Raw genomic sequence first — 144,179 nt, forward strand, 5'->3', positions numbered from 1 at the left:
CGCTTTTCCCCGCCCCCCAACGCCGGCAGGGCCCGCCCCCCCTCCCGGCCCTACGGCGCAGGCGTGGCCGACTGACGCCTATTGTCGGAGTGGAGGGAGACGCGGTCCCGGAGCGTTTACCGCGGTTTGCCAAACCCCTTGGGGGACTGGGCCGTGAGCAGGGAGAAGGCGGAATCCGGGAGGGAGTGGGCGGGGCCCAAGCATCCCAGTAAAGGCGGGTTCTGGTGGCGCCCGCTGCTGGCTGCTTTGTGGCAAATGGGCGTCTCCAGGTTTGAGCTGCGGGCTCATTAACTCTAATCTCAGCAGCTCAGTCCTAACTTGGCCCAAAGCGTAATATTTGCATGACACTTGTTATTACTTTATAAATATCTGTGTTTCCTACCTCACTGTAAACCTTATTTGGCAGACATCACATCTCTTGCTTACTATTAACAGCATTTAGCAGAATGTCTGGCACATAGTAAGTGCTCAACACACAGGAAGGGAGGGGAGAAGACAAACTCAGTGTTAGGGGCTGAATTGTATCCTCCCAAAATTCGTATGTTGAATTCATAACCCCCAATACCTCAGGATGTGACTTTGGAGATAGGGTCTTTAAAGAGGTAATTAAATTGAAATGAGATCATTAAGGTGGGCCCTGATCCAATATGACTGGTGTCTTTATAAGTAAGCAGAGATTAGCACACAGCACAGAGGGGAGCACCGCATGAGTAAGAAGGCGGCCATCCTAGAAGCCCAGGAGAGAGACCTCAAAAGAAACTGACACTGCGGACACCTTGATCTTAGATTGGTAGCCTTCAGAACTGTGAGAAAATAAATTTTTGTTGTTTAAGCCACCCAGTCTGTGGTACTTTGTTTATGGTAACTTCAGCAAACTAATACAGCTGACTATGCAGGATGAATAGCTTTATTTTTAAGTAAGCTTATTTTAAATAAATCACCTTTCTGAAAACATTAGCATTTCAACATTTTCTCTCTAAGGAGGTGGACATACCTAAGTGACAGAGAAGTAAAGTACAATTGTCAAACAAAGTGGTTCTCTACCAGGGACATTTGACAGTGTCTGGAGACACTTCTGGTTGTCACATCTGGGGAAGGAAGGCCGTGTTGCTGGCATCTCGTGGGCAGAGGCCAGGGATGCTGCTAAACATCCTACAGTGCACAGCACAGGGCCCTCACCCCTAAACAAAGCATTATCCAGCCCAAAACATTATTAAGAGTTGAGGATGACAAACCAATGACAGATGCACTTCTTAGAGGAAATGGAAAGATCTGGGTTTCTCTTTCCATTTGCAGTATTTTGCAGTTTACACAATTGAGGATGAAAAGATATCTATAAAATTTATTTAAATTTTACTTCCAGGCCAAATAATTGTGAACTTGGGCTTTGGAGTTAGAGAGACCCGGTTCAAATTCAGCTCTGCAGCAACTTATTACTATATGATCTTGGACAAGTTACTTAACCTATTTATAAGGCTCAGTTTTTTTCATCTTTAAATAGGGTGTGGGAATAGAACTTACCATTTGGGGTTGTCGTGGGAATTAAATTGATATAATGCATTCAAGTGTTCAGTAATTGTGCCTAGCACGTGGCAAGTAATCAGATTCCAAATATTTGAAGTTTAAATATTTAAAAATCAGAAGTGTTTGTCAATTACTCAATATAAAACACCAAAGGAGAAAAAAAAACCAGGCTTCATTTCTCTGTTACAGGATGGCTCCCAAACATGACTGATCATCAGAATCATTTGGAAGGAGGTGAGTCATGGGGACATCTGGGGGAAATGTGTTCTAGGCAGAGGGAACAGCAAGGACAAAGACCCTGAGTGGGAGCATGCTTGGCATATTCAAGAAACAGCAAGAAGGCCCATGTGGCTAGAAGGCAGTGAGCTAGGGGAGCTTGGGGAGATGAGATCAGAGAGGTAGGGAGACCAGATCACTTGTTATAATCCTTAGTAGGTTTTGAACAGATCATTTTTGCTTCTGTGTTAAGAAGAGACTGTAGAGGGGCAAGGGGGGAAACAGACACCATGCAGGAGGCTACCCGAAATAGTCCAAGCAAAAGACAGTGGTGGCTCCGACTAGGGTACAAAGTTTCTTTATGGGATGATGAGAATGTTCTAAAATTAGATCATGATAATAGTCACACAACTCTGTAAATATACTAAAAAACTTTAAATGGGGAAACTTTATGGTATGTAAATTATATCTCAATAAAGCTGTTTAAAAAAAAGAAATGGGAAAATGGGTCTGTCCAAGGAAAAAACAAAGTAATTGACAAACAATACTGAGAGCTTAGCTGAGATTGGATAACATAAATCTGCAGTGGTATCCTTTTGCATAATTGTATGGTTTCTTCCAAAATAGTTACTGCTCAGTGGATGCAGTATAAAGGCAAGGATGTAAGGAAATTCAGGGTGTTTCTGAGATAGAAGTTCAGGTGATCAACCAAGAAGAGAGGCCTCAGAAGAACACAAGCCGGCCAGCACCTTGATCTTGGACTTTCAGACTCCAGAACAGTGAGAAAATAAGTTTCTGTTTTTTAAGCCACCCAGGCTGTGGTATTTTGCTGTGGTGGTCCTAACAGACTAATGCACCATCATAATATAAAACTACTAAAAATGTCAACTGTGAAGAAAAGGGCTAACCGCAGGCCTACAACCCATTCCCTCTCTACCAGGAATCAAGACCTCAATCAAATTTTCATTTTATTTCATTTTATTTATTTTGGCTGTGCCACGCAGCTTGCGGGGATCTTAGTTCCCTGACCAGGGATCAAAAACGGGTCCCCTGCAGTGGAAGCTTGGAGTCCTAACCACTGGACCTCCAGGGAATTCCCCTAATTTCCATTTTAAAAGTGCTAATAATATTTACTAGCGGAAAGAAAACGAAAAATTCTTCTCTCTCAAAAGCTTGTAGCAAGACGCACTTGGTCTATAGATGGCTTATTGTAAAACCTGGAATTTATGGATTTATGAGGCATGGTTGCCTGGAGAATGGGGCTCATCATTTAAATTGTGTAATTAATGAGGTATAAAAAGAGGACGTTGCAAAACCAAATGACTCCCTTTGTTTATACAATGTCTCCGAAAACACTGCCCAGAAGGAAACTGTCCTTTAATTTTGAATTCAAAATGCACCGTAATGAGGGAGAAAAAGGGCATTGTGGAGCTAAGTCTGGTAATGTTGGACTTCTCCAAGAAAAGACTGTTTCACCTGTGCCTAGTGATCACCCTGTATCCTTTAAATCATTAATCAAATTTGGTATTGGCTAAGATCTATGACTGATATGAGTCTGATTTGACAAACTCTTTAGGTTAACCAAGACTTTGCATAGAAAAATTATTTTGCACTTCTTATTAACTCAGAAACATTCCTGTTTTAAGTTCTATCAATCCAATTTGATAAATGTATACTTTAGATAGAATAATTTGATAATATGAAGGATTAACAGTCATATAATTGAAATAATCTCATAAAGGGACATACATGAATTTATTTGAAACTTTATTATATAAATTTTCATTTCTTTTAAAGATTACAAAACCTGTTCTGTGACAGGAATACAAGCAATATTGTTCCAGGATTATTCATGGATACATCTGAAAGAGCTTTGATTATACATTAATAGTATGATTTGAAAACTTTCCAGATTAGACTCTTAAGTAAAACAATTTAAAGTATTCAGTGATATTTAATCCTTTACAAGCATTTCATAATTATGGCAGCAGGGCCAAGCATCTGATGCGATTTAACCACCAATAAAAGGTACAATACATATGAACTCATGATATGGTGCCTTGGGCTTCTGGCATGCCTTACTAGAGAGAAACTAGTATAAAGTAAAATCATATATAATAGTAGAAAAATATTTGTGATTTTTTTCTTTTTTAAAAACTGTTTAAGTAGATACCCATCCCTTTCCCACCCATGGCCAAAAATGCAAAATAATTACATCCCTTAGGTGTATACCTTCCCTTTTGCTTAGGGTAAGAGTTAAGATAAACATAATACAGGTATATAATTTTAAGAGTTAAAAACTCATCACCCATAATCATTAAGGATGCTAAGGAATGGCAATACCTTGAAGCTTTCTTTAAAAATTAAAAAACAAAGCCTTAGATGGTAAACTACACTTAGAGAAACGCAAACCAAAACCTTTATCCTTATGCCCTTGTTTTGTATTTAAAAGTTCTATTTTAAGTACTTGTTTGAAAAACTCAGTATACAGTTCACTCAGTACTATAGTGATAATAGGAGTAAAGATTTTCACTTCCATTAGATATTGAACTAATCTACTTAGAGAGGACTATTATAGCGACTCTCTTCTCACATACGTTTACATACATTGTACTCAAATGGTATGTGCTCTAAAGAGGTTTTCTTGAGGTTTGCACCTCTGAACTTAGTCTCTAAATTTTCCTTTCCACTAATCTCTATTCAATGTCATATACTTTGCTAGTTGCTCTGGGAGAAGTCATGGACATTTAAACAGCTTATCATGCACTTCAAGGTTATATGGCAAAATAATGAGGAAAGTGCCTTAAGAGGTAGGAAGTAGGCTCTCATCCCAACCCTTGGTATGCCCTGGTATGAACAGTTAAAAGACTGGAATCAAAGTGGTAAATGTGAGACTGATAGTAATACAAGGCTTAAGAAAATTAAGTCGATTTAGTTACTAGAATTCTTTGAAAACATTCAGTCACATTGGAACCAGTTACAAGTCACTCAATCACACAGAATACAGCAGTGTCAAAAATACATAAAGCACACTGTAGATACAAATTCTTCTTGGCCATCCATATTTAGTTATTATCATTCTGTAGATTCTTCACTAAAAAAAGTGGTTAAGCGTGGCTCTGCAGAATACCACACTCCCCAGAAAGCGAGTTTCATTCCTTCATTAACTGGTCTCCACCAATGGTCACTTGGGGAGACCAGCAAAATGTAAGCAATCTGGAGGTGAAAAGAGGACTATTTTCATTCATTGAAATAAAAATGCTGAGTTAGGTCAACTTATCTGTGAATTAAATAAGGCTCAAAGTATACATCCAGTTTGTTAGTCACATGGAGTTGGATCTTTCGGAGGGACAGAACTCTAGGACTGGATTGAAACCTCCTGGTTTAAGCACCAAGGTCAGCCATGGAACCCATCGTATTTGTTAGTCACAGAAAGCAGACCTTTTCTGACCATTTACATTCCTGAGATATCTGTCCTAATGCCTTCATAAATCTCAAATGCTGGATACCACCATAAGAGAGAATTCTCTCAATAGTAAAGCAGCCTGAAAAATTTTAGCTCATTTATAAAGGCCAGGAAGTAGAGAAAATCAAAGCCATGTTGAAATGTGTATTGCTGACTTTCATGGTGATGCACATCTATACCAAGCCCCCAAATCTTGAACGCTTTTCTGCTCTCACCTGAGGCTGGACGTACCCCAGCCTCTTTCTTACCCAACCCATGCTGCCCATTCATGAAACCTTTCCTGGGCTGAGGGTACAGGGCACAGCTAACAGGCTAGCCCCACCTCCCATGATGTCCCCTGGTCCCAACAGCAACCACTTCTTAAAAATAGATGGGAAATGGTTGGCCTGAACCTGCTCTTTGCAGCCCAGTGTGTGTGAAATGTAGAATCTCTACTGCATACACACCACACCCTCTCCAGATACTCACTAAGTGACTTTTCCCACACGTCAGTCTCCAGCCTCACAGCATCTTGATTCTGTGCCCTGTCAAAATTATTATATTTTTGGACTTTTGGGGTTGCTTGTGAATAAATGAATCCATATCAAATCTGTTAAAGTGAAGGGTCTATTGTACTTAGAAGGAAGACATATCTGTAAATTAGGAGCTGAAATGACTTACTTATACGACAGGTTAAAAGGACAAAAAACTTACCTTAATTTAGCATCATCACTTGAAAGGGAAGATAGAAAACACATGGTAGTGTAATCCATATTTTCCAGTATATGCTTGGTAATGTTAAGTCTACCATTCTGGATATTATTTTGGATTATAAGCTAAGAGGAGGTTTGTAAAAGTGGCCTGATAGTTTAGTTCCTTCTTTCATATTGAAATATCTTTCAGATTGAAATAAAACCTCCTGGGAGAAGCCCTGGTAACCAGCAGCACTAACTGGGAAAGCGCCTCACTACCACAACTATAGGGGCCAGGAGGAACTGGACTTGGAGAAATTAATGAAAAGGTTATCCCAGCACAAGCGTTACATTTAGAGCACATTGTTGGCCCAGTTTGTCTGCTCTGTCAAAGGCAATAGGAACACCAGAATCACAGATGAAATAAATTATACTCATGAACTGCTTTTTAGGCAGAAAGCCTTCAGTTTTGTGAACATATAACTTGCTTTTCTCCAATAAAATTGGCAGCTGTACTAGGCAAAGAAGGCATTCATATACCAGTAGAGGACTGCCCCAAGAAATATATAGTTTTTGAACAGCTCAGTTTGTGGTCGAGTGATAATACGAGGGGAAGGCAGCACGGTGTTATGAGGGAAAAAAACTGAAAGGGAAGTTAAGGATTCTAGTCTTTGCTTTGGGTCTCAGGTTCTTTACCTGCAATATGAGAAAGTTGGACTAGATAATTTAAAAGCATTTACACATTTACTTCTGGTTCTAAAAGACGATGATGGGCAATACACCTAAGCACTTATGGAATAGTGTTAGTGTCAAAAATCTGAAAAATGTTATCTTTTTTCTGCCTAGAGTTACATTAACATTTTAAAAGTGACAAGAATTTGGGATGACCATGGATGGTTGGGAACACTTAATAGAGGAGAAAGAAAAACAAAGCTTTCTTTCCAGGCACTGGAAGCAGCTGTTAATAATTAGCATCCATATACTCAAGAATATTTAAAAACTTTCTCCATCTAGATCTTCTGAAATCCCTCCTCCTATACATTTTTTATTTAGAAGATAAACTTATATTTGCTTTCTATGCAATAATCATTTTGTGTCACTTGGGCAAAAGGCGTGATAGATTTTCTCTTTCCCTTTAATTGCACAGAGGAGAAATTAAGGAATAACAAGTGGCTTCCAAGATATTTAGATAAACCATGCTTTCTTGGCTTTGTACTCTCAGGGGAAGATTTAAAGCTTCTGGCAGGAAAAAAGACTTCTGATGTAAATGGCTTAGTACATGACTAGGAAAGATCTGTTCAGGCACAATCTTGATGAGATAAGTTAAATCACCTTTTCCTTGCTCATATGTTTTTCATATTACATATTGATGTATGCTAGGTAGCTTGGCAAAGATACAGGTAATAATGGATGCAGAAGTTTCTTTAATGATATTGTGGAAACTAACAAATTAGATGTAGATAATGAATAATCTAAGCAGATCCAGTGACCATTATGAAAACTGATCATTTCTGAAGTTAAAGAAAGCATTATATGAAACTAAGACAACACTGTAAATCAACTATATTCCAATAAAAATTTAAAAAAAAAGAAAAGAAAGCATTATATGGCTATAAATCATCAGGAGGAATTCAGAAAACACTCAATGCCGAACATTCACTTAGCCTACCTCAGCTATGATTGTTTGATCAAGAATGTTTTATTCCCTAGAATAAGAAAGTTTAAATCCAATTTCATAGAGAGGCCTGTGGCCTTTATTACATTCAAATTAGTGTTTAATATAGAGCATCTTAATGGGATAGAATTCATTATGATTTATTTTCCCCCAAAAAGCATACTTTTCCTGCAGGTATACAAGAACAGGTATCCTGTTATTCATATGCTAAATTCTGCAATTTGATCTATTTAAACATGAAATATTCAATGGGACTTCAATGGCCTGTTGCTAAATTTTCCTTCGCCAATCTCTTCACCATGCCTCTTAAAGGCCTTTGATGTATATTGGGAAAAATCCCAAATTTATGTCAACTACTAAGAATGGATACTATTTAAGATTAAAAGTGCAAGGACTACTTCCTTAATTAAGGAAAAAAGACCCTAAGGAGTTGCAAAGTATATGGACTAACTTCACAGGTGTACTCTTGATGTCATACCACACACATATGATAACTTTCTTTACCATAACAGCTCTCTAGGTTAGCCTGACAGAGCACCTGACTTTAAGAAACAAACGAACGAACCAGTGAAACAGACATGGGGAGAGATATGTACATTTTGGAAGTATTACATTCAACGGCTGTTCTACAATCTGGCCATTTTTAGGGCTGTCCAACAATACTGTTAATCCAGGTGAACTATTTAACCAGATTTAATAGTCAATTGATTAATAATAGATTCCAAGTTAAACAAGGCATGTATACATTAAAGAAAGCAGTACAGAAATGTACTGTATATGAACTGTTTACAAAAACATACAAAATGTTGGATGGCACAAGGGATACAGTGCTAATATAAACGGATTGTTTAAGCTAAGTGCTTAACATAAACTGTCCATCCCTATAACTAACAAAGAATATTTAAGGGACATGAAATATTTTCTATAAAAATAATGCTATGTGGTGTAGAGTACTTTATTCAGTGTATTTTTAGGTGGTATTCATATGTTCATTATTCTTCTTGTTGATTCAGTGAATATATCCTCATCATGTTTCCATTTGCAATTCATCCGAAGCTCCAGGAAAATCTAACTTGCTAACAATCATCTAAAGCGAGAAGAGACGGAAGCGGGAGCAGCAGCAGGAGCAGCAGCATTGTGGGTACCAGCTGGGACAGTGTGTGCTTGCAGGTGTCTCTCAGGTGTGTGCTACCTGTCGCCAGAACTTGTGCTATCAGCTTACACCATGGTACCAAATATCTCACTGAGGTCACTTCACAGGGCTGTAGAGGTGATTTTTTTAATACCTCTCCGCTGAGCAAGAGTAGAGCGGCCTACTGGTTCCAAAACTGGTGACTGATTACGGTTTAAAGCAGAGTATGTAGCTGCCATGGCACCCTGAAAACAGGAAAGAAAGGTCACAAATAATGACAATGGGTAGTCACCTGTACACAGAATATGAAATGATTTTTTCCCAGATATTTTCTTCATATGCAAATTTATATAGATTTTGTTAGGCTCATAATGAAAATAACCACACAGGTCAAATCCTCTGCTTTAACTAAAACTGAAGAGGCCAATGTGGGAGGTTGAAATTATTGATGAGAGAGGACAGGGGTGGGCTCATAACAAGCAGTCCTTACTTTTCTCAGGACTATTAAATTTGTTTTTCCTTTGCAATCCTTTACCATGAGAGTCAGCAAGGCATGCTGTTTTAGAATTTGTATTTTGCCACTGCTGACAACCTCAAGGAGTCTGCTTTGGGTTGTGCGTAAGAAAGACAAGTACAAAGAAAAGTTAGGAAATCCATAAAGTTTATCTGATTGATAAATTCAGAAGTCATTCCTGAACTGGTTTTATTATGCTATTTTGGCATGCCTTGACCTTTTCTTTTCTAAATCACCCACTATAAGAGAATCCCACGCAAGAACTGGATGCAGGTTGAGAGGCAAAGTGAAAGGGCAAGGTGCTGTGGTACGGAGAGGGCGTCTCATAGTCTCTCCTGGAGGACACGTGGCACACAGTGCCCAAATGGTCCGCTCACCTTGACTAGATGCGGTGCGTCCTGTCTGTTTAGTTGGTATTGCGGCAGTTGGTCCCAGTGGACGATCCAAGGATGTCTGAGCACAAGGGCAGCAGTCAGTCTCTGATGAGGGTCCACATGAAGCATCTTTGACACCAGGTCCTATAATGGGAAAAAGAATAATAAAATAAACTTAAACCTTTGTTTTTCTATAGCACCTGATACTGTTGAGTATTCTGCCTTGGCTTCTATGACACTATTTTTTCCCACTAGCAGACCTTTGGGTGCAAAGCAATTTGGTCAATATGACAATTTGTTTAAAAAAAAAAAGCAGGGGCTTCCCTGGTGGCGCAGTGGTTGAGAATCTGCCTGCCAATGCAGGGGACACGGGTTCGAGCCCTGGTCTGGGAAGATCCCACATGCCACGGAGCAACTGGGCCCGTGAGCCACAATTACTGAGCCTGCGCGTCTGGAGCCTGTGCTCCGCAACAAGAGAGGCCGCGATGGTGAGAGGCCCGCGCACCGCGATGAAGAGTGGTCCCCACTTGCCGCAACTAGAGAAAGCCCTTGCACAGAAACGAAGACTCAACACTGTCATAAATAAATAAATAAATAAATAAATAAAAGAACGTGAATTTCTAAAAAAAAAAAAAAAGAAAAGCAAAAACTTAGGTCTTTGTTTTCTCCTCCCTGAGTAACAGTAATTTTTGGTGTATTACAAAGGGTAAATTTACCACATTTTATGTATCTTTAAGGACTTTGGCTCTTTTTTCCCTCAGATATTCTGAGTTTTCTACATTTTTGTGGGTTTATTTCTAAGTAATTTTCAGCTACCTAAGACTTTTTTGTGCTATTGGTAATGCTGAAAAGCAGTACATAACTGTCCAATAACAGGAATTAACTGGAGGGCTCTAAATGCTCCCCTCAAAGATTACAGAGTTATTTTTATTTTTTTTCTACTTCCCAATTTTGTGGGTATTCACCGTATTACATTATACTTGTAATCACAGGTCTTAACTGGACAAATTAGCAAAAGTTATTAGTAATCACATGGCATTCATAAGATAGGCTACGAGTTGGATGCAATTTTTTGTGCTCTATTTGTATCTCATCCTCACCTGCCTTGCACTCAAAAAAGCATAATAAAATGCAAGTGAATGAGAACCAAATTATAAAAATTATAGAGATAACCTCGACTTGCTTTAACTTACTAAAAAAAGCAGGCAGTGTGTAAACTCTGATACTTTCTACGGTAACATTACTTGATATGCCTGACAACTGATCGTGACAAAGTTTGTGGTGGACTCCAATGGATAAGAACTACTACTTCACAGAGTGACCTTGAAAAAGGAAAATCTGATCACTACAATGCTTAGTATTTTTCAACAGTTCCCCAATACTTAGAGTAAACCCCAAATCTTGAGCATGATCGACAAAGCCTTCCATAATTGGGGTTCATCGGCTACCCTCTCACGTGTACCCTGTACTAGTCATACCAAACTCCTTGAACTGCCCTGGAGGCATTCTGCCATTCCCATGCCATCAGGACCACGCATGGGCTGATCCCTCAGCCTGGGATGGACTACATCCTTCTGCTTCCCAAAGCTGCCTGGCGAATCCCTTCATTGCTTTTGGAAAGCGTTCCCTGAAATCTTTCTGATCAAGCATCATCTGTGAACTTCTTTAGCATAGAAAACAGACCCTTGTAACAGCACATGTGACACTGTACTGTATATTTTTGGCTATCTCCCAACTAGACTGTGAGCTCTCTGAGATCAGGAATTCCATCTGAGTCACATTTTTATCCCTGGAGCCTTCACTTACTAATAAGCGCATTGTAGGTGCTCAATACATGAATTAAAAAGTAAACAAGTACCCAGAAAAATGAATTATCTGGTTTAAAAAATTTTATTGTTAAACAAGGGGAAAGGCTAACATATCATTTTAAATACAGTTACAAAACTAAATATTATCTACACAGACATTAAGCTGGTCAACTGAGGCTTCATCTCTATGCCAAAAGTATCTATAAAAATTTCTGACATACCCTATTTACTAATGCAATCACCTCAACTCAAGCATCCACCTCTAAGAAAAATGAGCAAGCACTTTTTACCAATATGTATCTTCCTCATCTCCTCTATCTTTTACTTATTTTGAAATGAAAAACTTTGCTCTTCTTTTTAAATATTTTCTCTAAATAAAGTGAAACTAGAGCAGAGTTAGAAAGCAAATCAGCGTTATTCAGGGGATGGCAGGTCTTCCAGCGAGAAAGGCTTTCCAAATAGATTTCAAGCAGACATATAAAACTAAATTACTGTCTACTGTGAAAAAGATTGACCCCTTTCTTCATAATATGGACCAAAAATAGAACATGGTGTAGTTATTCTAGGGAACAAGGGCTTTGGAATCAGCTATTTATTTTGGAGCATCCACATGTGCCTGGTGTATAACTGAGGATAAGTTCACACTAAAATTCTGGGCCTTGGTTTCCTACTGTGAAATGGTGATACTACCACCTATGTTACAGGGTTGTTAACAGGACTAAATGGGATAATTTAGGTAAAGTGCAGTGTGAGGCACAGAGGAGACACACAAATCATGAAGACCACCACCATTATTATTCATCATGTTCATCAGTAAAAAGTAGCTTGAGATATATAGATAATAAAGCCAAACCAATATATTCTGGGAAAGAAACAAAATTAGTGGTCAATTTTTGAGTTCGAGTTATTTGGTAACATCATTTCAATACAACTTTATAAACAGGTTTCTAACTGATATTATTTTTTCTCACTAGAGATTATGAAAAATTATTTTCTCAAAAACTTTTAATAGGAAGCCATACTTACCTTTGCTGTGTCTGAAACAGAATTCCAGTAGCCACCACTGAGTGAGAATTTTCCACTTCCTATCCGTGCCAGTATTTCCTCTGGTGTATCATCAGGGCCATTTGCAAATGGAGTGTAACTAATTTATAATAGAATTAAAATGCTAATGAATAAAACTTCTTTTTTGGTCGGTAATTTTTATATTTATTTGCAGTATCCAAAAGTACTCTAAGTAGTTCATTTAATGTAATACTTTATTAAAACCTACTAAAGTAAAAAAATATCAACAACATGAAGCTTCATAAAGCACCAGGTCAAGATATAAGTTATGAAATATTAATTTAGATTTAAGATACAATAATATAAATGAGATATGACACATTATAGAATAAAATATTTAAAACAGTATATGTTTATGACATAACTAGACCACAAAAAAGATATGGAAAAAAATCAACTTATGACCTCAAGACATTAATAATAGTACACTATAGAAAACAGTAATGATACAGCTATAAATGTGAGAGAGAGAGAGAGAGAGAGAGATAGGATTGTATTATTAAACAAGATGAGAAAATATGGAAAGATATTACAACATAGAGATTAGAAAAATAAACCTAGATAATTTAAACAAAATATTGATAAATAAATGCTTACAACATATGGTACATACTCACCCAGTGAGCATTGTATAGAGGAGGACACCAAGACTCCATATATCACAAGCAGCATCATAGCCTTGTCGTTTTAAAACCTAGAAAAAGTAAAAATTAGTATTAACACATTGCTGTTTATTATATAGATTTGGATAGGCTGTGAACTGAATTATATCTCCTAAATCAATGCATACAAGAAAAACAGAACATGATTAACAAACAAGGCAATACAGTAATCCTATTCTAGAACCTTCTACTACTACTAATTCATATATATAAATTTAAATTTTTTTTGGCATTTTAAATCTTTTTTTTAAATTAATTTATTTTATTTATTTTATTTTTGGTTGCATTGGGTCTTCGTTGCTGCAAGCAGGCTTTTCTCTGGTTGCAGCGAGTGGGGGCTACTCTTTGTTGAGGTGTGCAGACTTCTCATTGTGGTGGTTTCTCTTGTTGGGAGCACGGGCTCTAGGCGCACGGGCTTCAGTAGCTGTGACACACGGGCTCAGTAGTTGTGGCTCGTGGGCTCTAGAGCTCAGGCTCAGTAGTTGTGGCGCACAGGCTTAGTTGCTCCACGGCATGTGGGATCTTCCCGGACCAGGGCTCAAACCCGTGTCCCCTGCATTGGCAGGTGAATTCCTAGCCACTGTGCCACCAGGGAAGCCCCCAGCATTTTAAAGCTTATAACTTTATTTCTTTCTTGGTGAACTAACAACTGCTTGGGACTCTGGCCATGGACCTATGTCAGACATGTTCATAGGTGAGAATTGTATAAATTTAAATTTTGATATTCAAATTAATTTACTGAATGCTGCTGTGGCACACAGTGGACCATAAAAATAAATTGAAGGTAAATTTCTTATTTAAATGTATTTATATTTTGTATGGGGCTGCAGAAACGATTAACATAAAACAATTAAGAAAATATATAACTAAGTATAAATGGTATAGTGCAAAACTGTTCTTTTATATATATATAATTTGATTTACTCAAGCATTTAATAATCACCAACTATTATCAGGCATAAACTGTGACAAATACATTGTGACCACCTAGAGGGGTGGGACAGGGAGGGTGGGAGGGAGACGCAAGAGGGAGGAGATATAGGGATATATGTATATGTATAGCTGATTCACTTTGTTATAAAGCAGACACTAACACACCATTGTAAAGCAATTATACTCCAATAAAGAAAAAAAAATGTGACAAGTACAAAACAACTGTTTTCCTTAAGAAAATCAGAATCTGGCAAAGGAAATAAACATATACGTAGTTAACAATTCAACATGATAAGTATTCTAACAAAACTATATGTCTAAAGGATATGAGTACAAAGATGAGGAAGCAATTCATTCTTGATATGGGGAGAGAGGGAAAGCTAGGAGGCAGCCTGCTTGTATTGGGCCTATAAGTAAGAATTCAGGAGGCAAAGTGAAGAGGTGGGGGAGGGCAGAGGACACTCAAAGGGCAGAGGCAAGAGAGCAGAGCCTGCTTAGCGCCAGGCAAGTTCAGTGTGGCCAGATTTCCAGACAGGGGATACTAGAGAGACTGAAGGGCTTTTTTTTTTTTTTTTGCTGCCCCGTGCAGCATGTGGGATCCTAGTTCCCCGACCAGGGATCGAACCCACGCCTCCTGCACTGGAAGCGCGGACTGCTAACCACTGGACCGCCAGGGAAGTCCCTGAAGGGCTTTTTTAAAGGCTTTTAAAATTATTTATTTATTTGGCCGCGCCACACGGCTTGCGGGATCTTAGTTTCCCGACTAGGGATCGAACCTGGGCCCCAGCAGTGAAAGCGCTGAGTCCTAACCACTGGACCACTAGGGAATTCCCTGAAGAGCTTTTTATAAAAAACTTGTTAAGTAATCTAGATTTTTTCCCCTGCAGGCAATCAGATGTTATTGAAGCATTAAAGAGGAAAATAAAATAAGTGGATGTGTATACCAGAAAGATAACTCAAGGCATAGAGGAAATGCTGGCAAGAAGAGAGAATGGAGACAGGCCACCTCATAGGAGGCAATTTGTAGCAAACTAAGTGAAAGGCTGTGAGGATCTGTACTAAGGCAGGACATAAAGGGGAAAAGACATAAAGATAAAATGGGAAGGACTTAGTAAAGATTGGATGTATAGGGTTTCCCTGGTGGCGCAGTGGTTAAGAATCCGCCTGCCAACACAGGGGACACAGGTTCGAGCCCTGGTCCGGGAAGATCCCACATGCCACGGAGCAACTAAGCCCATGTGCCACAACTACTGAGCCTGCGCTCTAGAGCCCGCGAGCCACAACTACTGAGCCCGTGTGCCACAACTACTAAGCCTGCGCTCTAGAGCCCATGCTCCGCAACAAGAAGAGCCACCGCAATGAGAAGCTCGCGCACCGCAACGAAGCGTAGCCCCCGCTCTCCGCAACTAGAGAAAGCCCACGCACAGCAACAAAGGCCCAGTGCAGCCAAAAATAAGTAAATAAAATAAATTTTTTAAAAAAGCAAAGCATTAAAAAAATATATCTTACTGTATGTTATATGGCAAAATAAAATTAAAAAAAAAGATTGGATGTATGGGGTAAGGGAAAAGGGGTCTAAAATATTTAGGAATCAGAGTGGAAAGGATTTGGCAACAGACTGAATGTGGAGAAATAACAGAGAAGGAAGATTTCAGGAGGACTTTAAAGTTTTAACCCAGATGACTAAACGGTAAAGAGGAGACAAAGAGTTAAGAGGTCAGTCTAAGGACAGTTTGATCACTGAAGATTTCCTGAAGGAGAATTTAGAGGCAGGGTCTAAAGCAAAAAACATTCCAAAAAAAAAACATTCCAATGTGCCAAGGCATAAAAGCTACATGGTGATTTCAAGAAGCAGACTGCTTATATGAAGCAGGAAACAATCATGAGGAAAAATTAGATGGCTGGATTAGGGGGCCACGCTTGGACACCAATGTGTGTCAGAGGCTGTGGATATGTGGACAAAGAAGAAAATAATCTGTCCCTCATCAGTTCTAGTATCTCTGGGAGAACAGACTCAAATAATCTTTAAAAAATATTTTTCTATCTAAAAAGTAACAAAATTACAAAAAGTTTGGAAAACAGAGGGGGGAATCCAACTATCTTAACATTATCAACTATTACAATTTTTGTGAAATATCTAGCACATGGTAAAAGCACAGACTTTGCAGCCAGGTTGCTTGGGCTCAGATCTAGATCTGACCGCAGGCAAATGACATCACCCCCTCACTGTGCACCTGGTTTCCTATAAAATGCAAATAAAAGTACTCACCTCACGTAAGTTATAATGAGAATGAATTATTATATATAAATCATATCTCTGAGGATGAAATCCGTTAATATATGTGCCTGGCACATAAGCCCTATATTAGGATTAACTATTGTAGTTACAATTTTTTACACAGTGATAATCAAAAGGCAAGAAATTCTGAGGGCAAAGCAGTGGATTTTACAGTTGCTACAGTGGGGAACTGCAATTTCTTAGGAAAAGAAGCAACCTGATCAAAGCAGTGCTTGAAGAAGACTTCAGCAGCTTTGTAGCTTCTTTGTGGACTGATCACAGAATGACAAAAGGAAGCAACGTGCACCTAGGCTGCAGCAGTCATCTGGGGGTGTGGTGAGGGAAGCAGGGGCTAGGATGGCAGTTCTGTGAACAGAAGAGCCCCGAACCGGTTGCAGGGGATAACAGAGATGGTAACTGGTTATACAGCTAAAGACAAGAAGAGCCCATGATGTTTTAGCCTTAGAAATACAAGGAAGATGGTGACCAAACCAGGAAATTCGAAGGGTGTTAGGAAAGGGGAAGAATAAGCTAGTTTCCATTTAACTCCATGCACTGACAAGCATGAAAGTGTCAGCGATAGTAGTTAGCTACAGATGTGTGATTATGCAGAAAGACAGAAGTCAGAGCAGGAAAAGCATTATAGGTAGTACTGGATTGATGACAGGGTGAACTACCAACAGAAGAAAAAAGGCTGACATTTTATTCTAATTATTTGCTCAGTAACTCTTCAATTAAACAACTATTAACTATTCTATATTAAACACAGTAAATGAGTTTTTAAATATACTGAAATATTGCAAGCAAACTCTTTCACAATTACCTCTGGTGCAACAAAATTTGCAGTATAACAAGGAGTCATGAGAAGACCATTTTCTGCTCTTAGCTGTTTGGCAAAGCCAAAATCACAAATTCGAATAGATTCTGGATTGCCAGATTCATCCACATAAAGAATGTTGCTAGGTTTCAAGTCTCTGTGAACCACCTAATTGAAATACAAATTAAAGAGGTGCATTAACAACAATACATTTCCATTATGGAAAATTATTTATTCACAAACTGTCAAGCAATGCACTTAACAGGATGATGGGTACCAACCTTTACACTATCCCAACGTTATAAAATGCTGACAGTGTAATATAACTGCAACACAGAACTGGGGCAAGGAGAGGAGGAAGAAAGAACAGTACTTACCTTCCCCCTCTTTGTCCAATTAAGTAAGCGGATTAAGGAAAAATGCAAATAGCAGTAATATCTGTCTCCAGGTTATTCATCGTTCAACAAATATTTATGGAATGTGTATCATGTACCAGGGTATTATACAAGGAGCTGCAGATACTTTGGTGAACAAGACCTGTAAGATCCTTGCCTTTATATGCTAGGAACTTAGTAGTAAGGGAGGCAGAGAATAAATAGGTGAGAGATGGGGCATAACTCGGGCGGGTCAGGAAGGGTCTCTAGAGGAGGTAACAACTGATCCAAGATCTGAAGAACAGAATGAACAAGCCAGAAGAGTGGGGGTAGTCATTCTAAGTAGAGGGAATGGCATGTACAATGGATGAACACAACAAACATGTACAGACAGGCTCAATGAAACAGGCATGGGTTTTAGGAGTAAAAAGGAAAAAAAACTCCCAGATTTACGTAAGTACTGCCTACTTGATATCCAAGTAACAATGTCACAAACACAAAAAGATACCATTCCTTTAGAGTTTGTATTACTTTCCCCCTTTAATCACCTACTTGAATACTTCTTTTATCATAAGCCTCTCTGACACTCCTTATTAGACTTATGTGTTTCCTCCATCACCAAATTCTGAGTCTATGTTCTAACCAATAACCTCAGTTTTAGGTCCTAACATCCGGAACACTACTTCTCCAGACCATTTTAATAACTAATTACTGCTGAGGCACTGAGAAAAGAACATAGAAGAGTTAGATGACTGCAAACTCACAAATTCTTCAGTGAAAACTGAGTTCTACCAATTTCCAGTCCCAGTACTAGGCAAATCTTGAGCAGCTACAAGTCAAGAAGCTCTAGAATTAAATTAACACATTTCATTTGTTAGCTTCTAGGGGCAAAGAAAACGAGAATAACGTATTGAAAATAAACTCCTTAAGAAGAAATCTCTTATTCTTTTCTTGCTTCCCATTCCTCTTCATTCCTCTGCTGTTCTCCTTTCCTCCCTCCCCTCATCTCTCCTTTGTTCCCCTTCTCTCCCAGACTTCTCTTCTTTTAAAAATATGATTTTTTTTTTTGCCATTTACTAAAAATCTATATGCAGGAAGAAAGGAGGAGAGCATCCACCATCCAGAAACCAGGTGGCTATTTGGCCTCATCTGTTTGAAGGATTTCCTTTTATAAGTGAATACAACCCATGACTCTCTGGTTCACTTCTAAACTCGAAATGGGCCCAGTTCTCAAAAGTACACAGTGGCCTAGCAAAAACGGTGCTACGTCTTCCAGGTCACAAAATCTCACTCACTTCTTGGGAAGCATAAAAATTTAATGTTTATAAACAAGCTAAAATTTCAAAGTAGAACTTCAAGCTCATGACATGTACACAGTGCTATATTTAAAATGGATAACCAACAAGGACCTACTATATAACACAGGGAACTCTGCTCAATATTATGTAACAACCTAAATGGGAAAAAAATTTGAAAAAGAACAGATACATTTATATGTATAACTGAATCACTTTGCTGTACACCTGAAACTGAAACTCTCACAACATTGTTAATCAACTATACTCCAATATAAAATAAAAAGTTAAAAAATTAAATTAAATTAAATTAAAAAAAGAAAGAAACAAAAAAGAATTTCAAGCTCAAAGGGAGAAGTCTACATAGAGGAAGAACAGTATAGGATAATTAAGCTAATATAATTTTCATTACATGCATAAATTAGCTTCTACCTTTGTAATTTCAGCTCAAACATTAAGAAAGAAAAGGTAAGAAAAAGGGTATTTGGTATTTTATACCAAATTTTATAAGATATTATATATATGTGTGTGTGTGTATATATGTAAAACATTAAAAAGACTTACCCCTTGTGCGTGAAGATATTCAACAGTTTTGGTTATAGTAAACAGGACAGCACTGGCCTCTCGTTCAGAGAAAAATTTCTGTCTAAGAATTTTATCCAGCAATTCACCCCCTTTCATAAGTTCTGTCACTACATACACATATTTTCCATCATCATATACCTGTAACATTTAACAGCAAAATGTAAAAAATTATGTGAATCTTTACATGTGCTCAGGACACAGTTTGGCATAGTAAAGAGAAATTAAAACTCACTTTATATTCAAGGAAAATTTTACTTATCACAACCAATGAAGGATATAAAATTTGCAAACAATTTTATACACATAAAGATATTAAAATAGGAATTGATGAGACTGAATGTCAGAAAAATAACCTTTAATTTCCTTCCGTGAACCTTAACTCATGGCAATCAAAATAAGTATGGGTATGGTATCCGAAGGGGCACTGAACTTCTGCTCTTAGGGTGTGTTCCTCTTGATCTTTCTACCTACTAATGATGAGAGGGACTGGTAGAAAGACATGCTGCTGTGATTTTCCTGGAACTTCTGTATTTATACATACAGTACAAAGAATTATTCTGGTTTTGATTAAATCGAAAGACAAGCTGTGGCAAGAATTAAGTAGGAAGATTAAGTAGCAAAGAGAAATTCCATTCAACCACGCAGAAGCATACCAATTTACTCCTAATGTAGAAAAAGAAAGCTCACTGTAATTTTGGATTTGTACTCTAGGCAATCCCGAACTGAAATAACCCTCTCCTTAAACCTAAGGCCCTTTTTATTCCCCTCTTCTCATAGAGTTACTGCACACCTTTGCTTAGCTCCCTAAGAGGTACCATGTATTAGGGCCCCAAATATGGAGAAAACAAGGTACCTGCCCTCAAAGTTTTTATTCTAGTAGGGAGAAACAGACATAGAAATACGAGTTTAAAAAAATGTTGGAGATGCTGTAACAAAAGTGGGGATAATTTTAGAGACTTTGGAATTTGAAATGAAGGAAGGAGCAAAGATGTAAAAAATAGCAACAGCTTAGGGAGTTCCCTAGGCAAGGCTGAGAGAAAGTGTTTTCTACATTCCCTTTTTAATTTACTTGGTTGGATTCTTGGAGGTTATATTAATTAAAGAGTCACTTAAGTGAAACATTTAATGGGACTAAGTTAACATTCTCCTCTAACAATGAACAGTGATAAATTATTCTGAGGAAATTAGAGTTTCGGTTAGGAAGGAGAAGGGAGGATAAACATTGGAATTCACAGAACCTCAGAGGTGAAAGGTACCTTAGGAGTCCTCTGGCTTACCTGGCCACATGCCACTTCTGGTCTACAATACCCAGACACGGCCTTTGAGCCTATGTGAGCACCACGAGCAAGAGAGGACTTAATGCTGCCTGAGGAGTTCGCACCCTTTGCCAACACCTCTGTTATGATGAAAGCTGTAAGTAGCAGGGAAAGGAAACCTCACTTGTCTGGGGGGTGGTGATGGGCAGGGCAGGATTCCTGAAGGAAGTAATGCCTTAGCTAAGTCTTAGATGTGTGGTAGTTAGCCAGGCAAAAAAGGGCAATGGCATTCTCAACTGAGTGAATCATAAATTCAAAGACAGAGCAGCAGAAGAAAACGAGGCATGTTAAAAAAAATTTGTACATACTTGAGCATGGCTGGAGCATAGGGTGTGTGAGGAAGTGTGAAAACTACTACAGACAGAGGAATGCAGGGACCAGAGGTGATGGGGAAGATGAACTGCAGGCAGGGAAGTAACACGGTTACATATAAGGGACAGCTCTCTCTGGCAGTACTGTGGAAGACAGTTTGGGGAGCCTATGGAGCCTGAGACTAGTCAATCCTGAACATAATTAATACCCAAGTGTTCCAGTAAAAACTGATATTAAAAGCAATAATGTAATACTTTTCTTCTTAAAGGCAGAAAAATTAACTATATAAACATTTTTCTCTATAACTGGAATTATGCTATATATGTTGGCCTCTAATTTATTTATTTTTTTACTCACTATATCGAATTCTTTGTCTACCACATGATATTTGAAAACATTCCAAATATGAGTTAGACAACTGAGTCAAATGATCTAGGTTAAAGAATCTACTTACATCCTTTAGAGTAATAATGTTTGGATGTTGTCCATAACGAAGAAGAATTTCAATTTCTTCTGTAGGGTCTCTCTTGCTTTTATCAATAATCTAAAAGGCAAATATTTATCATAAAATCTCATGAACTATACAGTATAAACGTTAAGTATTTACAGCTACAGACTTAGGTGTTATTTTGTGTAAACACTGTATTTATAAGCCATTTATCAACCATTTTTATTCAAGTATCTGGCCAGACTGTCTAATCAAAATTTGGAAGCCAGTCTTGATATAGATGGCAAGGCTGTAAAGTAAACTCTATGCCATGAGTCACATTCAAACCAGGTCTGTCTAGTTTAAGTTTTTAGCAAGTTTAGGATTTAATAAAAACTCAAAAGCCTCAAGAAAAGGTACCAAGAACACAGTTAACATATCTTTCTTCCAGCCTTCAATGTCTTACACCTTTGGGAACTCAGTTAACTTAAAAAAAAAAAAAGATTTATTTATTTGTTTATTTTTGGCTGTGTTGGGTCTTCGTTTTTGTGCAAGGGCTTTCTCTAGCTGCGGCAAGCGGGGGCCACTCTTCATCGCGGTGCGCGGGCCTCACTATCATGGCCTCTCTTGTTGGGAGCACAGGCTCCAGACGCACAGGCTCAGTAGTTGTGGCTCATGGGCCTAGTTGCTCCGTGGCATGTGCAATCTTCCCAGACCAGGGCTCGAACCCGTGTGCCCTGCATTGGCAGGCAGATTCTCAACCACTGCGCCACTAGGGAAGCCCCCTCAGTTAACTTCTAACCCGTATCAATACAGATAATTAAGAGCAAGATGTATTTATAATACCACCATTAGCATTTGTTTATTGAATTTACTTTCTTTAATAAAATGCTTCAATGGAATATCCCATCAGTTGTAAGCTACTTATAACAATTAATAGTTAAGTAGAACAAATTTTATTTTTGAAGCTAGGCAGAAAGCTAAGCAGAATACCATACCTAGAATTCTACTTGGCTAGAATGAAGTTTAATTATTACAATAAAGCCCTTTAAAATACTAATTTAGCTTTCCAACTCTTTTATGTCAGCTGCTTCTTAAAAATACTTCTCTTAACGTTTTAATCTGTTAAAGTAACATTATATTTTTAAAAAGGCAACAAGGACTTCCCTGGTGGCACAGTGGTTAAGAATCCGCCTGCCAGTGCAGGGAACACGGGTTCGATCCCTGGTCCGGGAAGATCCCACGTGCCGCGGAGCAACTAAGCCCGTGCGCCACAACTACTGAGACTGCACGCCACAACTACTGAAGCCCTCATGCTCTAGGGCCAGTGTGCCGCAACTGCTGAAGCCCGCACGCCTAGAGCCCATGCTCCGCAACAAAAGAAGCCACCGCATTGAGAAGCCCACACACTGCAACGAAGAGTAGCCCCCGCTTGCTGCAACTAGAGAAAGCCTGTGCAGCAATGAAGACCCAATGCAGCCAAAAAAAAAAAAACTGGAAAAAAAAAAAGAAAGAAAAGGCAACAAGTTTTGCTTTCATTTCATCCAAAAGGTAGTCTGAAATAAATTTTGTGACCTTCATACTTTCAGTTTTAAAACAGCTTAGTAATTATGTATGCAATAAATACCCAAACGCTTTAGCATCCTAGGAAAGAGCTTGCAACTCTCAATATGAGCCAAATCTGCTATCTGAAATGGATTTAGTTGTGAAAACAGTTCTTTATTTGGAGAACAGGGAAGTCAAACATACAGGCGTCCACTGTGATCAACTGCAAATGGTAGTGTAGAATCAGGCAAATGGATGATTAAGAGGAAAGGTACATGGAATAGACATGCTGACTCAAGGGAGATGATTTGGGGCTAGTCTTTTGAAAACCAGAACACATTGGGAGGTTTTATTTTATTTTTTAAATTTATTATTTACTTATTTTTTGGCCGCACCACGTGGCTTGTGGGATCTTAGTTCCTGGACCAGGGATTGAACCCGTGCTCCCTGCAGTGGAAGCGCAGAGTCCTAACCACCGGACCACCAGGGAATTGGGGAGGTTTTATTTTTGGCAACATTCTCTCTGATCTGCTAATCTTGAGCCCAGCTTACATTATATCCATAACTCTGCTTGTGAATCTTAGATATGTAGTAATTTCAGTAGAATCAAGTGCTGGGATTGGTTTTAGGGATCTAATTTAAGTCACAAGAATCCACATATAGCTGGAAGATGTTCTCAAGGTTGTGGTATACTGCTCCTGGTTTCTATAATTTGAAGGGGGCCTCAGGACATTTCTGCTTTTTTCTGATGTGTTTATGGAGGCAAGATATGTTCTTAAATTGCCTACCAAGTACATTATTCACATTCTCTCCTTTCATGTGTGGAAGTTGAAAATTTCTATGTACCCCAGATTTCACTGAGTAGAAGAGCAAATTAAAATGTATTTCTATGGTTCATCCTTATAACTGACAGAATGCCTTACAGACACTGACGACTTTTTAAAACAATTACATCCAAGTTTAAAATAGCAGCAACAATTTTTGTGTGTGTCCTCCCAGATATTTGCTATGCATAAAGCACATTTATTTTTATTTTTACACAGTAAAATCATACTAGATCTAGATAAATGGACAGATCGGTGGAAGAACAGAAGTAATAATAATTAATGCCACTCTCCCCACTAACTAAACACGAGCTACCCATAGTTATAGACTAGTTCTAAGGCTCAGGTTAAGTTGAAAGCTTTAGACATTACTTGAATTGTTTGTGATGGGAGAGCAGAGGCATCCATCTCAAGAAGTGAAAAGGCAGAAACTTGAATATAGTATTTGTTCACTTATAACTAAAGGTTTGGACTCGAACTTTATCATAGAGGTATGTGCCTTGGTTTTTGGCTTAGAAAATCCTTACTGTCTTAGGATGCTTGACGAACTTAAAACAGCTAATGATAATATATTTTATGACAGTGGTTCTTATTCTTTTATTGGTTCACAGATCCTTTTAAATGTGAAGGACGGTATGAACATTTTTGCCATAAAAATGTAAACATACAAAATTTGGCATATAATTCCAAGGAACTCCCTGACATCTTGACCATAAACGGGGGACTTCTGAGAGTAAACGGGGTGCTATTAAAACCAGGTCAGGTGTAAAGTGGTATTGCCCTCCACAAACTGGATGTATGCTGCCTTACCTTTTGAGCTCATAGGAGGATCTATGGTTCCAGATTAAGATCCCTGAAGATCACTAGCCAGACATTTAAATTACCTTACCTTTTTATAACAAAAGGCACACTTACCAAAGAAGAGTGTAATTTTTAACTGGTACCAGCATGCATGAATAAGAACTGTTAGAGGTGCATTTTAAATCTAAAAACACTTACCTTCACTGCAAACTCCATGTTTGTGGCTTTATGTATACATCTCTTGCAAACGGAGTAGGAGCCAACCCCAATATCTTCTTTTACTTCATATCCATCAGTAAACTGAATACTATTCCTGTGTAACTGCTACAAACACAATTATAAATTGATGAAGAGCTCTGTAATGACTTTGGTACATTACATAATAGGTAAACATGTTACTCAGCATGCACTGTTGGCCTTAACTATAAATATAAATGAATTTAGTAAAAATAAAAATGAATCTTTCTGCATATATTCTTCTACAACTGTGCGTTTCTGAAGTGTCTATGATACAATGCACAGCAAGAAATATGCCTTTTTAAAAAGCTTATGTTAAAAAGAAAAAACTGAATATGTACAATAAGAAACACAGAGCTACGTGATAAGGGGCCGACAGCCTTGCCAGTGGTTATGCCCCATTCTACTCCCCAAATGGCTATAGGTCTTTGAAATACCTTTGCAAAGGGGGAGACATTTGAAACCTCTGGTATAGAAGAAAAGATTTAGGAGGATTCAGAATTAGAACATCTGGATTCTTCTCTCCAATGCACCACATAGAAATCATAAACATACATTCTATAGAATTCATCACATGCTTGTCATAGTAAAAGGGACAGACTATTTCAACATGAACTTTGTTCAAAAAGCAGTGCTTAAATTGGTTTTCTAGAAAGTGGAAAGATAACTGACTTGTGAAAAAAACTTTAGCGCAAAAGCAACTTAATCATCAAGCAAATTCAAGCACTAAGTATACCCTAAAAACAATTCAATGCTTCAAAAGATATATCTAGTTCCCTCTATGATTAAGAAGATGAATTAAATTTATCTTTCCATGATACTACGATGGGAAGACATAAATCTAATGGTTTGTACTATTTGTGTTCCTCTAATAGCATTTAACTTAGCAGTGCAGTCGCCTGCTACAAACACACACACTCAGAAACCTGCTTCTGTAGCTCCTTTTTCTCCCACTCTGATCAACAGATGGGATAAGGAGGGAGGTACCCTAAGGCAGTACCCATAACCATTTCTTCCTAATGACAATGGGGCTCCAAAAGAACAAGGACACAAAACTTGGAAAACTTAAAATTTAAGCTTATTTTTATTTCTTATATATTTCTATGGCAGAGGTTGGCAAACTATGGCCTGTGGGCCAAATCTGGTTCACTACCAGTTTTTTCTAAATAAAGTTTTATTGGCACACAGCCATGTTCATTCATTTACATACAATCTATGACTGCTTTTGTGCTACAACGGCAGAGTTGAGTAGTCGCAACAGAGATCCATATAGCCTACGAAGCCTCAAATATTTATTATCTGGTCCTTATAGAAGAAGTCTGCTGACCCCTGTTCTAAAGTATCAGTGAACTAGGAGACCTCAGCTCACCATAGCTGATCTAACAGAGACAGAGGATGAAACAAGTTAGGCCCAATAAACATTCTGAGGCACAGGAGACAAGAGAGACAACAAGATGGTGATATTTATCTCAACTCTCTTAGAATTCTACTTTCAAGTCAGATAGGTATCCAGGATTCTGGCGCATGCAACCTTTTCAAAGGTATATGAAAGGAGTTTCTAAGAGTAATGTCAATGATATAAAATGTATTTTAAGCTGCTCACTTAAGGTCAGCAGATCAAATCTAACATAATTATCCACACAATGAACTGTACCTTACAACATTTCAAATTTAAGATTACTTAGACATTCACTCACCTGAACAATTGAATGCACACCAACTGTCTGCATAGCTTGGCTCTCATCATCTGAGGTAATAGCAACAAAACTAAACCCCCGAAAAAGCTGATGTGCATTAGCACTAGGTGGAATGCCAGGTGAATCTGAAAAGAATAATAAATTACTAAGAAAGTAATTGCTTTGAAAGGTAATTAAGGGAAGAACTGTCTACATTATGACCGTTCTCACTTATTCTGGAATTCTACTTCTATGGTATCCAGTGTTTCCAGGATAACTAAGTAAGGCACTGTATCAGATCTGTCCTGATGGCTTATTGCCATCAAAACTCTAACATCCTAGTCCCTCAGAGCCCAGAAAATTGCTAATTCATTCGAAGAATATACTAAATTAATGAATTACTGGGTTAATATTATTCTAAATTAGCACTGTCCCAAAGAATCTCCTGCAGTGATGGAAATTTTCTTTATCTGTGCTGCCCAATACAGTAGCCCCTAGCCACATGTAGCTACTGAGAATTCGAGATGTGGTTAGTGTGACTGAGAAACAAAATTTTTAATTTTAATTAATTTAAATTTAAATAGCCACATATGGCTACTGCCTACCACATTGGACAGTGCAGCCCTAAATAATAACCTAACAATGCTATGGCTCCTGGTTAGGGGGAGATACAAGGTTGATCTGCAGATAATTTAGGAGAAAGGAATTTAGTCCAGTGGTCTCAATACATAATGTCAGAATCTAGAAATCAAAACTGAAGATAAAATTATTATACATATAAAAGATCAAATTTATATATGTAAATTATTATATATATATATATATACTAGGACAATCATGGTAGTGATTGTCCTTAAATCCATGGTAGTCCTTAAAATATGTTTTATGACATGACATGTATTGTTATTAAAATTATTTATGTGGAATCTAGTGGCATTAACAAAAACAGAAAAATACTTTCACAATATAGTTAATGCTCACTATAAAAAGAAATAATAAAAGTATAATAAATGTGTTATTCATAAATATAAACACATAATTAGGCATACTAATATTTATAAACATACTATAAAGGCTAAAGGCGAGCAAAAAACAGGTAAATCTACTTAAACATCAACTCCACATAAAGTTCTCTTTTAATATCAGCTTGATATTCTCAGCAATATATATTGTTTAGTGAATTCTACATCAATGTGACAGTATTATACTGAAGACTTCTGCTAAGAGAACCTATCTGGGCAGAATATAATATAGAACTGCTCTATTCTAGGGCTTCCCTGGTGGCGCAGTGGTTGAGAATCTGCCTGCTAATGCAGGGGACACGGGTTCGAGCCCTGGTCTGGGAAGATCCCACATGCCACGGAGCAGCTGGGCCCGTGAGCCACAATTGCTGAGCCTGCGCGTCTGGAGCCTGTGCCCCGCGACGGGAGGGGCCGCGAAAGAGAAAGGCCCGCGCACCGCGATGAAGAGCGGTCCCCGCACCGCGATGAAGAGTGGCCCCCGCTTGCCGCAACTGGAGAAAGCCCTCGCACGAACCGAAGACCCAACACAGCCAAAAATAAATAATAAAAAATAAATAAATAAATAAATAAGAAAATCCTTTAAAAAAAAAAAAAAAAAAAAGAACTGCTCTATTCTAAGATTTTTCCTCTATCAGGACAAATTGTATTGAGAAAGCAAAGTAAAACATTACCATATATCATCAGTTCTATGCATATCACTGTCTATACCTTTGATAAAATTCTGTTCATGTGTTAATCCAAATTTCTAAGGCTGCCTTATAAAAATAAACACCCATCAATGCTTAATATAGATCGTTAGACTTTTGGCTGTAAAGCTTTATAGCAAGGTTTGAATGATACACTCTATGGGAAATACACGCCAAGTACATTTTCTATTTATTTGCTTGTCAATGATAAACCTGGGATCTGATACACCTAAATGAGAGAATATTAGAGTGCAAAACACACCGTTATGTATAATACACACACTAATGAATGAAATACAACTTACCATTTCAAAGATCACTTCTCTATAATAGTCACTGTTTGTGCAATTTTAGGATAAAGCCTGATACAGGATATGAATCATTTTGAAGTTATCACACCTCATATAAAGTTTAAGTTATGTTTGGGATTTGAACTTTATAAGTACTTCCAGAATACCATATAAAATTAGAATTTTAAAGGGCACTATTTATGCTGTAGTATTTCATGTGAACATAGCTACAGGTAAATAAATGCACAACCAAATAATTTTTTCACACAAATTGTATCAAAGTTTAAGGCACAACATAATTTGCTAAAAGATTTAACAAGGACCTTAACTTCTATAAAATGCCATAAAGGATTTACTAATGATCTAGTTATTGCAGCAGGGGTAGTGTATGAAGGGAAGAAATGAGGACAGTATATAGAGTTATACTAGATAAGATTTTCTGACTGAACAAGAAAAAAATATATATTGTCTTATATTTGGTTTTCACGTTTTCTCCTTACCTTTGGGAGTTTTTGCAGTAAACTCAGGATCAAAATAGAAAGTATCTTCAGGCCTGCCAGTTGCAGGTTTAAAAGGTGGATGAATTTCTCTTCTATACAGTTTCTGGAGGAAAAAAAAGAGACTTAGACATGTGTTAATTATAAAAAAAATTTCAAGCAAGTTTTCATTCTATACTTACATTCCAGTCTATTGTTGAGAAAAATGAATGTCTTTTAATTTCTTCAACTCCATCTGGTCCTGCGCCTATCAAAAATTGGCTAGTTTTGATTAAATGGTAATTTTATTTCAAGGATAAATATATATATTGTTTATTCAGTCTTCACTTCTAACATTTGTCCTACTATTTCATAATCCCACAACAAACACAAATATCCATCTCCCCCCTAGAAAACAAACACCAACAAACACACAAAAGAAACAAATTAATTAAAAATTTTACCTAATCTGTTTGCAGGATTTCGTTTGAAAAGCATTCGTAAAAGACTCTGGGCTTCAGGACTCAAAAACTGTGGCATCCCAAGTTTGGCTCTAAATAATAAATCCATATAATATTTTATGTTTTGGAGGTATCTGTATTTTATTTTTAAAATAAACTTTTCATTTTAAGATAATTATAGATTCAAAATCAGAAATAATACAGAGAGAGCCTACGTACCCTTTACCCAGTTTCCCCCAGTGGTAGCATCTTACAAAACTATAGTGTGATATCACAACCAGGATACTGACATTGATACAATCCACTGATCTCATTCAGATATCTCCAATTTTCATTGCACTTATTTGTGTGTGTGTTTAGTTCTATGCCATCTTTTAAATTGAAGTATAGTTGATTTACAGTATTACATTAGTTTCAGGTGTACAGCATAGTGATTCAGTATTTTTGCAGATTATATTCCATTTTAGGTTATTATAAGACAACGGCCATAATTCCCTGTGTTATATTGTATATCCTTGTTGCTTATTGATTTTATACATAGTGGTTTGTATCTGTTAATCCCATGCCCCTAATTTGTCCCTCCCCCCCTTCCACCTCCCCTTTGGTAACCATTAGTTTGTCCTCTATATCTGTGAATGCTTCTGTTTTGCATATACATTCATTTGTATTATTCTTTGATTCCACATGTAAATGATATCATACAGTATTTGTCTTTCTCTGTCTCACTTATCTCACTTAGCAAAATGCCCTCAAGGTCCATCCACATTGCTGTAAATGGCAGAATTTCATTCTGTTTTATGGCTGAGTAATATTCCATTGTGTGTGTGTGTGTGTGTGTGTGTGTGTGTGTGCCAAATCTCCTTAATCCAATCATCTGTTAATGGGCACTTGGGTTGCTTCCATGTGCTGGCTATTGTAAATTGTGCTGCTATGAACACTGGGGTGCATATATCTTTCTGAATTAGTGTTTTCCCACCAACAGTGTACAAGGGTTCCCCTTTCTCCACATACTCTCCAACATGTGTGCTTTTTTTTTTTTTTTGGCCACACCGCGCAGCTTGCAGGATCTTAGTTCCCTGACCAGGGATTGAACCTGGGCCCTCGCAATGAAAGCACGGAGCCCTAACCACTGGACCGCCAGGGAATTCCCATCCAACATGTGTTATTTGTAGACTTTTTTTTTTTAACATCTTTATTGGAGTATAATTGCTTTACAACGTTGTGTTAGTTTCTGCTGTATAACAAAGTAAAAATATGGAATGCTTCACGAATTTGTGTGTCATCCTTGCGCAGGGGCCATGCTAATCTTCTCTGTATCATTCCAATTTTAGTACATGCGCTGCCAAAGCGACCACTATTTGTAGACTTTTTGATGATAGCCATCCTGACAGCTGTGAGGTGAAGTTCTATGCCATTTTATTACATTTCTAAGTTCCTGTATCCACCACCACAGTAAAGGTACTGAACAGTTCAACACCACCAGAATCCCTCAAGTGGCTCCTTTATAACCACACCCACCTCCCTCCCTCCCCAATTCCTAACCTCTGGTGACCACTAATCTATTCTCCATTTCTATAATTTTGTCATTTTAAGAATGCCATGTAAATGGAACCACACAGTATGTAACTTTTTTCACGCAGCATAATTCCCTTGAGATTCATCCAAGTTGTTGTATTAATAGTTCATTCCATTTATTTATTTATCTATCTATCTATAATATCTATATTATTTATTTGGTTGCACCAGGTCTTAATTGCAGCACGTGGGCTCCTTAGTTGCTGCTCCAGGGCTCCTTAGTTGCAGCAGGTGGGGTCCTTAGTTGTGGCTCACGGGCTCCTTAGTTGTGGCTCGCCGGCTCCTTAGTTGCAGCACATGAACTCTTAGTTGCGGCGTGCATGTGAGATCTAGTTGCCTGACCAGGGACTGAACCCGGGCCCCCTGCATTGGGAGCGTGGAGTCCTATCCACTGCACCACCAGGGAAGTCCCAATAGTTCATTCATGTTTATTGCTAAGTAGTATTCCATGACAAGGATATTCCACAGATTATCTATTTATCTGTTGAGGGACATTTGGATTGTGTCCAGTTTAGGGCTATTACGAATAAAACTGCTACGAACATTTGGGTCTAGGTTTTTGTGTGAACACAGAATGTTAGCCCCAAATCTTCTAATGAACTTTTTCATTTTTCAGAATTTTGTGAAAAGCACTACTGTAAAAGTAAGATCATCTGAGTCTTAGTTCTGGGTCTGTTACTAAGAACTTTGTGACCTTGGGAAAGCCAATCCCCTTGAGCCTGTTACCAGTTCTTCATGAGCAAGGGGATTGGATGTTAGATTAATGGCTGCCAAACTGTAGACTTGGAACCCTTTCTCAACAGGAATTTAAGAAATCCAACATTTAAAACATTTAAAAGAACATGTGCTTCATACACCTATTTTTTTCCTCCCGTTCCCTTTAATAGCCCTGCAGGGAAGAGGAGCTGGTGGGAAAGGGGTCTGTGGAACATCTAAGATGTCTGTGGCACACAGTCTGAAAACCACTGGCCTGGATGAGCTTGAAGGTCTGTTTCAGCTCTAATATATAATTTTACTCTTTTTCTCAACCTACAAATTAAGGAAACCAATGATCCTGTAAGTATGAAAATAATAACAGAGCTGGAGAAAATGGCTAGCAGAGAAATTTCTATTTCAGAAATAGATCCATTTATTATTCAGTGAGTTGTTATTGAAGCTACTATGTGCTAGACACTGCTTAGCGCTGAGGATACAGAGATAAAGACAGCCCCCCCACAATCAGTGGGGAAGACAGATATAGATAACGCTAGTACATTAAGAGACAAATTCAGAAGGACACATGTAAAGAGTGCTAAGGGAACAGTAGGGGATATCTATTTTAACATGGGAGATTGTAAAAGGCCTTAAATGCAATTTAAAGGTTGAGAATCTATTCGTTTGGCCAGTGTCCCCCAATATTTTACTAAATAATATTAATTTCTCTAGACACTTAGCAACAACAAAAAAATGTTTCATGATCCAGTGAGTTTGCCGAATGCTATCTATTATACCCCTTGTTAGAGACATAAAATAAAATACATTGCATATAAAAGGCTGATAAATTTAGAGTAATGAAATCAGTATTTTTCTAAACATTTGTTTTTAGCACCTCTTCTTCAGAGAATACCTATTAACCTCTTATAGAATTAGCGTTCTGTTAAACAACAGAAACGAAGTGAAACACTGCCGTATTTGGTAACAGGAATATAGCAGAGGTCTTTAAACAGTGGACTAACGGACCAGATTTATTTTCAAGAAGGGAACTCCAAGGGAAGTATAGAATGATCTGGAGTGGGAAGCAGTGGTAGGCAATGGGCAATCTGCTTAGAAGCTTGGCCCTATAGTATGGGTAGGAGATCTGAGAACTGTAAGCAGTGCAATGCAGAGGAAAGGCCAGGACAGTGAAATATTTTTGAGAGTGAATCTGGTGAATACCTTTGTATGCAAGAGAGGAAGAAATCAAGAATGATTTCTAGGTTTCTGGCTTAGGAAATAGGGTACATGGAAATGCTGCTAATTGGGAATACAAGAAGAGGAAACAGAACAGCGAACAAAGATAAATTTAGTTTAAAATGTTAAGTCATGCATGTCATATGTTTTGGGAGAAACATGCAGGTGAGTAAATGGAAATAAAGGTCTGGTGCCTGGTAAATTAAGGTAAGAAAGAGTGATTTGGGAGTAATTAAAATGTTCAATAGTTATTGGAAAGACTGATGTCAGTCAGGAAAATGAGTCCAGGTGGGGAGAAAAGCATATCAGAGATGGAACACTGGGTAACAAGAACATTTAAAAGGTGGTCAGAAAAAGAACAATTTGGGCATTAAAAATAATGAATGCAATTGGCTGAATCACACTGATTATTAAATCCCATTACTTCGTTATAGTGAAAAAGGAAAAAGAAAAAGTCAAAACTAACATAAAAACCCGACTCATTGGACATCACCCCCACTGGGGCTCATCTTGTTTGAGCCTTATTTCAAGGTAACTAAATAGCCCTAGTTGATGAGGAAAAGTTCATTGTTTTGGAAAATACCAGCTAATAAGTGAAGGAATAACAGTAATAGAAAATACACAATTTAAAATCCTTAATAAAAGAACTGTTTCAAGTAATGATTATCAGTGGATGAAACTATTAGATGAAAGCCTGACAGGGAACTTTACAATGGAGGGATCAGCTGTAACCATGGGAATTCATCACTTAAAGTGGGGCAACATGGTGCTGTAAGCCTCCTGATGTGAGGCAATAGGGTGCAAAAGCACGAGCTATGAAATAATATTGCCAAAAAAGTTTAACCAAAAACGGGATAAAGTAACAAGTGAAAAAATATCACAAGGAGAATAAAAAAACTTCACACTCCTGGGAAAAGACTAATTATTACATAACCATGGTAACAAGAGAGGCGCCAGAACCATTCAATTGATCAAAGACAACTTGCCTAGGTGAACAGAGTTTGTTTTTTGTTCTTGCAAACCAACGAATCAGTAACTGCTCTTCATCTGTGAAAATTAGCCAAATAAGAATGAACTGACGCCAATAACCACACCTGAGTGCCAAGAGTCCCACCCAAGTAACCACACTTACAGATGATGTCAATTCATTTTAGGCCCTGAAAACCTGCCAATTCTTGAACTCCACCCTTCCCCAAAACCCTATATAAGAACAGTGGTCTACTCTGCTTGGAGAGATTCTACTGGACCAGCACCGCTTTCCCTACTATAGTAAGCAATACAATCACCTTTATGCTTTTTGTTTCAGATATTAAGAAGTGGTCTCATCTTTTAACAAGATAAATTCAGAAAGTGAAATTCTATAAAAGTGACATCGTTTCTACAAGTAAATGGCAGGGGAACAACAGGGATACACTGTTCTAGATGAACAGAAGCTGAAGAAATACAACCAAAGGATATGTGCAGACTTGATTTGGGATACAGTTTTGGAGAAAACCTGAAAAATCTGGTTAAGGATTGGTATTAGATGACTATTACCAGTTTACATAAGAAAATATCCATACTTTTTAGCAAGGCAAACTGCAGTAGGTGAGAAATGACATGTCTGGAATGCTTAAACTATTTCAGTAAAGAAGAAAAAAAGAAAGGAGGAATAGACAAAGCAAATGTGGCAAAATCTTGATGACTGTTGAATGTGGGTGATTGGTATACGTATGTTCACTGTATTATTCTATTTTTGCGAATTTACCCTTGAAATTTTTCATAATTAAAAAGAGAAAAGCAGGCAGAGAAGGAATGGTCAAGCAAAAGAGATCAAAAGAGGAATGGTTAGAGAGGTGGGAGAAGCAGATGAAAGTAGGAAAAACGAAGGGGGGAGGGGGTGGCCAGCAGTGTCAAATACTCCTCAGAGAGACCCTCCTTAACTGTCTCATCTAAAATGATTCCTGCCCCTGCCCCTTCCCTCACACTTCAAGAGTACCCTGGTTTATTATCCCCACCGCTCCTATTACTACGGGAAATTATTATATTTATTTGTTTAAATATTAATTCCTTGTCTCCCCCACTAGAATGCAAGCTCAGTGACACCACAGAAGATCTTGTCAGTCTTGTTCACATTGCATCCTAAGTACATACAGAAAGACCTCAATCATCTGTTGAATGAATTGCGTGAACAAATCATACAAACAGTCACCTTTCTAACAATCTGCCACTAGTTTAAGCAACCAGGAAATTACTGATGACCATAGTGAGAGAGGTTTCAATGGAGCGGTAGAAATGAACGACAAACAGGCTATGGGATAAAAGCAGCCAAAAAAAAGTAACAGAAAGCACAGACCACTCTTTAAAGAGGCTTTGTGTTGAAAGAATGCAGGAAGATGCTGCAGGAACTTGAAAGAAGGGCCAAGTCAAAGAAATGGTTTGTTTTTCTCAACACTAAAGTGTGTGTATTAGCTGAAAGGAAGGGGCCAGAGTAGATGGAATGATGAAGGTTCAGTGAACATTCATTTGTATAGCAAATATTTTTCAATGTTTTTTATTGTGAAGCATAACATAAAGTGCAAAAAACAAAACCAAACCTCCCAAACCCAAAACCAAAGTACACAGCTCCATGATTGACCACAAAGTGAACAGTCATCTGGCCAAGAAATATAACATTGCCAGAACCCCTCATCCAATGTAACTACTTTCCTTATTTTGCCGCAGGCTTCTGCCATCTAAATAGGGACCCTAAAAACTAAGCTTTAGTTTGTCTGCTTTTAAAACTTTATAAATAGGATCATCTATGTAGTATTCATTCTTTTGTGTCTGAATTGCTTTTGCTCAACAATCTTGTGAGATTTACCCCAGTCATTGTATGTAACTGTGGTTTGTTCATTTTCTTTCCTGTATAGCACACTACACCCACGGGCAAAAGGCTTCAGCCTATTTTTGTATGGCTTTTGAGCTACAAACAGTTTTTACATTTTAAAAGTGTTAGAAGCAAATAATAAACAATACAAATATGTGACAGAGACTGTGTGTGGCCTACAAAATCTAAAATATTTATAGTCAACCCCTGCTGTATTCCACTGTATGAATATACCACAATTTATTAGTCCATTCTTCTGTTAACAATCTAGTTTCTACCTTTTGGCTACTATAAGTAATGCTGCTATAAATATCTGGGCACTTGTTTCTTGATGTGCAAGTACCTTGATGCATAAAAACTGGGTGCATGCCTAGGAATAGGATTACTGGATGAGGTTATACATGTATTTGACTTTAGAAGAAATGCCAAAAACTGCTTTCCAAAGTGGTTATACGAGTATTTACATTCCTTCCAGCTATGTATGAAAGTTGCCACTGCTCCACAGCCCGTCAGCACTTTGTATTGTCAGTCTTTGTACCCTTAGCTACTCTGGTGGGTATGTAGTTGTAGCTCGCTGTGGTTTTAATTTGCATTTTCTGATTAATGAGGGCAAGCATCTTTTAATAAGCTTATTGGCCATAGGATATCCTCTTTTGTGAAGTCCCTACGTCTCCTCATGTTTCTACTGGGCTGTCTTTTTCTTATTGATTGACTGGAGTCCTTGACATATTCTGGAAACAAGTCCTTTGCTGGTTATATGTTATAAATTTCTTCTCTTTTTCAATGGAATATTTTGATGAGAAGTTATTAATTTTAATGTAGTAATAATTTATCAATCTTTTCCTTTATGGCTCATGCTTTTTGTGTTGAAAGACTACTTTTTCTACACCAAGTTCATGAAGATTCTTCCTATACTCTCTTCTAGAATCTTTCTTCCCTTTTCCCATATATATGTAAAACAAAAAATATGTATATATATATTTGTAATATACTTGGAAATGATTTGTGTATGGTGTGAGGTAGGAGTTGTTTTATCTTTTTCTGTATGAATACCATTTTTTCCAGCATGATTTATTAAAAAAGGCTGCTATTTCCCTACTGCTCTGCAATTTCCAATGGTTGTAAACCGAGTGTCCATATATGTATAGGTCTGCTACTGTCCTCTCTAGTCCATTGCACAAGTCTATTTTCTATACTTGTTTTAATGCCATATTGTCCTAATTATAGTTATAGCAAGGTTTGATACTTGGTAAAGCAAGTCCTCCTATCTTGATATTCTTTAAGAGTGTTTTAGCTATTCTTGGTCCTTTGTATTATCATATAAGAATCAGTTTATTAAGTTCCACACAAAAAAATTGTTAGGATTTAAATATGATTTGCATTGAAACTAGTTATGCTGTCCGATATGGTAGCCACTAGCCACATACAGCCACTGAGCACTTGAAATGTGGCTAGCCCAAACTGTAAGTGTAAAACCTGCAGTGAGTTTCAAATAAAATGTATCATATCTCGATCATTTTTTAATGCTGATCACATGTTGAAGTGATAATATCTTGGATATACTGGGTTAAATAAAATATATTACAATTAATTTTAGCTGTTTCTTTTTACTTTTTTAATGTTGCTACTAGAAAATTTAAAATTATGTATGGGGTTCACATATTTTTTTATTAGATAACACACATCCTTTATAACACTTGGGTCTGTCATAATGTGAATATGGTACAACCTTCCAAGTTACTTCGGTCTTTTAAAATTTCCTAACATTTTCTAAGTTCTCTGCATAGAGTTCTTGCATAACTTCTGCTAGATTTATCCCTAGGTTTGATTTTTTTTATACTATTGTAAACAGTATCTTTAAAAAAATTCCATTTTCTGTTGCTAGTATACAGACACGAAATAGATTTTATTTACTGACCCTTTATCCAGCAACTTTGCCAAGCTCTCATTAATTCCAATAATTTATATGAAGATCTGGATTTTCTACGGACACAATCATGTTAACTAAATAATGACAATTTTTTTTGGCCGTGCCGTGGGGCTTGCGGGATCTTAGTTCCCTCACCAAGGATCGAACCCAGGCCCCTGGCAGTGGGAGCGTGGAGTCCTAACCACTGGACCACCAGAGAATTCCCAATAATGGCAATTTTATTTCTTCTTTTTAAACCTTAAACTGCACTTCTTTTGGATGCCTTACTGTACTTGCTAGTACCTTCAGGACAATGTAAACAGAAGTAGAATAATGGGCATCTTTTTCATATTCCAAATCTCAAAGGTAAAGCTTTCAATAGTAACATGAAGATAATTACGAGTATTCTAGATCTATGGGGTTTGCTCGTATTTAAACCACATAATATTGATGTCATAATATCAATGAATTTCTTAGTTATTTCTTATACTATAGCTAACACTCTAAAAATCTCATTTTTTAGTTTGAAGCATTTATTTTTAAATCTCATCAAAACACACCCACTAGGGAGTACTTACTTAAGAATCATAGTCATTGTTTCTTTTCGATCTTTTCCCTGGAAAGGTAGTGTACCAGTGAGCATCTCAAACTATAAAAAGGCAAAATAATCAGAGGTATTAGTCAGTAGGTATAAAATCTCAAGGCTAGAAGATAAAAAGCATCATCTTAATTACAACCACATCTTCTAAAATTGCTATATAATAAAACAAGTGATTTATATTTCTACTATATTCACTAGTGAACTTCAAAAAAAAAAAAAAACACCCCAAACCTTACCATTAACACACCGAAAGACCACCAGTCCGCACTCTGAGTATGACCTCGACGATTAACTACTTCTGGAGCCATGTATTCCACAGTTCCACAAAAAGAATACGCTTTCTTTTCATGGTCAATAGACTCTTTACTTAGGCCAAAATCTGCCAAAATAAATATCAAGTTCATAAATATCCTACGATAATTTGCACACGTGAAGTTTAAACTTTCAGTTCCAAAGTTTACATTAATAGTTCCAATATTTACATTAATTATTTAAAAATTCTAATTCAAGTTTTTAACACAATGTATTACTTAATATTTATACCATGATCAACCTTAAAGGAAATTAATTATATAGAGTAGGAGAGACTATTTTAACAAAATGAGGATTTTTACCTGTTAACTTGATGTGACCTTCTTCATCAAGAAGTATGCTGAAAGAAAACAAAGTTAGAAAATCTTTTCAAACCATTAAAGAGAGATTTTTTGAAGCTAAAACTGAAATTACTTTGTTAAGTATCAGATCATCACATTCATTCCAAAATATTGCTTTAGACTCTGAATAAAAAGGCGAAGGTAAAGGAGGAGAAAAATTATTTTTTTGGACACACAAATATAATGAATCCCAAAGGCAAAGCCTTATAACTTGTATTAATGAGCCAGGGACACTTGAACACTATGAGGAAAGGAACCAAAACCTATATTCTAAGTTGCTCTTAGTGCCTTTCTGCAGAGGTGGCCTAACTAAACTCCCTAGTGCTTGCACAATAGACAGAGGTCTGGATAGTTAAGTCAAAAGTGTTAGAGCTGTCATTTTAAAGGCATCTGACTCAATCATTCTTTACTAGCTTTTTTTCTTTTTCTTTTCTTTTTTCTTTTTGGCTGTGCTGCGCAGCTTGCGGGATCTTAGTTCCCCAACCAGGGACTGAACCCAGACCCCGGCAGTGAAAGCGACGAGTCCTAACCACTGGACCGCCAGGGAATTCCCTCCTAGCTTTTTTTCTGACACAACTTACACAATCCTCTTCTCCTCAACACACCTTCCTCATACTCCTTGTTCTTCTTTGACCCATCACTACATTGTATATATTATCCAGTGTTTTCTCTCTTTTTCAGTAAACTGAGAGCTCCTTGAGACTTTGACCTTATACATCTTGTAGCTCACTGTTTGGCAGAGCACAGATAAATAAGAAATGTATATTGCATGAATGGGGCCAGTCTACAAAGGGCCGATAGAGCATTCCAAAGAGTTTGTATTTCTTCTTAAGGGCAATGAAGATCATAAAAGGTTTACATGCATGGAAGGTAAAGATAATCAGATCTGCAATTTTAGAAAACAATTTAGAAGGAAAAATAAAGAATATTTAGTGTGCTCTTAGGTATGAGTTATGATAAAGAACAACAACTGGAGAAGACACTCAAGTTTCTGGCTTTAGCAGATACTTGAGTGGAGAGTAAGGTCGTTAATTAAGGAGCTATAGAAAGGGGTAAGTACTAAGCTGTTAAGCCAGTTACTGCATTTCTGGATGGGTATTTTAGTATACTGACTTGAAAGGTCAAGTAATAAGGTCAACTATTTCACTCATATTCAAAACTATTCCATAGTATAGGCATTTCCTTACTTTTAAAACATTTAATTACTTTTATTTCCTTACTTTTAATTCTTTTAACTAAAAAAATGTGCAAGCCAAATTTTGTTATAATAAAATTTTACTATGTCAAAAATACTACCAACCTTCCTATATCATCAGTTCAACTATGATTACAATAATGTTTACCAGTGAGGGTAATTCAGTAGGGACACAGTGTTCAAGTCTCTTTCAGTACAAGGGACTTGTTATGAAAAAAATACTGATATTGATTATGCTTGACTAGAAAGCAGACCAACACCTTTAGGGACTATAAAGGGAATTGTTAGGTATGGTGGGAATCATCCTCCCTTCTGTCTAATCAATACCTGGAAGACAGTTCTAAAAACAAAACAAAACAAACCTCAAATCATTCTTGGTAATTTTGAAAAAATTAAAAAAGAAAACATGGCTAAAAGGGCATTACTTATACTTCCGATAGCAAGTGCATTCTAAGATAACCATGCCCGTCCTTTATCTTTGAAAGAAAAAGTCAACTGTAGTACTCTCAATAAGCAAAGTTCCCTTTCAATTATTAATAATTATTTTTAGCCATATTTATTATAACAGAGTTCTAGTTTAAAAGAATCTGGAAAACCCCTTATAGTGCATAAAACAATTGGTCTAAAAATTTAAATTTCTCCTAAGCTCTACATGATGATATCACTTGGATCATTTAACAATTAAATGTTGTTTCAGTTTAATAGTGTAGTCTAGACATTTACGTGAAAAATCTCACTATAAGCAATCTTACCCACATTAGATCTTATTTGATCTTTGAGACAGGATCCATGCTTTATATATAATTTTATAACCAACATTAATACAATGGTCTACAATAAATACATTCAATTAAATGATATAAAACACAAACACATTTTTATTATGAATGTTTAATCTTATGTTCACAGTAATATTTTTCTTCTAAAGACTATATGCTTGAATATTCATTCTCACCAGGAATTATATTTTATGTTGTGATAGTTAGAAATTGGGAAAATGATGAGAAAAACTCAGTCATTATCTGGGGAATAAAATCAGAACCATATGAAACTTATCCGAAAACAAAATACCTGAAAAACAAATGTAAAATATGAAAGTATAACAATTTCTAAATGACCACTTAACAGGATTCCAAAGGAGTATTTCCTTTGTTTCCTATTGTAATATATAATTTAAATTTTGCATGTAACATTTTAATGTAAGTAATATCCAAATTCTTGATAAAGATGATAGTTACACAACTCTGTGAATATACTAAAAACCATCGACTTGTATACTTTATTTTTAATAGCTGGATATTTAATATATAATATAGGTCCAAAGATCAGGACACAAAAATTTATGTACAGTATTTATTTAATAAAGTTTAAAACAAATGAAACCTATATTGTTTAAGAATGCATACTTAGGTGGTAGAACTATTTTTTTTAATTAAAAAAAATTTTTTTTAGTATAATTAAAGGTTACTTTGCATTTACAGTTCTTCCCAAATATTGGCTATATTCCCCGTGTTGTACAATACATCCTTGAGCTTATCTTACATCCAATACTTTGTACCTTACCGCTTCCCCACCTCTATATTCCCGCCCCACCCCCCAGCAGCCACTAATTGTTCTTTTTTATGGCTGAGAAATATTCCTTTGTATATCTATAACACATCTTTATCCATTCATCTGTTGGTGGACAGCTGGGTTGCTTTCATATCTTGGCAACTGTAAATAATGCTGCTATGAACATTGGGGTATGTGGACTATATCTCAAAAAAGCTATTTTTAAAAATTCTTGATAGAACAAGGCTCTTGTTTATATCCTTAAAAAAGGAGAAAAGAAAACCTTTCTTTCTCAAAGTGGTAGATAGTAAACACCAACAAATTAAAACACAGAAGTGTGTACAATTTAAATAATATTAGCTTCTTGATAACCACTACTATAAAAGTAAAGGGAAATTTGCTTAACTCTCATTAAAAATTTGAAATCATGTGGAGAAGAACATTGTCAATAAATGGTATTTGGAGGAAACAATTAGCTCCATGCCATCCCTCACACCAAGAAATTTCTAGATGGAGTTAAAAGTAAAAAAAAAGAAACCATAAAATTAGAAGAAAAAAATCTTATGAGAATTGAAAAAAAGTCACAGAAGAAATCACAAAAGAAAAGATTGGTAGATCTGAGAAAAAAATACTTGTGTAGGTTAAAATAACACGAAATTAAAAGACAGGGTGGCGCAGTGGTTAAGAATCCGCCTGCCAACGCAGGGGACATGGGTTCGATCCCTGGTCCAGGAAGATCCCACAGGCCGCGAAGCAACTAAGTCTGTGTGCCACAACTACTGAGCCTGCACTGTAGAGCCTGTGAGCCACAACTACTGAGCCCGAGTGCCACAACTACTGAAGCCCACACGCCTAAAGCCCGTGCTCCACAACAAAGACAAGCCACTGCAATGAGAAGCCCGCACACCGCAACGAAGAGTAGCCCCCACTTGCCACAACTAGGGAAAGCCTGCGTGCAGCAACAAAGACCCAACACAGTGATACATACATACATAAAAAAATAAATAATAAAATTAAAAGATAAACTAGAAAAGTGTATTTGCAGCATATGTCAAACGGTTAAATTTTTAATTTGTATAGAAAGGTCTCTTACAAATCAATGGGAAAAAAACAACACTCCAAAAGAAAAATGAGCAAAGGCCATGAACAGAAAAATCACACAAAAATACAACTGCCAATAAATCTATGACCATAGATTTCCTCTTCATTAAAAATCAAAGAATGCAAATGAAAACAAGGTAACGTTAACAGATATTTTGATTAAAAGATATTTAAAAGTATGAGAACATAAAGGGTTAGCAGAAATGTGAAGCATAGGCATTCTAATCCAATGTTTGTGGTAGTTCTATGAAATAATATTATTTTGTATTACCCCCTAAATAATTATATTATACTGTATTCAACTTAGCAGCATGATTCCTTACTTTTCTGGTTTTAAGTCTCTATAGATTATTCCCAGGCTATGTAGATGGTCTAAAGCAAGCGCAAGTTCAGCCAAGTAGAATTTGACATCTTCTTCTGTGAACATGACCTAAAATAAAATAATAATTTTTCTGTCTTTATTTTCTTTTTGCATTTGTTATTTTTATTTAAAGTTCCATCCTACAGTTTAAATATCAAAAAACTATAAATATGCTAATTACACAATTCACTTATGAAAGAAATTTGCAAAAATGACTGAATCAGTCAACTAATGACTTACTAAATGCTAAATATGCACTGTGGGGAAAATAATTTTACATTTTGTTAAGTAACAACTATATTCAGATTGTGCCATTGTTGCTCCATCACAGTAACGTCTTAGAAATGAAAAATGATCTTTACAATGCAGGCTGAATTTCCACTACTGATTGTTTAAGGATATCTTGTTGTTATATTATTGCTTCTGAATAAACTATAACTAAAAGAAGCAGGACAAAAGACAGTTTATCAATTTAAAATCTACTTTCCGAATAAATTCAGAAGTTAGGAAAAAAAACTCTTTTTGGCTCTGATTCGTCAATATAAGAATCTTGTGCCGCTTGACAAAATACGACAAGCATAATATTGAAATATAACAAAGCTTTAGTTGAAAAAGGATGCGTATAAATAGATTTAAAAGAGATTAATTATATACCTCTTTGGATAAGCGTGTAAACAAATCTCCTCCCCTGAGAAAGTCCAATATAAGATACAACTTCCCTTCAGTTTGAAAAGCTGAATGAAGAAACGAAAATTTCCATTTAATTCATAGCTTAATTTGGGGGGCTTACATTAGGTCAACTCATTCACAAATGAATACTATTTTAGCAAATTAATGACTACATCATAGGTCTAAACTGATTTTTATTTAGAAGTTAACCAATGATTCCTCTTAGTTTCCACGTAGAAATGTTAAATGCAGTGTTTCTTATTATGGAACCACTAAAACATTTGTTAGATTTTATTCAGGCAACAGTCTCTCAGGAATACAATAGTTCTAGAACATGGGGTCAATAAGAAAAATTCCCAACAGAAAGACTTACTTAACCATGAAACAAAATACAAAATACCATGTCACTTAACTACAAAAAAAGGTGGATTGGTTAGCTTTAATTACACAGAATAAGAACATCAGGACGTCGATATTAGGGATCTTTCTTGCTTGTAAGTTAGGCTAACACATATAGACTATAAAATACTGGTACATTATTATTAATTATTATAATTTTAAAATGATTATTATTACCTGTTCCTATGGCTATCACTCAGAAACTATAATGTTTAAAAGAAACACGAAGCTAAATGCAATAAAAGCTTCTAAAATTTATCTAAGAAGTAACGGTTTAATTTCCATGACTTTACTATATGTATCTACTAGACACATACAAATATACACAAATAAATATTTATATACATTAGTATATCTGAATGCACTCAGGGAGTGGGAGAATGAGGTAAAGGGATGAGATGGGAGGTTGTTCATAACTTACCATAATGCAACTTGACAATAAAAGGATGGTTAACTTCTACCAAGATATCACGCTCCATTTTTGTCCGAACACGGTCTCGAACTATAAAATATTACACATATGGCTATACTGTAATAGCTTCCAGAGACAATCTTTAAAACAAAATCTCTTTGGTGACTATTTTAAATAAAATTTTGCTTATATGTATAAAAGTGTGAATTCACATATAAATAAAATTATTTATATGTATAAATAAAACTATTCATTACTCTTGAATTTTCAAAATTAATAACTATTTTTTACTAAATTATGTTACCAGAAGAAATTGTATATATTTATAAAATCTGTGCTTTACATTAAAAAAATACAGGGAACATATCAGATGTTGGCTTTAACATCAGATTTCCAAGTATTTTGGTCAAAGTTATGAAAAATAGCCAAAAAAGGAGCAACTTTTTAAAAACAAGGCATTCCAATGAAATGGTAAAACACACACAAAAAATGAAATAGGTTTTAACACTCCTCCCTACCAACCTTATCAACTCAATTCAACAAACATTCATTAAGCATCTAAAATATGGGGCAGACATGGCGAAGGATAGATATACCCCAAAAGGTGTATTTTGAGGGAGGCAGGAGAGGAGAGATACTGAGAGGAAGTACTGTGGTGCAGGTGAAAGAGCAAAGGCTTTTTGGAGTTAGAAACATCTGGATTTGGATCTGTGTCATCTTGAGCAAGTTACTTATTTAAACTCTCTGTGCCTCTATTACACCTCTCATCTATGAAATGGGGATAACACCACTGTATCTTTGGGGGCTATGTGACCATTTGAGATAAGGTTTGTACATCGAGAGCCTGGTATATAAGAGATATTCAATTAAATAGTAGTTATAGCACCATGAATATGATAAAGGGATAAAATGATGTATTGCCACCAATAAGTAGTACAAGAATTCAGAAAAGGGAAAGATCAGTTTTACTTGTATAGGAAGGCTAGAGCAAAGAGGTGGGGTTAGGGACTTTTAGAGTGGAATTTATATGGGCAAGAAGGACTGGACCGAGAGAAGAAAAGTCCAGGTATCGAGTACCAGTGCAAGCAAGGACATGGAGGCATGCATGATGAGCAAGAAGGAACCTAATCAGTGTGGAAACTGGGGGGGTGGGGGTGGGGTGAGGATGGGAGTGGGGCTGGGAGGGGTGGTGAAGTAGGGAGGATCCAGATTCCTGACAATTTGGAATGCCAGGATGAATTTACATTTGACCCAGTAGGCAAAGATCTCTTTTACCAACCAAATATTTCCTGAGCAAACTCTACATGCCAGGCACTGTGAGATACAAATAAAATAATCTTCAAGAAGCTAATAATCTGGTGGGAATGACAGACAAGTAAACTGATGATTAATCATCTGATAAGTACTCTCTTGGTAGCTCAATGGATTTAAGAGGTGAAAATGATCATTCATTAAACTTTTTTTTTCTGTTGCATAATAAGGATAAATCACACAGAACTTCTATTTTTCAGGCCAGAGAGACTGAATGGTTCTGCCACAGATTAAACAGAAAGAATGGAAAGAGAGTCTTTTTTGGCAGTGGGGGCGGGGACAGAATGATGAGTCTTCTTGTCAATTTAAGGTGACCACTGATACCTAAAACTCAGAACTAAGCCCTCTGGGAAAAATAAACAAATAAACTTAAAAAAATCCTACGTTTCCCATTCTACCAGTTTTCCACTCCAACTGGGAGATTTTGGTGCCAGTGACTGAAAATAGGCAAAACAGGAAAAGGAATCAATTGCTCTTGATATCAACACAGCTCTGTCTTTTTATTGACTTGTTTTGTGGATGTATCAAATTCAGGATCAATCTCTGATTTCGTTATCTTGTCCTATCACTACCACTCTGGTGCCTTATGTCCAACAGGCCCTTTCTATTATTTGTGTGAATGAGGTTCATCACACAATTGTCAGGCCTGCTGACAATTCTAGTCTAGTCTAGCCCAAAACTGCCCTTTTTTCCATCGCTACCCATATAATCTTGGATTATGTTCCCATTACCTTAAAGCTAGATTCCAAATTTCTACCTCTTTCAATAATTATACAAAGCTTATTTAATAAGCAGCAAAAATATCCATCAGTATATTTACTGTATATCCCTCTTCTATTATTGTACCACTATGAAAAGAACAATTACTTGGGAGTCAAGAGCTATAGTTTAGTGGCCATGCTAATAACTAGATGAGTTACCTTGGTCAAATCCTTTCATTGCTCAGGGGCTTCCTGCTTCCTTCTCTATAAAATGAGAGGCTAGAACCAGATGCTTTTCTTTCTATTATGATTATCTTGTGAGATAGTTTCCTTACATGCAACACTGATGAGACCTTGTTTAGTTCAAAACGAACAGTAAGATTCACTCACTAAAGAATTCCTTCCTTCTGTCTGAGATAGGACTGTGTAATAGTTCTAATCTGGTTTCTTTTATGTATATAAAGACCTAGTGACAAATATAAATCATCCTACAATCAGGAATTTTGATTAGGATATTAGTGGTTCAGAAGAAGGCATGTTTTACATTGGTTAAACTCTAAACCCCTGAAATAGAATTTGTTAACACTGACTCATGTTGGCAAAGCAACTACATTCCGCTGAAATAATTTTTATTACATACTAGTTATTACATTTTAAATTCTACTTGACTTGAACATGAGAGTGAATAAGAAGAAATGCTGTTTATGTTTCTAGAATTATGTATTAAGAAAATGCTTTAAGCAATAGTTTACAAAACCTTTTAGGCCCACAGACTACTTTATTAGGACAAAAGTCCCCATAAACTCAACTTAACACTTTTGACTTCTTTTTGACCCCATTTATTATATTAATAGAAACTTTAAACTGGAAAGAGACTTCTGGTTAAACATGGATGTTTTACTTTCTACTTTCTTCTAAAACCCTATTGAAATTACAATAATGGAAAAATTATGCATAAACTCACAAGGACAAAAAAGAGAAGCAGTAGCAGAAGGTGACTAAGTGGTAACTCACACAGCAGATCAGAGAAAGCTAAAATCTAAGCTTAAAGAAAGGAGGCCAATGAGAAATAAGCAAATTCTTGCCATAGAACCCATTCTAATCAGCTTTTTGGTACCACACTTTTTTTTTTCTTTAAAAAAAATTTTATTTTATTGAAGTATAGTTGATTTACAATGTTGTGTTAATTTCTGCTGTACAGCAAAGTGATTCACTTACATATATATACACACACACACACACACACACACACATATATATATATATATATATATATATATATATGAATATAGGTACCTCACTCTTAAATGAGGAAAAGATAGCAAAGAATTCCTAGGAATTTAAGGAAAGACTCTAAACATGAAAAATAGCTATCAAAATAAATAGAAAAATATAGACCTTATGTAGATCCTGATTCAAACAAATTGCAAAAAGAAAAATGACTTATAACAATAGGGACAACTGGAAACTTGAGCACTGATCAGATATCTGTATATTAATTTTTCAGGTATAATCATAGAATTGTATTATTTCTTTTAAGAGTCTATCTTTTAGAGATACATACTAAAATATTTATGGAAGAAATTATACAATATCTGGGATTTGCTTCAAAATATCAAAAGAGGGGAAGGGAGAGAACACAGATAAAAAAAGATTGATTATGAGTTGATAAATGTTGAAGGAAAAAGAAGGGTATACGGGGCTTCTCTATATTTTCTGTTTCTTTCTGTAGATGTTTGACACTTTCCATAATAAAAAGTTTTAAAAAATGGAATAATTAGAGAACAAGGAAAATCTAGGAAATTAAAAATAATGGTAGAAACAAGAAGTTAATAGAAGGGTTGGAAGATAGATGATAAAATTTCCTAGGAAACAGGAAAAAAAGACAAAAATGGAAAATAGGATGGAAAAAAAATTAAAATTAAGCAACGACCCAGGAGGTTCAAAATATCCAAAGAGTAGCAGTTATAAAATGGAGAAGAAATGACAAAATACTTCCCCAGAACTGAAGAAATGAGTTTCTAGATTGAAAGAGACCACCCCATATCTGGTATGATGAATTTTAAAAATCCACACTAAAGAAATACCATTATACAAATTTCGGAACAACAGGGATAAAGAGTAGCTTGATTCTAAAGACTTCTAAGGAGGAAAAGCAGCTTATACACAAAGGACTGGGAACCATAACAGTAATAAATTTCATAACTGCAACACAGGAAACTGGAAGACAATGGAAACAATGCCTTCAAATATCTGAGGGAAAATTATTTCTGATCTAGAATTTTACATCCAGTCAAATTATAAATTAAGTGAGGGGCAGAATAAAGGCATTTTCAGACATGTAAAGTTACAAAAAATTTACCATCCATCCAGCCTTTCTAAAGTAGCTACTAGAAGATGTGTTTCACCAAAACTAGAAAGTAAACTGAGAAAAAGGTAGGTACAGAATTTAGGAAAGGAGATCTAATACAGCAAAGATGTGAAGGATATGTGACTTCAGTACAGGAACAATCTGTATAAAGCATTATGAAAACATTACTAGGAGGACATGAAAAGGGAAACTGTGTGTGAGAGAACTAAATCCTAATCTTCCATGGTAGGAAGTCAAAAGATTATGTCTCCAAATGAAAACAAACAAAGAATTACAATATAAAAATACTGAATGTGGAGGTAAAAGGCAGAAGCAGCAGCTAAAGAGATGGAAGTCACTGTCTCTGGGGGTCAAGAACTGGGATAGGGAGAAGGGTAGGAAAAGCACTGCTATTTTATAAGACTCTATACACATATTACTTTGATAAAAATAAAAATAAAATTTAAGAACACACCAGCAGTCTATAATTCCAATATGTCAAGTAGCTTCACTTTTCTATGGTCTCTTATATCGCTAACATCTATATAATTTTACATACTTGTGGTAGCCAAATTCGTTAAAATGTTCACTTACAAATTTTTATTACATTCATTTTTGTGATTATATTTGAAATATTTCATTTAAATAATACTCTATTAAGTGGTATACCATACTTTTCTAAACATTCAATATTTATAAGATTTCTAAATTCTCGATATTGTAAATAATGTTGCAATGAAAATTTTCAAGTGCACAAAATCCTTCTTCGAGATTATTTCCTTAGGTTACTTTAGCAGCAATAATGGCTCATTGTACTTATTGCAAAACCGCTTTCTAACTTATGTTGCCATTATATGAAATAACTCATTATTTTATATGCATTTATCAGAAAACTGGAACATTTTCCCAAATGTTATTTATTTTATCCCCTTGCATAAAATGTATTCTAAAACCCTTTAGGTGGAGGTTGTAAAGTTATTTCTTAGGAACTCCTAACTCAATCATTCCTTTTACATTTATTAGTTGGAATTCCATTGTAAGGAAGAGCTTTCCCTTGTTCTCCATTAATTTATGGATTAACTCATGGATTCTTTATTCAGTGGGTTGTAATCGATCACTGTCATTATTTATTGCAATGTTTAAACTGTCCTAGATTTGGCCAGTAGGAGCCTTTTAATAAATTCCTTATATATTAATATTTTGTAATATTTGAGGCAAATAATTTCCTGATTTCCTATTTATACTATGTTTCATTGTATAAAAGGCCAAAATTTTTTGTACTGTCAATTTGTTTGTAATTTGTGCTTTGCTCAATATCTCTTCACAAGTTTCCTAGGATGTGTTAAGTTGTAAAATTCAGTTAGATTGTTTATTATGGTATATGGTTTAAGAGAAGACTCTAGTTTTTTTGCAGGTTGTTCATGAGTATTTCAAACAAAATTTATAAAATCAGTATTTAATTTCCCATTGTTCTAGACACCTGCTTTGTCATACAGCACAGTACTTAATATTTTTGTAACAAATACATGAAACTTTAATATATAATACTTTTGTACTGTTTTGTTCCACTGGTTTATATGCCTGTATTATTTTCCCCCAAAACACAATGAATTATTACTGCTTTTAATAAGCCTTAAACCTGATAAAACTTGTTCCTTTCTCATTCTTCTTTTTTAGAATACTCTTTGAGGCATATGTTTTCAAGTGAAATTTTCAATATTTCAAGGAAAATGCAACAGGAATCTTGAGGATATGGAGCTAACTGGATGACTAGAGGAATACTAAGAGTCTTAACAACCTTCTCTAAAAGGAACTGGGCATGTATTTCCTTTCCCAATATCTTTTAGGTTTCTCAGAGTTCATAGTTTCCTTTACATATACTATGCACAACACAAATCCTGTTATATACATGAAAAAAACTACTTTTGTTGCTTTTGTAAATGAACTCTCTTAAATAAGTTCCATCTATGCAGCTTTATAACATGGAATTCATGAGTATAAAATTATAAAAGTAGTGATGTAGAGTAGGGCACTGAGGATATAATTTAATTTCCTGGCCCTAGCAAGAATCAAGTAAGTAGTATGCCAGGGGGTGGAGACTGGATAGGAAAGAAAATACATTCAGGAAGGGAGCAAGAGAACAGAAGCAAAGGATGGTGTTTATAGAGGGAGGTGAAATTTCTTGAAACGATGATAATATCCAGTACGAGTTACTAATTGGGAAAAATAACATCAGAAATAATAAGTGATCATCACAGATATTCCTTCCAGAATATTTTAAAACCTTTAGAAAATACAGGTAAGTTGAAGAGGAAAAAAAGAGATGTCAGGAATCAACACACAAAATAATTAGAGGTTATGTGGTAAAATAACTGATACTACTTTAAAAAAGGAAGATCTAAGTATTTAAAAATCTATGTACAATTTTTTCTAAGTGACTGTTTACCTATAAGAGCCAAATCTGACATTAGATTTTTCAAAATCAGAGGCTTAGAATAAAAACTTATTTGGAGACCAGAAGTCAAAATGATAAAGTCCTTAGAACAAAAGCTATTTTGCATCATAAATCAGTAAGTTTTCAAAATATTAAAATAATAATATGAACTGGAAGATGCATCAAACCTAGTTTTAAAATTCTAAACTTCTACTTGCCTAAAGCCCAAGAAGAATTTATAATACTTCTTTTAAGGCACGGCAACTCCCATTCTCACTAGTCATGTGATTCCTAGCCTTGTAGGAAAAATCCACTAAAAGAAAGTCTAAATTTAAAGACAGTAACGGGAACAGATTCTGAATTTAAGTGACTGGCCTAGGAGTCACATGAGACCTATTCAGATTTTTCAGTTTGTTCATACTACGCGAACACTACAAATAACAGTAGCACTTACCTTTCAATGTGGCCTTCTTCAATACTTTCATGGCGTAAAGCTGTCTAGCATCAGAGCCTGAGATTTTTTTGACTAAGAAAACCTGTATTTAAATAAGAGAAAATAAGTCTTACAAAGTATCAGAAACTAAACTATTGCTAAAATAAGACCCCCTACTGTAATATAGCTTATTATTAGAAAGATTCTGATACATTAACTATTTTCCTTAAAATATTACCAATTATAAATACAGTGAGTTGTAAACACTGGTTATAACTTTGGGTGTCAATATAAGTGAATACATTTTTTGTTGTTGTTTGCCAATTCCCAAAGACCATGTAACATGTAAGACAGAAACAAAAATCTTTAAATCATGAAGCAATTAGAGAAAAGTCTAACATGTTTAAAGTATAACACAGGTGGTGATTGCTCTGCTTCTAACAAAACAAAAATTGTGATTCCATAAAAATTGTTATACAGAAGTTCCCCTTGACCACAATTTTCTGTTGATTCAATTCTGTTGACGAATAGTCTTTTCTATGTATGAAAACTCCACAATTTCTCATTGCTGGGCAGAACAATTTATTTTTATTTTTTAATTGAAGTATAGATGATTTACAATGTTGTGTTAGTTTCTGGTGTACAGCAAAGTGATTCAGTTATATATATAAATATATATATATTCTTTTTTCATTATGGTTTATTACAGGATTTTGAATATAGTTCCCTATACAGTAGGACCTTGTTGTTTATCTATTTTATATACAGCAGTTTGTATCTGCTAATCCCAAACTCCTAATCTATCCCTCCTTCATCCTCTTTCCCCTTTCGTAACCACAAGTCTGTTCTCTATATCTGTGAGTCTGTTTTTGTTTTGTAGATATGTTGATTTGTGTCATATTTTAGATTCCACATACAAGTGATATCATAAGGTATTTGTCTTTGTCTTTCTGACTTCACTCAGTGTGACAGTCTCTAGGTCCATCCATGTTGCTGCAAATGGCGTTATTTTATTCTTTTTTATGGCTGAGTAGTATTCCACTGTATATATGCACCACACCTTCTTTATCCATTCATCTCTTAATGGACATTTAGGTTGCTTCCATGTCTTGGCTATTGTAAATAGTGCTATGAACACTGGGGTGCATGCATCTTTTCGAATTAGAGTTTTCTCCAGATATATGCCCAGGAGTGAGATTGCTGGATCATATGGCAACTCTATTTTTAGTTTTTTAAGGAACCTCCATACTGTTTTCCATAGTGGCTACACCAATTTACATTCCCACTAATAGTGCAGGAGGGTTCCCTTTTCTCCACACCCTCTCCAGCATTTGTTATTTGTAGGCTTTTTAATGATGGCCATTCTGACTGGTGAGAGGTGATACCTCATTGTAGTTTTGATTTGGGCAAAACAATTTAAAACACATATACTGAAGAAGTTTACTCACAACTATTTAATGTAAATTAAGTCAGAACCCTGCCTCCCCATCTTTCCAAAATCAAATATACACATATACCTAAATATTAAGAATACAATTCCCAGGGGAATTCCCTGGCGTTCCAGTGGTAGGACACTGCTGCACTTCCACTGCAGGAGGGGTGTGGGTTCGATCCCTGGTTGGGGAACTAAGACCCCGCAGGCCGTGTGGTGTGGCAAAAAAAAAAAAAAAAAAAAAAAAAAAGCAAGCAATCCCCAGGTATGTTACTGAGTATCTTGATTTTCTAAATATTTTTGTCTCTTTTCAAAATATAGTGTGGGATTTATGCAAAATGAATAAAGTCTGCTCTAAATAACTCACGGTCATGCTATAACTTGTCTAATACAATACAAAACTATCAATAAATCCCCTCTACTCATTTTGACCATTCGTTTCATGATCTTTTCCAGCAAACCTTTACACAGACTTGCTAAATGGACCTGAATTTCAACTTTTTTTGTCCTACCCATTCTTTCCTAGCAGTGCTATTGAGCTGCCACAGATGGTAAGAAGAGACTCTATTACAATCAAGAATTAACTCTAGGGTCAGCTCTCTATTACCTGCACTAGCACACTAGGCTATTAGCACAAAATAAAAAAATGATTCATTCAACTGATTCTAGGGCAAGGCAGAGTTCCTCACTTCGAGAAATTGTGCCAAAGACAATGGTCAATGACCTCAAGTCCAGTGAAAAGTGCCACAATGTGCACAGAAACCCTGATGCAGGGTGTGTTTCTCTCCCTAAATCACCCCCATTGTCCCCCTTCACCGTGGCCCACGGTGAAACTTCCTTTTAGCCAGTTAGCAGTGAGCCAACCTAGGGAGCGAAAAGTGTATTCTCAATCAGGGTTGTTCCTAAGATGGAATGATGTTTAAAAATTAAAGGCAATCAGAGATTATGAATATTTTTGAACTGAAATAAATTCTAACTAGGTGGGGATAATTAGGATGTATCTGATATTTATTATTCATTCTTAAGATTCCCTAATCAAGCTTCTTCGTACTATTCTACAAGAAAAATTCTCCTCATGGGTTCAAACTTTCTTCACCCTACTTTGAAAGCACCCTCTTGATACTTTTCAGCACATCTTAGTTTTTGCAAAGGACCTTCACAAGCATTTGTAACGCATCATCATGATAATTTTGGGAGGCAGGCCTACTAAGCAATGCCTATTTTATAGCTAGGGCTTTGAGATGTTAAATAATTAACTTAGTGTCACAGTGGAGGTATTGGGATAAGAATCGGGCCAGCCACCCAGTTCTGTGCTTCTGCTCAGGGCACTCAATCTGTTGCCTCTGGCTGGTCACCAGTCATGTGCAGCAGGAGCAGCAGCAGTCCCAGATGCCATCAGATCTTCCCCCACCAGCATTTCTGACTTTTCGAATCCCCCATGAAGCTATTCTAGGCTGTGACAGGTCATCCCTGTTTCCTTGGCTGAGACTGGCTTCTGAGGATGAGTAAGAAAGGAGACGCCCTATTTTTAACGTTTGCTATTTATAGTAAGGTATTTAAGTTACTTTTAAAGAAATAAAGGGAGAAGCATGCTAACTCCTGGAAACTTCAATATTATGTTCCCTGAAAATATAATGTGTAGAAATAAATCCATCTATTTTGGTTTATCTATAATAAATTGCATGATAATACAATCTCATAGCAGATATTATGTGCTTAGCCTTATATCATTTAATTCTTACTACTACCCTATGAGGGCAGGACTATTATTTACTCATTAATTCTTTCCAGAACTATATGTTAGGTACCGTGCTATTGGTTCCATGCTGAGACATGGTTCAAGGCATACATGGCCCCTACACTCATGGAACATACAGTCTAGTGGGGGAGATAGCCAATAAACAAATAATTACACAAACAAAAAACTGCAATTGTGGTTAGTGCTGTGAAGATGAGGTATGTAATTTCTGAGAGGGTAAAAATAGACGAATATGACCTAGGTCAGGATGGCTGGGAAGACTTCTTTGAGATCCTAAGCTTGAGAGGAGCCAACCAGAGGAGGAAGGGATGGGGGTGGGGCAGTGTTTTTCAGGCAGAGGGAACAGCATGTGCAAAAGGCTTTTGCTTACGGATTAAAAAAGAAGGCCAATGTGGCCAGAACACAGGCAGTGAAAAGTATATAAAGTGATGTTGATGAGGTAGCTAGGGGGCAGACTGAGGGGCTCCTCAGCCATCTTAAGGATTTGTCTTTCTCCTAAAAGCAAAGGGAGGCCTCTGAAGGGTTAAGCGGATGGAGTATAAGACTAGCTCTTGTTGGCTGTCATGTATTGATAAATAATGGCTTGAGGCAAGAATAAATTTGGGAAGCCCAAGGTAGGAGCCTCCTTCAATAGGCCAGGGAGAAATGGTGGTGGCACAGACTGGAGAAGTGGCAGGGAGAAGGAGAGAACAGGCATGATTTGAGAAATCTTCACTAAATCAAGAGAACTTGTGAATGGATCAGATTGGTGGGGGTGGGGGGAGAGCAAAGGGCGGGGACTAGAAGGATATATGTCAAGAATGCCTCTCAAGTTTCTGGCTTGCTTAACCAGAAGTCATTCATAGTGATAGAGAAAAATGAAATAGAGGTTTGGGGGTTAGGGGAAAATCATGAGTTTGGTCTTAGATACGTTGAGTTTAAACTGACTTTGGGGCATGCAAAGAGAAAAAAATAAGTAGCTGTACATACAGTTCAGAGCTTAGAGTCACAATCTAGATTGGAGATATAAATCTGTTACATCAGCTGTATGTTGGTTTTATTAAGATAGTGGGCATAAAGAAATTAATTAGTAGGGAGTATAGAGTGAGAAGGGAGCCTAGAATGGAACCTTGAGAACTTCAATACCTAATGACTGCCTAGAAGAGGAAAATGGGGCCCCAAGAGGTTAAGTAACTTGCTCAAGTGCTCATAGCAATTAAGTAGGAAGAAAAAACAAAACTAGAATCCACCTCTGGCTGACCTAGAGCTCAAACTTGCAACCATTATCTTCTTTTGGCTACTTAATCTATATCTGGATTAAAAATATCACTTTGGGCTTGAAAGAGGTTAACAGCTGTAACAGATTACCTATGTTAGCCAAGAATTGCTAAATAGTCCCATTAAAATACACAAGAGAGCAAAACTGGTGTTGTTTTGAAGCTTGCAAAGCATATCTTCAAATGCTTCCTCACAGAGAGGTGGCAAGGAAGCACTGCACTGTGAAAGCTGAATGCAATCTCAGAACGTTCCTCTTGCTGAGAAATGGACTAGATAGATCAAGTAGTAGTGATTATAATGCTGTACTTCTCAAAATGGAGTACAGGAAGCGCTCCTGAGGTATGCAGCAGGGGGACAAGGAATACTTGAAAAATGATAAAGATGTTGCAATTTTAGTTGGTGGATTTGGGAAATAGTTGAGAAACATTTTTGGATATTAAAAACAGACACAGATATCATTGAACAGAATGCAGCCTTTGAGTTCATTTTAAAGACAAGCTATAAGTCCCCCAAATTTCGTACGTGTAGTGGTAACCCCCCACCCTATTTCCTTGGGAGGACCTATTCGCTTTCTGCTGGTATTAGGGGTACTCTGGAGGAAAGATTGAGATGCACTGTTATAATGTACTGTAAGATCACCTTCCGATTCTACATGAAGACTCAAAAAGAGGCCAGTGTATCATGGGAACATTTTGTGATTTTTTAATCATTCAAGAAGTGCAATTAGGGAGGTCATATAGTCTTGAAGATAAAATGAATATGTAGTGAACACTGCCAAGTTATGAAAGTTCCCATTGTACTTCTGAATGACTTTATTCACTTTGTCACACTTATTGATAGTGAGAATTGTAAAAACACAGGAAATACCGCATTGTAGGAACATCAGTAGTATTTCATAAAATATTTCTGTTCCCCATTTGTATGAAATATACATGAATTCCAAAAAGCAACTTTTTAAAAAGCACATATTCATGACTTACCTTTCCAAATGATCCCTGCCCTAATACTTTTAAAAGTTCAAATTGGGAAGGATCTGCCTTTTCATGTCCTTCCTTTACATGATGTGTGATTGCAATTTCTTTGATACTGCCTTCTTCCTGTTGATGCAAATATAAGGGGATAAAACAGAGTTAGAGCTACTTCCTCTGGCTATAAATCAAACAATGTAAATTTATTGTATCATATTAGAAATCCTCAAATTAACATACACAAACCACCTTTACTGACCCACCAAGTAAAAAGAGAACACATGCCAAGCAAATATACTTTCAAGTTAAATGTCAGAGAAAGAATAATACCAGCCAACCACATAGGCCAGTTTAACATCTACATAACATTAGTTCTGAATATTTTCAAGTTTTCACTCTTCCTATTGGAGATAATCAGAATGATTAGTTTCATGGGGTGAGGGCAGAGGGTGCAAAGAAGTCTGAAAACAGATCAGAGTAATCTGGTGTGCTCTGATATGTGATTGTATTAGGTAGAACCAACACTATACACAACAAAACCTCATTACTGGGGAGAGGGGTTGAAAAATATTCCAGGGTCAACGTGGAGATTTCTATCCTCAGCAAGGCCGTTTCAATTAGCCTGCTGAAGTTTACTGTGTTTGAAATATCTAAGTTACTTTCTGTTTCTAGGACTACCTGAGATCTGAGATGGGAGAAAGGAATAACTCTAAAACACAAAATCAAAAAAGATTTAACATTTGGATGGAGGATTAGACAGAAAAAAAATGTTCAGCATGATGGAACAGTAGAAGGTCTTAGAGTTAAGAGAAGGATACTTAAAGAAGGTGGATGCTTTACTATACCTGAGAGAAGGTGTCAGAAGAGAAAGGTTGAAAATACATGTAAGTATACATAGAATTTCAATTACTTAATTACCCTGAGATCAGCAGATTAAGTACACCTTATTTATTCAATAATCAAGACATGTACTTTATCAGCCCAAAACTACAACAATAAAACAAAACCCAACAAAACAAGAAACATAAGCCTGTCAAAGACTATCTTCTCTTTTTTTTTGCCTATAATGTTTTTTCTAGTGCATACGTACTATTAGTAGAATCTAAATGTGTTATACAAACATAAATAATTCATTATTTTTATTACCATTGTATTCCATATAAATGCTGAACTCAACATTCTCTGAGACACTCACAGAAGGCTGGCAATATAAGGAATTACAAAGATTTCTCAAAAAGATATACCAAGGATATCCTAATGTGGTAGCTTTTGAAAATGAGTAGTAAAAGGAAAAAAAGCTCCTATAAGAGGACAAAAAAGAAATCCAGGCCCACCAATTTACTCTGTAAGACAGAAGCTGTAGTTGGTAGAATGTTCTACTACTAAGGCAGCTTAATCATTTTGGACTTTCTTGGAACTCTGGCAGCAATAATAAAACAATCCCCTAATATGGTTTAGTCTTTTATTTTGTAATTCCATATGTATTATCTCATTTAATTCTCACAACGATCCTGTGCAATAGGCATTAGGGTAGAATCAAACATTAGCTCACTCCTTCCTGGGCACCCCTTCTCTCCAAATGAGACCAATGTGTACAAGGGCTTGAGAGTGATAGCTGTTCCTAGGCGCATTAGGAAAGAAAGGAAGCAAATTACCAAATTCTTTAAAAAAAATAAAATAAAAAACTTTCAAAGAACAATGTATATGTGGGATTGATTAAGAAAGATTTAGATTAAAATCCAGCAAATATTTATTAAACACCTAACATGTATCAAGCCCGGGTTAGGTGTTTTTTCACCTTTTCTATTAATGCTTCATGCAAATCTTTTGACTACATATCAGTATTAGAGAGGGCTGATGATAACACAGAGTATACCCCAAAGCAAGCAAAAACATTTCAGAACTCTCTACAGACTCCCCCATTCACCATTAGAAATTTTAAAGGTAAAATAGTCTGAATATTCTACAGTCTGAAGTTTAAAGAGATCAAGTAAAGATCACAAGCTAGTAGCTGGCAGATTTAGGGCCCAATTCCAGGTTTTCTGACTTCTAACAACTTCTAAAACAAGGATCTTAGCTTTACACCACATTGAGACTGTCACAGGCTCTTGGTGGTTCCCCATCCAAGATCAATGACAGGAACATACAGACTTATTCCCCTGGTCTTTGTAACTGGTCTGTATCTCTTAGGTCAGTTAGCTAAACTGATTAGTGGTCTCTGAACTTTTGGTAGTACACCATTATTAATTAAAAAAAGATAGGGCTTCCCTGGTGGCGCAGTGGTTGAGAATCTGCCTGCTAATGCAGGGGACACGGGTTCGAGCCCTGGCCTGGGAAGATCCCACATGCCGCAGAGCGGCTGGGCCCGTGAGCCACAACTGCTGAGCCTGCGCGTCTGGAGCCTGTGCTCCGCAACGAGAGAGGCCCGCGCATCGCGATGAAGAGTGGCCCCCGCTTGCCACAACTGGAGAAAGCCCTCGCACAGAAACGAAGACCCAACACAGCCAAAATCAATCAATCAATCAATCAATCAAACATACGCATCTGATTCAAGATCCTCATTAAAAAAAAAAAAAAAAGATAGCATATACCCAATATTTGTATACTTATTGGCTTATATATACTTTTTGTATTACTAAATTATATATATACTTATAAATTATATACTTATAAATTATATACTTTTTGTATTACTAAATTATATACATTATACATGGAAATGAAACTATAAAGAAGTTCTCCTCTTTCTTTTCTGTACCCTAAAGTGCTGTCTCATCAAACTGTGAAGACTAATGGATAACAGACTTGAACTCATGAGGCTAAGTTCATGGGTTGGATTCCAGCATGTGCCAGTGTGCCTCCTGTGGGAAAAAACGAACTGTTCAAGAGCCTAACTGAAATCTAACGGCTATTTATGCCCTTATATCATGACGCTGTGAAGAACTATACCCTGTAATGTTCTATATATTTTACCACTTTTCTTTCTTGGGTTAAGTGGGATGTAATTTATTAGGCTGCAACATTATTTCATCTTATATTTCATAGCAAATACCTACTACGATTGTCTGTCACAAATAAAGATGCAACACAGGCAAGGAAGGACTACTGAATTATAACCGTTCTGCATTTTGTCACAGGCATACAGCATCAAGCCTTACTCTCACAGTGTGAGCTACAATCAGGCCATGGATCTCAAAATAAACAGCAGTTACTATTCAAGAAAGATTTCATCTTTGATGACTATCCTTCCTTTCATGTCAAAAAATTACTAAAAAATGTAGAGTCTCCCTTTGATCCCTTCATTCAATAAACACACTTAAGCACCTATTATGTATCAAGCATGGTGCTGGGAATACCTTTCATTCTATTTCCAGTAACATCGTCCTGCTGTAATCCTTCATTACCTTTCCTGTAGGAAACTGAAACTAGCTTGGTCACTCCTAATGCCCCTTTCTGCCACCGCCACTCCAATCCATCCTCCTGACAAATTCATTTTCTGAAAGTAGACAGCTCCAGTTACATGACCAGACTGCTCAAAAACTCCTCCAAGTTTTTCCAAATTAAATGCACTGCTTTACATTGGCATTGGAGGCCTTCTACAATATGGCCTCAACCTGCTTTTCTGGTATTATTTCCCAACATTCCCTTACACGTAGCCTTCTGTCAACTTGGGTTATTTCCTGTTCCCTAAATTTTTTGTTTTTAAAATCAAAGTAATACATGCACATGGGTAACAAATCAAATAGTGGTAGAATAGCTTATGGTGAAAAGCAAGTCTCTCCTCACCCCCATAACTAAGCTTTAAAAAAAATTTAATTCTTTCTGCACTTACTTTGATCATTTCTTAGTTTATTAACTTTAAGACAATACCTATTGATTTAAAAATAAGATGAGGGACTTACTTATATTATGCCCCTTCCATCCGTCACCTTCCTCCCCACTGTTTGATAATTATATTAATTTCACAGAAACCTCTTGTTTTTTCTATAAGTTTTAGACAGAATCCTAACTCTTCACTTTGTAAAAGGAGGGTAATAGTGCCCATACATTCTTTCCCTCAAACTTCCCCCCACCTGCTAATAGCTTATTTTTATTAATATTTAAGGTTATTAATATTAAGAAAATTAACATTCTCTCCTGTAACCACAACCAAATCCTTCATGCTCTCCCTACAGCTTGATTCTAAAAGCTGAAAGCCTATATAAGCAGCAGCATTTTCATGACAATATATTGCTCAAACGCAGGCTAGGAAGTATATTAAATTTCCTTTCATATGGGCCCCTAACAGTGACTTCTGGGACAATCCAAGGGGACTTTAAATCTTAGATTTTTACCATACTTTCCATTCTTCTGAGAGCTCTCTCTTACCCTCCCATTAGGATGGGTTGTTCTCTAGGCCTTGCTGCGTAGATATTATCTCGGGATATATCTTCAGTGCTTTCCTGGTTGAATCCACTATTTTCAGTTTCCCATGTCTCTCTCTTTCTTAGACTACTCCCTTGTAACTTCCTAAGAAAGGTGATGTGGAAGAAAACTTTCTGGATCTTGCACATCTGAAAATGTCTCTATTTTGTCTTCACATTTGTATAATTTGGCTTGCTACCAAATTCTAGAATAAAAATAATCTTGCTCAAGAATGTTGGCGCCATTCGTCCACTGTCTTCTAGCAGTCAGCACTGCTGATGAGCTGGATGATGCTAGCCTGATATACACTTTTTGGTACGTGACCTGGTTTTTCTTTCTGGAAGCTTTAAGAATTTTCTGTCCTTGTATTTCTTAAATTCCACACTAAGTGAGATAAATATGGTCTCCTTTCCTTCAGAATGCTAGATGCTTGGTGAACCTTTATAATCTAAAGACGTGAATTCTTTACCTCTGGGGGAATTCTGACATTTCTTTGATAATTTCCTTCCAGCCACTCTTCAGGGTTTCTCTTTTTGCAACAACTCTATTAGCTGGATATTGTATGTCTGGAATTTAATTTTCATCTTTTTTTCTCCTATTTTCTGTCTCTTTTCTGAGAGACGTCCTTGACTTTATTTTCCCACCCCCATACTGAATTTTTTATCCTGGCAAATCTTATTTTAAAATAAATCTTCAAGTGCTTCTTTTCTCAATATTTCTTTCTTTTTTTAAATAGCACCTTCCTCCACTCCCTACCTCTTCCTCCCCAAAATGGATGCAATCATTCCAAACCTCCTTGAGGATAGTAACTAGACTTTTAAAAATCTTTTTTCTAAATTGGGATGCAGAGGATACAAAAAATGTTCTCGGAGGTGGAGAGAAAAGATCAATGCCTATGGCCCAAGTTGCAAAAACTTGCAAAAACTATCCCCAACACATTTTTCTGCTCCTTCCCAGTTGAAATTTTTACTAATCATATCAGCAAACCATTTTCTATCTACTTTTATGTATATGTGAAGTCACAGTAGCATAATAGGCACAATATCCTTGATTGGTATCTTGATCCCCAAATTGTGCTTTATGTCACCAGTCTTTCCAAGTTATGGGACCATGAATATTTTAGAAATGAATTTGAGGTTCAATTAGGACATAATACTAATGCTTGGGCAATCTTGGACAACAGATAGGAAAGCAACAATGTGCTCTTCTAGCTCATACCTGGAATCCAATGAGATGGATGCAGAGAGGGATATCGAATTTCTGAAGACATTGATAACCAAGGACAGATTAATATTTGCATGTGACAAACCTACCTTAGGTCACTAAATCACCTGTTACTGAAATAAATCTGTCACATTACAACACAGAACTACAGTTTGATAGTTTGTAAAGTTGTGTTTTTGCCTGTAAGTACACAGTGAAGCAACTGTAATTTTATGGAAAAAGAATTTTATCAATGAAGTAGAGCAGAGATGTAAGTTATATCCATTATAATTACTCTGTGAGGCTCACATTTTTACATTTTCTGGCACAACTGTACTTTAACTGATACATGGATACCTGCCCAGTCATTACCACAAAAACTTACTTTGTGTATTTTAAAAAGTTATAAAAAATTCCATATTTTTATTTTTACAAAGTCTACGTTTATTTGCTAGATAAAGGTCTACCTGTAGGCAAAACTGTGAGGCTGCCAGCTGGTCTACATCACAACCCTGTATCTGTCATCTACACTCCCAGCACTTTCAGACATTTGGTACTCACAGTTGCCAAACTCAGAGGTGTTCAATACTCTCAAGCTATGAATGGGAATTCATTCGTTCATCCATTTAAACATATATTTATTGAACACCTAATACATGCCAGGCACTCTTCTAGCTGTCTGAGATATACAATAAATGAAACAGACCAAAATCTTTGCTGCTTTGGGGAGAGACCTAATAATAATAATAATAATAATAATAATATGGCTCTTGTACTTTTGCTTCTTCCTGACTGCCTGGTCCTGATGGAAGTGTTTCTGATCTATGACATATTCTCTTAGGCTCTTTCCTTTTTGTTAGAAGGCAATTCAGATTATGGGCCAGGTACTGCACTAGGTATTAGCAAAACTGCGATACAGAAGAGTATCTGCTCTCTAGGAATTTACCTAGGGTTTCAAAGATGTACTATTGGGTAAATACTTGTTGAGATATGACCCTGATAGATAAAACAAGGTCAGTTCAGTTAAAAAAAAAATCTATGGGACTTCCCTGGTGGTGCAGTGGTTAAGAATCCGCCTGCCAATGCAGGGGACACGGGTTCGATCCCTGCTCCGGGAAGATCCCACATGCCACAGAGCAACTAAGCCCATGCACCACAACTACTGAGCCTGCGCTCTAGACCCTGCAAGCCACAACTACTGAGCCCGCGTGCCACAACTACTGAAGCCCGTGCACCTAGAGCCCATGCTCCGCAACAAAAGAAGCCACCGCAATGAGAAGCCCGTACACCGCAACGAAGAGTAGCCCCCACTCGCCGCAACTACAGAAAGCCCGCGTGCAGCAACGAAGACCCAACACAGCCAAAAATTAAAAAACAAAAAAAACAAAAAAACAACTATAATTTTAGGAATTTGTAAAGAGTATCATTTTAGACATCACAGAAAAATGGCAGAAGAAAATTCATGGACAGGTGGATCTGTCGTTGTTCCTCCAGTCACAGAGAAAGCCACCTCATTTGTTTCCCAGGACCAACAAAAGGTCGATAGGTTCCATCTTAAATGGTCTTTGAGGTTCACCCCTTACTGGGAAAAAATTAACTCAATGTTTCCTTTTCAAGTTGAAAGGGAAAAAATAAAATTTTGTTCTTAAAATGTTTTTAAAAAGGATTAAAGAAAAGGAACTGAAACAGACACTGCTTACCAGAGTTATATAAAACCTAATACTGTAACATGCAAATATCAAGAAAACAAACTGGGTGACATTAATTGATTTTAAAGAATGATTCAACATTTGGCATTATGCCCTGCCTTGTATACATAATTTCCTTTTTCCTCCCCTCCCTTGAGTCAGGAAGTGTGTTCTTAAGGCATTTGTATTTTTTAAATTGTTTTTAATGTCAGAAAATATTGTTGAAGCTCAAAATAAAATATTTAAATATTCCTTAGTAAAAGCCAGTAAATAAGTATTTTCTACTCATGTATATGTAACCATTTTTTGGCCTATCATAAAAAAAAAAGACCTGACAAATGAAATTATAAGATTTTATTTACCTCTTAAATATAATCCAAAAGTAAAGTAAATAAAGCATCGCTTTCTATATAGATAATTATAGTTCAATAATATACTTTTTAATTTTAAAAAGATATGTTAATTTTTTTTGATGATCAAGATACATAAAAATTATTTGGCTGTGACACATAATTAGTCTTGTTATTCAAGCTGTGGTGAGAAACCACATTTTAATTTATTCTAGATTACAATTTGACCAAATCCAATTTACTTGATTTGCTAATGAATAATACGTTCAGAATTTTTCATTTAGCCAAATTCTTTAAGAGAGTATTCTAGGCCAGCTTCTTTTTTCTTTTTTTTTTCTAGGCCAGCTTCTTGAATCTATGTTTGAGAAAACAGCTTTGCTGGTTCTCCATACTAATATTTTCAATAACTGCTGGAAAGAGCACTGAGTTTTCTCCCAATTGGGAATCCCGATCAACAAATTTAATTCCCTTTAAAGAGCAACAGGATAGCACAATTCTCATGGCAAAATATCAAGTAGATTTTGGCAGGATTTTAGATTAAATACAATGCAAATTATCATTCACTAAGCACATTTTAACAAAGTTACGCTTTGAAAACTGTGCCTACTGTAAGATAAAATTACTTGCTTAAAGCTAAATATAATTGATTAAAAACTTCAAATTTTTAAAAGAACCAATTTCAACAAAAATCAGTTTTTAAGTTCTTGACTGTTTAAAATAACACATTCTCCTACTCATCAAAATGTTGCTTACATTATTATTACATAGTAATCTCCTAAATATTAGTAAGTTCACAATTTTGTTCACGCCTAGTTCAATACTGAGAGTTACAGTCATCTGTTTTATTATACAAAATTACAAACACTAACAAGATTAAAAATTACTTTAGCACTAAAAAGGCAATGTAAAATAAGTTTACAAAATACACAGAGTTGAAATAGATAAAATAAATAGCTGGCTTACTTTTAGTAGATAGAAATATTATTCTTTAAATGTTCTATAAGAACTGGTTTTGAATTTTGAAAAGCTTCTTAAAATAACATATAAAGTGAAATAATTGTTTAATTAGTATAATTATACTTAGCTCTAATCGAAACATTTTAGTCTTTAAAGAAGTTGAACAAAGCTTACCTGTATAGAGCGAACACGAAAAGACAGAAATTTAAACATGGCTATGAAACCATGATGGTGATAAAGAATTTCTAACGGTAAAACTTAAGTTAGAAAGGGAAGGCCAAGCCCCTGCAAAGTTTTCCCCTACCAGCTGTTCCGGCAATTAGAAAATTTCCTGTCAGGCGGGTCCTGAAATGCTAGAGAAAGAGGCATGACAATTTTCCTGTGGTAAAAGAAAGGAGAAACGTAATGGCGAGGGCACTAATGTAGCTGATAGGTAGAGAGGCCAGAACAGGAAACCAAAACAGATTTGCTGATAGCAAAATCCTGTTGAAATGTTCGTACTCCTGGTTCCCAGAAATCCAGACAATTTTCACAACCCGTGAAACGAACATTATTTTATTTCAGAATCCTGAGATATGCTGGTATTTCTTAACTATACGACACTTTAAAAGCAACTGAAACTAGTCAGCACAATTAAAATAACAAGTCATTAATTCACATGTGAAATTTTACCCTTCGTAATGTTTATACACACACTCCAAAGGGCAGTTTCAAGACTATTTTAAGGTTATATATAGACATGTCATGGGTGTTCCCTGTCAATGAGGAAGAGTTTCCGAACTACGGGAAGAAAATGACCACATGCAAGAAGCTTTTTGATTGTGATGTAAGGACAAATTCTTCCTGTCTTCAATGAAAGTGAATTACATTTAAATTCACATTGGTTATAAACATCAATTATCAACCAGGTTAAAGACGTCAAAGCCCACGTTAAAACTCACATTCCTAGCTGATAAAATCTAAATTAAAAAAAGTCCACTCCCTGGGCTATTAGTGAGCAAAAGGAACATTTACTGAAGAAGTCAACCTGGAAAAGAAGGAGGGGTCAAGCTACCAGACAGTCCCTTACTCCATTTCATCCTCTAATAGCTTCCAGAAGTTATTCTAAGGTATTTTTGCTTTGGGAAATATTTTTGAAAGTATGCCAATATTCAGAACATGATCACTGAGATAGCGGCATTTAAACAAAACCAAAGGACAGAAGCATGGAGAGCTGTGGGAAAATACTTTATTTAACGTACACAATCTATGTGGAACCAATAAAAACCTCAAATGTTAATCTACATACCCTATACGAATTTAATAAAATCACTGAATTTTCAAAACCTGAAGAGCCTCTAAAAATCACCAAGCTTGCTCCAAGCTTGAAGAACTATGATCAAGGCAGGCACGTATTTGATGACGGAGCTATCTATCATGGGAGCTCAGTGCTGCTGTCCTGTATTGAGCAAACATTAGAGGGTCCATTAGGTGCTACAGGTACCATGTGAAAGGCCAGGGCTCTTCCTGCTAGATCAAATTTTTATGGCAATGTTCTATAAATGACCTAATGCAAGTTGAAGAATAAAAAAAAAACCTGCTTGGGACTTCCCTGGTGGCGCAGTGGTTAAGAATCCACCTGCCAATGCAGGGGACACGGGTTCGAGCCCTGGTCCGGGAAGATCCCACATGCCGTGGAGCAACTAAGCCCGTGAGCCACAACTACTGAGCCTGCGCTCTAGAGCCCGTGAGCCACAAATGCTGAGCCGACGTGCCACAACTACTGAAGCCCGCGCGCCTAGAGCCCGTGCTCCGCAACAAGAGAAGCCACCACAGTGAGAAGCTCGCACACCACAATGAAGAGTAGCTCCCGCTCGCCGCAACTAGAGAAAGCCTGCACACAGCTACGAAAACCCAACGCAGCCAATAAATAAATAAATAAACAAACAAATAAATAAATTTATTCCAAAAAAAGACTGTCAAGAAGAGGCAAACATCATGGTTACTATAGAACCAATTAAGGGGTACAAAATAAAACAGGAGTGTCTCTGTACAGAGTAGTCATCAATTTTACTCAAGTAATACTTAAGAACAGAAGCAACCAAATAACCTTTTTTGAATTTGAAGGATTAGTCTGAATTGGCTTTAATGACTAGTGATGCTCAGGTTAACAATTCACATTTTACTGTGAGTTATGCTTTTTAATATTACCCCTAAAAAATGAAGCAATATTTCAGATACCAAAATCTGAACTAAGTCTCCCTCAGATGAAATGATACCTTAATTAAAACAGCATGGTACTGCTGTATAAAAGATAAGCAGAGTGACAGAAAAGAATGTGACACTTTACATCTGAGGGAGATGTTAGGATATTTGGCTACCTGTTTAGCAAATGCAAGCCATAAAGGAAAACACTGATATAGATTTGATTATAAAATTCAAAAACTCCTCTACGTCAAAAAGCACCATAAACAAAGTTAAAAGACTAGCTCACATGATTAGAATCCCTTATATACAAGATATCACTGAGCAACTGCTTTACTTGGGTGTCAGCTATCTCCGAACCAGAACGAACCCGTATCTCATTATAAGCAGTTGAAACACTGAAAAATGCCTCAGTGTTCCTTTTGTGTGTGCTCAAATATCCATACCATGTCTAAGTATCAGAGGTATCCCAGGAGTCTTGTCAGGCTTAGAAATATTTTGGCAGTAAACCCCAGTGTCTATGAGAAATGTTTGGATATTTTGTCAATTTTGTATGAGTACAGAAGGGACATTGCTTATGGCATTTATTAGTATTTAAAAGCACAACCCACTGTCCCTATCAGATTAAGCTTCAGAACAGGCAAACAGCACACAGGAGGAACTCAAATAATGGCTGCCCAATTAAGTATCATATACTGAAATCTGAAATGGACACTACTTGTGTGGTTGTGCACATGAAACCAGATATTATTGTTGATATTTTCCTGCCTCTAACCTTTTTCCTGCCTCTAACTTTTAACTATCTTTAAATTTCTCTTATTAAATTTTCAGCTAGTTTTTCATTTTTGTCTTATTGGTTTTATCATTTGCCTTACTATTTGAAAAGTAATTTTATTATAAAAACTATGCATGTCCAGTATAGAAAACTTAAATAATAAAGATAAACAAAAGAGGGAAAAAATCCACTATGTTGGTGCTTTCTAGTCTTTTTCTGTATATACACACATATACACATGGACCATAGCACACATATTATCACTTTTTTCTCTGTAGAGGGCCAGAAAGTAAATGTTTTTGACTTTGCAGGCCATATTGGTCTCTGTCAACACTGCCACTGCAGCGTGAAGAGGAACGGGTGAGGTTGTGTTCCAATAAAACTTCATTTACAAAAATATGGGGCAGGTCTCAGGTACAGTTTGCTGATCCCTACTTTCTATTATTAAATCATCCTCAATGCATTATTAATGACTGCAGAGCATTCTACTATACTAATCCCCTATTGTTGGGTATTTGATCTTCTATATCACTGGGATGTCCCCATCTTTTGTGCACATTCACAATTTATTAGAAATAATTTCTGGAAGTGGCACTGTATTTCTAGAGGTAGAGTATGCGGCATTTTAATGTTTCTTGATCCTAACGTATTTGCCAAGTTGTCCTCCGGGAAGAACCTAAAAAATAATGAGAGAACCACACCAAGACCTCAGGCAGGGGTAAACTACAGCCAGGCAGGGCCAGTCAAGGCCTAAATCTGGTCATGCCCATGTCTATTTACATAAGAGCTCCTGCTGGTTTTTTCCCTACATAATGGCTACAGCTGACTTGAGTAGCTGCCACAGAGCCTAAAATATTTACTACCCAGCCCTTTATAAACAAAGTTTGCTGACTCATGGTCTTGAGTCCTCCAACAGAATGAGCAGCAAATGCAAAAGCCCTGAGATTAGGAATCGGCTTAATGAATTTAAAGCACAAAGGAAAGACCTTGGTGGCTAGAATGTGGTGAACACCAAGGAAAGAGAAGGAAATGGGGAAGTAGGTTCGGGCCACATTAAGCAGGGCCTTACAGACTATCAAGAAGTTTGGATTTGGATTTGATTTCAAGTGTAATGGGAAGCTAACCTTCCTCATTTTAGGCAGTGGCATCAATACCAATCTCCCAAACCTGTAAGTCCTTTCGGGCTTTTTCCTTTCTAATCTAACTTCCTTCCCTTCATATTTAATCCATCAATAAATTCTACTGATTTTATCTCTGAAATAAATCTCAAATCTGTCTATTTCTATTTTCTCTGACACTGTCAGTACAAACCATTATCATCTAGTGCCATCTAACTGGTTTTCCTCCTTCCAAATTTTTCCTGTGCAATCCTTTCTCTTCACGGCAGCCAGAATAATTTTAAAACAGAAATCAGGCTTGGTCGTACCCCTACCTCACATTCTTCAATGGCTTCCCATCCCAGAATAAAACTCAAATTTCTCATAGTCTATGGAACATAAAGCAAACACTAATAAATGCTACCTTGATCCTGACTTGGGAATATATTCAGTAAATCATTCAAATATGATATCAATATTTGGTTTTAGACATATTTTAATCATTAATATCAGACTACTTCCTCTTCACTAAAAGAAGAATGAATATTCAATATTATAAAATGTCTTTTTATTATCTATTAATATAAACTTAGTTTCTCTCCTTTGACCTACTGATTTGATAGATCAATAGATGTCCTAATATGCTTGTATTCCTAGGAAAATTCCATAGTTTTAATATGTCTGTATTTGATTTGTAAATTTTTAAAAGGATTTTTGTATCTGTATTCATAAAGTGGCACAGTTTCCTTTTCTGTGTTAACTTTCATTTTCAGGGCTATGCTAACTTTATAAAACGGACTAGAAGGCGATACAATTTTTTCCTATGCTTCAGGATAATCTATTTCTTGAAAGTTTCCAAGATTTCTCCTACTGGGGCCTGGGGCCTGGCACTGTAGTGGTGGGGGACGAGGGGATGTTTGTGGCGGTACGTGTTCTTTAATAACTTAAATTTCTCCCTTGCTATTGGTAAAGTCATAGTTTTTCTATTCCTTCCTAAATGATATCGTTTAGATTTTCTTAGAAAACCACATATTTCAGCAAGACTTACATATCAGTATAGAGATATATTTAGTATACTATTATGTTTTTTAAATCAAATTTAAGGAAAATTTCTAGCGTATCTAAAAGTAGACTGAATAGTATAACAAACCCTCATGAACCCACCACTCAACTATAACAATTATCAACTCATGGCCAATCTTGCTTCATATACTCACTTCCCCCCACTCTCATAATTACTTTGAAGCAAATCCTAGACATTATATCATTTCATCTGTAAATATTTCAGTTATTATGATATTTTAATCTCCTTCCTATCTGTGGTTATATACTGTTTTGCTTTCCTAATGTTGTGCATTTGCTTTTTTTATTTTTCCTGTTTTCTAATTCACTGATTTTGGAATTTAAATTTAAATCCTTTCTCTTGCTATTTATGGGTTTACTTTGTAGTTCTTTTTCTAGTTTCTTTCACTGAATCCTTAGTTCCTTTATTTGAATTCTCATTTATTAATAAATTTTTCTTTCAAGTATAATTCTGACAATATCATATAAGATACTACTATATGCTAAGAACCATGCTTTACATGAAATTACTTCAGTTAATTCTCACCACAATGAGATAAGTAAATACTATTATCCACACTACAGATGAAGAAACTAAGGCTTAGAAAGAAGTTAAGGAACCTGCTGCCCAAATTCCCACAGTTTGGAAGTGGGAATGGCTGTGACGTTGGTGGGAGCATAGACAGGCAATTCTATCTGGGGAAGGAGCATGTATATGTATGGCCAGTGGCTGACTTAGGTCAGAAGCCAGGAGGTGTTAAACCTTTTGATAAGACCCTGAAGGAAGACAGCTCAATAGAGGGTCCATAGCAGAGTTTCTGAACACTTTTTCTACACCATACGTTATATTTGTCTGGCGAAACCCAAACCTTGGTCAAACCCAATTATCAACCATCTTCATGACTCCATGATGGCTGAACCCTGCTGGAGAAAAATAAACTGCTATAATAAAAACTTAAAATTAACATGTTCTTAACCAATTCCTTCAGATACAGTTTTTTTGTATGAATCAATTTTTCAGACACTAAAGGGTTTAATATCTAAGGATTTCCATTTAAGTACAGGAGAATTATTCTGTAGCACACGTCCATCAGTAGATAATGTTATAAAGTGCTATGGTTCTAAGGTTTTAAATCAGAGATGGGAAATAAGTTTTATGATCATCAACCTGAACCAAATGGTAGTGGCTTCCTAGAGCGCTGAGAGGGGTTGCTTCTAAGGCCCTGTGTCAATGGAAAGCACGCTATATTCCACTCACAATATCTCCCCTGAGCATGACGAGAGGGCGAGGGGGCAGCACCACCGATGTCCCAGCTGGAATCTTGCAGTAAGCAGCAATACACCCTAGGTGGTATTGCTGGTCACCCTATTCACACATTTTTTTTCCTGCTTAGCCTGGAGTTCTTTTTTTTTTTTTTAATAATTTTTTTCCTCTCTTTCTATTTATTTATTTATTTTTGGCTGCGTTGGGTCTTCGTTGCTGCATGCAGGCTTTTTCTAGTTGCAGCGAGCGGGGGCTACTCTTTGTTGCAGTGTGCGGGCTTCTCATTGTGGTGGCTTCTCTTGTTGAGGAGCACGGGCTCTAGGCACGCAGGCTTCAGTAGTTGTGGCACGCGGGCTTCAGTAGTTGTGGCTCACAGGCTCTAGAGTGCAGGCTCAGTAGTTGTGGCGCACGGGCTTAGTTGCTCCGTGGCATGTGGGATCTTCCCGGCCCAGGGCTCGAACCCATGTCCCCTGCACTGGCAGGTGGATTCTTAACCACTGCGCCACCAGGGAAGCCCTGGAGTTCTTTTTACTTAGTCATTTTTGTCTAAAATGGTTAAATTAAGAGACTCATTTAAGTACAGGAGTTACAACTTTCAATACACCAGTATTTCAGGTTGAATCAATAAACTATTCATACTTCAAGAGAACTTAGATGAATTTTCTTTCTTTCCAATTATGGTTTAGATCAGTCAAATTGAAAAAATGGGTACTGTGATAAGTAGACTAGAGCAGAGGAGAAGCAAATTTGGATCACAGGGATCATATGAGTTAGGCAAGCCACGATTTTTTTTAAAAAGGGGGTATTTTTTTTTAAAAGCTCTTAGGGGTGGAGAAAAGGGACACTAGAAATAAAAAATAGCCCTGAAAGAGGGCCAAAAATGTAGTAAAGGAAAACTTACATGCTTGGAAATTTTGCCTATTATACACATACTCTATTTAATGCCACCATGCAGTGCTAATTATAATGCTATTTAATCTCGGAAATATTTTCCTAAGTGGTATATACTTAAATCTACTAGAGCATATCTTCCCCATGCTCTAAGTGCTAAAATATACTTTCAGCTAATGAGAGTTAGAAAAACAGACAATACTCTACATAATTAGTCAGTAAGTGTCATTAGTGTATCACTCCACAAATGTTCCCTGCCAATGAGCAAGCACTCTACTGTACTTTCCTGTTTTGAGTGGGTTCTTCGCTGTCTATTGTCTACTCCTCTAGGATTTCTCGTTTTCTTTTTTAAATTTATTTATTAATTTTACTTATTCTTGGCTGCCTTGGGTCTTTGCTGCTGCACACGGGCTTTCTCTAGTTGTGGCGAGCAGGGGATACTCTTCGTTGCAGTGAGCGGGCTTCTCGTTGCGGTAGCTTCTCTTGTTGTGGAGCACAGCCTCTAGGTGCGCGGGCTTCAGTAGTTGGAGCTCACAGGCTCAGTAGTTGCGGCACACAGGCCCTAGAGCATGCGGGCTTCAGGAGTTGCAGTGCGTGGGCTCAGTAGTTGCAGCACGCGGGCTCTAGAGCGCAGGCTCAGTAGTTGTGGCGCACGGGCTTAGTTGCTCTGTGGCATGTGGGATCTTCCCAGACCAGGGATTGAACCCATGTCCCCTGCATTGGCAGGCGGATTCTTAACCAGTGCGCTACCAGGGAAGTCCAGGGCTTCTCTTTCTGTAGTTTATTTTGTGGTTAACCCGTGATGACTGCAAGAGTTATGCAAGTGTGTGCTGGACTCACAGCTATGAGTATCATTTTGGATGTTCAAATGCAAGTTTTAAGAGAGCTTGAGGGAACCTTCAAAGAAATGGAGGAAACCAGCAGACAACAGGGAACTGGTGAAATTCCCTGGATATTGTGAAGGCTGTCATACAAATCACTGCTGCCTTAGGGTTACTATATGAACAGTAGCTACGGCATGCGTAGCAGTTGGAAGAAACTACTGCTAAAGGCCCATCAGGAGATTTGAAAAGAATGGGGCACTGCTGGTGTACTCCTGCCTGTGACCTTTATAGGGGTGCTGCTCTTTAACTTGGCATCCAAGGTCATCTACGAGCTATCTCCATTTTATCTTTTTAAACCGCTACTACTTTTAACAAGCTTTCTCCAATTCCTTGTTTTTTAATTAATTAATTAATTATTTTTTGGGGGGCCGCATTGGGTCTTTGTTGCTGCGTGCGGCCCTCTCTAGTTTGCGGCGAGCAGGGTCTACTCTTCATCACGTTGCACGGGCTTCTCATTGCGGTGGCTTCTCTTGTTGCGGAGCTCAGGCTCTAGGCGAGTGGGCTTCAGTAGTTGTGGCTCGCGGGCTCTAGAGCACAGGCTCAGTAGTTGTGGCGCACGGGCTTAGTTGCTCCGCGGCATGTGGGATCTTCCCGGACCAGGGCTTGAACCCGTGTCCCCTGCATTGGCAGGCGGATTCTTAACCACTGTGCCACCAGGGAAGCCCAAGTTTTCTCCAATTCTTGACAACTGGATGTGACTCTGATATAAGAGCTACAAAGACTGCATTGATAAATATAGTGTTTAGGACTGTAGTAATATAATATTCACAAAGTTAATGTTATGAGTGATTAATGTATGCATGGTCATTAGAAATAAACAGTAAGGGGAACAGAAGGGTCAAAGGACCAAATTAAGAGAAAGTCAATTCACAGTTTTGTCTGAGGCCAGGCCTACTGTCAGCCAGAAAATTACTGGATACCACCCTAGTTCCTAAGAGGAACTAGGTGAATAGTCTGAGAGAGTTAAGATCAGCATCTGGGAGGAAGAGGACAGGAAAATTAACACTTACTGGGCTCTTCCTTTGTGCTAGGTACTTATTTATGTCCTTTAATTCTCAAGCCTCAGAAGAACCTTTGCCTGCTACTGTAAGAACCATTAAGAGAATTATTTCCCCACTAAGCAAGAAACTGCTTTAATGATTCTTGGATGATTATGGAGACCTAAACAGCCCAGACTCCCTATTTCCTCTGCATGGATCATCAGAGCATGGAGTCCTCTGGCCAGCTGAGAAAGGATAGAAAATTCTGGAGTCCAGGAAGGTATCTTGGCTTGAGGCGCTATACAGCACCCTACCTTCTGCTATGAAGGCAGTCTCTCTCCCAGCCCTACCGGAATAACGGATAAAAATAATCAAGTTTCTCCAGCAGGGAAGGGAGAAAACAAAATACACTGGCTGGAGCAAGTTAACTGGTGAGAAATTCAACTAATCATACATAAATATGAATTAACACGCAAACATTCCTGGGGAGGGAGATGGTGGAAGGTGATGACTAACTTATATTCTGGTATGGATCAATTTAATTAGATAAATTTCGTATACTTCATGAGTGGAAGAAATAAAAATTTTACTTCAGGTGCATAAAGACAAGAAAGGATTGAGCTTTCAGAAAGCCAGAAGAAAGGAAAACAGCATTAAATTCTAGAAGATGAAAGAAAAGCAGATCTAGGATACAGGAAGGAGGCAGATGGGAGGGCAAAGAACAAAGGGAAGAGAGGAAGAGATGAGGTGTGAAGAAGGGAGAAAAATCCAGACAGAATGAAATGGCTCTACCACAACTAGAAACCAGGAGACATGTTCAAGAGAAATCACAGGGTCAGCTCCATATGTCAAGAAGGTCTGAGTGAAGATTAAAGGGTCAAGTAACGATGCAAGGCTTATATAACAAAAAAGTTGCAGTACCCAGTGTTCTCGATACCCTTTCAGCTCTATTCATTGTTCCCTCTGGTATTTATATGATAGCTAATAACCTTATACTATTTTCTCCTGACTCAACAATTTCAGATATTACCTTTAGACATCCTATTATAGTTGACTTAACACTCATATCACACATTTTAGTTAAATCAATATTGAGTCTTTACAAATATTATGACTATGTAAACACTGTTCACTGCTTGAAGTAATATACTCTAGTTACATTTCTTGTGTACAATGTTTCTATTTTTGTTAAATTTATAGTTGCTTTGTTTTAAAAACTTGCTTTCTTTTCCTTGCACCTATCTCAAATTCTTCTCACTCTGCCTCTCAAGTGGATTTTCAATACTCAAACCTACTGGACAATTCATAACTTCTTTTTTTTTTCCCCTGAAGACAGCCCTCCTGGAATCATCTGTCTGCTTCAATCTGGACTGAGTACTCTCTAAGCCTACTGAATGAACTAGTCTTCTGAAGCATCCTTTATTCATCATAATGGGAAGAAACTTTCTTCACTGTGCTTGTAAATGTTGGGTCTTTTGTTTCCTGAATCTCATGTCTTTCCTTTAGTTAATAACCTTCTACTGTTGGCAGAAGAAGGTATTCTTCTTCCAAAGAATAGGTACATGTCTGAAAATACCTTCGTTGAAAATCATTTTCACTAAGCATTTCAAAGGCACTGCTCCTTGACTTTTTTTTTTTTTTTTTTTTAATTTTATTTATTTATTTATTTATCCATTTTTGGCTGTGCTGGGTCTTCGGTTCGTGCGAGGGCTTTCTCTAGTTGCGGCAAGTGGGGGCCACTCTTCATCGCGGTGCGGGGACCGCTCTTCATCGCGGTGCGCGGGCCTTTCACTATCGCGGCCCCTCCCGTTGCGGGGCACAGGCTCCAGACGCGCAGGCTCAGCAGCTGTGGCTCACGGGCCCAGCTGCTCCGTGGCATGTGGGATCTTCCCAGACCAGGGCTCGAACCCGTGTCTCCTGCATTAGCAGGCAGATTCTCAACCACTGCGCCACCAGGGAAGCCCACTGCTCCTTGACTTTTAACTTTCAATGTTGAAATGTCGTATATTATTCTTATACCCAGGCCTTTATTTTATAAATTTCTTTATTTTTGGCTGTGTTGGGTTTTCGTTGCTGTGCTTGGGCTCTCTAGTTGCGGCGAGCGGGGGCTACTCTTTGTTGCGGTGCGCGGGCTTCTCATTGTGGTGGCTTCTCTTGTTGTGGAGCACGGGCCCTAGGCACTCAGGCTTCAGTAGTTGTGGCACAAGGGCTCAGTAGTTGCGGCGCGCGGGCTCTAGAGCGCAGGCTCAGTAGTTGGGGCGCACGGGCTTAGTTGCTCCGTGGCATGTGGTATCTTCCCGGACCAGGGATCGAACCTGTGTGCCCTGCATTGGCAGGCGGATTCTTAACCACTGTGCCACCAGGGAAGTCCCCCAGGCCTTTATATATGGTATAAAAAAAATTTCTAAATGTTTGTCTTAGTGTGTTTGGGCTGCTATAACAGAATACCATAGACTGAGTTGCTTATAACAAACAGAAATTTATTTCTCACAATTCTATACCCTGGGAAGTACAAGTCCAAGTTGCCAGCAGATTCGGTGTCTGGCGAGGATCTGTTTCCTTGTTCATAGATAGCCGTCTTCTTGCTGTGTCTTCACAGGGCAGAAGGGGTGAGGGAGCTCTCTGGGGTCCATTTTATAAGGGCACTAATCCCATTTGTGAGGGCTCTGCCCTTCTGACCTAACCACCTCCCAAAGGCCCCACTTTTAAACTTCATCACGTTGGGGGTTGGGCTTCAACATACACATTTTTTTTTTTTAATTTATTTATTTATGGCTGTGTTGGGTCTTCGTTTCTGTGCGAGGGCTTTCTCTAGTTGTGGCAAGCGGGGGCCACTCTTCATCGCGGTGCGCGGGCCTCTCACTATCGCGGCCTCTCTTGTTGCGGAGCACAGGCTCCAGACGCGCAGGCTCAGTAATTGTGGCTCAGGGGCCCAGCTGCTCCGTGGCATGTGGGATCTTCCCAGACCAGGGCTCGAACCCGTGTCCCCTGCATTAGCAGGCAGACTCTCAACCACTGCGCCACCAGGGAAGCCCAACATACAAATTTTGAGGGAACACATCCAGCCCACAGCAAAACTTTTAGGATCTTCTCTTTATCCCTGGTGTTTTGATATTTCATAATAACAATCCTTCTTGAGTAGGGTGGTTCCTCTTCTTTTTATTTTATTTTATTTTTTTGGTTATTATTAACAGGCTTTCAGTAGGCTGTTTTAATCCGGAGACTCGTGGTCCTCATGTTGGGGGAAAAAATTTTTTTTTTGGTATTTTAGTATTCTACCTAATCTAAGAGCACGATTAGCACTGTACCATTAAGAAAGAGAAAGTGCTCCCAATTAAAATGTGTCACACCTTCGATTATAACAAACATTCTGATTTCAGAGATATTAAGATGTGGGGGGGAAAACATGTATCTTATGGTATTTCTTTCCTAATTTCTTCCCCTCCATTTCCCCATTGTCTTTTTCTGGAATTCCTATTACGTAAATGTTAAATTGCTTCTCTTTCTTTTTCTCTCTTACTTTCTATTTGTCTTGTTCTATTTTGGGGGAAGTTTCCTCAACTTTAGCTTCTAAATATTCTACTAAAATATAAAATATTACTATCACATTTTCAATTTCTAAGAGTTTCTTCTTTTTCTGTTTTTTAAAAAGTAGCATTCTGGGCTTCCCTGGTGGCACAGAGGTTAAGAATCTGCCTGCCAATGCAGGGGATACGGGTTTGGGCTCTGGTCCGGGAAGATCCCATATGCTGCAGAGCAACTAAGCCCGTGCACCACAACTACTGAGCCTGCACTCTAAAGCCTGTGAGCCACAACTACTGAGCCCGCGTGCCACAACTACTGAAGCCTGCACGCCTAGGGCCCGTGCTCCGCAACAAGAGAAGCCACCGCAATGAGAAGCCCACGCACCGCAACAAAGAGTAGCCCCTGCTTGCCGCAATTAGAGAAAGCCCGCGCACAGCAACGAAGACCCAATGCAGCCAAAAATAAATAAATAAATAAGAGTAGACTTAAAAAATAGCATTCTACTCTTGTTTTAGGAAATCAATTTCACCTCTTAGCACTCAAAGGATATTAATTTATGTTTTCTTTTTCCTGCATTGTCCGTTTCCCCCAAGATCTTATTCTTTCATGTTGGAATCCTTTCTCAAGTGTCTGGTGATATTTGGCTTTTAACTCATTTTTAAGAGTGAGGCACTACGAAGTGGACCAGATGTTGTGGAGCTTGTCAACTGGTAGGCTTTCCTGTAGGTTAAATGGCCAAGTAGCCAGCCTTTACATTGAAGATCTCCCAAATGTCAGTATCTGAAGGTCTTTTATCAGGGATCATTCAGTTTCTTCAGGAAAGACGACTCCACTCTCCTGTCTGGAGGATATGGTCCTGGTTGGTGAAATGGGGAGGGGAAGGGGATCATTTCACCATTGAGGAGTAGGCTTTCACTTGATCTCCCTGTTTCCAGCCCCGTGTCTCACCCCACTTCCTACTATACCTGGGGTTCCCCATGTATGGAGCCTCTCTGGTTCATTTTTCTCTATAAAATACTTTCTGTCTCTTCCAGGGGTAGAAGAGGGGTTAGAGTAAAGGCTTTTCATATCGACATTCAACCAATCTCTATTTTCAGCCTGTGCCATACCTCCACTTTCCACAATACTTGGTGACCTCATTCTTGAGCTCTTCTGGGGCTTTGGGGCCCTAAATAAGGCTTGCTTCTTGATGATATACTCCTCACCAGCACTTAGGTCCTATAACTTCATCTTGTTATGACTCTTTTATCTGCTTTTCATATTTATATATTGTGGTTCAAATAACAGAAGTCTTCTAATTTCAAAGACCGTGTTTCCGTGTCTTATTGTCCTTGTTGTTTTGGGTGGTAATTTCCCAGAGGAGAAGAGGACAAAAACAGCTTTATTTTGCCATTTTAAAACTGCAAGTTTCCCTTATGTGTTTCTGTGTCTCTAACAAGTTAGCAGAGTTCTTGGCACCAAATAGACATTCATTAACTACTTCGTTAATGAATGATTAGATGTAGTCAGAGTACAGACTAAGCTGCTCTAACAAAAAAATCCCAAAATGCAAAGTCTCGAGCAAGGTAAGTGCCTATTTTTCTCTCTTGGAGCATTCCATAGGCACGAGGCTAGGTTAGAGTGAAGAGGTGTCGCTAGATCCTTAGGTCACTAAGGATCCAGGTTTATTCTCTCTTGTTATTCTCTATCTGCCCTATAGTCTTGTTGAGGCCAAAACTGGCTAATCATCACACTCTGCATTCTAGCCCATAGAAAAGGGGTCAATCAACCTACAAGAAAGCCTACCAGTCGACGACCTCCATACATACAGTTAGCATCTCACAGTTTCTATGGGTCAGGAATCTGGGCCAACAAACATGTGAGCTTGGAAGCAGATCCTTCTCCAGTCAAGGTTCAGATGAGACTCTAGCCCTGGCAAACTCCTTGACTGTAGTCTGTGAGAGACTCTGAACCAAAGAAAGCCGTGCCCAGATTCCTGGCCCACAGAACCTGTGAGATAATAAATGTATGTTGTTTTAAGCTACTAAGCTTGGGGTAATTTGTTATGCATAAAATAACTACTGCGACATCTCAACTTTCACTATTTAAATGATGAGTAATTGACAAAAACTTTTAACTGTACGTTAGAGGCAAATACAATTTAAAAGTATAAGGCTAATACATATTTGACAATCTTTTGGATTTAATACCATTAAAGAAATATTAAATATTAGGTTTTTATCTTATACTCAATTCCTATAATGTGGAATGATCTCAACAACTTTACCCACATTGCTGGTAGTATCTTAGTCCTGCACCTTTTCAACCTACCTCTAGAATGCAGTTCACTTCCAGATGTAAATGTTGCTAATGCTGTGAGTACTCAGAGGGAAAGTATGAACCATGTATGCAGAATACCACAATGGAAAATTATTTGATTTTAGACTTCAGATAATAAAAAATTTAGAGGTTTTCCTTCCAAAGGAATTGTTGCATAAAGAAAAAAGGTGGCTGATGGCAAAAAAAATCAATATTAATACTTACTGATTGTTTTTACATTTGCTTAAATGCTAATAAATATATACCATAGACCAATGAAGTAAAATGACCCAAATGGTTTGGGAGATGCAGAAATCTAGACCAAATCTGAAGGCAGCCTCGGGCACTAGGCCCCATGCTAGCCAAGACTTAATTCACATGTTCCTTTAATTAACAAGCACTGATGGAATACCTACTGGGTACTGGGAGCCAGATACATGGATGTAAAACAAGGAGTAAGTCAGACATGGTCACTGCCTCATGTAGCTCACAGTTTAGTAGGAAATACAGACAAGTAAATAAGCAATGGAATCTAGTGTGGTGTTGTCACGTAGGGTACACATAGGCTGCTAGGGCAGCACAAAGGAAAAACACTCAATTCAAGGTGGAAATGAAAGTGGTAGCTGTGTCAGGAAGACACCTCAGTTGAAGTGACAGCAAAACTTGGACCTAAAGGATGATCAGGACTTCATTGGAGGGGAGTGGTAATGGAAAAGAATTCTGGGAGCGGGACTATCACCTATGAAGGCTCAGGAGTAAAAGAGAACCTGAAACATACGAGTGATTGGACTTTCAGTAGAGGGTGGAAGTGTGCAAAGGTTTCATTACGCAGGGTTTGTTAGGTCACATTGCAGAGTTTGGACTTTATTTAAAGGAAGCATAAAACGTATGAAGGGTTTTGAGAAGAAGAGTACAATGATCTCACTCTTCCATAACTGATGTTAAAAAGCACATAGAAACATCTAATTTTTTTTACATACTAGCAATAACTAGATGGAAGACACAGCAGATAAGAATTCCCACTTACAATAGAACAAAAACTATTAAATGTCTATGAATTATCTTAATAAGAAATGTACAAAACCATATTAAGAAACCATAAAATTTTGATAAAGGATATAAAAGAATATCAGAATAAATGAATGTTCTTGGAAGTGAAGACCCAATATTTATTAAAATAATTTTCCTCATGTTAATTTATAAATTTAATGCTATTTGGATAAAAGTCTCAATAAAATTTTCGGGAGTGTTTGATAAACTGATTCTAAAGTTCATCTAGTAGATGTATAAGACTACAACTTTGAAAGGTAAAAAAGATAGGAAGGCTTGTCTTGCCACATATAAAAAACATATAATAAAAGTACAGTAATTGAAAAGGTATGTAAAGTCAAAACATTCAAGGATGTTGTGGGTTGAACTGTGTCCTCCAAAAAGGTATGTTCAAGTTCTAATCCCTGGTACCCGTGAATGTGATCTTATTTGAAAATAGGGTCTTTGCAGGTGTGATAAGGTTAAGATGAAGTCATACTGGAATAAGGTGGGCCCTAATCCAATGACTGGTGTCCTTATAAGAAGAGGGAAATTTGGACCCAGACCCACAGGGAGAATGCCATGTGACAATGGAGGTAGAGATTGGAGTGATGTGTCTACAAGCCAAGGAATGCCAAGGACTGCCAGCAGACAACAGAAGCTGGAACAGGCAAGGAAGGATCCTCCCCCAGAACTTTCAGAGAGAACATGGATCTGTCGACACCTTGATTTCAAACTTCTAGTCTTACAAACTGAGAGAATAAATTTCTGTTATTTAAGCCACCCAGTTGTGGTATTTTGTTAGGGCAGTCCTAGGAAACTAATACTAGGAGTATATGGCTATTTTACATCTGGTAAAAGAGGGATCTCAAATGAGTGGGAATGAATGGGTTTTATTTATTCAATAAGTAGAGATTAGGACAACAGGCTATCCATTTGGAAAGAAAAGTTATATTTCTGCATCATAACAGGTACTAAAATTCCAAGTAGACCACAAATCTAAATGCAAAAAACAAAACCATAAAAGTGGTAGATGAAAATGTGAGAGGATATTTTTATAAACTTGATTCAGGGAAGGATTTTCTAACTAAAACATGAAACCCAGAAGCCAGAGCTGACCATTTAAAAATGAAAACTTCTGTACACATGCAATGAAAGACAACATAATCAATGTTAAAAAAAGTAGGGGGAGGGCTTCCCTGGTGGCGCAGTGGTTGAGAGTCTGCCTGCCAATGCAGGGCACACGGGTTCGAGCCCTGGTCTGGGAAGATCCCACATGCCACGGAGCAACTAGGCCCGTGAGCCACAACTACTGAGCCTGCGCGTCTGGAGCCTGTGCTCCGCAACAAGAGAGGCCGCGATAGTGAGAGGCCCGCGCACCGCGATGAAGAGTGGCCCCCGCTTGCTGCAACTGGAGAAAGCCCTCGCACAGAAACGAAGACCCAACACAGCCATAAATAAAATAAATAAATAAATTTATAAAAAAAAAAAAAAAAAGTAGGGGGAAAATATTTGCAAGATATATTATAGACATGGAGTTAACATCCAGAATATATACAGATATCATACAGACCATAATGAGACAGTAAGTAACCCAAAAGAAAATTGGGCAAATACAAAGGCCAATAATGCATGGACACTTCACTAATAATCACATGAGATGCAAACTGAAAAGAGAAAGTATGATTTATTTAGTGTGGCTCAAATTAAAAATAATTTCTGATAATATCTAGTGTTGAATAGGGTATGGTCAAACAAACACTCACATATAGTGAAGTTTTTACAACTTTTTGGTTTGGATGGCAATCTGGCAATGCTTATTGAGATTTAAATGTTCATATCCTTTGTTCCAGCACATCCTTTTCTAAGACTATGTCCTACTGAAACACAAGTTCACAAAAATAAATAGGGGAAAATTACATTAAGTACAGGACATGCACAAAACAGAATACTATGCAACCATTTAAAATGAGGCAGATCTACATGTATTGTCATAAAAAGATGTTCAAGACATATTAAGTGAAAAAAGCAAGTGGCAGAGTATATATATTTTGTAAATATCAATAATAATTGTCTTATATATAGAACAAAATGATGATAGTAACTGAGCTGCTAACAATGGTTTTCTTGCAAGAGGAGACAATTTATTAATTCATTTATTTAATATTTAATGAGTGCCTATTACGTGCCAGGCACTGGTCTAGGTGCTGGGGATTCAGGACTGAACCAAAAACACAAGATGAGGAAACGGTGAACAATCATTTTCAACGTTAAATATCTCCAAAAAATAATGACCTTTATATTTATTTCACTAATAAATCTATGGTTAGTTTGCTTTTTTTTTTAAGCTTTTTTTAAAAAATGAAAAACCTTCAACAATATAAAGTAGTTTGTCTTGTCTTTCTCTTAAAATCAGTCTCATCAAACAGTTTTTTAAAATGTCACTGGCATATTCAAGAATGTATTTTGGTAAAATTAATGCAAAAGCATCAACAAGTTTCTAACACTGTAAAATCATTACTTTGCTCAGTTTAAAAATAAGAATACTTAAATTTTATGGTATCTGATTTATCTATATCCCTTATGATACAATATTTTACTTACAGTTTGTGGATTAATCTCCTCCTCTCCCATAGGTTCATCCATAATTTGCTGTCCATTCTGTGAAAAGTATAGCAAGTAGAAAGTTACCAAAACAGATCTCACATCAGTTTAAGTCAAATGAAGACAGATAAAACCGTATAGGAATATTTTCACCCCTAAAGGGTTCTAATGAAGTACAGAACCACCATTTAAGTATGCAGTTGCCAATTTGCAACAGGTTGTGCTTCAAAGATTAATGTGCAAATTGATTATTTAAAACTATAAAAATATTTTTTCCATGGAAATGATATAATAAATGATGGTTACCTTTCCAGGTAAGCCCTTGAGTTTAATAGTTAAATGCACTACAGTGGTCTTATTTAAACCTCACCAAACATTGTTTACAATACATTCTGTGTCAAAACACATTCTAAATTCCAACTCCATTGATAATCAGGGCAAATGATTAATTATTTGGGGGAAAATTAAGCTAGGTCTCTACATCAAAGAGATTCCAGATGGATTAAACGTTTAAATGTCAAAAAGTAAAATTATACAAGTATTAGAAGAAAATATAGGTGAGTACTACTTATGAGGTAAGGAGGCAGAAATCATAAAGGAAAAAAAAATGACATTTGAATCCATAAAAGTTTAAAACGTCTTCTGCCGGACATCAAAAAGATAAAGACAAATTGATTACAAAAAAATAAAAGCAACATATGACAAAGGGTTGGTATCCTCAATACATAAAGAACTTCATTTTACAAACCTGTAAGAAAAAACAATGAACCTCAACAGAAATGAGCAATAAGGGAAAAAAAGAGTTCAGCCTTAATACTAATCAAAGAAATGCATTTAACCAAAAGATACCTTTGCCTTTCAAATTGCTAACAATTTACAGAAAAAATAACACCCAGTGCTAATACGGATATGGGGAAAAGAGCACTCCTGATATACTGCTGGAGAAAGTGTAAATCAGCACAACCCTTCAAGAAGGCAATCTAAGTCTGTATTTAAAAAACAAAAAGAGACACATACAACTTTGAAATGTCCCATCATTTCAACTTAAAAAAAAAAAGGACAAGTGTGCAAAGATGTACATATAAGAATGCTCACCATAACTTTTTCCAAAAAGAACTCCAAATTGGAAACCTAAATTCCTAACAATAGAGAACTAGTTAAATATATCATGGTACATCCATATAATGGAATACTATGCAGTCACTAAAAATGATGATAAAGATGTAAATTTATTGACATGGAAAGACAGTCACATGTAATAAGTGAAAAAAGCAGTTTACAAAACAATATGAATTGTAATGATCCCATTTTAAATAAATATATACATGTTTTAATGTATATATTTGTATGGGAAAAACTCTGGAAGGATATACACCAAAATGTTAACAGTGGCTATCTCTGAGTGGTAGAATTTTAGACAATTTAAATTGTTTGTTTTGCTTATTTGGATTTTCTAATGTGTCTACAATGTCTATGATGAATATGTATTATTTGTGTAATTAAAAACAAAACAAAACAAAACCAAAAGTCAGGTATACGTAATGTCTTCTCTAGTTCCCTCACTGGGAAAAGGAGTAAATGCCCCTGACCACTTGTTAATTCAGCAAATGTACAAGGATCTAAGCTAACCATCTTTGGAGAATTATCAACTGGAAAATAAAAGGTAGCCCACCCATTACCTCACACTGCACAGGAGACAGCTGCTCTGAAGTTGAACTCCTCTCTCTACTCTCCCTATCTCTATTTATTCACCCAACCATTCATCCATCCATTTCATTTCATTCATGCTATGTTCTAGGCACCAAGCTGGAGATGAAAGGTTAATGAAACCTGCCCCTATCCTAAAGATCCATCTTACAGGAGCTCACAGGTCTACTGACCCTTAAAAAGGGCAACTTTCATTTTCAAACACTCAGAGTACGTTCCTAGGTTAGGGAATGCCCACACAATATTACAAAGCACAGAAATGGTGCCAAAATGCAGAAAAGGGGGAGGCAGGTATAAAATCTTTATTTTCCAAAGACACTTTCAGAGGCTATGTATTGCCCACTTCTTTGGTAAGGACTCAGATAACTCCAGGATACATCCTCCTCTTAAAAGCCACAACCATTTATTCAACTGAACACTGATCATTTTTATCCAAACATTCCAGACAAACCTTAAACTCGCTCTTAAGATCATTGGTTTTGGAGTCAGACACCTAGATTCAAATTTCTGCTCTTACACTAATTATGAAGCCTTGAACAAGTTATTTAAACTATCTAAGCTCTACTTTCTTCATATGGAAAGTGGAGATTGAAAAGTCTTATATTCAGAGAGTTGTGAAGACTAAATGAGATAATGACATAAGACCTGTCACATAGTAAACAATCAAAGTTAGCTGTTTTAATTATAGCCAAAATTCAATCACTCCCTCTGTGGCCCACCAATCTGCTACTTCTCCTGCACTTGCTCTTAGTAAATGGTATCATCATTAATCTAGTAGACCAAAGTAGATTTTCTCATTAATTATACACAGTGTTCTCTTCCGATTGACACAGATCTACTCAATGGCTCCCCATTATTTGGCTTTTAGAACCCTTGGTTTAACTTGAGCTACATTTATATTTTCCATGGGAATATAATTTGAGAATCATCTGCTCCTTGTAATTTTCAATGCAAAGTAAGAATCACAGCTTATAACTTACTTTTTGGTGTGGTAGAAACAGCACTAAAATCAGAATTGGTAGACCAGGGGTAGAGTCCTAGGTCTGCCACTTAAAAGCTTTATGATTTGGGGCAATTCAGACTTTCTCCTAACCTATTACTTGATCTGTTCAAAATGGGGATATTTGCCCTGTCTACTCAAAGGGTTGTTGTTAAGCTCAAAACTGAGATAACTCCTAAGAAAATACATTATAAACTGTAAGAAGCTGTGCCAACGCAAATTACTATTATTAAGGTAAGGTAGCTTCATGAGGATAAAATAATACTGCATAAAGACCTTTTGATCTTAGAATCAAAAAAAGTTTAGAATTGGTAAGGGATCTTGAAAGTTTTCTGTTCCAAATATACAAATATACTCATATCATATGCTTAAGTTCTTTCTATCCCATTCTCACCTATATTTGAACACTATTGGGACAAGAAAGAAGTATCCCACCAGGCAGCTTACTATACTATCTCAGAAAAAGCACTGGCTGCTCGATAATGCTCTTCTTCATGTAGTAACTTTCTTCAAATGCAAATTCCCTTTAAGAGGATTACTAATACATGATGACTAACTTGCCTGTACTCTATCTACAAAGTCACAGAAGTAAATCTACAGCTATGACTATAAACTACCCCAAGTCTGTTCTTTTCTAGATAACTCGAGGTCCTTCAAACACTCCTTTTAGAAGATGAGACCACTTTCTTTTCTAAGCATGCATCCAATTCATCTGAAAGGGTAGTAAAGAGAATTGTGTGCAATTAACATTGCAACCTTGATATGACCAATGCAGAGTAAAGTAAAGGGCATATCACCTCCCTTGTCCTACATAATAAACTTATATTAATGCAGTTCACATATGCATTATTTTTGGAATGTCCACAACACATTGCTCGGTCATACTATTTTGTTTTTCCTGTTTTCTGTCTGTTACATTCTTGTTTTCTTCACTTACACTGCAACTAAGCCCTCTATCCTCTATTCTGTACTTAGTCTCATGAATAAAGCCTTACTTTAAATTTTTGATTCATCTTTTTCCAGTTCTGATTCATTGCTACAACCTCTATAGATTAGACTCCAAATCTGCCAATCAGCTACTTCACTATTTTCAGCTTCATGTAATCCATAAATTGTACAATGTATTTTCTTTTCTGAACTTTTCACCCAGCTAACTAATAGCGATATACTAACAAAACAATCTAAGAAAAAAGTTAAGTGAAACATGATCTAAAGGTATTTTATGCTCTACTTTTTGCAAAAACATCTACCTCCTTTCTGAGTTTACCAAAGGTTTAAAATTTTGAACAATTTAATTTTTAAAGCAGGAAAATATAAAAGCTAATGTTATCCTACATACCAGTGAAGCTTTACCAAAACCGACCCAAAAAAGCACCTTTATTTCAACAAACCTTTTCTATCACTTTGCCAAAACAAGGATTCAAATGCTATCTAACAGAAATGAGTATAAAGTTACCTATGCAGCTAAGAATTTTCACTTTTGAAAAACGACTCTCGACTTCACTAGAGATTAGGTTACATGGACCACCAGTCTGACTCAATATTGTAATACTTATAGTTCCAAAAGTTCAAGGAATAATACCAATTAAACAAGAAAATTTATTTCTCTAATTTTAAGAAACACATAGAAAAAAACATGTGGTCTGAATCTGGCTAGTACCAGGTTTAAACCCCAGTTCTGTCACTTACTACTGCAGTTACCTGACCTTGGGTAAGTTACTTAACATTTTGAGCCTCAGTTTCTTCATTTGTAAGATGCATATAATATCTAATTCACAGGGATGCTGTAATTAAAAGGACCCACCAAGGGACAGTAGATGCTCAGTAAATGCTACATCCTGTCCCCTCTTTGGCCTCAATTGTGTAATATTTACATTTCTACAGTTAGCTTCCAAAGTGCAATGCAATAAAGAAGTACAAGAGAGTGTTGAGATACCTGTTTCACCACTTACTACAGCCAATTTCCTGCCAAGCAGGGTGGAAGAGATCATTCATATGTGTGATATATTTTTATACAATGTGGCTAAAGAGGGAGTACAAATGAAAAAGAATAGTTTAAACGTGAGGCAAATGTATTTATCCTCTCTCATCCCACCATAATGCCTTCCAGCCAAAAAATCGCAGATCTTGGCAGACTGTACATATGCAAATATTATGTGAAATACTAGAAAAGGTTAGGAAATGCTAATCAAGCTTTACTCTGGTAGTCTGAAATGTGTAAAAGTCAAAAATTAGAATAACGTACAATATGGGCCTCATCAGAACAAATCAGAAAAAGGAGACTGTTAGCTTGAGTTTCAGCAGGTATTGTTTTCAACATTAACTTCTAATGTTGTGGTATAAAATTATCACTTAAGATAATTTTCCTGCTCTTAAGGGGATAAACAATTCAAGTCAGTAATTCTGAACGAAGGTTTCAGGACTTCTAGAATATCCCAAAGTATTTTAAGGAAAATTTTGCAATGTTAAAAATAAGAGTATTTTTCTAAATAAAAAAAATTTTATTTTAAGCAACCCTATTAAACAGATTGTTTTGCTGTAATGGCATGTTACTTACAACCACGCACATTTCCAGGCTGTTTGGCTGTTTGATACCTCTGAAAAAATGCACTGAGTCCAGCAGGAGATTGTCTTGTATAAGTCCACTAGGACTAAAAAAATGATCTGTGATTCAAAAATGCTACCTTGAACTTAGTAGGACATATCATCTACTGACATCCTACTACCTGGAAATGAAATGTATATACGAACACTGGGAGAAAAGAATTCCTCACAGAGAACAGCCTAAAGTAACAGGAAGGGAGGAGGAAAAGAATGGGGCCAGAGCCCTAGTGTACTAATTTGGAGACCCAGGTTGTAGATATGAGCAAGAATCATGCCTTTTTTTTTTTTTTTTACACTGTCCTCAAGTTTCCACAAGTGTATCTGCCTTCCGAACTCCCTGATATCAGCAGTGGTTTTCCTGTCCAAAGTGTATGCCATAGGACTTCCGTGAAGGTGCTGAGGATGAGGCATGAGAAACCTCTCTAAAACTTCAGTTAAGATACAATCAAATTGTTCAGAATCCAAAGAATCTTCTATGCAATCACATTGAAACAATAAGAAACAAGCATTTTATATTCTTAATAAGGAATGTATATAATCCTTACCAATGTGACAGGATTAAGAATCAGCTCCTCATTTATCCTAAGGAAATATCAGAGATGTGCATAAAGACTTATGTACAGTGATATTCATCATACTCATTATACTGAAAAATAGAAAACAATCTAAATGACCAACAGGGGACTGGTTAAATAAATCATAATACATCTATTCATATGTAGGAATACTATGCAATGGTTAAAATCAGGGCCTCAAAGAAAAATTAATGATGCAAAAATATGATTGCAATATATTAAGTTAAAAATTATACAAAACTAAATAGTATGATCCCAATTTTGCATACCCCCCTCCCAACATGTGTGCATGTAACTGGCAAAACATATATAAAGTCTTATCAGTAGTTACCTGGGTCATAGGATTTTCTTCTTTGTACTGTATTTTCAAAATTATATGCATTTATTATATATTATTTTATAAAGAGAAAAACAATCAATGTAATTAGAAAAATCCATTTATTTCTAGTTAAGGTGCCCTTACATGTGCTTTGCTATTCCTCTAGCAACTAAAGGTCTGCTAGTACTCAAGACTATTCTATTTTCTAGACTAGGGTAGGAATGACCACTGGTTATATTTACATTATTAAGTTTTAGAGGAAACTTTCAGAAGCTTTTTTTTTCCTCTCTGATGGTTTCCTGTGGTTGTGGCCTCAGAAAATAGATACGTTTTTAGGCCTGAATCCATCTCATTTTTTTGGAGTGTACCCCTAAGGGGAATTCTGCTTATGAAACAAGAGTATGTTGAGATAAGAATTAAGAAACGAAAACACGGTAGCCAAAATTAAATCTGCATTGTGAATAGCAAGTATAGGAACTGACACTGCAGAAAACAGAATCCATGCCAAGGAGGACAAACTTGAGTAAATGAAAAAAAAATGAAAGAAAAGATTAAAAAACGATGGAGGACAGACGTAGAAATAATCTATGAATAACAGATGCTCCTAAAGAAAAAAACCCAGCAGTTTAATCAATCAAAAGTATAAGAAAACTTTCCAGTTCCGGAAAAAAATACCTGAGACTGGAGACTGAGAAGGTTCAACAGAGATCATCAACACCAAGACATGTCCTGGCAAATGTTTTTAAATTTCAAGGATAAAGATATAATCCTACAAGCATACAAGCAGAAAAAAATAGGTTATTTTCAAAGAAACTAAAATCAGATTGACCTCAGATTTCTCCTCTGCAACAATAAAATGCCAGAAGACAATGAAGTAATGACTTACAGAGAGTTAAAGGGGAAAAGTTATGATCTAAGAATTTTATACCTTGTCCTACTTTTTCATGTACAAAGATCACAGGAAATTCTTCTTAGTTCTCCAAAGTCTTATAAAATTTCACCATCCTGGTAGTACCTTTTTTCATAAACTGTTCAAAGGTATGTCTTAGACCATTGAAAGAGAATCAAAATAAGAACTCAAGAATACTGAGGTGGAAAGAATTGGTGAAGTATATTGATACCAACTTAATATCTAAAAATAACTGAATAAAATAATTAACCCCAATAGAGGAGAAAGGGTCAATAATGAAGAATAAATAACTGATATAAGTATATAAACAATATAAACCTTTAGAAAGTTAAAGGTAAGATTTGTAACCTCAGGATAAATTAATGTGGACTCAAATTAAAAGAGGCAGTGGAAGAAGGGAGAAACTAAGATTCTAAATTCTCTGTCTTTCCTAAAAAGATATTTTAAAACCACTACTTTTAGTAACTACCTAATAAATATAAATTTTGGAATGCTTTGAAAAAGCATACAACAACCGAGAATTATACTTATTTATTGCAGTCCAAATCAGTGGAGAATATAATAACTGGCAAAGACTGTGAATAGTACTTTATGCAGGCATCACATTCAACCCTAAGCACGGAGGTAGGTATAATTACCCCTATTTTACAGATGAGGAAACCAAGGCTCAGCAAAGTTAATTTGTGAATGGCAGAAGCAAGATTCAAAGCCAAGTCTTTCCAGCTCCATAATTCTTTCTTCAATATTTCATAACCTCTTCAAACAAACGAATCCATAAGGCAGAAGAGAAAAAACAAACCATAAGGAAAAGAATAAAACACTTAAAATAAGATGACAGAACTAATTCCAAAAGTAATAATGTAAGAAATGTGAAGTATCTAATTAAAACAAAGTGTCTTACTGGATATTGGATACTATTACAGAATTATTGTTTTTATAAGTGATGATGGTATGTTCGATGTTTTAAAAAGTCTTTATCTTTTAAGAAATATAAATGTAAATATTTATGTCTGAATTGATGTATCTAGGAGTAGCTTCAAAATAATCCACTGGAGCCAGGGAGGGGAAGAGAGAAAGTAGTGTGTGTGATGGGGAGTACAGATGAAACAAGACTGGCCATGAGTTGATAATCTTTGAGGCTGGGCTATGGAAATATGGTGGTTCATTATACTATTCTCTCTACTCTGGTATGTGTTTGAAATGCTTGATAATAAAAATTTTAATAGTCTTAGGTTATATTTTTAAGAAGCTTAAAAAATCCACACCAGTATTTACTGCTTTAAAGAGAAAGCCAAGCAAAACCAGATAAGAATAGAAAAGCATAAAGAAAAAGAAGAAAGCAAGTGTATGTATTATTAAGGCCAAAAATAAAATGTGAAGCAAAAACCTTACGCTGATTAAATAAAAAGGTGATTTGATTTGGACTAAAAATATAACTAGTACTTAATACATACAGTAATAATAACTGCTATCATTTACTGAGCAATTACTGCACACCAGGCAACTACATCTTTGATGCTTCTAAGAACTCTGTGAGGCATTATCACTAATTTACAAATGAGGACATTAAGCCAAGATGGGTATGTCAATCTTTTAAAGCACTGTATCCTCAGCCCCTAGCAAAATGCCTGGCTGGCATACAGTAAGTGCTCAATAAATATTTGTTGAATAAATGAAAAAGTCTAATATCCTGCCTAAAGCAAATAAGTAGAGCTTAAATTCAAACCTAAATCTGATTCTAAAACCCCTACTCTTAATCACATTTAAATCTTTTCATAATATACATAGTAAGAATGAAGATGTTTATTTCCTTCTGTGTATGTTTCTGTTTGTCAGATTTTCTACAATCAGCCTGTGTTACTTTTTTCCAACAAGTCATTAAAAATAATAAATGCAAAATAGTACTGAACACTTAATCACCGACTAACCTAACCACAAAACACAAAAGGAGATGTTCTGGGGACTAAAACATGAAATAAATGGACACAAGTGGAAGGGGAAATTTTAGCACACTAACATCAACTAGCATAATGAATAAAACAGGACAAAGCACTTGATGTAACTTACATTAGAATAGGTAGATATTGAATTTTATAATGTAAAAAGAATATGGGTTCAAGTTATCTATGAAAAGTTATAAAAGACTGACCATGTTCTAGGTCATGAAGTAAATCCAAAATTCTTAAAAACAGGAACTGTACAGATATTTTCTGATTATGATAAAAAACTGAATAAGGAAATAAATCACTCATTCAGAAATCAATATTATTCTAAATAACTACTGGCTCAAGGAAATAAATAATAACAGCTATCATTTATGCAATGCTTATTTTGTTCAAAGTACAGTGTTGGCTATGTTGCATATATTCTCTCATTTAATCCCAGTTAATCATTAATAAACCATGAGGGATGTTATTATATAGAGAAGAAAAAACTTAGGTTGAGAATTAGTAACTTGTCCAAGATCACAGAGGTATTAAGTTTGCGGATAAGACAACTGGACCCAAGTCTGAAATCCAAAGCTCACACTACTACACAGAAATGATGTCATATTACTGTTAGAATTCAAGTATAGGCATCTAGCTGTGCTCATTTTTCTCTATTTATAAAATAAAATTTTGTAATAAAAAGTGGAAGAAACTACAACTTTCCTTAACACATGTTCTGAAAATGTCTGTTTGTTAAATACACTACACTAAGAAGGTAATGGTTCGTTTTTCTAACGTATCATTGATCCGACATAATATTTCAAATTGCATAATCTCCTAAAAGAGACTCCTTTGAATATATTCATATTCTCGAGAGGGCAATTAAAAAGGAAGAAACCAGAAAATCAGTTAAAGTAGGGAATATAAGGTAAACATGATTGCCACTAAATTTATTTCTAAAAAGTCACTATTTTCTGGTACTTATCTGCAATCCATAAGAGTTCAATGGAATCTTAGCCAGCACGGATTTGAATCCACCACTAACTGTGGGCAAGCCCTTAAAGCCTCTCTGATTTGTGGTTCCTTCATGCATAAAATATGTGGATATCTAAGGGCTCTTCCAGCTTGAAAATGTTATAATCCTGTGACTTTAAGGATTAAAAGTATTTAAAATTTTGTGGAGTTTTTACACCTGAGGAAATTACTAATTCTGTATTTAAAGCTGTTTTGTACGTTATTTCTAACTCTAATTCCTTCTTTCTTTTCTCCACCTAAAATACAGTTTTATCTATATCCTTCAGTGGTACCTTTGTATTCAAGTGTAAACAAGGATAATACCAAAGAATGGATTGTAACAAATGCTGTCACCTGAAAGAGAAGTACTAACAAAGAGAAAATAAATGAAACATTGTTTTTCTGTGCAGATTAAGGAACCTAAAGCAATTTTATAATTTCCACAATCCAATCTTACTAGTCTTATTTTACTAGTAAAGTGTCAACTTATTTTTTTTTTTTTTTTTTTTTTTTTACTATCTGCCTTTTAATAGAAAGTTTGCAGATTCCTGCACTAAATTAGTCCCTTTAAGAGCGGGGACTGTGCTTTTTTTTTTTTTTTTTTCCACACACACACACTGTATTTTATTTTTACAAGAGATAGATAGACTGACACCAAGCATTGTACATGGATGACCACAACAAATCAACTTATTTTTTAAGCTCCTCTGTGTACTCCCAGTGCTATTTCTGCCTTCCTAACACCTTCAAACCCCACCTCTTAGTACCACATGGAGTTGGCAGTGTTTCCCAAACCTGTGTGATGATCAGTATCACCTAAGATTCCTGTTAATAATACACTACCTGGCCTTACCTCAAACTGAAACTGAATCAGAAGTTCCAGAAGCCCCATGGCTCGGTATTTCATTTTTTAAACAGGCACCTGAGATGACTCCTGTGATTAGTTAAGTCTGGGAAATCACAGTGTAGAGAAAAGATCATAGGCTTTGGAGCCTGACATACCAAGTTTCAGAACCTGGCTTTGCCCTTTATTATAGGTGTGACTTTGGGCAAGCTACTTAACATGAGTCTCAGTTTTCTAATCTACAAGATTTGAATACCAGTTATGCCGGAGGTTGTAATAAAGTTTACTACGCTTAGCCATGCTGGGTGCCCAGTAAGTGTTAGCTTCTCCTTCCTCCTGCTCATCTTGCCAGAGGAATTGACAAATGCAAATACTTGAGAGTATTCTGATGAGTCCCTTACCCTAATGGATCCACTTCCATTTCTAGGGCTAAAAATCTGAGTACTAGATAATTCATTAATGCATTACTTGGTTTGGCTAATTTAAGTCTTAGGAAAAAGTCTAATAATTTCTTCTGGTTTCCAGAGGCTTAGTGAAGTCCTTCTATCTAAAACAGATACACCATGATGCTGAGCTTCAAAGCCCAAGCTTTATTTGCTATGTGACTGTGGCAAAATTACCTGAACCTCTGTTTCCTCATCGGCAAAACAAGTGGTGCTTAAATGTTTGATGAACTGAACCCAACATGTGTTACTGATAACATAACTGTTAACTAAAAGTCACTCTAATTAAACTTACACACAGTCTTACAAACATTCTTATGAACAAAACGACAGCAATAATAGCTTGCCAGTAAGTGAAACGAGACAGAATAGGACTTGCTCAAATACACAATAAAAAAGAGCTTAACAGCCAAGCAATATCAACTGTACCTTAACACAAAGTGTATTAGACAAGTTTGGAACTGAACTTACTTAGGAAAAAACAATCCAAATTACTCACTCATTAAATATATATACATATATATATTTAAAAGTACCATAGGTATAAACACAACCAGGCAGCAAGGTTTATTTTTGGAAAAATGAGAAATATAGTTTATAATTACAGCTCCATAATGAATTCTAGCTGTATATGTATTAAGCATAAACACTATTAATAAGAGCATTCTACTAAAAATTGTTACTATTAACTGTCCAGATAAGCTACAAAATAAAAGAAACCTAAAGAAATTAGAAAAAAACTAAAAATCTGGGAACATTCATTCAAGACAGAGGAAAAGCTACCCTCAATTTTTAAAAAATAAACAAGAAAATAACAAACCTCAAATCCTACTGAAAGTAATTTAAAGAACCATAGCTTTTCTCACAACTTATTTATTCTTTAATACAACTTTTTTCTTTCATTTAGTTCCTGCCCTTTGCTTATGTTTATTTCCAGACATTTAATATTTTTACTGCTATTTTGAATGAGATCTTTTTTCCCATTATCATTTCTAACAAGGAAAACTATTAATTTTTAAATATATATTCTGTTTAATACCACCTTATTAGACCATCACTAGTTTTCACAAACCTTTTTAGTGGTTTCCTTAGATTACCTAAGTAGATGATTATATCATCTATGAATAGTTATCTTTTATCCTTTTTTTGAATACTTTTTGATTTTCTTGTCTAACTTCACTAGCAAACTCTTCTAGAATGTAAAAGAGAGGTGAAAACAGCAGGCACAGTTTTAATGAGATTGCCCATAATATGTCTCCATCAAGCATGATGCTGGCTACTGGTCTGAGACTATTTTTTAATAATGTTAAGGACACACCCTTTTATTCCTATTTTACTGTTTTTAATTGAGAATAGACACTGAATTTTATCTAATGCTTTCTCAACTTTTCCCCTAACTTTTAAATTAGAAATGATTATATATTCACAGGAAGTTGCAAAAATAATAGAGAGGTCCCATATACCTTTAACCCAGTGGTTACATCTTACACAACTTCCTGTCAAGACCAGGAAATTTATACTGGTACAATGCCCAGACCTTACTCAGATATCACTGGTTTTACAGGTTCTCGCGTGTGTGTGCGCGTGCGTGCTCATTGTTACACATTTTATCACATGTATAGGCTCCTGTATCTACCACCAGAGTAAAGATACCAGTTCTTCGCCATCAGGATCCTGCGTGTTGCCCCTTTACATCCACCTCTCTCTCACCCTTCTTCCTAACCCTGGCAATCACTAATCTAGTCTCCAATTTTGTCATTTCAAGAATGTTATATAAATGGAATCATATGGTATGTAACTTTTTTCCACTCAGCACGAATTCCCTGAAGATTCGTCCAAGTTGTTGTGTGTACAATAATTCATTCCTTTTAGTTTAGTAGTATTCCAGTATTCCATGGTGTGAATATACCACAGCTTGTTTAACTATTCACCTGTTGAAGGACATTTGGTGTCTAACTTTTGGATATTACAAATAAAGCTGCTATGAACATTTGTGAACAGACTTCTATGTGGACATACATTTTCATTTCTCTGGGATAAATGCCCAGGAGTGCAACTGCTGGGTTATATAATAAGTGTATGCTTAGTTTTTAAAGAGATGACCAAACTATTTTCCAGAAAGGCTGTATCATTTCACTTTCCCATCAGCAATGTATGAAAGATCCAGTTTGTCCACATCCTCACCAACACTAGGTACTGTCACTATTTTTCATTTTGGGTATCCTAAAAGGCATGTAGAGATATCTCACTGTGGTTTTAATTTTCATTTCTCTGATAGCTAACCATGTTGACGTCTTCTCATATGCTTATTTGCTATCCATATAGCCCCTTTAATGCAATGTCTGTTTATCTCTTTTGTCCAGTTTCTAACTGGACTATTTGCCTTTGTTACTGTTAAGTTTTGAGAGCTCTTTATATATATTCTAGATACAAGTCCTGTCTCAGATATAGGTGTGCAAATACTTTCACCCAACCTGTGGCTTGTCTTTTCATCCCCTTAACAGGTTCTTTTTCATAGAGCGAACATTTTGAATTTTGATCAAGTCCAATTTATTATTTTTTTCTTTTATGGATTGTGCTTTTGGTGTCTAGTCTATGAACCCTTCACTCAGCCCACAGTCCCGAAGATTTTCTCTTGTATCTAAGTTCTAAATGTTTTAGAGTTTCCACGATCCATTTTGGATTAATTTTTGTATAAGGTGTGAGGTTTAGGTTGAGGTTCACTGTTTTACCTATGGGTGTGTAATTGCTCCAAGCACCACTGTTGAAAAGGCTATCTATCTTTCCTTCATTGAATTGCATTTGCACCTTTGAAAAAAATCAGTTGGCCGTACTTGTTTGGGTCTATTTCTGGGTTCTCCATTCTGTTCCACTGATCTATGTATTTATCCCTTCACCAATACCACAGAATTTTGATTACTGAAACTATTTAGTAAGTCTAAAAGTTGGGTAAAGTGATTCCTCCCACTTTATTTTTATCCTGTTTTGGATATTTTAGTTCCTCTACCTTTGCATATAACTTTTAGAATACGGTTGTGTTAAACCTATAGAAGAATTTGGGGAGGACTGACATCTTTACTATGTTGTGTCTTCTAATGTATGAACATGGTAGACCTCTCCATTTATTTAGACCTTTGATTTCATTTAACAACATTTTTTAGTTTTCAGCACACAAGCCCTACACATGTTTTGTTAGATTTATACCTAATAATTTTTTTTAAGCAATTACAAATGGCACTATGTTTTTCATTTTGGTTTCCACACATTCATTGCTAGTATATAGAAACACTATTTTTGTATGCTGATCTTGTATCTTACAACTTTGCTGAACTCACTTATCAGTTCTAGATTTACATAGATTCCTTGGGATTTTCATTGGAGACCTCATGTCACTTGCAAATAGAGACATTTTTATTTCTTCCTTTCCAATCTGTATGTCTTTAATCATGTGTTTTGCACATTATTAATATTTTTCTTCAACTTTAATATGGTGGACTACATCAATTGATTTTTTGAATACTGAACCAGTCTTACACCCCTGGAATACAACCCACTTGGTCATGCTGTATACTTCTTTTTATATGTTGCTGGATTTGTTTTGCTAATATTTTGTTGAGGATTCTGTGTCTATGTTCTTAAGGGATACTGATCTGGAGTTTTCTTTTCTGTACTGTCTTTAGGTTTTGGTATCAGGATGATACTGGCCTCAAAAAATGAGTAGTGATATGCTTCCTCTTCTATTTTCTGGAACAGAATGTGTAGAATTCATGTTATTCTTGATGTTCCAGATCCTTCTTTTTTTTTTTTTTAATTATTATTTATTTATTTTATTATTTTTGGCTGTGTTGGGTCTTCGTTTCTGTGCGAGGGCTTTCTCCAGTTGCGGCAAGCGGGGGCCACTCTTCATCGCGGTGCGCGGGCCTCTCACTATCGCGGCCTCTCTTGTTGCGGAGCACAGGCTCCAGACGCGCAGGCTCAGTAGTTGTGGCTCACGGGCCTAGTTGCTCCGTGGCATGTGGGATCTTCCCAGACCAGGGCTCGAACCCGTGTGCACTGCATCGGCAGGCAGATTCTCAACCACTGCACCACCAGGGAAGCCCCAGATCCTTCTTTTATCATTTCCTTTCTGCTTGAAGAACTACCTGTAGTCATTCCTTCACGGTCTGTTACACATTCTCTTAGCTTCCCTTCACCAGAGACTGCTTTGATTGCACCTTCACGCTAGAAGGATATTTTCACTGGGTATAGAATTCTGGGTTGCCAGATCTTTTCTTTCAGCACTTAAAAAAGTGTGCTATTTCCTTCTGGCTTCCATGGTTTCTAGTGTGGGATCTACTGTCATTTGACTTATTATTCCCCTATAGGTAATAGTTCAGTTCTAACTGCTTTTAAGATTCTTTGTCTTTTAGTTTGATTTAGAAACAAATTTTAACTGTGGTAAAATACACCTAACATGAAATTTACCATCTTAACTGTTTTTTAGTATAAAGTTCAGTATGTTAAGTATATTCACATTGTTGTGCAACCAATCTCCAGAATTTTTCATCTTGCAAAATTAAAATTCTATACCCATTTAACAATTTCACATTTCCAAAGGTTTGATTTTGATGTGTCTAGGTGTGGATTACTTTAGTTTAGCTTATTTGGAGTTCAATCAGCTTCTTGAATCTGTAGGTTTACATCTTTTGCCAAACTGGGGAAATGTCAGGCATTAGTTCTTCAAGTCCACCTTTTTTCTCTGCTTCTCAAACTGTGGTGACATGAATATTAAATCTTCTGTTAATGTTCCCAGGCCCCTGAGACACTCTTCATTTATTTTTCAGTTTATTTTTACTCTGCTATTCAGATTGAGTAATTTCTATTGCTCTATCTTCAATGTTATTGATTCTTTCCAGTCACCTCCATTTTTTTTTTTTTTTTTTTGGCTGCACCGCATGTGGGATCTTAGTTCCCTGACCAGGGATCGAACCCGCACCCCTTGCAGTGGAAGCACAGAGTCTTAACCACTGGACTGCCAGGGAAGTCCCTCCATTCTTCTATTGAGCCCATGTAGTAAGTTTATTTCAGTTATTGCATTTTTCGGTTCTAAAGTGTCCATTTTCTGCTTTCTTTCTTTTCTGAGACTAATTTTTCATTTGTTTCAAATGTGTTTGTGGTTGCTCACTGAAGTATTTTTACGATGGCCGTTTTAAAATCCTTGTCAGACAATTCCAATATCTGAAGCATCTCCGTGCTGGTATCTGGTGCCTTTTTTCTCATTCATGATGCAATTTTCTTGGTTCTTAGTATAAGTGAACTTCAGCTGTATAATGGACATTTTGGAGATTTTAAGACTCTGGATCCTATTTAATCTTTTTTAGCAGGCAGTCTACCAGTTGAGGTGTAGTGTGAGGGCAGGGTGAGTGTGTATGTTCAGCTTCCTGCTGGGCTCCGCCAACACCACCCTGGCAAAAGTGGAGCAATGACTCACACTACTTTTTTGCAGATGGGTGGGATGGAAGTTCAGCTTCACTCTTGTTCCCAGTGAAAGTGGGGCACCAACCCATACCACCTCATCGCCTCTGAGTAGGGGTGTAAGCTCAGCTCCCTGACAGACCCCACTGACAATAGGGAAAGGGGAAGTGGAGGGCTGACTCACACTGCTTCATTGCTGCAGGGTAGAGTGGAGTTCAGCAGAGTTCAGCAGAGTTCAAGGTAGACTTCAGCTCCCTGAAAGGCCCAGCTGACAACAGGAGAGGGGAGAGGGAGAAGCGGGGTGCCAATCAGCCCTGCCATCCACCACTCTGTTCCACCTTGTAGATGCCAGATGGGGGTGGCATCTGGGCCCTACTGCATCAGCGGAGGGGGGAAGCAGCGTCGACCAGGCCACCTCCAACCATCTTGTTCTGCCTTGTTGATGCTGGGTGAGGGTGGACCTCACCGACACAGGGCGGGGGGAGGCTTAGTGGGGACTAGTCCTGCCTCACACCATCTTGTTATGTCTCATTGCTTCCAGGCTGGAGTGGAGGCTCAATTGGCTGCTGGACCTCACTGACACTACCCTAGTGAGAACACCACCTCCTTCTGTAGGAAGTGGGACAGGGGTGGTGGTGAGGGAATATCAGGTCCCTGCACAACCTGCCAAAGCCACCGAGCAGGGGGAATCAAAGTGCTGTTTGTTTTTGCTAGGCGGCGAAGGGAAGAAGGGGAGAAGGGGAGATTAGGTCCCTGATCTGCCCAGCCAACACCAATGGGTGGAGGAATCCAAGCGCTGCCACTTGCTTCTTAGAAGTAGGGTGGGGTTTTTCTGTTGGTGTTTGGCTACAGTAGGGTGGGTACTGTCAAAAAGGTTTACTGTTGTTAGCCCACCCTTTCTTTAGTCATCTGGCTAAAGAGAACAGGCTTTTCTTGGAACCCTTTTTGTCTGCGCCTGTTGGTGGTTCCAGGTTGGAGGCTTTTACAACACCCTGTCCAGGATATATGGGAGGCAATAAGAACACCCAGGGAACTCACTATTTGTGTCATTCCTTTAATCCCAAAGTCTGTAGGCAGTCTGCTTCCTAATTTCCACCTTTCAGAGTGTTCCTGTACTTGTTTGTTGTGATGTCTTAGGTGTTTTAGTTGTAAAGGAAGACCTAGGAGGAAAAGGACTCCACCATCTTGGCAGAACCAGAAGTCTCCGCCAAGTGATTAATATTTTTATGTTGAAAGTAACATTTTCTCTGTGTGTGTGTGTGTGTGTGTTAAAAGAAACTTTATTGGGTGTTTGGGGTAATGACATTTATTTTCTAGGTTTCCACATTATGGTTAAAAATGCACTGTGGAAAACTGCTATAACATCATAGATCAGAACTTTCCCCTAAAGTTCCAATTATGTTTCTATCATTCCTGGCTAATTTAGCTTGCTTCATGTTATTCAACTGCCTGTCCACCTCAGTACTTTCACACTATAATATTCCAAAGGAAAGAATTCTATCTCATTCATTATCACCTAGTACTATACCACACAAATTCAGAACAGCCAGGGGGAAAAGATCACTTTAAAACTCATTTTGAGCTCCTCTTTTTAATAATCCAAGGCAAATCTTACTTTTAACTTGCCTGTGACATTTCTCTCTTTAAGTAACCCCCCTTACTGCTATCAACATCCACTGTGATAGTTATTCTTCTTGAATTATACCAAGAGCCAGCAGGAACTTGAAGGAAAGAAGGCCAAAAGGGGTTTTGCTTTGCATTTTCACTTCTTTAAATGAAACACCTGTATATCTCACTTTAAGAGATGGATCCTTGAAAATTCATTTATTTGTTGACTTATAATTAATTTCAGAGATTCTAGACTTTTTGTTTTGACTGACCTTCAATTAATTCCTGTACTCTTGCCTTAAATAAGAAACTATACAATAGTATAACAAGACTGAGGAGACTGTTAGGAAAAATATCACTGCCTCAATTTTTGCTTTCTTTGTATAATTTTTTTTATAATTAATCTTTTAACTCTTTGTTGTGTTCCTCTAGAAACTCTGCTCTGGCTGGGAGAAGGTGTGGCCCAGGTGAAGTAGGGCTCTATTCACCCAACTGGAAAGCCATTGTTCTAGAAAAAGCTTTTTATTTATCACATCTAAAAATAAAGGAAATCTTTTAAAAGTACAAACTGAAACTAAGTTTTCTGAGAACTATGTATATAACATGACACAGATAAGGATCTTCTATATCAGCATTAGAGCGAAACTCCATTTAAGTCCCTAAATCAGCAGCAAAATAAGCACGAGAACTATGGATACAAGCAGACAATAAGCACATGAAAACATCCTTCACATTCCCAGTCATTAGAGAAATGTAAATCAAAACCACAATGAGATACCACTTTCAAACACACTAGGGTGGTTATAATGAAAAAAACAATAACAAGTGTTGGTGAGGATGTGGAGAAACTGAAACCCTCATGCATTGCTGGTGTGAATGTAAAATGATACAAACAAGTTGGAAAACAATTTGGCAGTTCTTCAAAATATTAAATATAGACTTACCATATGACACAGCAATTCCACTCCTAGGCAAACACCCAAGAGAACTGAAAACATGTTCACATAAAAACCTGTATACAAATGTTCATAGCAGCATTATTTATAATTGCCAAAAAATGGAAACAATCCAAATGTCCACCAACAGATAAGTGGATAAACAAAACCGCTATAACCACACAACAGATTACTCAGCCATAAAAATGAAGCATTGACACATGCTACAACATTGATGAACCCTGAAAACATTATGTTAAGTGAATGATGTTGACACAAAGGCCACATATCATATGATTCCATTAACATGAAATGTCCAGAATAGGCTAATCTACAGAGACAGAAATTAGATTATTAGTTGCCAGGGGCTGGGGGAAGGAGGGAATAGGGAGTAACTGCTAATGAGTATGGGATTTTGAGGGTCATGAAAATGTTCTGGCATTAGATAGTGGTGATGGTTGCACAACTTTGTGAATATACTAAAGACCACTGAATTGTATACTTTACAAGGGTACAATTTTGTGGTATATAAATCATATCTCAATTTTTAAAAAGATTAACTAGGGCTATTTAACCTAAGAATTAAAAAACCCAAAGCGGGAAAAAAAGTCATCAATGATCAACGTTTAAATTTCCTTTTCTTTTACTGTAGCAAGGTAATTGGCAACTTCTTCAGGTTGTGCCAGATCCTGTTTTCTGGCACTCTGAGGGAAAGTCAAATAGATTTTTCTGAAAAGAAGATGCAAATATAAAGAGGTAATGATTTAATAAGCTGCAATTAAAAAACAGAGCAGTTACTCAAGCACACACCTAGGGGCTTCTGTATGGAGAGGTGTTAAGTTACATCTGGGCAAACCCCCTTTTTCAAGTACAGTAGTTTTTGTTTCAAATTCTCACTTGTAAGATAGTTGTTTAGAAATCTCAAAAAAATTTCCCATACGATGTCACATACGATGCTGTTTCTCAGGCCAGCTCACAAAAGCTTATTTTACCCATGCTGTATTTGGAGAGTAATATCAATTTTGCTTTTCTAAGTCTCCCTATACGTTCCCATGAAAACATCTGCTCAATACAAACCACCTGGGCCCTTTCGCCCTTAGGAGGAGATATCAAATAGACGGAGTCACTCACCTCTGCTGTTTTCAACCAGAGCAGGGCAGTCTAATGGAAAATCAGTGGGATTGCAATCTGCGAGACTTGGTGTTTGAACCCTGCCTCCTCCACTTAATAGCTGTGCAACCATGAACAAGTTACTTAACCTCTCTAGGCTTCAGTTTCCTCACCTGTAAGTTGAGGTTAATTACATCTACCTCATTCAAGTAGATATACACAAAGCGTCTAGTCAGAGAGAGCATTCCGTATATGTTAATCTCCAAGATGAACCAATCTACTTTCCCAGTATTAATTAGCACAGTATAGTGAACAAAATGCACCATTTCTGATAGCTAAATTTCCCCAATGCTTCGATGTTATCACTTGAATGAGAAATGTCATTGCAAAGTTAGTAAAGTTGTAGAAAGTGCAGAATGGTTATTTGCGGGGCATGTACCACTTAGGAGGGCTTATCAAAATCTTCAGGGTAGAAGAGAGACAAGACGAAGCTGATTAAACATAATTTGAAAAAGCATATTAAATATATTTTTCATTTAGAAAAAGCTTTAGCCTATTAATTTCAAACTACAAGTAATAAAAGGTAGAGTTGAAAAACAATGGTGTAGAAAAAAAGGGTTCAGTATGTGCTAATTCTATAATCTAGAACTGTGCTGTTCAATGTGGTAGCCAACAGCCACAGATGACTAATAAAATTTAAATTAATTAAAGTTAATTTAAAAATTCAGTTTCTCAGCCATACTGGCCACATTTCAAGTGCTCAGTAGCCACACATGTGGCTGGCTAGTGGCTACTGAATGGTACCCATCTAGAAGCTGGGTTTTTTTTTAAGTGAATCTTTCCTATTATCTTATATTCTTTTCAGGTAGACTCCTCTGCTCCTAAACGTGAAGAAGTGAAATAACATCCTGGGTAACTGAGGTTTTTAGTAGAGATTCTACAAGATTTCCGGAGTAAAGATTTCTCCCAAAAGACTGCACTTGATGTGTTTCATGTTTGGTAATTGCAATCATTGTTGCTTTTGTTGTGGTCATCCATGTACAATGCTTGGTGTCAGTCTATCTATCTCTTGTAAAAATAAAATACAGTGTGTGTGTGTGGAAAAAAAAAAAAAAAAAAAAAAAAGACTGCACTTGAGGTGCACTTCAATCTATTAATGTCAAAATGAACTTTTGTTTCAGGCTATCATTTGCCATCTGCTTCTAACACATATCAAATGACTGAACCAAGTTTCCTATAACAAGCTTTGTGGGCCAAAGGATTAGAGGCAAGCTCACAGAAATATAGATGACCAGGTCAGACATGAAGATGAGACCATCATCGTATGTAAGATTATAAAAATCAATTAACATGGTGGATAAAGCAATTAATTTTTAAGGTATGTAAGAAACCATGGATAGAGTATTAGTTAAGATGAGCAAATCTGATTTAAGTTATGCTACTGCTGTAATTCTATTTATACTAATAGAGGGGAAGACTGATACGAAGTATAAAAGCGCTTTTGGATTTACACATAAGTGTAGGGTTATCTAATATTCAGGAAACTAGCACTATTTCATGAAAAAGCAAAACAAAACACAAAAATACCCTCCAAAAGACAATGTGGAGAGCTGACTCCAGGTGGGGCAGTAGGCTAGCTTCCTGATCTTTAGTTCGTTCACATTCCTTTCTAGCTGACACCTTCAAGAGAAGAAGGTAAATATTCAGAGTAGGTAATGCCAGTAATTGAGCTATTCTGTTATGGTATGCTGAAGCATAAAATCACTGTTTGTTAGTAGGTAATACGCCCCTCAAATACCCCTGACTCCAGAGGTATGTGTATATGATGGGCAGAGATCAGAAAAAGGGTGAGGAAGTCATTTTACATTATTGGTAAGCTGTAAGTGTAAAATTTTTTTTGAAGATGAAGTAACAATGTTCCCAAGTTAAAAACAGCTGCAACAAAATATCATTAACCCTAGCTGTTTTCTAGTAACTTCAAGTTTGAAGCAATTAATTAAAAAAGAATGGGAGAAGTAGACAGATTGACAGCAGCATAAAATAGCAAATGATAAGAGTTTTTAAAAACTATGAATATTAAAAATAAATTACAGAGTAAGTCCATGAGGGGGCCGTTTAGTAGGGGCAATTAGCTTGATATTAAGGTAGAATACGACCATTACCTTTCAAAACACTGAATTTTAAAAGTTTAAATTATTTAAAACTTTTATTTAAACTACTGCATTTAAATTTTTAGTCCACTATTAAGATGGAAAATTGTTACACAAATTAATTTAGAAAGACTCCAATTCAAAATGAAACAAAAACTCTTGTTTGACAGTTACAGAAAAAAAGCTTTGATACAGTCAATTAAACATAACAGCTTGTTTCCAGGCAATACTGGATCATGTTACTGTAGTTATCAGACTTTCCAAAACTGTGTTCTGCAAAGCACTCGTGTCCTTTGAGACTTCAATAGATGGTTCATGAAAAAGGGGTGCTGACATCAAGTCTCAAATGCTGTGAGCTATTTCCTTTTTGCAGATTCATCATGTACATCATCATCTTAAAAGTCCTAAGATGTTATGCAGTAAAGACATTGGTCAGATCTCATTTAATTCCACAATCCCCAAATTTATTTGATTATGTCACGCTCCTTTAGTTTTTCTGGAGGGAGAAGATGGTTGTTGGGGCACAGACACATTTTGAAAATTTTCAGAGACTTCTCAGTTGAAAATACCATGTGTACTATTGAAAGTTCCTTAAGTACCAGTATCACATAACAGAACAAAATCCAAAGGATTGTATTTCTAGACAGGAAAAGCCAGTCACTCATGGCATATTCAAATAACCAAAATAAATGTGTTTATAGTAATGGGGAGGGAAGTATGCCATATTAATTTCTGTCCCTAAAAAATGAAATTAACAGAACTGATCCTAAAATATAAAAAGGTGTGCACATTTTGTTTTGGTACTTTTTAGAAAGTAAGTTAAAATTCTACCTATTGGTGCTATATATTGACTTTATTTCTTCAGAGACACACTTCCTTCAAGAGGTTGACATATAGGGTATATCATATTTCAACAATTATAAGACACCATCGTGTGTGAGATATACTATTATCTTATATATCACTAAGGGAAAAAAGCCACTGCTGATTAAACAACGACATGCCATGGACTGTGAGAGGGCTTCCAATTTGAGCAACGTTGAAATATGAACATGCTTTCTTTTCTTCCTTCTTCCACACATATTCTTCAAAATGTTTTTTATGTGTTTCCCCCCTCTAAAGACAATATTGAAGAGGGGAACAATATAAAAAAGGATAAGATTCAAGAGATTTCTGTTCACCTTACCCTTACAGTTATATTCAGATATTATAAAGGCTCTCTTTAAACAGATCAATCAAACAAACCATTTTTAATTGTTCTGTTTGATTCTGGAAAAATTACCCTAGAGGAAAAACAGAGAACTTCCTAAGACAGTGCTGTTTGAGAGATGATTCATTATAATTATTATTTATTAAACACAAACCATGTACTGACCCAAGTGCTTTACATATATTATCATTCAATTCTCACCACAACCCCATGAGGTAGATATTATTTTCATGCCTATTTTACAGATTAGGACGTTGAAGCGTAGAGACATTAAATAACTTGCATAAGATTACAAAGATATTAAGCGGCAGAGACAGGGCTCAAACCCAGGTCTTCATGGCTCCAAAGTTTATGTTCTTTAACACTTTGCCATACATCCAAATTATCCCACAAAGTAGAATAAGTAAAACTGAAATATTTGCTAGTAACTAATGTATTTGCTTAAAATAGCCAAATGTATTAAATGATAGTTATGTTCTATATAGATACATTTTATCTTGTTTTATACAAAGAATATAGTATATTTGTATTTGTTTTGTTAACTTGACACATTTTACTTAACAATTAAAATTTACAGTTGTTTTATCTTTGCTTCTATGCTATTTGGTATTAAATTGAAAAACCAGAGTATCTGAGATTTGATAACTGTTCCAGATTAACGAAAGACACAGGAAACTGTATCAACTCCTAAAGATGGGGGGGGGGCGCGATAAATTTAATGCCAAGTATTAAAATGCAACTGCTTGTTTTTTCTTTCTATTACATGAAATGGGGAACGGGATGTGTAAAATATACATTTGCTCGATTGTATTCCAATGCTTTAAAACTTGTCATCCACCAAAACACATAAACAACTGAGCACTATCACACTCATGCATTACCAAGAGACCACCAAGATGTCACTGTTGTACACTGTAATCTGAACCACTGGGTCTAAAGCATCCAGTCTGCACTGGACAAACTGGGCCACTTGACGTCATCCATCATTCACAGCCGGGAAGATCATATGTCCCTGAACATGGAACTCTAGAGCAAATCTTGTCAATGATCACAATGGTATAAATTTTTTAGTGGATGATAAATTAAAAAAAAATCTTTAGAACAACTCTTCTGCAATTCAGACTTCTGATAAATGATCTGCTATATTTTTGATCATTCTATAATTTACTGAATGTCATGTCCTTGGTCAAGAGTGCACATCCCAATTATGCCACTCTTCTTATATAAAAATAAGATATACTCATTGTGATTTCCAGAAACATACTAATGAAAAGGCAAAGTCTGCCTATACTTGTTTCTTTAATTGGATAAGTTTCTCTCTTTATCTTGAAATTTAAATGTATCAAAGAAGTATCTCATTTTGGATTAACCCCATCAGTATAGGATCAAGCTGCCAAAATAATGCAAACCTTCCTAAATTCTAGTTTAACAAAAACTGATATTATAATCACTGAAAACAACAAAGTGTTCAATAATGTGTCACAGTTACTCGACAGTTGACATGTAACAATACCTGTCCTCTCCTCAGATCTTCACTTGGGGGAAAGAAAAAAACCTGAAAGGTGGTAAAAATGAAACAGGAAAAGGAAAAGAAACTTAATAAAACATTTTTTTTCAAAATCAAAGATCACACTTTAATAGAATGTTTTTCCCTACAGATGAAACATAAGAAACCTAATATTGATACAGTGGAAATATTACAGAATCCAATAAAATCTTTGAGGTTAAAAATGGTTGCACACCCACTGAAGATGGTTTCCAAAACAAGGGTCTCGTTTTTTATAAATAAAATATTTATACAGTTAATATTTTTCAATGCACTATGGAACTTGTCATTTAAAGGAATTCGAGGTAGCTATTTTTATATAACACATTTCTATAAAGCAAAAAGAACCTCCTTAATTTTATTATTTTTGAAAATTGTTCATATTTACATTTACTATAATTTATCTTTACTAAAAATGAGAAAAAGGTGTCACTTTATTTAGGTCAGGTTTATGATCCAGTAAATGTCCCTAACAGCAGTGGCAAGAGTTTGTAGAAAAGAATAGCCACAATCCCTTGATATCCATCTCCTAAACAGTCAAATATTCAAAAACACACTAGCGTCTTTAACTCATTAAAGAGTTCTGAATTCACCTGGACTATTTAGGAAGCTATTTTGTTTTTAATCTTGTACCAACCTTGACTTTGCTTACATAGTACTTCCTTTATTATTCTAAATTTGCTTCTTTAAACATTTGGCATAGTTCTAGCCTATCATGTTCTGACCCATGTTTGAGTTCAACCACAAGGGTTTTTTTGTTTTGAGCACCATGAGACCCATGTGAGGTCAAGAAGACATGTAAAGGAATGAAGAAACTGCCTGTACTTTTAGTGAGGTACTCAGTTCTTTTAAGATTGCTCATATTTCAATGTAAGATTAAAATGCTAAGAACAGAGATAAAATTGATAATTACCCTATTACTGACCTTCATAATTAATTCAGCAGTCATCTAGGGGGCCTATACTATGTATGCGCCAGGCACTGCGTTAAGAGCTGAGGATACAGACAAAAAAAAAGAAGTCTCAGCTTTGAAGAATTCACAGTCTCCTAGGGAAGAGACCATAAATGTAAATTTCTATAGAGATCAACCCTGAAATCTTTTAGCCTGAAGAGAAACAATCTGGTGTTTTTACTCAAATGACTATTTTTTAAAAATAGTAAAATACAACTATTCACTGATAAGAACTTACTGGGGAGGAGATGGCATAATGCTAAGCATAATATTAAGTCCAATATCAGACTTCCGAATGAAAATTTTCAACCTTTTCCTTACTGGCTTCAGTATTTCCAAATTTGCATCAGAAGTAATTTACTTGAAACAGCTGAACAACCAAAGGCAATAAATATCTAAAGGCAATTTGTTAAAATCTAATTTTAATAAATCTAGGCAACACTGGCTCTGATTGACATACCTTATGCCAGAGTATCAAGAAAATTACTTGAAAATGGCAAATTGTGGGAACCTATCTGCCAGGTTCTGGAAACCATGACAGTAACTGAAATAACTAGGCTTTAACAAATGAGACATCTTATAATACCATAATTGTTTCTGAAAAATACTTGACCTCTAACTACCGGTTTACTTATTTATACTCTGATTTTTTTCCACAAAAGATTTGAAACAGCTACCCTAGCATAAAGCAAAGCACATGAATTATATCCACCTGGCTCTGAATTATGGCTCCACCATTTACTATTTATAATCTTTGTGCCCTTAACTTTTGAGATCAGTTTCTTAATCTGTAACAATGGGGACCATAATCCTACTCTGTTGGGTCATAGGAAGGATAAAATGAAATAGCATGAGCACAGTAAGCACAGTATCTGGCATATAGTAAGTGCTAAATAAACATTAGCTTTGTGCTTTCTTTATCCAATTGTATGCTATATAGAAAAAGGATCAGGTGGAATTTTAAATGACTTTTTTTTTTTACACACTGATGCATGCCAAGCAGAAATGTGGCCTGATGACGAGTTGCAAATGTTAACGTTTGCATCTAAAAATCAGGCTCAAAGCAAATTCAATTTCTTTCCACAAGGTCGGCACTCTGAGGACACATTTTAGCTATATTACTTAATATAACCTTTTAGCTATATTACTTAATGCAAAAATTCTTCTGAAGGAAAAAAAATGAATGGAAAGAGCCCGGGGAGCACTACGTTTCATACTATCCAATTCCAAAGATGATTAAACATTCTAAATTTGATTTTCTTACCAAAAATTCACAGTATTAGACTGGCTAACAATTTTAAATGAAATTCTCGTAGATTTCCTTTAAAAATCTTTTTTTCAGGAAACATCTATTAATGTGTTTTCAAAGAGCAGCGTTTAGTTTAGGTTTTAAAAATATGATCCAAGTCGCAAAATACTAAGCACCAACCGTAAGCACTATTACAATTCTGCTTGCGATAAAGAGAGCAAGTAAACATTTTATAAAGCAGCGGAGGTGACTAGGGAAAAAGTGCAAAGTGATCTGAACTGATCTCCGTCCGCCTCCCCCTCCATTCTACCCGAGAATGCAAGTGTCCCGCATCTCAGATCAAACTGAGCCTCGGTCTTACTGACGTAACCAGTAACCCTATCCACCTCTCACACTGCGGAGGCCGGCAGGGCAGCGGCTGCCGCCAAGTACACCACTCATCAGAGCCTGCCCCATTCCACCCCCGCGCTTCAGTCATGCTTTCCAGAAATGGGGTCACTCACTCAGTAACTATTACACACACGCAGCCTATCATCCTGTAATCCCCCAAAGTCCGCTGTGGGGAATAGAAGACAGCAAAAAGTCAAGAAGGAAGAATCACAGACGCGCCACCATCAGGAACTGATTTTCCGCTCCGGAGAGGAGCGCTGATGCCCTGGAATGGGTCTTGTCTGGATTATTTTCGCAGACCCCGAGTTGGTTCTGGGACAGGGGCGGCTGCGAAGAGCCGGGGGAATTCTGTTTAACCCTGTTTAGGTATAGTGTTTGGGTTTGGGTCACTCGGGTGGGTATCTCAGGGACGGTCACCAGATCGCGGACAAGGAAAACCAGAAACCCCTTTACTGCGGCCGCTGATCTCCTTGAATAACACCCTCTCACCTCCATGGACAGGAAACTCAAGTTAAACTCGCAGGGACGAGGTCCTCGAGATCAGGGACCTCAGAAACGGGGCGGGGGGGGGATGGAGAACCTTAGGCTTCCACTCTCTCCTTTACAGCAGCAGAAACCGCTGCGGCAGATGCGGGGGGGGGGGCAAAACTCCTTGGCTGTCCCGCACCCCTTACCCGAAACCCTCACAGGTCGCCACCCCTGCCCTGGGCCGTTCCTGCCCCCGCGCGCCCGGCTCCCCGGGGCAACCCTCTCCCCCGGCCGGACTCGAGAGTCCCCTCTCCCCAGCGAACCCAATCCACACCCCTCCCGCATCCCCCAAAGTCACCAGGGTCCAGGGAAGCCCCCGACCAGGCAGGGCCAAACTTCCCAACTCCTCGCCAGCCCCCGCTCCGCCTCCCGCTCCCCCCACGCAAAGTTGATGAAAATCGGCTTCTTGCAGAGCCCCGGCGCCCACTCCAAACCCCACGCGCCACCACACCACAGCCCCCCGAGCGAGGGAAGGGAGGAGAGAGTGCGGGTGGGAGGAACAGAAGGGCAAACAGATCAACCCCAACTATCCAAACCGGAATCCCGAACCGAGGGGAGACGCGAGCGGCAGAGGAAGGGGCCGAGTGGTCGGCTCCCGGGTGGGGAGCGAACTGGCGGGGGCGCGGGGAGGGGGCGCGCCGGCCCCGGCCGCCGGGCTGCACTCACCTCAGCGCTGTCGGACGGGCTCTCCACAGCCATCTTCTGCCACGGGTCCGCCAGCTGCGCCAGCGGCATCTTCCCCCCCGGCCCGCCGCCTTCACCGCCTCCTCCCTCCCCGCCCGCCCCGCGGCCGGCCCCGCTCCGTCGCCGCCCGAGCCACACGGCAGCAGTGGCGGCAGCAGCTGCAGCAGTAGCGGCGGCTGCCCGGGAGAGGGCTCGGCGCCGACACCGACCCTCGAACGCCGCGCGCCCGGCTGGAGACGCCCGCGCGCCGAGCGAGAGCCTCGCGCCGCTGCCGGGCACCGGGTCTCGCCCCTTTCTTCCTCTCCTCCTTCCGCCGCCGGGACTACAGCTCCGCCCCCCCGCCGGTTCCCGCGCCCGCTCCCAGCAGAACAGCAGCCCCCGCGCGCTCCCCTACTTCCGCTCACAACATGGCGCCTAAGCGATACCTGTCTCTCAGAGCGAGGCTCGGCCGCCGCCGCCACCGCCGCGCGCACCCGGAGGCGGGGCCTGGGAAGACACGCCCCTGGCCGCGGCGCTCCGCTAGTCCCTCCTTCCTCGCCCCAGCCTCTGCTTCTGGGCCTCGCCTTCTTTCTGGAAGGGCGAGCGGGAGAGATCTGGGGGCGTCGGCGGGAGGTGGGGGAAAGAGGGAAAAGGGAGGAGGTGCGAAAGGCTGGGAGTTTCTAAGTGCCGCGAGTCCGAGCAGGTTGAAGGCTCCTCGGGGATGCAGAGGAGTGGTCCCCGCCCAGCTGGGGAGAGAGATGGGCGAGGCGCAGGGGGCGCAGTACAGTGCCGAGGACCCGGGGAGGGGGCGTCGGGTGTCTTTTCGGCGCGATTCTTCCATGGGTGCACGTGGGCGCGCCGAGTCTATGGGCACATCCCGTAGTAGCCCAGGACCCGCCCTCTCCCAGGGTCACACGATGGGCATTCACCTGCCCCTCCACCCCCCACGACGGGGACACGGAAGGGTATGTGTCCCGGAGCCGCCTGGGGGTTCGGCTCTCGGTTTGAGTCAAGGCTCTCCAAATTGACGCTCTTGTGTTACATTTTTAATATTTGGAATTAGTTTGTCTTGCATGAGTCGACCCCCCGCCCCAAGTCCGCAGAGCCCTCGGGCTTCTGGCCCGACCCTCCAAGCGCGCCCCCTCCCCGGCTCTCCGCTGCCTAAATCCCTCACGAAGGAGAAAACAAGGAGGTTCTTTAAGGCTGCCCCTCTCGGCAGAGGTTGGGGAATTATTTATAAATATCTTGTTGGCAGGAGCCCGGGGTTCCTGCTCTTCTGTTGACTTTAAATAAAAGATTAGATTAAAAATCAGGCTGGCGGTGGGTGGAGGAGGGGGGAGAGGGAGGGCTTCTAACTCCTCCCGCCCGAGATAGGGAAGCCCTAGGTTAAGGAAACCCAACCCCCAGAAGGCAAAGGAGGGCCGAGGACGGGGAGAACTTGAGGAGAGAAGCCTGGGCGTCTGGAGTGGGTTGGGGGGAGGGGGCGGAGGGTTCGACCCCCTGTTCCCCGCGCCAGGTGCCGCGGCGAGCTCAGTGCGTCCGGGCAGAATTGTGTAAAAGTCCCCAGGCTGAGTGGAAAGCTACCGCAGCCATCGGCTAACCGCCCTACAAGGAGAAGAAAAAAAGTAAAGGGAAATCTCCAGGCCGGCCAGTGCCTCCATCCCCTCAGGCCTCGGCCCAGGCGTCCCGGTCCTCCCACGCCGGGCGACCACAGCGCGACCCCCGCTGCGCTCCTGGTGCACGCCTTTTAACAGCTTCCTTTCATCCTCGCGGGACCCGCACACCTGGAGAGCCCTGGCCTTCCTCCCTAACGCAGGTGTGAGGATGAGATTAGAGCCCCACACCTAGCCGGCTAGGTCTGCGCGGGCGGTGCAAGGTTTCTCTCTGGGCCGAGAGAGGCAGGTGTTAGGCTCTCTCTGCTGCCTTCGCCTGCGCGCCCCTGGGCACAGGCTCGAGGCCCGGGCTGGAGCCTCGCGGCCACCTGAAGAGGCTCCATCTGTTCAGGGAGCCTGAGGAGGCGGCCGGAAATACTCGCTGCGCGCCCTCTCCCGCAGCCTTGGACTCAGGGGGACAGCTCAGGGTTGAGCAACATCTGGGCAGGCTCAGCGTGGTCTGTTGGGTGGGGGTGGGGAGGACTGAGCTCGTGATTTTGTCACCTCCCCCAACATGCTGATTCAAGTGCTGCAAATCCAATCTGGACCCAAAACTCAGCTAATTTGTCAGCCACCGTCTCTGTAACTCCTGACGGTAAAACCAGCTTGCAGAAGTTTGAAGATAAGGAGTTGTGTATTGTTTTTCATTTATGTACAAAGTGTCTAATTTATCTTTCATTTATATTGCAAAGCCACGTTACCATTCCTTACAGCGAAAAGAAGTTGGTCAATTTGGTTAGTTTAAGGTAAATTAGCCCCCCAACGGTGATCAATTATTCCAATTAACATTCTTTCTTTAGTAAAAACATACATAGTTGAAAAGAGTTACTGTGTCTAACACTGTCCAGCGCTAAATACGCCGCTCAAAGGGTGAACTTACCTTTTAAAAATAAATCAAACTGTATACTGAAAAGTTGATTTCGGTATCAATTTTTATTCATTTCCTTTTACCTTGAGAACTAGAGGAATAACTTTTAAAACAGCGAATTGATCTGTAAAAGTAGTGTGAACAGTGGTCACATTGCAGGAGTTAAGCATTAAATGAACTTAATAATGGGCTAAAGTACCACTAGCACAGCTGTCTCGCACATAGGATCAACTTGTTAAGTATGTGAATTGATTTGGGAAAACACTATCCTCCTTCCTTTTGCCCAAAAAGAAAAGAAAGCAAATTTTTTTCCTTTTGGTTAACAATAAACTTTTTTCGTTTTTTCATTTATTAAACCCAAGAGTGGTGCAACCACTCACTCTGGCTGGGAGAATTTGGGAAAATCAAATGAGGCTGGGGGATTTTTCTTGCAGGTGGCAACAAAAAGAGTTATCTGAACATAGAAGGTGATATTGCCCTGAGCAGGATTACTCCCCCCCCCCCGCCCCCCGTTTAAGAAAGGAAAACTCTTAGGTATTCAAAGAATAGCTGCCTCTAGAGAGCACCTGTGCAGGGTAATATGGGAGCCACTAGCCACATCGTGGCTCTTGAGCACTTAAAATAAGGTTGGCTGGTCGCTACCGAGATGTGCTGTAAGTGTAAAGTTCACACCAGATTTCAAAGACTTAGTACCAAAAAAAGAATGTAAAGTATCTCATTAATAATTTTATAATGACTATGAGTTGAAATATTTTCAATATATTGAGTTAAATAAAACATTTTGTTAAAATTAATTTCCTGTTTCTTTTCACTTTTTTTTTAATGTGGCTACTATAAAATGTATACTTACATACGTGGCTTACTTGTCAAGATTGGCATTATAGTTCTACAGGACAGTGCTGCGTTAGAACTTTCCTTTAACATTGAGCCTTTTATATATTCCTACAAGTCCTGTAATGTTAAGTGATATCCTCACATTCCACTGTCTTTTTGGGCTCCTCTGTGCAAAATCAGCAGAAAGGGCGGATTCAGTTACCTACTGACTCTATACCCCTCCCCCCAACACACACACACATAAATCTCTCAGTCAGAACCAAAATATTGGAAAGTTATTACTTGAAACTACAGCAAAGGGAAACAGCAAACCTCAGTCGAAAATCTGGACTAGATTTCCAAGAAATGATTCCTGCTGTATGACAGGACAACCAGATTTAACCTCCTCTGTCCCCAACAATTTCCTGCTATAATTATAACCTTTGTATACAAGTTTAAATGGGCATTTACTTAACAAAATAACATTTGTTCAAAAAATGGAGTTACATCAGTCTGGAAAAGTTACAAGATGACTAAACTATGGCTCATGGCACAATCTCTACCTTATGTACATCCAATACTCACAGCTATAGGTTTGTCCCTATAGAAAACAAAGTGTAATCATCAGTGCCCCTCTGAAACAAGTGTTTTCCCTCTACATTATCTGAAGCATTTTTACTTTTCATACAAAAAAGAAAAAGTAATCACTAGAGACTATTTAACTATTTCTTTCCAGTGAGAAAGAAAGATAAAACTTAGGCTCAAATTTTATCTTGCATAAGACAATAATTAAAATATGTGGTGACATTTTTTCGTGTGTATGAATTTCATCTTTTCTTTGAAATTTCCCAAGTAAAACTTATTAAGAATACCTTCCTGAATGACACACATCTTAAGAGACAACAAATACTTCTACACCTATTCGAACATTTTTTTTGCGAGAATTCAAATTTTGGAAAATGTAAGATCTTCTCCAGATTCTCCTGCAGATACAAAGTTCAATGATTCTGGAGTTGCATGTGATGAGAGATGCTAATAAAATCTGTAAGGAACTAAGGGGAAGACAATCTATGATACAAATACTTGAAACGTTTAACATTCTTCAGGGTAAGGCGGTATGGGATCACGATAAGAGCAGAGCTAGGCCTTATGTCCAAACTCCAGTTTCCTTTACGTCTCTAAGCTTCAACTCAAAGGCCTAAAGCAGGGTCTGGTACATAATAGTTGCTCAGTAGATACTGGCAAAATAAGCTTTGTTTTCCTCATCTGAAAATAGGATAGGGACTTCCTTGGTGGTGCAGTGGTTAAGAATCCGCCTGCCAATGCAGGGGACACGGGTTCGATCCCTGGTCCGGGAAGATCCCACATGCTGTGGAGCAACTAAGCCCGTGTGCCTCAACTACTAAGCCTGTGCTCTAGAGCCCGCGAGCCACAACCACTGAGCCCACGTGCCACAACTACTGAAGCCAGCGCACCTAGAGCCCGTGCTCCACAACAAGAAAAGCCACTGCAACGAGAAGCCCGTGCACCCCAAAGAAGCGTAGCCCCCACTCGCCACAACTAGAGAAAGCCCGCGCACAGCAACGAAGACCCAATGCAGCCAAAAATAATAAATAAAATTTAAAAATAAATTTAAAAAAGGAAAATATGATAATAACACCCACCTTGTAGAACTTTGAGGAAGATTAAATGGAAATAATGTCTGGGAAGCATAAAGCACAGTGCTTGCCACATAGAAAGAGCACTCAATAAATGGAGCTATTGTTATGAGCTTCAGAAAGGGAGTATTCCTGCATACATAATGCAGTTCAAATACTTCACTCCTAAAAGTTATTTCTTTCCATTTGTTGTATGAGCATTTCATTGTGGTATAATCTATTTCTTTAGGGCACTCTTGTATCACACACACACAAAAATGATACTGTGAGTAACTTCCTGTGGAATTCAAATAAAAGAGCATGTAGGGTAACGTACTGTTCTGTTTTTCAAGCCACATATGTTGAAATGCAAATGATTACAGGTCAGTTGCCTCATAGGCTATGATCAAAACTTTGTTTACGTAATGCTCAAAGGAAACTAACTAATGTATGATTCAAAGTTAACATTACCTGACTCATACTTATGTAGGGAGGACTTGAAGAACAGGGAAGTATGGAGGAAAGGTCTGTGTCAGACATGCTTTAATGTTTTCTTTTATTGGTTTCCAAAATGTTTAATCCTTAGAGGTGTCAGTTTGTTTCAGAGTTGTTAGAAGGTAAAGAATTATGGGGCTTTGAGACTTGACAAGGAACTGAGAAGCCATTCTTGGAGCTTTAATAAGCTACTGTTTTCCTTCAGCTTTCATTCTACTAGAACAGAAAAGACCCACTAAATGTTCTTGTTTATAAACACTAATTCATAAGAGGGAGATAATACATTAAAATTTCATTTTCAAACTGATATTAAAAACGACTGCTTTTAACATTAACCAAAAATCGCAGTATAAAGTACTCCTTCAGAGGATAAACATTCCCATTTTATAACTATCAATTTAGTCTGGTTGGTTAGAGCAGTGGTTCTCAAATTTTTTTTCAGTCCACAAACCATTTTGAAACAAAAACCCAAGAACCACCAGTTCCTACTCACCACTATGGAAAAAAAACAAAAAACAAAAAACAAAAACCCAGACTTTATGGAACTGTTGCTTTAGAACGTGGCTGTTATTGTGGTTACGTTTCTTATTTTTAAAGTTTATATTTGTGCTTTTGAATGTAGATTTGTGTCTGCAGCTAGAAAAGATTCTTTAAAAAATATGCTAACTTTTTTAGTGACTTGCATTTAAGATCAGTCTATGACCAGACCTCAACTGGGGAAGTGACTTTGGGGAAAGCTATGGCATCAAATGGAACTTGATTCCTTGACCACCGAATGAACCTCAGATCTCTATGTTTGGGAAATCTGAAGCTTTAATCCCAAAGATGTGTGAAAAATTATGTGAATGGGGCAGTGTCAAATCAGGTCTGGTGCTGGAAAAACTGGTTGTGGATAATAATGCCATATTTGTAAATGAAGTACATTTTCATCAAACAACACTTCACTTATGATTTCAGTAGCTTGTCTTCAAGTCATGTTCCTGGTGACTAGTAAATAAAATAAATACTTTGGGGAGGTATAAATATTAAGGAATTCCTTTATTTTAAAAAATCAAATTTAAATAACTTACAATTGCCTACTAAATAAGGAATGAATTCTATAGATTACACAAAATTTAAAGAAACCCCACCGAATGAAACTATATGCAAATGTTGAGTGTATGTGTAAGCCAATTAATAAACCAATTAGAAGCTGCATTGGCAGTTTTGGACACTTTACCATCTTATCTAATGATGGTGATGTTGACAATAATAGACATTTATTTCGTACATACTATGTGTCAGGCACTATTATAAGTGTTTCATGTATATTAACCTTTTTTTTTTTTTTTTTTTGGCCGTGCCGTGTGGCACGTGGGATCTTAGTTCCCAGACCAGGGATTGAACCCGTGCCCCCTGCATTGGAAGCGCGGAGTTTTAACCACTGGATCGCCAGGGAAGTCCTATATTAACCTCTTTAATCATCATTGCAATCCTAAAAATACTAAATACATATTAATAGTAGCTAACAGCTATTGAGTACTTAAAAACTGTTAAATGGTTTGCATACATTATCTTGTTTCTTTCTAACAATAGGTATTTGTTAGCAAAAGTGTTTTATTGTGATAAAGAATGAATGTTTTTCACTATAATTAATTCCTTCAAAAAATTCAGGAAAATGCCTGGGGAAAATGTACCATAAGATATAGTCAAATAAGTACTTAAAGCATCCTTATTAAATATATCTGCATGTCATGTTGCTTTCTTATTCTTTATTTCACCTTGGTGGAGACAGCAAGATTCTGTGATTATCATTTTGAAAAAAAGAAAATAAGTTTTAGTTTCTCCAAAGAACAATGTAAGGCTTTTGAAAGGATGCTAAAGGAGATAATTTTCAAATGAAAACTTTCCCTTCCATAGTTCATCATGAGTCTTTAGACCACTGTTTCAGGCTGAATTCTGCCCACCCTACCTCCCACTCCCACAATGATATGTTGAAGTCCTAACACCCAGTACCTCAGAGAGTGACCTTATTTGGAAACGAGGTCATTGCAGATATAATCAGTTAAGATAAGGTCATACTTGAGTAGAGTGTGCCCCTAATCCAATGTGACTGTTCACCTTATAAGAAGAAGGCCATGTAAAGGCAGAGGATTGGAATAATGCATCAACAAGCCAAAGGTTGCTGGCAAACCATCAGAATCTAGGAAGGGGCAAGGATTCTCCCACAGGTTTCAGATGGAACATGGCCCTGCTGCCACTTTCATTTTGGACTCCTAGCCCCTAGAATTGTGAGCAATAACTTTCTGTTGTTTTAAGCTACCCAGTTTGTCGTGCTTCATATGGCAGTCCTAGCAAACTGATACAACACAGAGAAGATTTTCGCTTATACACTTGCATAGCATTTTTACTTCTGAAAACACTATATCTTCTACTAAGGAATTTCTAAAATAGTAGGTGCATCTCTGTAAGTAATAGGGCAAAAAATAATGATAGAGAAGAATTTGAAATATGTTTTAAAATGGACTAGGAATAGAATTTAGAATTTAATTTCTTCAGGTTAAACACTTACTGCTAACAAAAATAATCCCTGATTCTTATTTATAGATCTCTGGAATCCAGACGATTCTATATGAGCAATCCCCCGCCCCGACAAGTATAGTATGCACTCACTGTTGTTTATTAAACTGAAGTGAAAAAAAAAATGCTGTAGCATCCAAAATCTGTCCTTCTGTCTGGGAGGTCTGTATTTGAGCCATATAGTTTTTTTTTTTTTTTTTAACCACCTTGTTAGTGTTAAACCAACACTAACAAGTGCTTTTTTTTTTTTTTTTAAATTTATTTATTTATTTATATTTATTTTTTGGCTGTGTTGGGTCTTCGTTTCTGTGCGAGGGCTTTCTCTAGTTGCGGCGAGCGGGGGCCACTCTTCATCGCGGTGCGCGGGCCTCTCACTGTCGCGGCCTCTCTTGTTGCAGAGCACAGGCTCCAGACGCGCAGGCTCAGTGGTTGTGGCGCACGGGCTTAGTCGCTCCGCGGCATGTGGGATCTTCCCAGACCAGGGCTCGAACCCGTGTCCCCTGCATCGGCAGGCAGATTCTCAACCACTGTGCCACCAGGGAAGCCCCATATAGTTTTTCATTTAGAAAGTAACTTGCCTCTACTTCTCTTCCTGTATTTCTCAAGGTAGTTTTTGGCATTATCATCTACTTAGTTCACCAGATTAGAAATCAAGGGTTTATCCTGTCATCCTCCCACACTTCCTCTTGCCTCCATCCCCTACGTTATTTGACAGCTAGATTTTGTTGATTCTCCTTTCTAATCTATCTGGATTCTGTCAAACTCTCCTATTCCACCACCCCAGAGTCTGCCATATCCGGCCTGTATTATGACAGCTCCCTTTAGAACCTTGCAGACTTTCACCAGTTCTCCACACTATGGCCGACAGTTGCTTCCTAAAATGAAAATCCCATCTTATTTATCCCCTGCTTAAAACCCACAGCGGCTTTCCTTACCTCAGGATAAAATCCCAGCACCTTTGCATAGATGCAAGACACCTGCCTTTTTCTCCAGTCATTAATGACAATTAAAGAGAAATAATTAAGGATTTATCATGCCTTTTCTTGTATAAACAGTATTTCAGGCCAACCATGTAATATTAGTTGATGAAAGTTCTTTACAGAATTATTATATCAAAGGAATGATAGACTTAGAAAAGTGCCATTTTGAAAACCATAATGAAGGAGCTGATTCAGGCAAAAATTGTAAATGAATGAAGCCATTAGATGAAAGGTGGATGGAGAACTTGAAATTGGAAGGATCAGGCTATCACCACCTGAACACAATGACCAATCTTAGCATCAAAAAAGATGGCACAACCAAGCACTGTAAGCCTCCTCTGTCAGGCAATAGGAAGCATGTAAGACCACCTATGAAGTATTCTTTCCAAAAACCTGAAATGGAATTCAATTAAGCCTCTAGAGCTGTGCTGTCCAATATGGTAGCCACTTGTCACATGTGGCCATTTAAATTTAAATTAAATATGATAAAATTTTAAAATTCAGTTTTTTAAGTCCCACTAACCACATTTCAAGTGTCAATTTTCACATGTGGTTAGTGGCTATGGTATCGGTACACATTATAGAACATTTCCACTGTGGCAGAGAGTTCTATTGAACGGTACTGCTCCGGAGCTAACTTCTGTCTTTGGGAAAAAGGGGGTTAGAGAAAGAAATTAAACGACACCAGAAGCAAACAAGTAGACAAATATAAAGAATGTGATATATTCTGCAAGTTTAGTTGATTCGGTTTCTACAATAAATCAATGGAATGAATAAAAAGGGGGAGGGAGTGATGCTTTATACTGAAAGAGACAACCAAATGTAATGTGTGGACCTTGTCTGGATCCCGATTTGAACAAACCAACTGTAAATATATTTTTGAGATAATCATGAAAATGTGATTATGGATGGAATTTGGTGGTTTTAAAATTTTACTGAACTTTGGTATCCCATTCAGCTCTTGAAATGCCCATTTCCCTGACTTTAACATCTTCAGCAGCTTCAAGTGAGAAGAAGGACTCCAGGTCTGGCCACAAGACATCCTGAGTGTAATGAGTGAGGAAGCGGGGCGCAAGGCAGAAGCAGGCAAATGTGAACATCTGGAATGGCAGAAGGGTTGTCTCTTCTCTGACAGCAAAAGGACAGCCCACAGCAAACAAATCCCTGAGTGCAACAGAACTTTAGAACTACTCTAAGTTTGGAGCACTCTCCTAGGGATGTCTGCTGTCTGGGAGCCAGGCAGGGCAGTGGTTCTGAGAAGGATTGGAGGCAGATTGTGTTATTAATGGGGAATAATCAATTTGATGTGAAACCAAGAGACCAGAATTGAGGTCCAGGATCAGGAGATAGGGCTGGTATGAATGAGAAAAGAAGGTGAGTCTGGGGTTGGAACTTCCACCATGCTATTCTAAGCCGGGATAACTGGAAAAATCATGCGAACTCCAGAATCCTGGAGACGAGAGGGTCAGATGAGCAGATTGGTCTCCTCTTTCCTCCACTGAGGAAAGGCTAAATTCTAAAACGCTTTACCTGACAGTGGTCCTTATAAACAGAAGAGTAGAGAACCATTTTCAAACCCCACTTGCTAGATTGGTTTCCGTTAGTTCTGGACTGGGCAAAATTGGTTTTCTTTGGTTCTCTTTTTCCTTCTCTCCCCAAAATATGGGTTGTGTCCGAGGTCCTATCTTCTACAAAGTATTTTAATTGTGATAACAAACAAAATTTACTGTCTTATCCATTTTACAGTGTATAGCTCAGTAGTGTTATGTATATTCACATTATTATGCAACCAACAGATCTCCAGAACTTTTTCATCTTGCAAAACTGAAACTCTGGACCTGTTAAACAACTACTCCCAATCCCCCCTCTCCTCTATGGCCACTGCCATTCTACTTTCTGCTTCTGGGAATTTCACTACTTTAGATCCTCATATAAGTGGAATCATATAGTATGTCTTTTTTTGTGACTGGTTTATTTCACTTAGCATAATGTCCTCAAGGTTCATCCATATGTAGCATGTGTAAATTTCCTTCCTTTTTAAGGCCAAATAATATTCCACTGCACGTATATACAACAATTTGTTTATCCATTCTTCTGTCAACGGACACTTAGGGCTGTTTCCACTTCTTGGCTACTGTGAATAATGCTACTATGCACATGGGTGTGCAAATCCAAAGTTCTTTGATGACGTGGTAGATTGCAAAATGGCCATAAATTATTCCCTTTTTTTGTATCCATGCCCCTTTGTGATGTGACTTTGCGGTTTCTCCCATCAAAGTGCAGAGCTTATTTTCCTATTACTTGAATCTGGAACAGCCTGATGACTAGCTTTGGCCAATAGCATGAGATGGAAGCAATGTGGTACTGGTTCCAAGTCTGAGCCTTAAGAGGTTTTACACACATCTGTTTGCTCTCTTGGAACCCATGTGAACAAGCCTAGGTTAGACTATTAGAGGATGAGAGAGCATATGGAGCAGAGATGAGCCATCTCAGATGAGGCCTGAAACATGTACGTTCTATATAATGGATATGTAGCAATTATGGAGTCATACAGTTTGAATGGTGAGTTTTATCAAAATCCATTTCGACATAATTCCAACAACTGTCAGCAAAGTTGACTTGGCAGCTGTACTGGCAGATACTGAGTGAGCCCACAAGAGACCAATATAAATGTCCAGCTGAACCCAGACCAAATTGCTAGCCTGCAGAACTATGAGCTAGATAAACAGTTGTTGTCTTAAGCATTTTTGATTGGCTATGCAGCAATAGATAACTAATAAATATTACTTCTCTTTCAACTATATTCATTCTTCCTTGGAGATCTAATCCAATTTTATAGGGACTTCAGTGATCACTTCCATACTGAATGACTCCAACTCACTCTCCCCAGCTTTGACTCTGATCTTTTGCACAGCTCTACCTTGAATTTGGAACTCCATATTGGATACTCCATCTGGATATCAAGTTAACACTCCAAACTGAATATTTCGAAACCTGGGTTTGTCATCCAATATTCAAGCCTTATATCCTCTATTGATGTTTCTATTTCTGTTGGTGGTACTACCATTCTTTCAGTCAACCATACTTGAAACCTCAGTGCCATCTCTGATTCCTCTCACTTCTTCCCTTCGTCAGACGATAGTTTTCAGTTATTTTTTGCCATATTTCCTCACTTTATATCTATAGAACTACGCACTCATCAAAACTTCCTCACTGTTCTCACATCTCTGGCCTCTGCACCCTCCAATTAATCTCATACAGTGATTTTAGATTCATGCTTCTAAGATACAGAGTGATGAGTTCACTTCTCAGGTTTATTCATTACCAGCATATTTTCCTTATGTCTACTGATTTTAACATCTGGGTCATCTCCACTGATTCTCTCCACTGATCGTTTTTTTTTTCTCTTGAGTATGGATCATGTTTTCCTATTTCTTCCTATGTCGAATAATTTGGGATTGTATCCTGGACACTGTAAATGACATGTTTTAGAGATTCTGGATTCTGTTCTGTTCTTCCAAAGGATCTTCTGGTTTGTTTTTGCAGGCAGTTAACTTGGCTGAGCTCAAATTCCAAACTGTCTCCCCCATGGTGGGCAGCAGCTGAAATCAAAGTTCAGTTTTGTTTTGTTTTTTTTTTTAAAACCTTACCTGGGCTTCTTGGAGTCTGCCCTGTACTTGTGTACTTCCAAGATCACCCAGAGATTTAGGCGAAGTTTAAATACAGAACTTAAATTACTCCCTTTCTGTCTTTCTCCATTCACAGATTCCTCCCCCCACCCCTCCCCACTCCAAACTGTCCAAACTGTTCTTCAATCCAATAAGAATGCAGGTTTAGCCGCCCTCCTTGGTGAAGACTGAGACTTGCCTTCAGGCAAAAAGCTGTAAAATGAATATGGGAAACTCACAAAGAGTTGATGTTGTCCTTCAAGTGTTGACCCCTACCCCCCAATACCTTCCTTTTTGTTTGCTTTCCAGTGTCTTCAGGTAAGATTAAAAAAAAAATCTTGTCCAGCATTTAGAGTTGTTATCTAGAGAAGGGTGGTCACAAAGGAGCTACTCTCACATTATCAGGAACAGAATCATTCCACAGATTTAAAGTCTTCCATGATTCTCCACTGAAATCTGTGGACCAAATCTAGGACTTGGTATCTATTATAGGTTCTCCTTAAATGGATCACCCGTGCTTCCCCACTCCTGCTAAGCACTTTCCTGTCTCTGAGTTTTTGTTCACTTTGTTCCTTCCTGTTAAATGCCCTTCTCATCTCTGCCTATCAAAATGTTATCCATCTTTAAAGTGCCCCAGGACTTGGTCCTAGGTCTCTGTTCTACTCGATCAACACTTTCTCCCTATTGATCTTATCTAGGTCCTTGGCTTTAAATACCATCTATATGCTAATGATTCACAAATCTATAGCCTCAGCCCTTATGCCTCCACTGAGCTCCAGATTTGTGTGTGTAACTATCTACTCGATATTTCCACTTGAATGTCCAACGGGCATCTCAGACTTAACATGGTCAAATTAGAATTCTTGTTTATCTTCCTCCTCAGCCCCATTCCCTCTGCAGGCCTTCTCAATAAATGTCAACACTATTCATAAGCCAAAAGTCTAGGAATCATCTCTAATTCCTCTAGTCCCCTGCAATCCATCAGGAAATCTTTTGGCTCTATCTTCACAGTAGATCTTGAATCTATCCACTTCTCTCTAGCCCTCTGGCTACCACTGAAATTTAAGACAACATGATCTCTCACCTGGACTCTTCCAGTTGCCTCCTGAGAGGTGTTCCTGCGCCTACTCTTATCTCCTTACAATCCCTTTTCCACCTTACAGCCACAGTGAACTTTTACAAATGCAAACCAGATCATGTTACCCTCTTGCTCAACCATTTAATGCCTTCCCAAAGCACTTAAAGTCCAAAATCCTTCCTATGGCCTACATGGTCTTACGCAATTTGAACCCTATCTACCCCTTTGACTTCATCCCCTATCACTCTCCCCGTTTCTCATTACACTCTGCCTCCATTGGCCCTATTCTTATATCTTGATTTCACCACTCTCAAATCTTTATTTACTCATTGTCTGTCTTCCCTGTTGGATTGTACCTTCTGTGAGGGCTGGGACTTTTCCACTAAAATTTTTTTGGAAGAAGGAATGAATTCAGCATCAATGCACTTTCTCCACAAAGCCTTTCCTGTACCTCTCTGATGGCAATATACTCTCACTCTCCTTGAATTTTATGTCCACATCTCTTTTAGCATTTACCACTTCCTGTCTCATGTTGTGGTCATTTGTGTATGTGTTCTATTGTCCCAAATTAACTGTGATATCAGAACGGGCAGAATCCCTGCCTGATTCATCTGAATATTCCCCACATGGCCTACTATGAGGCTTTGCACAGAGTGATGTTGATAAATGTTGAGCAAAATGAATAAATAACCATGTCAATATTTATTTCTATTGAAGGGGAGTATCATTAACACTAAAAACAGTGCCAACAGCTGTCTTTGGTTAGGCTACTGCTAAATTCCTTTGGAATTAACAAAACATATTTCACTAACATCTATTTTATGAAATGTTTTAAGTGGTTTGTAATGTTTTAGCACTTAATTAGAAATGGTGGAAACTACTGAAGTATTCTGACTGAGATACATTTGAACAAAACTGCCTGAAATGTTCATGCAACCAATATATCTAAATGTTCTAAAAACATACCAATGAGTCATGACTAATTCAGCTAGCAGAATTTCGTGGGTACATTCTATATAATGGATAGGTAGCAATTCTAGAGTCATGCTCATAAAGTTTGAATGGTGAGTTTTATCAAAATCCATTTCAACATAATTCCAGTCCCTGAAATGGAAAAGTTTTCACTTTAATTATACAAATCTCAGACCTGAACCTTAAATAGACTGCTTTTTATGATCTCATCTTTCTCCTTGGCTCCATTTTACCTATTCTTTCTAGTTTCCCAGCCCTTGCTGCTGAACTATGCTTTTCCCTGGTACTATTTCAAGCTTCTACTCAGCATCTAAACTCATTCACAAAGCTCATTAATGTCATAACAGCTTCACCTCAGAGAGAAATACTTTTTAATGTATTTTTTCATCTCATAGAATGATTCACAAGTTTTACTGCTATAGTTTGCTCATCATTTTTAGCTCTTTTTACTTGCTTTATTAACTTTTTGTACAGTAAGACCAATGTTTTCGATTGTGGATTATTTATTTGGGGGGGGTGACTGTTTCCTTATTTCCATTTTCTCTACTTTTGTATTCTGCATGTATTCTGTTGTATTTTGCTCAGGTTCAACAAAGAAGAGTTTTAATAAATTGACAAGAGAAATTGAAGCAAAGCCAACATGGAAAAATATATGACTGAAAACTATGTGACCAAGGTAAATGAAATGTAAAGTTAAGATGCTGCTAATCTTGAACCGCAAAAGACATTGCTCATAAATGACACTGTGGAACAAAGTATTAAATAATTCAAGACCACTGATGTCATTGTTATCCACACAAAAACATTGTGCAGATGATGAATAATCTTTTCAAGTTATTTCGTGTAAGAGATTTTCCGTATTCTACTCATCTTTTTATCCCAGTGGTTAAGCTTTTAGAGTAATGCACAAAAGTCTAGGTAACGTGGAGTGAAGCCAAAGTATTGCTCTTTTGTATTTATACCAGGGGAGGCTTATCAGTTAGGATGTTTTTTACTGCAAAGAGCTGAAGACCTAACTAAAAGAGGCCTAAGGAATAAGGAAATTTGTTATTTTATATAAGGAGAGAACTAAGGGTAGACTGATTGCAAGGTTAATTAATTCAGTGACTGACAATGCTATTAAAAGCCCAGGCTCTTTCCATATTTTTGCTCTGCCATTCTTAGAGAGTTGGTTTGCTCCTCAGGCTTGTCCCATCGTGGCTGCAAGACGTCCACAACAGTTCCAGCTGTCATACGGAGACAACAGAAATTTATGTTCTCATAGTTCTGTTGGCTAGAAGTCCAAAATCAGTTGTTGGCAGGGTTGGTTCCTTCTGAAGGTTCTGAGGAAGAATCTATTTCGTGCTTTTCTCCTAGCTTTTGCTGGTTGCCAGCAATCCTTGGCGTTCCTTGGCTTACAGATGCATCCCTCCGATATATGCTTCTGTCTTAACATGGAGTTCTCACTTTTGTGTCTGTGTGTCCTCAAATGGCCTTCTTATACGGACACCAGTTATTGGATTTATGGCCTTCCTAATCCAGTATGACCTCATCTTAACTAATTACGTCTGCAAAGACCCTATTTCCAAGTAAAGTCACATTCTGAGGGTCTGGATGGACAAGAATTTTGGGACACCATTCAATCCAGTACAGTGGTTAAATGCTTTCTTAGACCCATATGACCCTTGACAACTTAATGGGAAAGAAAGAATTTTTCTAAGGGAAAGTCAGAGTAGCCTGTCTGAAGGCAAGTGATATGAAGAACATTATAATGAACTTCTTTCATTATTAAAAAATTACACTTCCATACGTAAGTGTTTAACACATTCCTGTACATACAACTCTGTTAAACCTGCTATTTTATTTTTGAAGGGCTCCTTTTCTATTCTCTGAATACTTTATAGGTATTGAGCAACTCTCTGTATAATGTCCATCCATATACATGTGTACATGTGTGAGACTACATGAATACTGTAGGTAGCAGACAGCTTGCTTTGCAGTGAATGATTAATGACAAATATATATTTGATGAGGTTTCAAAGAAATTATGTTAAAAGAAAGAAAAACAGAAACAGAAAATCAGCAAACCCTGATTTGATAATATTTAACAATACAATTTCCCCAAGTATGTCCAATCAGTTGTAAAGTTCTTGATGCAATCTTCCCCAAGTCTTCTTCCCTCCATAAATATAAACTCAAGGAAACCCATTCTTAAATATCTCTGGTACTGTTATTGCTCTACCCTTAGATATTAAGATGAACACAGATTTTAACATGCTGGACTCTCAGGGTAAAAACTGGCCAGTAATTTATTACGGTTCCGTGGAAAATTGGTGAACTCAGACCACTTCCCAGCATTGCTAGAAGGGGCAGGAAAGAAGATAGGTGAGTAAGGAACTAGTTAATGTCATAGAAAACTCCTTTTTGGCCTTTGTGACAAATATGGATAATATCATGTTCTTCCCCTGTCCAGAGAGTCTTAGAGGAGTTGGTGGATAAATTGCCACAAATATAAAAGCACCCTGTTCTCTTATGCAACAGTCATCACACTTATAATTACATATTTATGATCTTCCCCATTCTAATGTAAAGCCCATGAGACCAGGGACTAAGCCTGTCTTATTTGTGTGTCCCCAGAGCCTGGCACAGTGGCTGGCAAAGAGAAACAATGAAATATTTGTTGAAGTGAATTGAAATAGAAAAGGTCTTAACTCCTTATGGGTATGGATAACTTTACTACTAAATATTGAATGAGATTTCCTGGTACCCGCTGACTGTTTAGATGATGTATGGGGCTGACACTGCAAGGTATTCCCAAGTAACCATTCTTCCCATCTTTAGTTGGAAACATGGCCATCCAAAATGAAGACTATACTTGCTGGTTTCCCTTGCAACTCGGTGTGGCCAGAGGGATATTAGAAGAAATGATGTGTGGCAGTTTCCAAGAATCTTCCTTAAAAGATGGCCAGTGTATGATCTTTGCTTCTTATCTTATTTTCCCTTTCTTTATCTTGCTGCCTAAAGCACAGGTATGGAGCTCTAGCCACTATTTTAGACCACACCCTAGAGTTATACGGAGCTTGGGTTCTTGAGGACTTTGTGAAGCAGGGCTGCTGTAGCAGCCCTGGATTGATTACTTCTTCTTTTTTTAAAATGTATTTATTTATTTATATTTTTGGCTGCGTTGGGTCTTTGTTGCTGTGCGCGGGCTTTTCTCTAGTTGTGGCGAGCGGGGGCTGCTCTTCGTTGCGGTGCGCGGGCTTCTCATTGGGTGGCTTCTCTTGGTGCGGAGCACGGGCTCTAGGCGTGCGGGCTTCAGTAGTTGTGGCACTTGGGCTCAGCAGTTGTGGCTCGCAGGCTCTAGAGCACAGGCTCAGTCGTTGTGGCGCACGGGCTTAGCTGCTCCGCGGCATGTGGGATCTTCCCGGACCAGGGCTTGAACCCATGTCCCCTGAATTGGCAGGCGGATTCTTAACCACTGCGCCACCAGGGAAGCCCTTGGATTGATTACTTCTTAATTTTTATGTGAGAGAGAAAAAAATTTTAACCTTGTTTAAACCACAGGTATTTTGAGTCTTTGTTATTTGCTAGATAATATAATATAAGGTAATCCTTCACAACTGGTGTACTCATATACAATATGATCTACCCTAACTTGAAAATCTTTAGACATAATTTTAGGATGATACAGAAAAAATAACCTACTTATTTTATCAAGTCCGTATGCCACATTTATCAATAAGACATACTTTTTTGTGGACGGTATTATAAAAGCTGAACAAGGAGGTCATGATGCAGTTTCCAGAAATTATTACCTTACAAACAAGCTCAGGTTATATGAGAAATCATTAACTATAAAATATATAAAGAGTAATCAAGAACAGAGGCATGGACTTCTCTAGCTGAGTTCTGGTTATCTGTCTGAAATAGTTCATGCCTCATTTCCTACTAGTATAAATCTTTCAACTGTCATTGTCAGGCATTAATCAAAGATCACACACATACCGATAATTCTTCTTTAACCAAAGACATGATTGGTGCCTCCAATTACAGTAAACTTAATAATAATATATAACTAGAAAAACAGTCAAACATTGCCAAGAGATTGACTATGGAATCTGTCTGTCTGGCATGATAAAGTTGTTTGATTCTTATAGTTTAGAATTTGTGGGAATTTCATTTTATTTACCTTGTGCAATCCTTAAGAAAGTTTAAGTAATAATGTAGTATAGAAATATTGAGGGGAGCACATATATCTTCATCTGCCCTGGTGTGGGAGAATGCTAAAGGACATAAGTTGCACTAGGGTAGTAGTTCATCAACATTTTGAGGTCAGGATCCCTTGAGAATTTGATGAAATTTATGGATCTATCCCAAGAAAATACCTATATTCAAGGTGGCAGATATACATTGGAATTATCTCCTTAGCACCTTTCTTCTGGAAATTGCCTTTCCATCTACTTGGTTATCATAGGAGCCCCAATGCTAGTACAACATAAGCTCATCCCTGGCTGCATCTTATTGGTCAATGGATGATCACGTGACCCAAATCAAGCCAATCAGAGTCTGAGCCCAGGACTTTTTAGAACAGGAAAGGAGAAAGAGGGCCAGTCTCTCTTCAGATACCTGAAAAAGTAAAATGTAAAGCTCTTAAGTAGTTATTAGCCATGTTTTCCAACACATAGAGAAAGTCAGTTTGCAGCAAAGGAGAAGAATAAAGCCAATGAGCAGAGAGAAGTATGACAGAATTCACCAAATGTATATTTTATTTTAGTAATTTCTAAGGCACAGCCAATCACATTGCTGACTTTGAATTCTGTGAGAAATCTTTATCCTAACTTCCTCTTTCTGCTTGAACAACTTTAGTTTGAGTATTTTTAACCTGCAATAGAGAGAGTACTATCTAGGACACACAGGTACATGTGAAACTGTTCCTTCAATATCAGGGCATTAACCAGGGCTTAAGGACTCTGCGCATTAGTGTAATTACTCGTGATCAAATGGATTTTGCTAATTAGACATGAATCAGCTAGTAAATGAAGTAAATTCAACATGTCTCATATTTACAATAGTCTGATTAGTCTGATAGCAGGTTATGTTATCGTATATATGTATGAAACAAAACTTTGTTTCATTAGCAGTATCCTACAATTCACCTTTCCCCTATTTCATACTTCTCCATCCATATTTATCAAGATTTTAAAAACGTTTTAGGTGCTTTTAACATTAGCGTATTGATTTTCCTTTTGAATATAAAATGAGAGAGAAAAGAAACAATAGCATGCCACTTTATTTCCTCCTGCTCTAGGAAGCAATCAGGTCCCAGCAAACTATAAAATAAAATTTAGAGGAGTCCGTTTTGTGAACCAGAATGAAAATTTAGAGAGAAGTGTAGACTTTTCTAGTGACTTGAACCACAGAGTCTTTTCTCCAAGGTACTCCCTTCCTGGTATAGCTAGAAACTATCTTATTTATCAGCAGGCCATACTGATGAGGATGGAATTACAGAGAAGAAATCAAATGATAAGAGATAGACTATCCAGGCTTTGCTATATCCTAATGAACTACTCTTCTCAAAAACAGAATAGTAGTCTATGGGAAAGTTCTAGACATCCTTCTCATTGCATTGAAAAGATTTTTTCTTGTCATCTATTCTGCTGGATGGATCCCAGCTATCTTCTTGAATTTTATTAATTTTCATCAAAGACATTGCCTTCTCTCTGATTTTTGACTGATTCACTGTTCATGTAGTTCCTGGATTTCACCTTTACCTTCTGGGTCTGGAACTCTTTATTACTCGCCAGGTCCAGCAGGTTTGACCAGGAGAAGGTCCACAGAAAGCTAAATATTGAATGCAACTCCAATTCCCATAATAAGAATTTAATGAAACTAAAAGAAAAATATGGAATGACTTATGCAAATTCTAGGGTCACAGCCTGAGAATAAGCTTGTAACCTAATTCTGAAAGGAGAGACTAAGCTCTTGGAGGATGGAATAATTCTCGCCAGCCAAGTCTGTTCCCATTTCATTTACACGAGGTCTCCCCTTTTATAAATAGGTAGATGTGAGAGAGTTTCCACACTAGGAGATACTGCCTTTTATTATGTTTGCAATAGAGTAGGAGCTACACATAGTAGTTCATCAAAGAGAGTCTGTCAAAATCTGGAGGCCCCCATATTTTCTGCTTTAAAATATTCATGCTTCCTTTCTTACTATCCTCTTGCTTGAATAAATGCTATTGTGTTTCCAAAAGAGAGCATTTATAGGCTTTAGAAATGTACATGGGTTGTGACATTTGTAGCCAGGGTCTGACATTTAGATGGGTTCATATTCAAAACATGTCTCTCAAAATTAGCATAGGAGCCAAGGAAATATAGTCAGAGAAAAGTGACGATACACACACTTCAGGGTTTTACTTCAGGCATTAAGCAGGAATTGAATTGATTGAAATAAAAGATGTCTGCAACAGGTTTCTTGTGAGTAAACCATCTTAGAAGTAGATCTTTCAGCCCCAGTCAAGCCTTCGGATGACTGCAGCCCTGGCTGATATCTTGAGTGCAATCTCAAGAGAAACCAGGAGCTAGAACCTCCCAGGTAAATGACTGACAAATCCCTGGCCAACAGAGACTGAGATAATAAATGTTTATTGTTGCTTTAAATTGCTAATTTTGAGGTAATTTGTTATGTAGCAACAGAAATTGATTCAGCCTATAAGGTACATAATCTTGCCCAAGGCTACTTCTCTGACTGCATCTTGTACCACTGTTCCCATTGCCCACTGCCTCTAGCCATGGTGATCTTTTTAGTATTTATTGACTCATTAAGCATGTCCCCTCCTTGGAGTCTGTACTCTTACTGTTTCTTCTACCTGGAGTGCTATTTCCCCAGCTTTCTACATAATTCACTGCTTCAATTCACTCATGTACAAATAAGAAGATATATTTTAAAAATCAATAGTTTTTCCTCTTTTCTAGCAATAAGTACCTAGAACAGGAAATTGAAAAAATCTATTCCATTCATAATATTGAAAAAACCCACATGAGATTCATAACAGAAAGCTAATAAGAAAGGTTCAGAACTACCATGAAAAGGCTAATAAATTCAAATTGAAGGCCATAAAACAAGATCTGACCAAACGGAAAGACACTTTAAATCTTGTAGGAGACAAGATAAAAAACTCGATTTTCTCCAATTAATATATTAATTCAATTAATTCTAGTTAGAATGCCAGTAGGTGAATTTTTGTAAGTTTTTTTTTTTTGTAAGTTTTTTTTAACTGAATAAAATATCCTTTTTCTCTTGGGTGGAAGAATAAATGCCTGAATGTCTGAGAAGAGTCAAGGCATTTTTTTTTTGAAATATCACAATACAAAGGGCAACATTTTGCCAGATGAGCGAACATGTTATAAGGCCCAATCAATACGGTAATTGAATAAGAATAAACAAATATTTCAATGGAAAAAAACAGTCCATAAAAAATTCCAACACACGTAAGAATTTAGTAATGACGAGTAATTGTGGGAGAGAATGGAGAGTTGTGGGAGACAACAGAGAATTGTACGAGAAACATGGAATTATGTGAGAGGGAATTTTGATGACTGAGAATTATGAGGGAATTGTGGGAGAGACAAGGAATTGTGGGAGAATTGTGGGAGTAAGAAAAACTGTGACAGATGTAAGGAATTTTGGAAGAGACAAAGAATTGTGGGAGAAACCAAAGAATCATGGGAGAAAATGGAAAAATGGAGGAAAGACAGGGATTTGTGGTAGAGAATGGGGAATTATAGGACAGAAAGGGGAAATGTGGAAGAGATAGAATTCTGGAAGTAAATGGAAAAATGTGGGAGGAATAGGGAATTGTGGGAGAGAATGGAGAATTGTGGGAGACATAAGGAATTGTGGGCAAAACCAGAGAATCCCAGGGGAAGATAGAGAAACATGGAAGAGACAGGAAATTGTGGGAGAGAGTGAAGAATATTGGGAGATACAAGGAATTGTGGGAGAGACAAGAAATTGTGGGAGAAATCAGAGAATTTAGGCAGAAACTAAAGAATTTGGGGAGAGACAGGAAATGTGGGAGAGAACGGAGAATTTTAAGAAGAGAAGGGTGACATGTGGGAGAAGGATGGACTATTTAATACATGGGGTAGGCATAACTGGCCTGTGCATCTAGAAGAAAATAAAGCGAGACCTTATACATTGTACACACAAATAAATTTAAGATGTATTAAACACTTAAGTGATAAAAATAAAATAATAAACATCTTGTTAGAAAGTCTAGGAAAGTACACATAGCAAGTGGTTTTCTTAACCAAAACTGAGCTCAGGTATATTTGACTTTATAAAATTGTAAAAATGTCCTTAACTTTAATAGACTAACAGTATATTTGGAAAAACATTAGCAACATCAGACAGACATAATAATAAATTTAATAAAAAGAACTTTTAAATTCAGTGTAAGAATGGGTAAAAGATTTAAAGAGGCAATTATTTCAAAACATTCTTGAACATAATTAACCTAAGTTCTTGAAGGAACACACATTTTTTATTGAACGATTGAAGAACATTTAAAAAGTCTAGGGACTTCCCTGGTGGCGCAGTGGTTAAGAATCCACCTGCCAATGCAGGGGACACGGGTTCGATCCCTGGTCCGGGAAGATCCCACATGCCGCGGAGCAGCTCAGCCCATGTGCCACACAACTACTGAGCCTGCGCTCTAGAGCCCACGAGCCACAACTACTGAGACCGCATGCCATAACTATTGAAGCCCACGTGCCTAGAGCCCTTGCTCCGCAGTGAAGAGTAGCCCACGCTCACCGCAGCTAGAGAAAGCCTGCACGCAGCAACGAAGACCCAACGCAGCTAAAAATAAATAAATTAATTAATTTAAAAAAAAATAAATAGAAAGTCTAGATCAGCTAACACTTTAGATGCTTCAACAAGGTTTTTTTGTAGAATAGCCAATTTGAAGATAAGTATCCAAAACACTTGCAGTTATAGGTCCTAAGCTTTCTGCATTTCTATTTTATACATATAATTTCTCTGCCTATAGAAAAAGAGGCCAAAGTGCAGATCCAGATGATCAACATCAGATGAAAAGATACTCTTAGCAAAGGGAAATGCAAGTTAAGGTAACAATGAGACATTGCCCAAGGAACAGGTACAAAATTTTAAAGTATCTATAACTCTTATTGCTGGTTGGATTCAGGGGAAAGGGCACTCTCATTCACTGCTGGATGAAATTTGACCTGCTACAGCTTTTTGCAAGATAATCTGGCAGCATCTATCAAGACTAAAAATATCCAAGCCATTTGATCTAGTCATCCCTTTTCAGGGTATCCAGCTCTTAGGAATTAAGAGCAATAATTGTGAATACACACACACACACACACACACACACACACTGCTTGTACTGGCAGAAGATTATCAAAGAAAATGCCCATCAATAAGGAATGGTTGAATAAATTGTGGTATACCCACCCAATGGAATATTGTGCAATCAGTCATTTTAAAAATGAATGAGGGGCTTCCCTGGTGGCGCAGTGGTTAAGAATCCGCCTGCCAATGCAGGGGACACGGGTTCGATCCCTGGTCCGGGAAGATCCCACATGCCGCGGAGCAACTAAGCTTGTGTGCCACAACTACTGAGCCCGCGTGCCTAGAGCCCGTGCTCCACAACGAGAGAAGCCACCGCAATGAGAAGCCTGCGCACTGCAACAATGAGTAGCCCCTGCTCGCTGCAACTAGAGAAAGCCCGCGTGCAGCAACGAAAACCCAACAGAGCCAAAAATAAATAAATAAAATAAATTTAAAAAAAAAAAAAAAAAAAAAAATGAATGAGAGGTATACCATTTTACTTGGAAATTTTCAAATGGTGTTTTTGAATGAGAAAAGCAAGATGCAGAAAAGCAGTATAATATAAATCCTTCTTTCTAAAACAATGACCAAAAAAACCCCTTAAATGCTGTATGTGCAGGTGTGTGTGTGTGTGTGTGTGTGTGTAAAATATGAGCTCGGAGAAAATATGTATGGATAGAGACTAAGTTGCTATCACAGATTACTTGAAAGGGGGATATAGGCTGGGGAGGCAGGCAAGAAATGGGGAGAGGGAAGCCAAGTTGAATGGGAAAAGAAGAAGAAAAGACTGCACCAAAAATCCAAATGTGTATGATATGATCAGATTTATGCATTTTTGTAAAATTATATTTGTGAGTAGAAACATAAAAAAGCAAATTTTTTCAATGTGAATACTGGATTTAAAAAAAAAAGTAAGTGTTCTGAGCTCAGGGCATTATTTGAAAACATCTTTATAAGGTGAATTCTTGCCATGAAATTCTTTTCATTTTTGTCCTTTCCTTTTCCTCTTTCACTACAAGCTGAAGGCCAGAAAAAAGCGGTAATGCAAAAGTTCTAATTGAGTTCTGGTTCTCATAAATTTTCTCTAAGGAAAGAGAATTATATTTGCCAGTGTGTCCTGAAATTTTCCACAGAGATGCCCTTTAGCAGAGGACAATAAATTCATACTTTGCATTTTGCTCTTTAATATTTGCATGCTTGTGATAATATAAAAATATTGAAATTACTTAGTCAAATTATTGAATGTCCTGTTTGATATCAGTTAGGGTCTTGCCTGGAAACAGATGGCACATTCAAACTGGGTAACTGAAGAGGGTGTGACAGAGGGACTATTTACAAAAGCATTGGTGGGGAAACCAGGAAGGGATAGTGCATCACCCTGCAAGTAGTAATATTGAGAAGCTGTTACTACCTCTAGGTCTGGAGAAGCAAGGGGAGAGAGTGGCTATGGGGACTCAGCTGTACGAAGTGGGCTGTCTGACAGTAGCCAGCCTTCAGCAGAGGGATGGAGCTGACCTGTGGAGATCCTGTGGAGACAGAGCTGAGGGAATCGATACCCTCTAATCTTCTGTTGATGCTCCCCGTTCTTCAAGCTCAATCAGAAACCAAAAGACAAGAGAGCCCATTGATGCAGTCTATATAGGTCAGCCTCTAGGAGCACAGAATTGGGTAGAGAGGGATAGAGTGGATCTGAAGGGGCAAAGATTTCATCACTCTTTTCCACAACCAATTTCTTCAGATAATTTGATGGTTGGTAAAGACGAATCATAATATTTAATCTATGGCTTCAATTATCCCATGAACTTGGCCTTATACTTATGGGTATCCATCAGTATATTTGAACAGCTGAGCATGAAGCCATATGATACTGTCATGTGACTTAGATGCCACTCAACACACAGAAGAGAAGCTCCTGAGTTTAAGACTCAAGACAAGTAAGCTCTGGTAGGACTTGGGAAGGAGAAAAGGGAAAGAAAAATTTTAGTTTTCTCAAGGAGGAAGGAAAAGCTTGGGGCGTAGGGCAAGAGGTTCAGAAGATGTATCTCACTAATATAACTATTTTGCCTAAAGTTGGTTATGTTCAGATGTATGTATGTAGACCAAAGATTATAAGTCTAGGAGTTAGATTACCTGGGTTCTGGATCCCTGCTACTCCCTATTTCTGGCACTTTGGGTAAATCATTTATTCTCTCTGAGCCTGCTTCATTCTCCATGTAAGTAGAGGGTAGGACTAAAGATTGAAGCTTCCATTCAGTTCTACAATGTGTGATACTATTATTTCACCCAAACAGACACCTTAAGATGACTTGATAAAAACCTTAAAGCTGAGTTGGAAAAAAAGTTCAGAACATTCAGAACAAGAGTCTAATTAAAATTATGATTTCAAGCAAGTTCTAATTTTCCCCTTAGGATACCTCACCATAGAACTCAGCAGGCCGCTAAGATACAATAAGCCTCCCTATTCAATGAACACTAAGTTCAAAGCATTATATCCTTAGGGAACACTTTCATTAGGTAATGACAATAGAGTACTTTAGGAAGAGGCAGTCAAAAGCAGGGGATAATGTGGTTTTACTGTATTATAGCTGAAAACCATTGAATAATCCCCATCCTACTTCTTGTAGTATCACATAGAAATCTTAAAAGAAAAACACTAGTAAGAATGAAAAAAATACAAAGATGGAACCATGTACACGATGGTCAATTGCACCCCTTCCTATTTAGCAGAGGGAGTGACTATCTCAAGGTCACCCCTAAGTTATATGAATGGGTGTAAAAACCGTAATAATATTGCAGTGGTATGCTGAGGCAGTGGCAATGGAATTCGCAGTTTGACTTTTTCTTTCTTTCTTATTTTCTTATGCATTAAATGTTCTTGGAGCATTTTTATAAATCCGTTCTCTCTCTCTCATAACTGGAGGAAAAAACTAGTATCTACAAAGATTTTTTGGTGATGGTACTTGCTACCCAGAGTGTCTCTTAATTTTAGAGCAACATTGATTTAGATCTACTAGATCAATTCATACCAACAATAAAAAAGGAGAGAGTCCCCCCCAAATAGGGGAGAAGTAGAAGCAACTTATACTTTATGAAGATATGAACATGAATAACTTTATTTTAGAGATACAAAGCCCTGAGAGTAGGCAATAATATCTAGAATCCTAGAAAGCCAATATTCTATGACAGTTATTCAGTGCTCCACGGAGGAAGATGTTCTGTGATAGAATATGGCATAGCCTGTTAGTCAATGTTATATGGGGGATTAAGAAAGGTTAGGACCTGTGATTTGGTCCATCTGCTGGGGGCAGGGCAGCAGGTGTTGGGAAAAGAGAAATCGAGTTTAGCAGATAAAGTACAACATCCAAAGGGAGTGGTAAAATCATGTTGTAATTTCAGGCAAGCAACCAGCACTAGGAGTTTGAGGAGAGAAACCTGGGAGTTCTAATGAATAGGCTGAATGCATTTAGAAGGAATCTGGGGAGGAGAGAAATGGATGAATCCAGGTAGACAGGCAGTTAAGGTAAACAGGTAGCAGGGCCACCTGCTGGAGTTTAGGAACAGGATTGTATTGGTTTGCTAGGGCTACCATAACAAAGCACCACAGACTGGGTGGCTTAAACAACAGAAACTTATTGTCTCACAGCTCTGGAGTCTAGAAGTCCACAGTCAAGGTGTTGGCAGAGTTCCTTCTGAGGGCTACGGGGGAAAGGGTCTGTTCCAGGCCTCTGTCCGGGGCTTGTAGATGGATGTCATCTCCCTGTGTTTCTTTACATTATTTTCCCTGTATGCATGTCTCTGTGTCCAAATTTCTCCTTTTCATAAGGACACCAGTCATATTGGATTAGGGCCTTCCCCAATGACCTCATTTTAATTTGATTATCTCTGTAAAGACCCTGTGTCCCAAATAAGGTCACATTCTGAGGTACCAAGGGTCAGGACCTCAACATGATTTTGATGGGGGGGAGGGGACACAATTTAACCCATAACAAAGACTGAAGACCATAAGATGAAGCCCTAGTGCTAGAAGGGATGGGGGATTACCAAGATAGCAATTCAGACACAGTCCAAGACAGAACTTGGATGTTAAAGCGGGGTCACATGGTAGGCAGAGTCTTGGAAATGAGACAATTGTCAGAACTGGAGTCTGGGGCCAAGCCTGATGGATTCTCAGGTACCTGAATTGAGGTACAAGAACTACTGAAGGATGGGATAGGATTGGCTGTCCAAGCCTGCATACAGTCAAGAGGAGGTCTCAACTTCTGGGAGAGGGAGGCCAGCAAAAATTGAGGTTCCATGGGGCTCCAGGAAGAACTGGGAAATTCCATGGGAAATGGAAAATCAAAGTGGAAGGCATTGACTTTTTATACTCCCTAGTGAAGCCTGTGTAGAGATGTTTTGCCAAGACTACTTGTTCCCCCTCCTTGCCCCAGTGGGTGTAGTCAGAACCTGATTACCTCTGCTCCTGATTTCCTCAAAACTGGAGTGCGCTAACCCTAGGTTCTCAAAGGCATGTTATGGACAGGTACTTGAAGCCACAGGATAAATAGGGTTCATATTCCTAGAGCATCACTTTAACTTGGAGATTATAATGGAATCAGATGCAAAGTTAGTGTGAATTTCTATAATAAATTATGAGATGAGAGAAATTTCATGCTTGCAGAGTACAGGGGACTATTTGGGTCACACCCATGTCTCCTTGACACTCATCGTTCCTGTACAAGCCAATTGGTGTCTTATGTTACTACAAACACTTGCGACTCTGCCTGCGGGCTTTCTCTTGGTCAGAGTAGCAGTTAACAAACCTGGGATCCATCCTAAGCCAATGATGAATGGGAGTTGAAATTTCAATACCTCTGCTTCCTTGACTTTGGGTGGGGGCGGGAAGGGAAACTTTGATTTATGTTCTGTACTGTTTCCCAGAGGTCCCCTGTGGGACTGAGCCCTCGGCCCACAGAGGTAACCTGCTCATTAGTGTACCCTGGATTGGCTTCCTTCCCTTTTTAGCACACTTCCCCCACTCTCCCATTGGTGCTTCTTGGGTTTACTTCCCAAATAACCACTCAAATCCTAGTCTCCAGGTCTGCTTCTGGGGCCACCTGCCCAAGATGCTGAATCTGGTTTGAACCAAGTCCCCAGACTCTAGGGTGGGTAAGGTGATGGTGAAGTTTTAAGAGTTTATATCCATCTGCCTTTAAAGGAACTTTGCTGGTAAATTAAGAAATACTGGCTTAAGAGACAATCGTATTGCACTTGAAACTGTTAAACCAGGGGTCCTCAACCTTTTTTCTTCCCCCAACTCATCTGTGAGGTCCCACATATTATCTTCAACAACTCAGGTGAACTCTGACAAAAACACTTTAGGTTATTCTCCTTTCTTTACCCTCCAAACACAGAAACCTAAAAGTAGCAAGAACCCCAAAGCAACACACCAGCCCACACCGAACCCCAGGGCCCTAGAAACTCACCACGGATCATCGAGGACTTACCACCATGATTCCCCCAGAACTAGCTTCGTTCCCCTGAGTGTGATTTACCTTTTATTTGAAAGATATGTATATAAAAAAGTGCTAGTGGTTTTCTGTGTTGCTAGAAATGGTTCTTTTTTTTTTTTGGCTCTTATTTAAAAATGAGAATTACAAAACAATCTCCCAGGACTCTTTATTGCTGCTTAATAAAACACACTTCGTAGAAGAGATGTCTCTTGACTTGAGCTCAAACAGTACAAACTGGTAAGTGGGAATTATTCCATTATCCTTCACCCTGCTCATGCTTTATTACTTAATAACACTGCTTTACACGGCTGTAAGTGAGATTACGGTGTCAGGCTAAAGAGGTGGCACATTCAGTTGCTGCTGCTGCTTCTGTGAATATCGCTCCATGATCTATGCACTTTTTATTTCAATCTTCCTTCACTATTTCTGTAAACAAATTTTGGTAGCATATAAAGGAATACAATAAATAAGTGAAACAATAAACAACCTGCTCTTGGAGTAAACTGAATGCTAGTAGAGGCATGTTTCTATCGATAACTTAATATGTTTATAGTTTACATCATTCTTTATTAAAAAGCGCAGTGATATTAAACTGTACCAATTTAGTCTTCCTGCCTCTCAAAGGGGTCCTTAAGATAAACAAGCAGGTATGTTTGAAAAAAAATTTTAAATAACAGTAGTAGAATTGCTAAGAAAGACATATCCAAAGTGAACCTACTGGGATGCTGGAATGGTTCCTATTTAATTTTCTATGTTTTTACTCATATTTCTACACAAGAATGGTGAATAATAATTAAGGTACTCCTAAGGAAACGAACATAATTATTGATTTGCAATGTTACTTATGGAGAAGCCACTAGCAAAATTCATTTATATCTAGGGTTTACTTTTGTCATGTTTATAAAGTAACCTCATGAAATTAATGCTATCATAAGTGGATTATTCACCTCACTTGTTTACTGAAACACTGATTTTTTTTGGATGA

General features: G+C 37.6%; 1 protein-coding gene and 1 non-coding gene across 6 annotated transcripts; both read right to left on the reverse strand.

Moving 5' to 3' along the window:
- Window positions 1-3,490: 3,490 nt before the first annotated feature.
- RPS6KA3 (ribosomal protein S6 kinase A3) lies at window positions 3,491-113,791 on the reverse strand. Of its 5 annotated transcripts, none has more exons than XM_057537882.1 (24): window positions 113,648-113,747; window positions 91,386-91,479; window positions 90,362-90,398; window positions 84,506-84,562; window positions 57,323-57,439; window positions 51,916-51,997; window positions 44,675-44,755; window positions 43,840-43,919; window positions 43,148-43,254; window positions 38,939-38,976; window positions 38,561-38,703; window positions 38,302-38,372; window positions 29,466-29,554; window positions 29,205-29,269; window positions 29,026-29,128; window positions 26,549-26,673; window positions 24,813-24,938; window positions 21,472-21,561; window positions 19,369-19,527; window positions 17,142-17,303; window positions 13,063-13,139; window positions 12,407-12,524; window positions 9,576-9,716; window positions 3,491-8,929 (listed from the first exon to the last, which is right to left on the reverse strand). In XM_057537882.1, exons 4-24 carry the CDS (start codon window positions 84,545-84,547, stop codon window positions 8,807-8,809), a joined length of 2,139 nt encoding a protein of 712 aa, XP_057393865.1. In that variant the 5' UTR covers window positions 84,548-84,562; window positions 90,362-90,398; window positions 91,386-91,479; window positions 113,648-113,747; the 3' UTR covers window positions 3,491-8,806. The 5 variants fall into 5 exon arrangements, with proteins under 5 accessions (XP_057393865.1, XP_057393866.1, XP_057393868.1 ...); XM_057537883.1 differs by having other exon boundaries at window positions 90,362-90,462; XM_057537885.1 differs by lacking the exon at window positions 91,386-91,479 and having other exon boundaries at window positions 113,648-113,719.
- Window positions 30,711-30,813, reverse strand: LOC114236791 (U6 spliceosomal RNA). The gene has a single exon (XR_003622651.1). It is a non-coding gene; the product is annotated as a U6 spliceosomal RNA (small nuclear RNA).
- Window positions 113,792-144,179: the final 30,388 nt, after the last annotated feature.

This window comes from Balaenoptera acutorostrata, chromosome X (assembly GCF_949987535.1).
Source record: "Balaenoptera acutorostrata chromosome X, mBalAcu1.1, whole genome shotgun sequence".
NCBI lineage: Eukaryota > Metazoa > Chordata > Mammalia > Artiodactyla > Balaenopteridae > Balaenoptera > Balaenoptera acutorostrata.

Coding starts and splice junctions, on each gene's coding strand:
- RPS6KA3 (XM_057537881.1), bottom strand. CDS start 113,716: ATGCCGCTGGCGCAGCTGGCGGACCCGTGGCAGAAGATGGCTGTGGAG. Junction 51,998..57,322: donor GGCAGGGATCATTTGGAAAG/GTAAGTCATGAA, acceptor ATTTAAATACAG/GTTTTCTTAGTCAAAAAAAT. Junction 21,562..24,812: donor ACATGGAGTTTGCAGTGAAG/GTAAGTGTTTTT, acceptor TTTGCCTTTTAG/ATTATTGATAAAAGCAAGAG.